This window comes from Oenanthe melanoleuca, chromosome 5 (genome assembly GCF_029582105.1).
Source record: "Oenanthe melanoleuca isolate GR-GAL-2019-014 chromosome 5, OMel1.0, whole genome shotgun sequence".
Lineage (NCBI taxonomy): Eukaryota > Metazoa > Chordata > Aves > Passeriformes > Muscicapidae > Oenanthe > Oenanthe melanoleuca.
Genome location: NC_079339.1, coordinates 51,008,081 through 51,151,547, shown reverse-complemented (window position 1 = coordinate 51,151,547; position 143,467 = coordinate 51,008,081). Strand labels below are relative to the sequence as shown.

Below are 143,467 nucleotides of genomic sequence, written 5' to 3'. Positions count from 1 at the left end.
TAGTTTAAGGATGAAGAGAAATTGTATTCAACCAAGTAATCAAGTAACAAAAAAATTATCAAAGCTATTATGGACAGAAAGACTCATTTTTTTCAAAGAGTGTTTGGAAAGAAAAAACCTATTAACATATCAAATCAGAGAAAGATGGTGAGCTTTAACCTACACAAGCTGGTAAGATTAATAAGGAGTAACCAATGAAAGCTGAGACAGACACACTAGGAGATAGTACCAAATAGCTGTGCTGTGCTTCACAAAACAGGTGACTGCAGGCCCAGCTGGCTAACTACACTTTTGGCAGTCTTCAAACTTACACTCAACTCTTTCCTTAATCCCTTTCCATTTGCAGAAAGCTAGGAGGAAGAGACAGGGTCAAAATGATGTTCTTTATCCCTAGACTCCAGGAATCAAACAGGGAATAGACAGGCTTTTAATTCAACATCAGAATTTCTTATCAACTGCCAAAAGGAGGGAAAAAATTTTGTGCAAAAAATAGATCTTCTGCCAACTTCAACACAAGTTTGAAAATAGGTATTTTCTTCAACCCTTTACAAAATATCATAATATTAGGAAGGGCTGGAGAAAATTGGGAGGAGTAGTAGAAGGATACACATTCCTTTAAGTATCAGCTGTGTTCTCTTGGCAAAGGTTAACTACTTAATTGTTGCCAGCTTTTGACAGCAGTAAAATTCTGACAAGAAGGGCTGGAAATTAAAATACCTCTAGGTAGCCAGGAAATTTGGTGGTGTTCCTCCCAACTGCTACTCTACACCTGATATCTATGCTCACTATAATATTATTTCTGACAGCTCTTCTCAATCTTCACAGGATAGCAGTAAATGCAACCACACTGCCAAGACATCTAGTGGTTACCTCCAGTTCCACTGCATGCTCTACTCAGGCTTTCATTCAGTAAAACAGAAAGCAATTTGTTATTTCCCTCATAATATGGAGATACCCTGAGGAGGGAAGCAGCTGAGTTCTGTAAATCCTGTGAAACAATTAGACTGCCCCAGTATCAGCAAGGAACACTATTAGTCCAAGACAACGAGTGATCACCATTCATCTTTGCTCAGGAAAAAATTACCTTCTCCCTGAGACTTTGCAGCAAAAATACTATTTCAAATAATCCAAGTGAAGCAGAGTTCAGAGTGAAATATAAAAAGAGAATGGCTCAAGAGAGATAGACCTTGTAGTCTGACATTAAACAAGGCTCTTCTGCAAGCATATGCTGTTTGGCCACAGGAGTTCACAATAGATTTAAGATGAAGGCTGCTACAAATAATTCATGTATTTAACCAGAAATTAGAAACTTCATTTTACATTTTAAGTATAAAGACTATAATATTAAATATAAGGAAAAAACCCCAAGCCCCAACATACTTACAGGTGCTCCATAACCAAAGATCTATACTCACCTTTCATTAAGAATTACATTAGAATATCACTTATTTTTAAATTAGGCATTACAATTTTTTGGAAAGGTGAAGACAAGGGACATACACCATAGGAAGGCATTTCATATACCTGTTCTCCTTGCCATTTTGTATCACTGAATGCCTATCAGCAGTGGTTCTTTCACTACAAACATATGTGTTGCGCCGTGTCATTGCTCCAGGGGTAGTATTATTCTACAATTAAAAAACATAGGCTTGTTATTCCCCACAGAAGGCTTTTCTGAGGTTAGTCTGCATACAATTGAAGGCTTCTTCAATTAATGCTAGTTCTATGCAGTTCTAAAACTTACAATAATTAAATAATACACAAACTCCACCTAGTATTTGAAAGGAATAATGCAATCAGAAACAATAATTCTTACAAGCTGTTCTTGTATATCATATTGATGGCTCAAAATTAATATTAAAGTTTCAATTACAAATTATGTGAATTACAAATTCTCAGTATATACAGCATTCTTCTACATCTGGATAGCCTGTGTCTTTACAGCCTATTTTTTGAAATACTTTACCACTTGTAGCTTGGAGAATTTTCCTTTAAGTTAAAATCATACCCTTAAACAAGATAGGAGAAGCAAAGACTTAACAAACAAATGTGGTAAAATTCAGTGGGAAGGTAAACAGGGACTTTTAAATATTAAGATACTATGAAACACTAGACAAGTTTTAAAAACAGAGAAGAATAAGAGACAAATTGCAGAGAATTTCAGTAAGACAGTTTTTTAAATACACATTTAAATACAAGCATAATACATTGAGGACAAGAGAACCAGGGGAACTTAAACTACAGACCTTACTTTAGAGGGGAGAAAAGAAATAGAATTACTTTGCCTCTGTCTTTACAGAGAAAGAGGGTGGAGATATGCCCAAGTTGGCGGTCAATTTTCCAGGAACGACTGAGAAGCTATAGGTAATTCACAGATAACAGAATTATAAAAAGTTAGATTCAATTACTGTAGGAAAAGCATGGTGGTCCAGACAAACATGCACCCCCAGGTCATAGAGGAAGTAAAAGCTGGCAAGCCTTTGTATTTTTTCTCCCCACCCCAAGAACAAAACACAGGAAACTGCAAATGGTTGGAAAAGTGGAAAAAAAAATGTTTAAAAGTTTTCTTGAAAGAAAAGGATCACGGGGCAAAGCAGGAAGCAAAAAGGGCTATAAACTTCAAACATCACCGCTGGGGAAAGTCTTGGAGGAGGCCAGCTTAAGGGAATGACTGGTCAGCACCTGGATAAGCACATGTTGAGTAAGGAGGGCCACTAAGAATCAGGCAGGGGACTTCATGCTCAACTAACCTTTTGGAGCTCTTTGAAGAATTATGCTATGATGGACAAGGGAAACTCAGCGGATTTTAAAAATAGCATTAAGAAAAGGTTTCACATAAATGGTCACAGGAGAGAATCATGGCAAGAAGGATTTAAAAAAAAGAAAGGAAAAACTAGTTCAAGCATGAAAGCAGAATAGCCAAACCTTCTTTGTATCCGAACCTGAAATAAAACTGTTAAAGTGGAGTAGTCTCAATAACTAGCAAAAGCTCCTCCAGTGCCTTAAGGCAAAATATCTGCTTTCTGGGAGTCTCAAGCAACACATTCCCTGAGCTATTTAAACATGAAACCATCTTGTCTAAGAGACTGCTGACCTGTTTGTTACACATCTTTTTACACAAATGTACAAATCAAAATGCAACAGTGAAGTGCTCAACCTCCTGATGTTAAAAAGTAGAAAGACAAAGGATATTTTAGATTGTCAGAACAATTAATTAACTTGTAAGATGCATGCAGCTTTCTGAAGGATTTCTCAATTATTCTTCACTATATATTCCTTAGGGATAAGCATGTGCCCAGCATCAGCAGAAGCCTTCCTGGCCCTTTCCTTGTACTTTATTCCTATACATCCCCTGTCTTCATATACATTTATTTATTTTAAAAATCTCCACCACTGATTCTTCTACTTTCCTCTGACATTTATCACTGTATAAATTCCTCTCTCTCTACTAAGCTTGCCAGGAATGAAAGCAGTGCACCTAAGGTGAGGTTTTGTGTATCTGCTATTAGGAGGTGACACTGTGCAGGACACTTCATGGATGCCTCACAAACCAATGGTACAGAGAAATACTGCTTATTAGTATTTGCAGATCATTTTGTTCTGTGTTCTGAACATACTAGAGGATGAAGCACCTAAAATATCCAACACTGGTCTTCTGGTGGGAAATAAGCACCATAATCAGTGGCTTCCTTCTTTCCAGCTACTCCCTTTGAACATGAAATTTTGGGTTTCCCTTGAGAAGACACCACATAACATTACAATGTCTTGTCATGTTGCACATCTGGAAAGACAGGACTGCAATCTCTGTGCTGGACCACACTTTTAAGACTCTGCATTTTCAGGCTTGGGAGTGGACAAATTTTGGTCATCATATCCTAAATTGAGACGACTGCAAGGACATGCAAGCTCTCCCAGCTCATTCTGAAATGCGAAGATGGAAGCATCAGTATACATTTTTTCCTGTTTGACTCAGATTTCAGAGGTCAGGGGAAGAGATTTAAGCACTTCAAGGTTTCAAATTTCAGTTTTGGCAAGAATAATCTTGGTATTGGGGCCTTTACACTTTCTAGTGCATGACCTTTCACGATTCATCAAGGAAGCTCTTCAGCTGTGACCTTTTTTTCCAGCCAATCTACAGACTGTTAATCTCTGGACATGACTAAATAGCACAGGTGCATAGCACTGGAAACTGGTGTGAGCAGCACCCCACTCCCTGCTGGAATGAAAACCCCTAGGGTCAGGGTTGGCTGCCTAAGTTCATCTTCATGGCACCTGCCTTGGCCTTCTTTGCAAGAGGAGCTGACACAGCAAAGCATATGCTGAGACTTGTGAGCACATGCACAAGGTCCAATCACAGCAAAAAGAATGAATTTGTGGTACAGAGTCCTCTTCATTTCCTAGCGAGTCTTGTGTGCATTGCTTAAGCAAGCTATTTCCTATTAAGAGACACCAAGGAAAGGACTGATGAAAAACTTTCAAAAAATAAAGCTTCTGACTTAGAACAGTGAACCAATCTATTTAATTAAGAGCACTAGTATGGTATTTGGTCCTGGACAACTTTTCAAATGTACCATCTATATTCCTTTTCCAGTTTTCTTAAAGATATTCTAAGGGTTCTGGGGCAGCTTTATTATGACATTGAGGAAAAAATCCAAAGCTCTAATTAACAAAAAGGGAATTATTAAAACACAGATATACCAGTTCCTGCTAACTATCCAATGTCTGTAGCAGGTTTTAATTATTAATTTGGTATTTGCCCAAATAGCTTAAAAAAATTTTATGTGTACTTGTTCAGCTTGCAGAACTATTTGGTTTACAAGAGTTTAAACACTCTGTCAGCTTTAGAAGTACAGCCTGGAGCCCCCTCACTGCAGTCCCAGACTTAGCTATCTGCTCTACAAGCACAACTCTTATCCTTAAGTGCACGCTTTTAAGCTTTGTTATTTAATAACAGTAGCACACAACTGACTAAGGGTCTCCAGCAAGGGCTGGTTCTACTGCTTTTGCTGTTCTAACAAAACAATAATTGTTTTTATATGGTATTTTTCCTCTCTTCAGTGCTTTTTCATCATATTACAGATTTCAGGACTCCAGTGCTCAGTAAAACAGAAACTCTCTTCACCTCAAACTTTTTTCAACCTCAAGACAATATGGTAACTTCAATAATTTTTTGCCTTCTAGATGCATGCCAATACTGTAAAAAATAGAATTCCCTACTCAACTGCAGGAAATGAGTAAAAAGTCAGTGCTTCCCTTCATTACCAGAAAGGCAAAGTGTCATCTTTGCAGTCTTTTAAAGTGGGGAGAAAAAGGAAAGAAAAAGAAAAAAAGAGTTTGAACTGTCTGGTGTGAAGACCTATAAACAGAGCCAATTTAAAACACTAATTATTGAGTGACAACATAAGTCTGATTTCCTGTTCACCACTTGGAATCACTGGTAGTAAAAGATCAGCTGGACCAGCTGCACACTGACTCAGGGAAGCATCATATGGCTATGAGCTGAAATTTTATGTCAGGTACAGTAGTAAGAAATTTGAAATAAGCCTACTGGAATAAATCCCCAGTATTTGGGAGTGGCACAAAATAGCAAATGAAAGGATACTGAATGTAAAGTGTGGTGTAACTGTGACACAAATCTTTTGAATAAGGCACCATACAATACCGAGTGAAGTCCAATGTAGGACAAAACTGATTTATTATCCTGCCATTTTGAGATTCAATAGCTAAGAACTGTCTTTTTATAAAAAACCAAATCTGAATGGTTTCTGGACTGATCAAGAACAAAGGGAAACTGCACAAGACCACAAAAATCAAAAAAGAGTCCCCAAAACCCTAAGTTCTTTACAAATAACAGCTACTACAGTAGATGTGTTTTTCCAAGGAAACTCTTGGGTTGGTATCCTTGAGCCAAGTCACTATTAGCCACTGAGCCAACTGACAATAAAGTGGAAATAAATTAAAACAAGTTTAATGTCACTTCATTTGCTTCAGACTATCCTGCAGCTCAGGAAGTTATATTCTCATCTGTTGTAGGTAATGATGCTGAGTATTATGACCAAAGAAATGTGACAGCTTTTTGGGCTAAGTTTAAAAAAAAAATAAGGTCTGTTACAAGTTGAAGAAGTTGAATAAAGGTCTGAGAATGTTTTTCTTCTGAAAAGAAGGAAATTATACAATACAAAATCCTAGAGTTTTAGAAATTAGATGTCACAAGACTGAAGCATTATGTGAAAACTTTGCCTTTGAGGGAGGAACCGCAGAGAAGAAAAGTTAAAGCCAAAATGAACAAAGGATTTTCTTTCTTTCAGCACACTGCCTATTGCTAAACTGTGTAGATTCACTACTTTTGCTCCTTTGTATGTTTTTGTTGTTGTTGTTGTGGTTTAGAGGCAGGTGGGGGAAGCCCACAAGGACAAAAGCCAGGCACACTGCTTTTGAATACAGGCTGAAATACATCTTTGATGAGTTTTTAGAGCTACATTTCTTTGATAATATTAACAACATAACTATGACTTAAAATAGCATGTTTGAGGACAAAGATTAGGAGCTCCTTATACACGGGAGACTATAAAACAGGGTAACAAAAATAGAGATTTCATTCTTGTGTACAGAGGCCACAGAGGAGTGATTGGTGATATGAGGAGTAACATAACTACCTTTTGTTTTAATTATTTTTTAATACCCAAATTATGTCTGTGTATCAAGAGCTACTAATGCTAATTATGAATACTGACTAATTCAAGACTATTAAGAGGTAACTTGAATAGCTGACATTGCAAGGGAAAAAATTACCTACTTTACTCTAGATAAATGAAAAATAAAATCAGCATCACCAATAAATCACAGGTTTAACACTTTTTGACACCTCAAAAAAATTAATGTTTTGATAAATAAACTTTTCTACTTACACTAGGGACAGCCGAACTTTTCTTACGTTCGGGAATATCAGCCTTGTTGGGATTGCTGGCATTTCCAAGCATTGGGCTAGCTGGTGCAATTCCTCTTCCTGCAACAGCACTACTGCTGGATTTTCTTGACTGAATTCCTTCCTCTTTGAGGTCACTGTCTGTAGTACTAGTCTGGCTTCTTTTGGGATATGCCACTACTGAGGGGATGGATGGTCCAGCTTAAAAACAAACAAAACAAACAGGAAAAGGATTTTTCTTCTCAGAAGTTCAGTAACTAATTTTTATCATAATGTAAATGCATTCATATATGAGAACCAACATTGTTAACACTGGGAATCACAGTTGCAAAAAGATAATTAAATTATTGAAATAGATGTATTTCAGGAAATAGTAGAATATTGTGAAAAACCTTGCAAGGTGAAGGTACTACTTGATTTCCATGAAAGTTTCAAGAATTTCATTAAGGTTTCTCATTTGCTCAGTAGAAAAACCGCTTAGAGTCATCTTAAAGACACTTAACAAGTAACTGACTCATTGAAACCAGAGCATCCCTCATTAGCACAGTGCTGCCATATGCTGTTCAAGCCAATTTCCCTAGACAGGCAGCTGGTGACACAAGTCTGGGCACCAGCAGCACTGGTGGCTGGTGCTCTGTGCTCCTGCAACACCACAAGTGGCAGTGGTTCATCACTCCCACTGGTTCAGCTTCCCCACACGTGCCAGGAACAGACAAACTGCTCCTGACACCAGGGAATGAGGAAGCCCCTTCAACAGTGCCAAGCTCCCTCTTGCCTTAACAGCCTCCTGGGCACTGGGTAAAGTCTCTGGGCTGTGTCAGGATTGTGTTTTCTGACTTCTCACACCTCTGAAGAGGATACATCAAGTTACATCAACTTCTCAGTTAAGCGTTTTAATAAGAATTAATCAAAAAGTGTGTGTATGTATATATACAGCCATAAGGAATAGGTATAAATAGATAAACATATAAATATATAATATGTAGCTAAAACATGTTTTACAAGTATCAAAAAATTGGCAACATAAAAGATTCCCCACGGAAAACAACCTCTGAATGCAGAGAATGTAGGCCTAAACTGGGATTCCTTTCATGAATTAAATGGCTTAGCAGGAGGATGTTTAAGACATTTAGAAAAACCTAATTTACTGTATTGCATTCTCATTAAGCAGAAGAGTTGTAAGTTTGTCAGAGTCATTGTTCTTTATAAATTGAATTCCTGCTGGACAACCAAGTGACACTACCCTCAGGAAACAGGAAACCAGAATTATTGGCAAACTGACATTTCTTCAAGTTTTAGTCACAAGCTGACCTACTAGTGTCAAAAGAAAACAAAAGCTAAACAGACATACAAGAGCATGGGGGAGGAGTGCTGTGCTTTTCATGAAAACGGGGTTGCAACATTCTCTTCAATTACTGTAACAAGACTTTGCCAACACAGTCAGGAATGTAAGGGACAACACAAGGCAGAACAAGAGAATTAAATTAGTGTATTCAGTATTCCTCTAAAAGCTCTTTTGAAGGCTTTTTAACAAAACCAATTTAAAAATTCTGTTATTCACTAAAATATTTAACCACCATGCTGTGAACTATGCTCCTTACACTTGGAGGATGGAGACAAAACCAAGCAGAACTGGAAGTCACTGTACTCTGCAACACTGAAAATGAGAAATGCTCACCGTGATCACTGTACCGCCGCTGCTTCTGGCTAGAAGATATGCTTCTCTGAACTTTGTGATGAGGAGATTGTCCAGTGCTATTATTAAGATCACTACTTGGTCTAACTTTTGCAAGTGAAAGATTGCTGCTGGAGCTTGAATCACTTGCATCCAACTACAATACAAACAAAAGTATTAAAAAAAGGAGTTCAGACAAAACAAATTAAAACATCCACCACATTCTGGGAGCAGGAATAGGGAGGTGGAAGATGGCTCTGCTACATGGGAAATTAGTGATGGCATGGGCAGCTGCTTAGAGGTCTCACCTTCTTTAAAGCTGTACAACTGTCTTAGATAAAACTCAGTGGAATTTGCAGCTCCTCAAAGGATAATTAGTAAAAAAAAAATCCATTTGTCCTTTCAGAACTCTCTACTCAGAGTTCTGCAAGATTTTAACAGGAAGAGAGGATATTCTTTTTAGAGACCACCACACCAACTCCTCCAGCAGAGGAACCAAGAGCAGCTTTCTGATGCTGAGCCCTCTCAGCATCATGTGGAAAGGTAATCCACAATGCAATAACTTTTTCAGGTTTTTCAGTCCTGCTCCTTTGTTCTCTTATAATAGTTACACCTGGCACATTCACACTTGAGCTCCTGGACTAGCCAGGACAATAACTTCACACAAAATTCTTCAGAGGAGTAACTGCTGAGCAAACAGGGCAGCTCTGGAGAGCCTAAAGGCAAGAGTTTATGGCTCAAAATCAGGTGAGAAGAAATCTGTTTAATTTGGACTGCTGATGAGCAGAACAACATGAATTTAAGTGTAATGGATTATTGTGCAGGAATGCAATGCCTACAGTAACTGACTTAATTTTTGTTTCTAACTCTGCTAAGGACACTTTCTGATTTGCTTCTTTGCAGTTTTAAGAATGGTACTTACCTCTGATGACTTTCTTCCTAGCAGTAAGTATGTAGCTGTGATTTCATCATACTTCATTTTACTAAGGGATTCTTGAATTTCTTCTTGAGAATATCCCATTCCTACCATAATATCTAAAACCAAGCAGATATTCTGTAAGTAACTGAAACTCTGATGTTCAGGCTGGCTGAGTGTTCAAGAGAAAGAATGGAATGTTTAAAGAATTAGAACAGAATTATTAATTTTGAGAACATAAATCTGATCAAGTATCAGTTTTAAAGGATTAGTCACTTTTTCAAAATGTCAAACAAATACAGAGTGGTGGTAGAGAAAAAATCATCATGCAAACAGTATGACACTCTGGAAAGTACTCACTTACCTATTCTTTTCTGGTCCGAGATGTCTAGCTCTGGTTCAACAAAAGGTTTAAGTTCATCCTCCTCATGCCCTGCATTGATCCACCTGTCCTTCATAATTTGCTATGAAAAAAAAAAAAAGTTTTGTTAGTACAGTACACTTACCTGCAAAGAAAACAAGCTATGGGAAGTACAACTTCTTTATGCAACAAACACTAAGATCTTTCCTAGCTTTTATTTCCCAGAACATTTCTAGCACCTATTGATTTGCTCCAGTGAAGAGAACCAACTATGCACACCAAGCCCAACTTCTTCCTAGTCAACTGTATTTGACTCACAGCTCCCAGCTGAGAGCCAAAAGGCTGCAATGCAGACCAGGAGCAGTGTGACAACTTTGACATGTCTTGGAATTCCAAGCTCCACCAAGAGAAGTCCATGGAAGCCCTGTTTTGGTCTTTGCTCCTCCATGATGGTACAAAAGGCAGGGAAAAGGCAACTACAGCAGCCAGTACCTCCAGTTCACAACTGAAAGTGTGGAAAACAATGTAGTGGATCATCCATTAATGCAGGAATCCACAAGCTAAACACCAAGAAAAGTTATATGACATAAAAAATGTTCTGACATTGATTTTGAAAGTAACTGGAGTTAGGTGTGTTATAACCTCAGTATAAAACATCTTTGAAGAGTCATGTGCTTTCATCAGCAATCCCACCTCCAAAACCCACTCCAAATATGCACAGGAACAGTATGGAAAAATAAGTTACAGCTCAAAAATCCAGTCTGCAAGATATGTCGAGCTTTCTGATGCACCTCGTTTGTGCAATTACCTCTAGAGTGCCTCTTTTTGTTGGGTTTAGCACCAGGAAACGTTTGAGGAGGTTTTCACAGTCTGTGGACATGTAGAAAGGAATCCTGTATTTTCCCCTCAGCACTCTTTCTCTAAGTTCCTTGGTAACAGAACAAGAACAGACAGAAAATTGTAAGCAGCAAGTCACTTAAAGTATTAGATAAAATATTAGATAAACATGGTCAATATAATCTACAAAAAGCTACCTTTAAGTTCTGTCCATCGAAGGGAAGGGATCCACTCACAAGAGTATAAAGAATAACACCTAAACTCCAAACATCTACTTCAGGTCCATCATATTTCTTCCCTTGAAAGAGCTCTGGAGCAGCATATGGTGGGCTGCCACAAAAGGTATCCAGTTTATTTCCAACTGTAAACTCATTGCTAAAACCAAAGTCAGCTATTTTAATGTTCATATCTGCATCTAGCAATAGATTTTCAGCCTGGAAGAGAAAGAATGGTTTGTAAGATGAATAAAATACTTGACTTAGAATGCTATTGGTTGCTTTTACTCATTCTTAAAAGGCAAGAAGCTGGAATACTCATTACCATTCCCTTCCCTGTAAGGTCTTTAGGTATGCTTTAGTCAATCATTAGCATATCCTGTTTTAAAAACCTCTGTACAATGGCTTCAGACTATGGGAGCTGTTTCACTACCTGAAAACTTATTAGCATCTGTTTTTCTCCACAGAAATGTATCTACATTTTGATCTATTCAGAAGAAAATAAGATATAGTCTCACTATCCATACTTGATAGCATATGGTATTCTTGCAGTAGCTTGGTAATAAACCTTTAAAGTGTTTTCAAGTGCTCTTTTTATTTTTTGCTTTTTTTTAAGTTACAAAGCTATGACAAGTTGAACAAATTATGTAGCAATACTATTAATACAAAAGGCAGTGTTTAAAGAAGAGATAATGCTGTTTTATGCCAAGCTGCAAAGAAGCCATATTTCAGTTTCATTATCACTACTGGCAAAACATTCTGTTCAACATCAACTCTTGTTATATCTCTATCAAATTACATTTTAAGAAAAAAAAAAAAAAAAAAGATTTCTCAGCTAACACTGACCTGCATTAGATCTGATTGTGACACTGGGGGAGAGGTTATCTTTCAGCAGCCATTAAATGTTTGCATTTAAAAGCCTTATAAATCCTCCTCCTTTTATTTAAAATGGTTCAAAGCTGCAAATATTTCTCAAAACTTGCTATGACATTTGTAAATAAATCAATAAATCAGAAAGCTCAGTATAAACTGCATTTTACAAACTATAAAGGTCACACCCACAGGTACTGAGGCTGACACACATTTTCCTACTCACCTTGAGATCTCTATGAACAATATGCTTTTGATGGCAATACTGCACTGCAGATACTATCTAGATAGAAAACAAGCCAAATTATGTAAGTAACATCTCAAAAGAAGCAGGAGCTTTAATCAAAGATTTCAACATTTATTACTGAAGTTGACATGAAATTATCCAGTCAGACCTGCATAACCAATTCCTACAGTGACCAGTATATTTGGGAGAAAGCTGCTGAATAACTTTGATGTTATTTGATCTATTTGATTTCTCCTATACTTGAACGAGGATTTTGTTTTTCCTGTGGGGCTAATTATAGACCAGTAGAAGCAATGACTTTCAAAAAGGTTACTGAAGTATTTCCATTCCAATACTGTATACAGCTATAAAAGCTTTCCCCTAGACTGAGGTTTTCCAGGCTCTCTCCAAAGGTGATTTTTCATGCCATGCCAAAGAGAAAAAAGGTAAGAAATGGGCTTTGGTTACTTGAGAAACTACTGGGAAACAGCCTGTTTGTCAAAATTTATGCAAAGACAAGCAACTATGCATCTGACCGAGATCTGCTGTCTAAGTGCATATGGTTTAGTGTATTTTGTATACCATAGCAAGCACAATGGAAAAACCCTCTTATGTCTCTCAGGCGTAATGGAATAATTTCTTCCATCATAATTTCCAACAAATAAAATAATATAAAATATAAAATTAATATAAAATAGCATATAAGCTATTTAAACAGTGCAGTGTCATAGTACATTGCTTCTTAAAGTCATAAGCATTGCTGCAGAACTTCACACATATGGAAAAGCTGGATAAGGTATTATTTTTACATGAACAATGCATTTTGTCATGCATGCATGGTCAGAATTGTGGCAGAAGTTATGACTTCTTAAAGTAAGTGGAACTGCACTTAAAAACAGTAACTACATTTAAATAAATATATTTTCAGTCGTCATTCAAGAGTAAGAAGACTCCCATGGCAGAAATGAGGTAGCATTACTGTTACAGGAAAATAACTCATGATCAGATCACCAGTTTAGTGTAAGGATCCTGCTGTCCTGGTAAGGAGAAAGGTTCTTGGCCTCAGCATTCAGAGCACATGAAAGGTATTGCCAGGTTCTTGGTAGTTCAAGTAACTGATGCACCAGTAAGCTTTGTATTTGAAACTTAAGCACCAAAGTGATCTTTGTGCCCTGTATTCACTTGAATCACTTACATGCAAAATGTGACCTCAGAAAGCAAGCAGACAGTGGAAAGTTGAAGTACTATTTCCATTCCCTACACCTTCATCTGGTTTTGCGTTTTCCTTTATGCACTGGTTCCCTCTTTCAGACTCCAAATTCAGCTTTTTACAGTTACTGAAACTGCCAAAGTGCTCCCATGCCACCACTTGTCCCATCCTTTTGGTTTCCCTTCCTTTTCTCTCTGCTGCCATCACCTCAGTGCCAGTCACAAGCTCACTCTGCAGGGGCTTCCAATGCTGACAGCCTGACAAACACCTCAGGCTTTATTCAGGATTGCAGAGACACAGCACTATTACCACTCACTCCTGAGCTCCTTTACTGTCACTGCCTGGGAGCGGAAGGCTGAGCAGATGATCAATCAGTAGTTTCCTTTGGAGATGCTTTTGAACTCCTCTGCATTATAACAGGATGGCACAGAGACTGCAGAAGTGAGTCCAAGCCACATGAAGTGAAATAATGCAGTATGTAGGACATTAATAATTGAAGAACAGCAATCATAACTGAATGAAAAATAGCACAAAGCATGGCTGCACCAGACTGAAACCCTTGCCTTCCACCTTCCATCACTGTTTCCATTGACAGCTCCCTCACTTCCTAACCTTCTGGTGTGAGGAATTTTCTGGCACTTGGCAGGTAAAGAGAAGAGGGGAAAAAGCATCTGAGCCTTTTGCTAGAAGTAACAATTGGAGCATTGAAAAACTTTTCTAAAGAGTGGTTTTAAAAATCTGTATAAATACAGGTTTTAAAGAAGAAGTTCTATCTAGGCAGAAGAACCATTCTCTAAAAGGATTAAATTACAAAAGGATAAATGACCTCTCAAGGGTCCCTCCCCACTGCCAAGAGCATTCTGTTGCTCTGCTGGAACACACCAATAAGATGTATTTTATGGATTTTATAATTTTCTAAGATCTGTCCTAACATCTACCAGCATTAAGAATTCTAAACTGCTTCAGCAGGGAAACAGTGAGAACACTGAAGAAGGCCAGATCTGATTGCTTGCAGAAAAGAGAGGGAACTAATACACTCAAATTTAAGGAGACTTGCTGCTCTGCATCAGATTTTTCTGTGGAAAAAGGATGAAACTGAACCAGAACTGCCTGGAAGTCTGTAGTGGGGAAGAAGAATAAGGTGACATTAAGAATGCAAAGCATTTTCTATTTGAATTTCTCACACATGGCAACACAAAAGGAGTTTGAAATGAAGAACTGTATAGCATAGTTGTATTCTTAGACTTTGTACCTTCTCCTGTGCTCCTCGTCAAGTGCAACTGAAATAATGTGATTATTGTCTTTTACATTCTATTTTCCTGCAAAAAACTCTACAACAAGATGGACTAAATAATAGTTCCTTTTTATCTTTAACAAGCAAAGAAGGGAGAATTACCAAATTCTGCTCTTTGCCTGCTGGAGAGGAAGTGTCTCCTCAGACAAAACACAAGTTTTTGATCCAGAAATCACATCTACTGAAAGAAGAAACATGATCTGAAAACAAGATATAATACAACCTATTGTAAGAACTAATCTCAATACCATGGCACAACTGTTTCTTCAGCTCAGAAAAAGCCCCTGTCTGCTAAAACAGTTAACAAATTTTAAAAAAAAAGAAGACTCTTATGTCATAAGCCTCCATCTAACAGAGAACAGCTGCACTGCATCAGATAAAAGGTCTGCAGAGTGCATTCTTCCTCCAACAATGACCAAAAGCGATACAAAGCTATTCCGGGACTACAGTAAGGTGAAATGAATAGTTTTATGACCTGTGAACCCAGCAAGATCTAGTTTCCTGGATTCCTTTGACACTGTCCCTCAGCCTGAGCTTTAGAATCTCATAAAATGCCAAGCTCTGATCAAAGTTACCTGACTTTCATCCAGCATCAATGCTTTTCTCTCTAGCACAACCCAATCAGCTTTGTGCTACAGTTTCTCTCCTCTGCTTATTTCTAGGGTTCTCTTTTTTTTTTCCCAGGAACTGAGGCTTTTGAAGCTTTCAAGAACCTCCCTTCTTTGAGATCAAGGCCCTCTAAAACTGGTTGAGCTCAGCAGCCAGGAAATCAGCTGTTGGGGGAGGACACAGCACAGCTGTCTGCACCAGGAGACTTGCAAGAAAAAACTGAAAAGGGCATTCCTGTGCATACAAGTGAGGCCATCTATATATCTTTATAAACAGCATTTATTCTACTGAAATTAAAAAAAAAAAAAAAAAAAAAAAAGACAACAAAAAAAACCCAAACGAGCAACAAACCAACTCAAAAAATCATCAGGCTCAGAGTACATAAACCCAATTCTTGATGGTTCAAATACCCAGCTCAGCAGGAAACTCCCTTTTAAATTCTTTTCCTCCACACTTCTTTTTGAAAATGAAACTACATATATCCTGTACTACCCACACTATCCCATAAAATTAAGCACTAAGTGTACCTGTAAAACGTTTGACCTGTTTCTGCAAGTTTTCACTTAAAGGAGAGTAAAATTGTTAGAAAAAATTGGTATTTATTGAAGAAACAAGCAATTTTAATGTAATTACTGCAAGATCTTTTTCCACATAGCTCCTGAGGAAAGAAATTGAGGACTGAGAGCAGAAAGTCTATCAGTAGAAGTTTCCAATATTCACATCTGAAAGAGAACAGTCAATCCTCTCAAGTTACTCTGAAGCTCTTCAAGTGACATTACAAAGGCAACAGCCAGGGATTTAGAAGAGATGGCTGAAGTGGGAAAGACTGTTTCAACATCCCACCACTTCTACCCCCAACACAGCACAGAAGCATAAACCAGAGACCTTCAATCACAAAGGAAAGCTCTCTACCTACCAGAATATGAAAGTGAAGGCAGTAGCTTTAAAAAGACTTTGTTGAAGAGTATAATTTTTCCTTACTGTCAAGCTGTATAACTCCAGTAATCACAAATTACTTCTGGGGAGATGAAGTCTACAGCTGATTTTGGGTTGTTTTGTTTGGTGAGGGTGGTTTTGATGTGGGATTTTTCCCCAAAAGATTAGGAAGGGTAAATATAAGATTTTACAAGATGAGAGAAAACAAAGCAAAATCATTAATTTAGTTCCTGGGAGTCTCATATCTTACATCAAATTTGTTTTATGTATGGCTAAGCTTAAGAAGTGAAACCATCAGAGCCTCCCCTTCCAACAGGGAAACTGACTGACACATCACTGCCATGGTCCAGCAGTTTAAAAACCCTACATACCATTCAAAAAACCACTCTTGTCCCTACTAATTATTTTCAAGTGTCATTAAGCTGGAGCATAATTTTGACATTTATTATTTTTCTCAACATTACCAATGCTATCCAAGTGACCAAAGAGAAGAGGCATTGACAAATTTCAGCACAAGAGCAGGAAACAAGTGTATAAGAGTGGTCAGATCAGAAACTCTAGATGCTACAAGAGCATTTGAATTTAAATTAACTATGCAAAAATATCTGGATATGTTCAGTACTGCTTTACTGTAGAATGGAAATGCTTTTTGCAGATCAATGAAATTCCAACATCTTCATTCATCATAAAGAAAGCTAAACTAAAAAGTCTAGAAATTACTTTTCTATGACTTTTTAGAACAGCTATTAAAGAGTATTTTCTCATGTAAGCAGAAGAATGTGAATGGATCACTACTATATGCACTGTCTGCATTTTGAAACTGGTCTGTTTGTAGCCTGTTACATTTGAACAACTTCCAAAATGTTACAGACCTGCTGAGCTAAGGACATATGAAATCAGCCCAGAGGAAATGCATTTTGGAATGGAATACACTTCCAAACCAAGCAGTCTCTGTGTTCTGGCACTCCTGGACACCCTGGCACTCAGCACTAAAGAAACCACCACCACTGAACAGACTACTGACTCCTTCAAAGTACTGCTGTGACCTCAGTTTTTTCTTACTCAGAGTACAAGCCCACAACATGCTGAACACTGCACAGAACAGCTGTTTTACTCATTTCAGCATTAAAAACAGGGGTGAGGGGAAAGCTGACATATAGGAATGTTATACATACCTGTCTAAATTTAGCTCTAGCCTCCTTTTCCTTCATTCTTCCATGTGCAACCAGATAGTCAAACACCTCCCCTACAATTCAATAAGGAGATACATTAATGCCAATTTCAGAATGTAGAGATTCCTCTCCAAGCAGTTGCCCACAGCAGCTTCACCAGAATGACTGTACTTCAAGTTTATGATTACAGGACAGCTCAAGAGAACAAGGCACAACTGCTGTGCAATTTACTACACCATCATATCTTTTACAAGAAAGTAATGAGTGACTGGATATACACAAAGGAAACCATTTCCTTCCAATTACTTAGGATAGAAACTGAGCAGCATACTTCTGTTTTGTAAACAAAGATGACATCTATCCCTTCACAGACTTTCTCACAAGAGTTTATTTTGCTTCAGAAAAAGAACTGCTTCACATATGAGAAGAGTTGATGATATTTGTAAATGCCATCATACCAACACGAATTTTAATTTCTGCATGTGTATAAAATGGTTCCAAACAAAATCAGAAACCTTTGCTTTAACCTAGGCCTGTAAGAGGTATTCACAAGGAGGGTCACAAGAATGAGCATAGAAAGACACACCAATATAATCCCTCACACAACCATCATACCTGTAAAATACACTGAACAGGGCCACTGTTGTATGGCTGTGGATGACTAAACATTACTGAAGATCTACTGTGTTTCAGTTTTTCCCCTCTTTAATCAATGCAGCCATTTTAGAGCACATTAATACAGACTACAATGTTTGAGCTTTAGGTGCAGGCCACTGGCCCATGAAACACTAACATGTTTGTGAAAGCATGGGAGATTTTCCTTACTAGAAACCAACCATCATGTACATAAGAACTACAAACACAGAATAACAACACAGTTTAAAAGTCCTTGCCAGTATGCAAAAACCATAAAAACTTCAGAAGTGGTTCAAATATTTAAACATTCTCTAGTGAGCAAGGAAACATGGTTTTGTAGACAGCCATCTCACAAGGGAAGAGCTGAGTAATATCATGTTTATTTTTTTAAAAGACACAACTCCACCAGATTGCAATAAAAAAGTAATCACACTGCAGGAAAAGCAACAACTGAGCTATCTGAGGGAATGTCAGGACTTCCAATAAAATATTTTTCCCTCTGCAGTGTATTCTTTAATACTAAACTCAGTTAACTCTCTCAGCAGTATTTCACAGCTGTTTCTTAAAAAACCTTGAAGCAGCAAACCTGAATACTTCTTCATAATTCAGGGAAAAAGATACCAGGGAAAGAATGATCCCCAATTTATATGAAGTGCTGCAGCTGTAGCAATAATGTCTTTCATCCTGCAGCCAGAGTTCATGTGCATCGTGATGACCTCCACCTTGATAGAGAGGAAATAGGGAAACTGATGCCTGCCACTGTGATTATCAGCCATTCCTCTCTTGAACAGCATGGCACATCAAAAGGTACTGCTCTTGGCCTTTTAGACCAGTACAGTACTTACCTCTCCCTTATCACCCTATGAAAGGTCCTCACTACTGTAGAGAACCACTGGCCTTTCTACCTCCTAGAAGCTAATCACTAGATGGCAATAAGACTTCACTTTTAAGTCTAGTACTATCAAACAACACAGAGATGTCTCCCCAACACCTGTACTAGTCGATATTTTAATGGTACAATACCCACTCTGTTCCTGTTTAAGCAAATCTTGGCTGATCATTTAGGAAGATGCTGAAAGAAAACACTGGTAGGCAGAGAATCTTGCTTTATTTGCAGCAATTGATTAAACGTCACATAATCTACTCTAAGAGTTTGAATTCAATGCTGATTTTCTCTGAAGAGTCTATCTCCTTCCTAAACCTAAAGAAAAGCTTCAACTGTTTGAGATTCCCAGATGCTGGTGCTCAAAGGTCACACTGACAAGCTGAGTGATATTAAGTTCTAGCCAGCAAGGAGTAACTTAAACCTGAATACCTTAATTCTGGCTCTAGTGAAAATATCTGACACTGCAGGATGTGCATTTTTCCATCCCCTCTACAATCAGGAAGAGCATTTAAGCTCCTCCTAGAATGGCATAAGGCTAAGCCTAACAATTCTGGACAGTAGATGGCCTGTGATTAAGATATGTAAGATGTCATCAACATCTAAAAACAGAAGTTGCAATGCTCATGCTTTTGAAAGTAACAATTAAAGAAACACAGAAATGTTTCATCTGAACATGATTTTACCAAATATCACATACAAAATAGGACACCAGAAGCAGGGAACTGAATACAATAAATTGAGAACATTATTATTTGTTATGGGCAGGAACAATCAGTGGCCAAGAAAAGAAACCCAGTTAATTTGAGTTGTGAATAAAAAGCAAGTATCACTAAGTTGTATTAAGTTTAGAAGCAGGTTTTACAAGTTACATTTATTATTTATGGAGACCAAGCAAGTCCCAGTGAATATTAAAGAATTTGCTTAATATTTTACACTACCTTGACATAATTATTTGCTGAAAAAGAAAGTAAAACTTTCAAGAAAACAAGTGCTTTCTCTCACTTGGCAATTTGCTTACATGTCTCACTGCAGCAAGGAGGTACTTACCCCCACTTGCATATTCCATTATTAAATAGAGAGTTTTTTCAGTTTCGATGACTTCAAATAGCTTCACTAGAAAAGAAAGACATTTAGTCATCAGTTAACTAGCTGCAAAAGCATGATGTTAACCTCCCCTAGAATTCTGTGAAAGAAAAACACCCAAAGTGTTTGCCTACCACTAGATAGTATCAGACTATTTACTCTAAAGAAGCTTTCTGTGTAATGTTCCTAAGTAGAAAACACTGTAACAGATTTGGCCAATTCACACAGAACAACATATTCTCAAGGAACAATACTTTGCTTCATAGGAACATAAACTAAACTAAGCAGAACATGCACAGATTTGAGCATCAGCAATAGCCACATATGTGCACTGAACTGACAGGTGGTGACAAATCAGTTACCAGTCCCATAGGAGTACCACATCATTTAAATGTACAAACTTGAAAAAATTCTTGACCACTTCTTGGTTTTGGTGCATATGCTAATTTTAACGAGAGCCTGAATTCAGTCAAAAATCTATACTATACTTAAAAAGAGCAAACTTATCACTGAGCTATGCAAATATCAGTTCTGAGCAAATGGACCAAAATATTTATTTTACTATTTTTTTAAACACACAGTTCTGAAATACTATTTACTACTGCTATTTAACAGTAAATTCAGACTCTAGTGCAAAATATTCTTTTAAACTCATGCCACAACAATCTTAACAGTGGAAAAACAATAACTTCTCTAGAGATGGAAATTATGTGAAAGAAACAAGATACCTATATTTGGATGATTTAAGATCTTCATTATTCTTACTTCTCTAAAGAGCTGAAATAAACATAAAATGTGAAATAAGTTAATGAAATCACTAACAAACAGCCATTCTCCTTAAAGACTGATGTCTTTGATAAAGTCATTTAAACACAAAGGACAAACATTATTAGCATTTCAATGATGTTCATGAAATAAGCACTTCTTGAAGGGAAGAGTTAAATGCTGCTTAACAACCCTCCCAAACAAATCAACCCTCAAAAACCTGAAAACACCCAGGAAAGACTAGACAGCTCAGGAAAGAAGTGACCTTAGCCCTGTGGTTTGCAGACTTTTGGGGTCAGAAGATCATTGTGAGCCCACACAGCTTCCTGCTGACCAGTACATCTCACACACCTTTCACTCCCTTCACAAAAAGTACAGTTCCAAATTTTTGTGAATCCCCACCAGAACAACTTTAGAAACCACTGCAATATGTTCATGGTATGAATTCAGCATTCTTCAGTACTTTGCTAAAGCCTAGGAACCTGTGATCTGCTGTGCTACAACAGCAGATCACAGATGAAAAATGAGCTGTTTATAGTGTGCAAAAAACGTGTTATCCAACTACACCAGCAAGGAGCAAGTTCTAAGGAGATAAAGGAAGACAAGGCCACCCCTCAGCCCTGGTCTGCCAGCACAGCTCCACTGACTCCCAGACACAGGCTGAAGCTGCCCGGTGCCCAGTGCAACATGCTTGCCAAAATTAATAGGGCAGAACACAAACGGTGTTTTCCTGACCCCACCGTGCTGCTTCCCTTCATGCAAGCACTGGTGTTAACCCTGACTGACACACAAGGTACAGGAATCATTTAACAGAAGAATCTCACAAAACACACATATAAAAGCACTCCATATCTAGCCCACCCAGAGGATGGTGGTGAGGGGCAACTGCCCATTTAAGCTGCAAGATGACATTATATCCTCTGTCCTAAATCCACAGTTAGTGTACTGATTGTAAGATATTGTCATGTTTCATGTCCCCACTGCCAATACTTGTGTGAAGAGGGCTTTGCCTGAGTAGTTATTTCTGAAGATTTCAACTTTGCCTGTCACACAAACTACATCCTTCTGCAACTGAATGAAAATATGGAGTGACATTTAACAAACCAGAAATGAAAGTAAAGTCATGACTGAAGAGTTATTAATTATTTTCACCTCTCAAAACTCTTCTGCAAAAGACTATTGTAAGATACACAAATTCACAACTGTAATACTAAAAATGCCACAGGTGGCGTTACTGCAATATAAAACTTTGCTTTCAACAAAGCAGGTAAATAGTATATAATTAATTAAAAGCAGTTCCAAGATAAAATACTACAAAACACTTGAAGCACAAATACTCTTGTATTCAGAAAACCAAAGAATTCTCTTTTTATGGACTATACTACATGGCAGCCAAGTGTGTAGCTGTTCTCCTTCTGCAGCTCCTCTGTGCCAGCCCAAGACTTGAGAGGGCTGATGTTCTTCAGTGTCAATTATCTTCTAACAGCATGCTTCAAAAAGTGGGAGTAATCAAGAGAGACCTAACAGAAATTTCTACAGGGCTATCAGCAACCTAACAGATCATTGAACTTCACATAAAGAGACTGAAGCAGAAGTCCACAGCTCCAGGGGAATACAGACATAGGAAAAAACCAAAGAGTCTTGCGAATATGGGATAGTGATAACAGCATTGTTAATAACAGTAAGGGAAAAAAAGTGCTGCTGGAAGATTTGGCTCAGGTCAGATTTCAGATAAAGTGAAGAAATTTGGTAGGTCTACATATATTAGTAACAACTCAAAAACTTGTAGGTGTATTTACTCCATAAAAGCAAAAAAAAAAAAAAAAGGTGAAACTCTGCAATTAAAAAAAAAATAGTGAAACGTTATAAACAAACAGAAAACAACCAAAGAGTCAACAAAACAAAATCCTTATGTCTTTGTAATTATTAATTAAAGAAAAATGCAAGGGGTGGATTTAAAATAAATCAATGGGAGAAATTCCCAGTTTGGAGACCAGTTGTTCTAACCATTCTCTGCTTTCTGGTATTTCAGAATCACAGAATTTCTGCAAATGCCAACATCTGAGGAGCAATCCCCACTGCATTGGCCAGGAGACTTCCCTGCTACAGCCACAGCTGAGATTGGCACACTACCAGAACACAGAGAAAAAACAAACAGTTTTCCAAATGCTTTTAATTATCTTGTTATCCAGGACTGTGCCTGACACTTTGTTAGATGACGAACTTCTTACATGAAATCAGGATTGATTGATCAAGTAAATTATTTGCTGTACAAAATAGTTTCCAAGCCACTGCAGACATGTTTTCTTTAAGCTCTAGAGAGGTAAAACTGCCTTCTTTTCTTTTTTAAACTATGTTATTTCTGGAGCTTTTTCATATGTAATTAGACAGGGTAGACTACATCATCTCTCTATTGATCATCAGGAATTTAAAAGCAGTTGAATTTATAGCTTTTTTTTCTTGATTTTCATTCATTTCAGCTAAACTGGTGTATAATATATTCTGAATACTCCATTAATACCTTTAATCACAGCTTATATAACTGAAAGCCTTTTATCAGTTTTTAAAATTTAGAAGAGATTTTTCTAAATTCACTTGTAATTGATATCTGATACCTTCCACCCCAGTACCCAGATAAAGCCCATTGGGTCAGACCCTCACCAAAGCACTGGTCCACAATGACTACTCTGCTTTACTAACCCCTGAAGCATGTCAAAAAGCAGCTTCTACATTATGAGCCATTTGTTCAAGTGGGTGACTAGGAACAAGCTCTTTTAAAAAACAGACTATTTCTGTCTCAGAGGAAATTAAAAATAAAAATACTTGAGAATAGGATACAACCACCACCAAACTGTAATTTTAGTTAGATAAATGCACTTCAGATTTGGTACCCTTAGTCAGTTTATCTATTACATGTCACATTTTGACACAGATGGGAATATCTGCAAATGCCTGACATTGAAATATGTATTATAGTCTATTTCTGACAGAGGAATAAAATGTAAAACATCATACAACTTTCCCAAAGTATGCTGGATAAAGGTTTTACAGATTTCATTCCCCCAAAATATTATGTACATCAGCTCCTAGGAAATGACATAGTAGATATTATCACACAATAAAATCAATTGCAAACAGTCAGATAATGATAAAACCTCACACCTCTGAGGTTCCCTGCCCACAGGAACACAGAACAAGGTGTAATATCAGAAAATGTAACACAGAGTTTCTCCATACCAAAAAATACTTTCTTAGTTTTAGGAATTTACTTGTCATAATGAAACTATAAAGGCAGACAAGCAATTGAAAACAGTTCTCATTAGTTTAATTTCTAATACTGAGATTAAAAACTACTCCCAGCTTGTTGAACAGCTCATTTTCCGTCAACAGGAGCTCTACAAATGTTTCCAGGCAAAGACAAACATCCTTAGTCTGCCAAACAAATGGCTTTCAGCTTTGTTGTGGTCTGGTCCTTTGAGTGTAAGCCATGTCAGATACAGGAAAAGAATGCCATTTAATTAATGCTGTGAGCCAAAAAAGCAAATAAAAAAACCCCAATGAACCAGTAATGGAAGCTGGTTCTTTCAGGCTAACTCTCTTTGAACACAGCAAAAATCAGACTAGAAGTGCTCCTGCAGCAGCTATCACAAGACTAACAAATTATTTTAAAAATAAAAAAGTTTGCGGAAAAAGTTTGCTAAAAAGTGAGTCAGTGCCAGCTGCAGAGCACCAACCTCTCCTGGTCACCTTCTCCATTAAAGGAGGAGGCTTTTCACAGGATGTTGTCCCAAGCCAGCTCAAGCCTGACCTGTGTATTAGGCTTCTCCTGGTAACTGCTCACTGAAATATGCCCTTGATCTAATAAAGAGCCTCAAGCAAAAAGCCTTTACACAATACAAGTTTGCCTCAAACTTAGCACAACTTGAAAACAGAAAGGGATACTCATTACAAAGAGAAAAGCTGAGCATTTTAAATTCTCACCCTTTTCTTGCAGTTCTTAGAACACTGATCCACACATGGTCAGAAAAGACACGAACCATGTTAAAATTGATGTTTAAGAACACTTAAATACTTTAACAGTAAGTATTGCCAAGTAAGTGGCAAAACATCTGCACATAATGAACAAAAATATTTGGCTGAGGAGCCAAGTTCTAAAACAGGAAAATGAGGAGTGATTTAGTGCTATTACACAGGCTTGCTTAAAAAAACCCTTGCATATAATGGCATTGCGAATTCAAAAGAAAAAAAAAAATTCTCTGTTTTGTCTAGGAGGAAGTGAACTCTGCAGCATCTTGTTTGCAGCGAGACCAATATCCACTGGAACAGCATACAGAAGTCCATTTGTGGAGAACAGTGATTATGACTAACGCCACCAGCATGGGAAAAAACCTCTAAGAATTCCCTTTTCTTTCAAAGCAGGGAAGTACCAGTTTCAACTTCCTCTTCTCTAAGCAAGAGCAGCAGAGCTGTAATTAGGTCCTAAAACAAAAGTAAAGTGTAGCTGCATGTGGCTGCCACAGAACTTCCTCAGCAGCAAACAAGAAACCTGACCCTTCCAAGAGCTGTGCTGCTGAGTATCAGTATTGAGCTGTCAGGGCTGCAGGGAGGGCATACCAAGAATTACTGCTCCAGAAAGCAAAGCAAGTCCTTAACAAGGTTAACTTCTTCCTGGCAGCTGAAGTATCGATGTGGAAGATGGAACACAAAGAAATCAGAACTGGCAGCCTTTAATCACCATTTGTTTCCCCACCTAAGGATGACTCGGGCATGCAGCTACACCGCAGCTAAGACACTGTACACCACACCCTCTTCTGGGCACAGCCCTTCCCTCCCCACCATACCTCAAATATTTTATCTCTCTCTCCAAAAGTGCAAGATCAGAAGCACTTCCATCTTAGCTTCCCCCCTACGATCCGCAGGTCGTGTGCAGTTGGCTCCAAAGGCAGCGAGGCTGCGGCACTGCTGGCAGTGCTGGGGGAAAGGGCAAAGGCTCACAAAATAAAAAGCCTTGGTCAGGCAGAGCTGGCAAGCAGTTATGTTGTGCCTTCACTCTGCTTCCTACAGCAAGCAGGCACTTAATTTTAATAAAACTGTTTTCAGTTTTTGAACTGAAAACTGATACATCTTGCTTTTTTTTTTCTGTGCTTGTATAACAAATGAGCTTAGAGAGGAAAGCACATTAGCAATTTCACCATACAAATTTCATCTGATATCTACCCTGCTATTTGGTACTACTCTTCCAGACTCCCAGTTAAGAAATTCAGTGGTTCCCAAGATCATATCAGAAATCACACTACATAATCTAATTTTATAAACTGTAAATAAAATTTAAAAATTAATTAAATTATAACAGAGATGGAGCCATGAGTGGACACTGAGTTGGCTGAAATCCAGTAATCAAAGGCCCATCATGCACACTTCCAGCTTGTGGCTTTACCAACTGAACACCTGTGACCTGTAAAAGGTTTGTATTGCACCCTGACATGAGCTCAAACTGGCATTAGAGCTCAATCTCAAGTAACACCATTGGAAGGACTATGATTTTACATTTTTAACTGAAAACATAACCTCTTTATTCCTCTCTGACCATTCTTCCTACACCATGATGTTTCCCCTTTTTATCACACAGCTTTTGTTTCGCTTTCAAGTGCTTCAAGCCTTCAACCATTTTAATTTAGGTATTCCAAACTGCAACCTGCCACAGAAAACAACTTTATTTAATCCATCATATTACCCAAGTTGCACTATATTTTTACCCTGCAATAACCTCAGGGACTAAACTGAGAAAAATGGAACCAGATTATCTACTTTTACCCCATCTGCAGAGTCATACAAAGTTGCTACCTGTTTGGATGACTGACCCTTTCTTCTACAGGTTATTCTTTGCCTCTCGACAAAACCATAAAATGTAAGAACTTGTGTGTTTTTCCAATTTACTTTTGCACCATTGATCTTGATAAAAAAATCTAGTCACATGATCTTTTTAGTATTTGCATAAAATATAAATGTGTATATTCTCCAGTTTACTCTGGTTACTCTCTTTTCATTTTGTTCGCAGGTAAACTCTGTGTATTCTCTTGTTCAAACAGAAATATTTCAAGGGAGTTTTTATCCAAGTACTCAAAAGTAAACAAAAAGCCTTTGACTGCAGCACTTAAAAGGCCAGAGTTAGAGAAGTCCCAGGTAAAAGTAACATTTAAATGTATTTCCTGCATGGACTCCCAAACAGATTGGGTTGCTTAATGCAAGAGCAGGGTTTATCACTCTGTACTAAAAAGATAAGGCAATACAACTGTAACAGCACATTAAACATTCAGAGCTAGAGGGGAGAAACCAGAATAGCCATGGCCCAATTTGTTTCATACAACTGCATCACCTCTCCTGCTGCAAACTACATGAAAGGCACAGAAACCACCTGGCCTTCAGTCCACAGCCAGTATTTTCAAGACCAGTTTAAGAGGACAGAACAGGAGTTTTGCATTTCTAAGTTTAACAAAGCGACCAGCACAAAGGAGACATGGGGGCATGACACCAAACCACAGATGCCCTCCCTACAGAGTCAGCTCTGCTTGGGAGACAAAGGAAGTGGCAAATACCACTGTTTTCTCAGTTTACAGCTCTGTATGAGTTCAGCTTGAACAACTGCAGCAATATCTGTTACAAAACCAGTTATTAAATACAGTAGCCAGCATGTGCAAAGGTATGCAGTGCTCAGATTCTCCAGCACAGGCATTCAGGGTTAATGGAAAGAGATGGGGAAGCAAACAACTTATAATACAGATTAAAGATTAAATGTAGACACATACCTTTTGTAGACTAGTTGGGTTCAGCTGTGTTTTGTCAATTATTTTTATGGCAACCTAAAGGAAGAGTTCATGATCAGTATTTTCCATAAGAACAATACTGTGTTATTACAACATGTTCAAATCCAGTAACAAAAATGGAAAACATGAAAATTGCACAAAAAATGTTTGAGTTCCTTCTGCAAATTATGTATTTGTATGTAAACTAGAAGCAAGAGTGGAAAAACCTTGGTATTTTAAGGATATTAAGATGAGAAGCTTGCTGAGCCTTTGACTTGACATTAAGACCATCATACTCATGGCAGTGGAAGCTCCAACAGCAGACAGTGCCCCAACAGAGAGCAGTGTGCCTACAGATAATATTTACACAGTATAATTACACAACAGATTACACAGTAGTGACTGGGCACTGGCAGTTTCTAAAAGCAGATATTTCAGAGCATATTGAAAGCATTTCCACACAAATTTGGCAAGAAGTAAGTTCATCTTTGGAAATCCACTAAATATTTGTGTCAATTTGCTCCTTGATGGGTATTTTAAAAAGTATCACGTGGGAATCAACAAAAACACGTTGGCCATAATACAACATTTTGTGTAAGTACATTCCTTTACTTGTTCTCCTATGTTCAGTAAATGCTGCACAGAAATACTAAAGAACAAAATAAAAATTTCACATAATAAGCAAAAGAGAAATTCCATACTATGCTAACAGTCAGAACCTGAAGATTTGAAGCAATGAATAGGCAACAGAAACTTCAGTGCAATGTAATTTGGATACTGGATGAGGTAGAACAAGAGATGAGAATCTCTCTACAATTACACACCAATTGGTATTTTTCCTTTCTAAATTAGAGACTAAACGTACCAGAAGAAGCTCTACAGAAGGAGATGGTGCCTCTCAAAGAGGCAAGATGCTGTAACTCAGCTGATTATAATACCTCACTGGTGCAAAGGCTTTCAACTCCAATTTTCAGCTCAAACAGTAGATGCTGCTCCTTCCCATGCCACAGCTCCCGTTTCCCTGCATCACTTTGTGCTGTCTTTGTCACCTCATTAACTTGGGGTTGGTGACATATGGAATACAGAATATCTTACATCAAAGCCAATTTATATCCCTACATTCAAGTGCAAAACCACAGGGATGGATTGTCACGATGGAGAGGGTAAGAGGGGAGCAGCGTTCAACGCTTGGGTGCATCACAGAATTACATAATGGATATGGTGTTTTTCTGAAACTGATAGTCAAGATTTATTTTGAGCTCTTCTAGATGCAAGATACGATGAGACATGATTGAGAAGCCATCTAAGAATGCTTTTACTTTGGGGAGTGTTTTCTTCTAAGGCAAGCTACTGAAATTAAGGATCACTATTTCCCGAGGCAAAATTCCATTGCAAAACCTTGAGAAATCACTTCAAAAATACAAACAAGAGAGGAAAACATTAAGCAATAGGTATTTTTATATGAGCAGCTGTGTACGAAACCAAGAAAGATTTTTATCTCTACCTTTATGCCTGTTGTTAACTTTGTGACAATAGTTCAAAGTTATTAGCTTCCTGCAATCTCTTTTAATTCCATACTGGATGTAGTGACCACTGCCTCTGTAAACAGCAGATAATGTTATTTGAAAGTGACCTGGTGCCCCAACACTACCCATAGCTTGGTAAGTGCATTCCACTCAGAAAAGGTTGCATTTGTATTCTTGGCTGTACCATTCTGGTCAATCTTTAAAAGATGTAAACCTTTTTCAACCCACCAAGTCTTAAGTTACCATGTTACTGCAAAAAAAGCCCACCTCAGTGTGCACTTGGTGCCAGTTGACTAGAAAGGTCTCTGACACTGCCAAAAAAATTCAGCCCTGGAGATACAGGAAAGGTAGAGAGGTACAGACCTCAGTTTTCCAAAATAGAGACTCTCAGGCCTGTTCAGTGCACTAATTATAGCCTTAAAGGCAGGATGAATTTAGAAAATTCCTATCCACATGCACACTGAGAGTACAATGTGTTAACATGGACTGTGAGAGCTTGAACCCATCATCAGAACAGGGAACAACTTCAGGTGCCTTGATAAGGTCTCCAAATCACAGGCAAAGGCAGCCTGCCCTCAAGAATAGTTCTGACAAGTCTGAGAAAGTTAAAAGGAAAATTTTCTAAGTACAGTTTATAAAACATTAAATTGCCTTTCAAAGCAGAAACTTTGCTGTCTTTGCATAAAGTGCATTTTGAATGGTTTTATGTACTGTGAGCTAGGGCCAGTGTTAGAATAATGCAAGACCACCTACACTATTACACCACTGCCATGATATTCTGTGTGGAATTGTTAATAGAATTAAAACTGAGTTTGCTTTCACCATTCACAATAACACAACTTAAAACATTCCTCCTACATGATTAGAATAAGGGAGTTAAAGAAGTTGGGACACTGAGCAAATTTGCCAAACTGCTACTATTCAGAATGTTTTCTCCCTCTTAAATTTCACTTTCTCCAAGAGAAGAAGAGAAAGAAGATGACAATAGATTCCTTGGAGTCAGACTTGGATTCTGAAAGAATTCAGCCTCACTGGGAAACTTCAGCTTCCTGGCTATTAACTGAACACATCTTTAATGAACAGAAGGGTCCATAATAATTTCGACTACATCAGTAAATTTGCAGAAATTAGTTTTATCTTTTAGATTCATTTTGGCAAGTATGGAAAACTTGCCAGAGGAAACACCCTTTGATAAAACTACAACAGAAAATACACGGATTACAGTCAAAGAATTAAGAAAAGAAGACTGACAATGAAGACTCGTGGTTTCAAAAGGGCAGACAGCCTACAAATAACACTCTCCTAGGCAGAGGATCAAGGAGGATGGTGTGTCCAAGCACCAGCTCTAATGCAGTGAAGCTCATCTCTGGTCACACACTCCTTGCAAGACAATTCAACCTCCTCAAGTTAGGCTGATGTTCTGATCATCCCCTGAAGGGCTAAACATCTCTTCCTTTCTGTAATCTGAATATGAGCTCTCATCATGCATTCTGCAGACACACTAAAATAGAAATGAAAAAGAGTCCTAGAACTGAGTCCAGTTGGAAACATAAAATCTTCATCTCAAGCAACAGGAAAATTTTCAGGAAAGGACTCCAGATGCAAGGAGATGAGCAACTACCCTGAAAGAATGCTTAAACAAACATATCCTCCTCCCAGGAAGTGACAGAAAAGTGCTGATCTGCTTCAGGATTTGGAAGCTCCTCAGCACAGAGGTATAAAGAAGGAATTGCCATAAAGTGAAACTAACATGGTCATTTAAAAGGACATTCAGAACAGAGACACAGATAACAAGGAAAAGATAAGTTGGGTTCAAATACAGAAAGAACACAGCAGAGATGAAAACCCATTTAAGTGTAGCTCCCAAAACCAAGCACTTAGTTTAGGTTTGGGTACATAAGATGGAAAAAAGAACAGGAGCAAAGACAGGGCAGGCAGCAGGAGCAAGTGTGTAAAGCAGGAAATCACAAATTCAGAAAGCTAAGTGCCATCTGGCTGAGGCCAGGCTGAGAATATGACCCAGGAATTCTTATGAGAAGCAGGTTTTTAAAGTAGAAAGAAAAAAAAGCATTCTTGCAGCACAGGTTCTTAGCATCTACCAAGAACAAAACAGCAGAACAGGGTTTAGAAATGAGCAGACAATTTTTTTTTTCCGAATTCATCATAAAATTCCTGAACTCAAAACTGGCAGGGAAAAACCAAGGAAACAAAATTTAAATGCAACATATTTTCCTACAATTTACTGCTCCTTATGGAAATACACAAGATATGACTACCTGGACTATTGAAAAGCCTCATGTAAGAGGCTGCATGGAAATTTTTCAACTAGATAAGCTGAAAAGTGCATAGACTTGTGGTGTTTTTTTTCTAAGAAAGATGACTAAAGAGATATTAGGTTGCAAATAAACGGGTAAGAGTCTTTCAAGGACAAGATTTTGGGGCCAATCTTGTTTAATATCTGTATCAGTGGCCTTGGCACAGGATGTCAAACCATAATGATTAAGTCTGTTACAGGAGTTAAAAGCCACCATCAAATACAATGGAAAACCAATTTAAACAACCTTGGAGATGAGTTAGCAATGAAACTGAGATGCAACATACAAGGCTGCTGCTGTTGCTGATCACAAGCAAAACACATCAATTTAACAGCCATGAGAAAGGCTAGCACAATCTTAAGATTGATCAGATAAATACTTCTGTAAGGGCAAGGGTGAAGCAATGACATTGAGGAAATTGCTATCCAGAATATTGGAAATAATTCTGGTCACTGACATCTAAAATTATCAACACTGTACAGTTTATCTACCAAGAAGAGAAATTTTACTCATATCCCTCTTAAGAAGTTTTAAATATCTTGAAGATATTCCTATAAAATTAGCTTAATTGTTGCCTTCTAAGGAATGACACTAATTCCCATGGTCACAACCCAGAAAACATTTATGCTCTGAATTGATTGAACTACATCAATTCCATGAGAGTGGAAGAAACTTAGTACTCAAACCTTTCCAAATTTAGCCAAAAATGTTACACTGTCCCCTTCATCTGCTGAAATTTCAAACAAAAATAATGAACCAGAGTTCATTACAGTTCAACACAGTTACCTGCAAGTAAAGGAAAATGTACTTCACTTTTTGCAAAGTGTGACAACATGTAATATCTATAATAATGGCAAAGAAATAGTAACCAAGTATTTGCATACCTCATCTTACATATCAGTAAAAAGAGGAGGAAACTTAAGTGGAATTAACCAAAAACTTTCTCTACAAATGAGAACTAACTTTAGCACCAGAAGATAATGAGAACTGTCAGCTGAAAAAGAGAAAATCCATCTCAACAGCTCTGGCAAAACAATGTCCCCTCACTTCTTCCCTCTGTTCCTGCTACTGAACTCTGTATTAGCTCAGAAAAGAGAAATTCCCTTAAAGCACTGCAGTCAGCGACACAACTTCTGTAAAAGTCCTTGCTGGTATCAGCAAACATTTACTTCATCAGACAGGTTTGGCAAGAAAAGGTCAGCAAGGTGCTTCTCCCTCTTTCAGTACTTCAGAGTTGCTTTTAATAAAACAGCACCAAGAAACACCTTATTGTAACAAGCAGACAGGACTATAGCTACCAAATCAGAACCACCACTAAGTGCAAGTGATTAATTACATTGCAATGCATGCAGAAACTAAATATGGAGCTGAGTTCAACTCCAAGAAGAGATGCAAGAGAAAGCTTGTCTATGCTACACACATTGAGCAAACTGTCATAGACACACAGACTATCTCTGAACAAACTGAAGCATCTTCCCAAAGCCACCCAGCACTGCAGACACTCTGGAATAATCCACCCTGGGATTCTTGGGAGATACATTGCTTTGGCAAGAAAATACTGCACTTGGGCTACTTGGAACATAATTAAGGTAACATTTAATTCTCATGCTTGACTTCACCTCCAATATAGCCCTGCAGTATAGAAACAATAAGAGGTAGTCTTTCCAACAAGCTTATTTCATTGCTGCATATTGATCTGCTTTTTGAAAATGCAGGATTTATCCAAGAATATTAGTAGCAAATTTTAACATAATTCAGCTGGACAGAGACCTGTACAAGTTTAAGAAACCATTTTCAAGAGAAATTGTTTTGTAATCATTACTAAAAAATTAGTTTTCAATTTCTGCTTTTTTCTACATCAGTGGCAATATCTCTAGTAAAATGTGCTCTATCTTCACCTGACTTAGATGATGCTATTCCAAGAGAACCTTCACACCCCCAGCAACTCACTGCTGTTTACACCCATACCACTTTACCTCTCTGCCAGTTAGGATGTGCCTTGCCAGTTTCACTTTTGCAAAATTGCCCTTTCCAATGGTTTTAAGGAGTCTGTAATTCCCAATATGCGGCTGCTCGTCGGCACAGGAGGCTATGGAGTTCCTGCAGCGAGCTCCAGAGCGCCCAGTTCGAGAGGAAACTTCCTGCCGTCCGTCTCCATGGGACGTGTGCTGCAACAAAAACATACACGGGTATGAGGAATACACAAAACACACCAATGATGAGAAGCATGCAACATTCAAAAACATCAGCTATGCCTTTGAAGAAACCTTCAAAGGATCCAACTGAAACTTCATGTTCACACTGAACTTTGTTCTGATGGGGGCAATAAAGTGGTGCCCAGTTCACGACACACTATTCACTTCATCACCTGGTAAAGGCAGTGCAACATCACCTGCACTGCAGCAACAGCTGAGCACTTCTAAGTAACTTACATGGACTGCCAGATCAGGTACAAAATAGGGAGGTGTTTGATATTATTTCCCATTTGCATTACTGTGCATAACTAGTGCAGGAAAGCCTTTGGAAAGGAAAAATGAATACAGATTTTCCAAGAGCACAATCTGTTAAACCTTACTGGACAACTTATATTAATAAAATAATAAAAGAGGTTTTGTTTCTTTCCTGTGGTACTAAACTTGTGCTCCTACAGATCCACATGACTGAAAACACCCAGGATGACCTGGAGAACAAGGGAAGAAATCTTATCTAATGTACTGAAACCTTGAATATTGATAGCCAGTTAGAGAGATCTGAGACACTGTGCAATCTTTTAAGTTCCTTTCACTCTCATTTCCCTGAACAGCTACTAATTGCAAAAAGGAATGGCAATGTATTATCTATAACAGTCTTTACTCATTAGATCACATGGTTAAGATTAAAGTATTTTTTCATTTCCTGATAGCCTGTTTATGAAAGAGCAGGTACCCTCTTATGTTCTTAAATTATGGTTGAGGTCCATAAACCAACCACACTAATTAAGGTATTAGTCATAAATGTTTAGGGCCTCTAAATGTGGAACAAATATCCGGCTCCACCAAAGATGACACATTAAATTCACAGTCACCCCAGAAACCCCAGATCTTGCTCTTCTACTACTACTCCTCTTGCTGAAACCTACTGAGGACAACAAAGAAACTGGCATACAGCAACACTCAGTCTGAAAATCACTGTAGTGTGAGGATGAGATCATACGTCAAGAGCTAACAACTATGGTACAGGCACAAATGAACAAATCCATGCTTGCATGACACTTGGCAAGTTTCACTTGCCTGATGTAACCTTGTGACCATATACTCTGACATCTTAGGTTCCTTGATTTGTTAATTTGAGTGCAACAGCTGTTATCAAATTACTTTTAAAACCACATTAATTTCATTTTAAAAATGCTACTGCTAGGAGTCTATGGCAACTCCTGGAAAATTGCTTCAACACAGTTACTATTTTCAAAAACACACAATGTTTTAGTATCAATCTGGCTTTAGCTTCCCCTTACTGCCTGCATCCTGCATTGCCACAAGATTTGCACTTCCCATAGAGGTACTTAATTTCTCTGATCACAATACCCTTTCACTTTAGTAAGTGATACGTGCATTGAGCTCCCTGAACAGGCTGATGTACAAATGAATGAAGCCAAGGGAACATGTCCTGTAATTCTGTTGAGAACCCTCCTCTATTTTTCCAATATCTTTTTGTGGGGCTCATGGTAGACATGGACTTACCATACCAAGAGTAGGTGCAGCAGGACTAAACAGAGGTCTTTTGTTCAACACCCCACTGATTTCACAGGGACAGAATTAACCCTCTTTGCAGAAGACCATCTGTACCTGACCACCCAACCCTGATTAACTGCTTCTCCTTCCTGGATCCTTACATGCATGATCACATTTGGCTGAAGTGAAGTGCAAAGTTTCCTTTCGTGGAGAATATCAAGTGTTCCTGATGTGTGGCCCATCCTGCCCTATTTCATAGTCTAGCAATTTTATCAGAGTTTTCAGGAGCAAGAGTACATGTTTTTTCCAAACCACTAATAACTGGCACAAGAACAAGAAGCACACTCATAACAATAGCCAGTAAAAATTCAAGGCTTGATAATAATTCAGTGTTCTCAATAATATCTTGAGACCTACAACTGGATAAGCATTTATGAATCAGTAATTCTCAAGGAGAGGAAGGACATGCAGTCAACAACTGAAGGAGCTACTAAGACAGTGAAATCCTGTATTAACAATTTCAGTATTTTGCATGCCCTTAATGTCAGGCTAGTGCTGATTTTTCAGGCCATCTTAGCCACCCCTATGTGTACTGGCACAGCAATGCCAATCCTCTGTATTTCCCTAAACCTTGACTTCTAACAAACCTTGCAACACACAACACAGAGAACTTCTCTGTCAGCTACTTTCATACCTTTTAGTGTCAAATTATTCAGACCTGCTAGAAAAAAAGCAGCAACTGCTGATGCTAGATGCTAACATCCTCCTACATTGCTACCCCTGGTGATCAGGGACCAGGATGTTCTGTACAGGGCCATGAGGATATTTCTTGGATATATCAGAGGCAAGTTCATTTCAGTTCAAGTACAGCATCCCAGGAATACAACTGTACTACTTACACAGCACTTCACTGAGTTGATAACTTTCCTCAGACAAAGAAGTGTATCAAACTATTTAAACTACAGCCCTTCCACACCTGGGCACTTGGCACAAGCTGGCTTCAGCAGGAGCCAGACTGCCTCCCAGCAGGGCTTGTTAGCTTAGGCTCTCCAGCAGAGAGATTCAACAACTTGAACTCAACAGCTTTTGAACCACCCAGCTGACTCTGAAGACACAGTTAGTTGTGCTGCCTTGTGCTTCAACTAGAACACTGCTAGTCCTGAGCAAGCCTGGTCATCAGGTATGATGTATTCCCAGGTCACAGAACAGGTTAGTCAAAATTGATCTAACTCATACCCTACTTCACATAAGCGCTATCATGTTAAGAAAAGATTCTGTTTTACTAACAAACTCTATTCCACATATTAAACCATCCACTTAATGTGGCTTGAGAGTTTCACTGTCTTCTTGTTGAGAAATGATTTCTTGTGTGCTACAATTTTTTCATGCTTCCTAGCTTTGCATTTAAAGGGTGGAATTAAAAGCTGTGAACTCATTTGGAGTAGGGTTGATACACTGAACACAATCTCCTTGTATGGAGGTCTGCATTTCCACCCCAACCCAGATTACTTCTTTTCAAAAATATGACCTTTTTCAGCTGTGGGTTTAAAGTATCAAGCTGTGTGTTCACAAGCAGTTCAGTTCTCTCCAACTGATTTGCTCAAAGCCGTGTTTCACTCTGAAGAAATCCAGCCATTTGCAACCATATCTAATTTGGACTATATTCCACTTTACATAAATAAATCTATCAGCAAGTCCTTCCTCTGTCAGTTACATTATTATACTGAACAAACAGCAAGCTTTCTAAAAACCACAGAAAACAGATTGTCCATTTCAACATGGATTTTCTTTTGCATATGGAAATGAAGAGCATAAACTCAAAACCGAGTGAAAGTGTTTCTCCCAACCTAGTCATTTTCAAGAAGCCGTGCCAGGCAGATGGAAAGCTACATGGTGTAGGCAAAAAGCAAAATATAGGTGGTCCAATAAAAGCTCAAATCATGCATTGGCTTGTATAGCATCTGGCTGTCCTCAAGTACTTCCCAGGGCAGTTTCCTCAGCACACAGATTAACAGTGCCAATCTCAGCCCAGAGAAATGGCAACAGCATCCTCTGATCTCCAAATCATGATGGTGATTTGTCTTTTCCGTCAAACCTGCAAATTTTTCTTCCTTCACTACACTGACCCCACCAAAATTCTCTTCAATTTCAGGCTTCTTTTCCAGGTCTACATTTATATGGTTTCAATAAGATATGGGGTTTGTCTTAAAAACATAAAGAGTCAAAATTAGCATGTGTTCATTTATTATAAGTTTCCATGCATTGCGGAAGGTGAGTTGCATTTCTGGAGGTGTTTTCTGTGTAAGAATAACACTTGCTCATGAAGTCATCATGGCTGAGTGATTCCCAAAATATCTGTCTTCATGTAAAACAAGACCATTACATTGCGAGGGAAACTGAGGCAAGGAGATTGGGTACTTTGTGCAACTTCAGTTTTGCCAGTCACCACCTCTTTTAGAAGGAAGTCTCCTGAAATCCACTCGTGACAATAAAGCACTTTGCTCCATATCTTGGCATGCATCAGGTTGCATTTAAAAAATCTTTTAAATAGTTTGAACGTTTGTCCTTTTTTTGCACCATCCATTTTCAAGCTAACAGGACAACCTTTGTCATTAAAAAAACCCCAAAACAAAACATTCTCCTCCTCCCATCAGCCCCACCCTATTATTACTCAACCCAGAAGGAAATGAAGTAAAACATCTCCATTTGTGAGAGACCTTACTGCAAGGGAGGGACTGAACTCAAGACCAGCTATATTTGGAACACAAAACCCACCTTTTCGCAAAAGCCTTCCCCCAATGATGAGCCGACATCCTTTCATAGCCAGATAATGATTAGCATGAAGAGAAAGAAAAAAGAAAAGGAAAAAAAGTAAAAAGCAAATGAAGTATGAGGGTGCCAACAACTGAAATCTTTTTGGTAGATGTTAGTTTTATCCAGTATCTGAATGGTTTCAAATATCTTAACATTCAGAGCATTAGAAACACACAGGACAGGGGGTGACTAGTATCAAAGTTCTTTAAGTGCTTAAGAAGGTGCCAAAAGTTGAGGAAAAACCTGAAAGAAACAAAATCTGATATCCATTTGAAGAGCTGAAAACCAGTAAGAAATCAGGATGTCCAAGACCTGCAAAAATCCATGTTTAATTACAGAAAACAGGAAACTCTTTCCGAAACAGGGGAGGGGGACAAATGGAATCAACTTTTTCTAAGTATTTATTGAAATAGTGAGAACTAGCTTATCATCAGCAAAAATGAACTAATAAAATTTAATCTTACTGAAGTCTCCAGGAATGTTTATTACCTTAGCTGTTACCTCATCTCTGCATGAAATACTACAAAATGATATAGAATTTCTTGGAAAGCTGTCAGATCAGTAACAACCATGACAGACCCATTTCATTCAGATTTTTTAATTGTAATGTGAAAAAGCTGTACTTAAAGCCTATCCCTTATAATGCTAATAATGTAAGCATTCCAAGACACGAACATTTGAGACACTAAATTGCTTCACTACCTTAACCTGGGCACACAATATATAAATTCATGGTAATTTCTCCCTGTGCACTTCCCACTAGCACTCTCATATATAGAAAAACTTAATAGGATATATACCATAGTTGTTTCATACTTTTTTAAACTCGAAAATATTTTATATCAAACATGCAAAGACAAAATTTCACTACAGCCCTTCCCAACGTGTTGTATTTTATTTCCCATTCTCATTAACATCTTTAAGAGCACACAGATTACTGAGTACTACTCAGTGTAAGAGGAAAAAGGCAGCCCTAAGGATATGCACAGAGGTAGCATCTTACTGAGCACAGATATCCCTGAAACAGCACAGCAGGGCATCCTGCAATTGCTGACGAAGGAATTCTGCTGGAAAGTCAAAACAGAGACTTATGCTTCTGGCAGCCACCAAAGGGTGTCACAGTAAATGCTCAATCACAATTGTTTATACACCAGTTACTGCTCTGGGATTCCCTAAATCACCACATATTATTTTCCTAGATTATAAAATAGGAATGCAGTAGGTGAAGATGTCCTGTACTTCTCCTGATTTTACTTTCTTCCTACCAGTGACCAAGGCACAAATCAGGATATGGAGTGAGGTGGGTTTAGTCAGACCCAGAATGCATATGCTGATGTTTGTATAACCAATTATTTGGTTCCAACACATATAATTAAAAGGCAGTTTTTAGACTAGCTTGCTCCATAATCAATCTTAAGGGTAAACAGTCACAGCTTCCATCTCACAAAATTTTAAAGGGTCTTCTACAAAGAAACATGCTATCCACCTAAAGTGGCACTGAAGATATCAACCCATGAGGGCAGATTTATTCACTGATGTAGGCTACAGTCCAACATTATGGATGTTGTGATCGAGTGGAACACTGAAAGGGTCAGAATCCATCAAGGGAGACAAGTAGACCCTCTAGAAATATAATATAGATGTTAAGGGAGAGAAAACACTAATTGGGATGTTTCCATTGTCAACAGGGGAAGATTTCACCGTGCAGTTCTCAGCCTGCCATAGTGTTCATTCATGTAATTGGTATGACATTCATGAAAACGAGTGGCTATTTTAATTAGGTCAGATCTGTGAAATCACCGGATTAAAAGGGGAACCTGAGGAGTAAACAGCCTTTAGCACATGGAAGCTATACCTCTGACACACATTCCTAATTCCTCCACACCTCAGTGGGGAAGGCAAAATAAAAGAAAAAAACCAGGAATAAAATTCAGGACACAGCAGATCCAGCTGAAAGTGAGCACAGCAATACAACACCCTACACTGGACAGCCTGGTGGAGGCAGATAGCAGGGACACAGGACACTTTCACCTGGCAGAGGGAACACTGCTACCCAAAGCAACACTTGCACACTCCTAATTCTGGCTACTGACCAGCAGTGGGAATTGCTAGTGACAAATGCAGCACTGCCCTGAAGACCAGAGTGGGGAAGTGCTGACAGCAAAGCACTTACAGTCCTCAGCAAAGGAAGGATGCTCCCCCCACAGACATGCAGGGTCTGGCTCAAGAGTGCTCCCATGTAAAACCACTACAGCCTCTGCAATGTGTTTGGCAGTATTTGGTTCATGGTCTATACAGCATATGAAAAAGAGTGAATCTGTAATTCCATGATTAGCACTGAACAACACAACAGTGAAGAAATCCTGCTTATATAATCAAAAAGATAAGTCTGGTGCCGGTTAGAAAAGCTCTTTAAAAGCTCTTTTGTTGCTTCACATTATCAAGATCTGACATTCATCATATCTTTGCAGCCAAAGTTCCTTTACTGCTGATTAAAATGGATATTTATTGACATCAGCCTGGGGAATAATAGCTAAAGAGCCAACCATATTCTATTCTTCATCAACAATACTGCCAACTAAGTTGTTTCCAGAATCATCACTGTCAGTAATTACATGCTAAACAAAAAAGAAAAAAAACCAACCACCTCACAGTTGGTTTTCAGAAACCACATTGAGCTTGCAGATAAAAAACTTTGCTTAGGCTTTAACCCTGCAGGAACAAATTTTATTTGAAAGTCAATTTCTGTTTATATGTATATGTATACACACTGAGCTCAGCAACTTGCTGCTTTATGGGGCAAGAATTCCTCTTAACCCAAGGGTTTCATTCCTATCACAGGTGTACTCAGTATCTTTCAGGTTCATATTTAAAGAGCAGTGTGCACCTATTTATCATATGTTCTAGAGAATTTTAGTGGCAGATGATCTCCACGCTAAGCAGAGCCAAACTTAATATGCCATGAGCCTAAAAAAAAAAGTGACCTCCATTTTTGATCTGGCTGACACCCATGAGGCAGCATTACTTGACTGAGGAGAAGAGGAAGTTGCAGACACATGCTACTTATATATCATATGAAATGGAGATCAGGAGAGACAAATGCCTCCACTCTTTGAATTCCTTTGACTTGAGTCACCTGAGACATGTTGTCAACAGGAACTGTCCGCTTACATCAACATGAATATATCTTTTGGCTAGAACTAAAATGGAGAATCGAGCAGGTAAGGATACCAGGTGAATGGGTAACAAAAGCTAGGAAGAAGTCTATGAAGTTCAGTGTACTAAGTATGTATTTCCTCTCATTAATCTTCTTTTAGCAATTCCTGCAGTTGTATTCTGTTTTTCAGACTGCTACTTCTAAGGCTGCAACATAAGTCATATTTGGTGGTGCTAATGAATTCAGTCTAACAATGCAACATTCTCTGGAGTAAGGTCCTGCAACCTAGTTTTTCTGAGTTATTGATATTATATAGAAAAGGGGGGGAAATAGTTTATTTCCAGGAACAAAACATCTCAAATTACACTGCTGTAAATATGTGTCTCTGTTTGTAGTTGTGGCACAACTCAAGTCACCCTAGCCCTAGGGTGCTGTGCTACAACTGGCTTAATTCAAACCAAAACAAAAACACTAGGAAGCATTTCTAACCTTCCCCACCTGAACTGGACATTGAGTTTGCAGCCACAGAATGGGGATAACTCCACTTTCCTTAAGGGTTTATACCAGTCAGATCAGAGCTGACCAGGCTTGTCACACGATAATTAGTGCTGGCACAAACCGCGGGTGGGAAGAGGCACCCGAGGCTGATGCCCCCAGCAGCCTCCCATCAGTGTGAGCCCAACTGATTAAACACCACAGCACAGCCTGTTCAGCACAGCTAAGAATTAAATGTCTCAAAGTAAAAACGTGAAAATACTAGCAGCTGGTGACTTGCAGTGTCATGCAGCCTCACCAGGTATTTTCTGAGTACACAGTACCAGCCTATCGGGCGTCACCGTTTTTTTCTGCTCTGAGGAATTTTGGCACTAAAAAATACATCCCAGGTGAATTCCTCAAATATTTTTTATTTCTAATTATTTTGCCACCTTCACCCAATTGAATTGAACCAGAACACTTATTAAAACTGGTGAAAAATATAGAATTTTCTTCTATAGAAGATAATCTGTCAGAACTCTTGGCCACAGGAACGCTTCCCTCCTCAGTCCCTTCCTTACAAAAGCCCACAGGATTTCATGCTATGGAAGAAAGCATTCCAATTACAGATCTATCTGTAATAGGAGAAGACTGATAAATAATATATAGAACAATGCAAGCTTGCATATTGTCTGCAAATGCTCTAATGCATTTCATAGTTAATTGGTAATAAACCAAGACATACTGCACTAACTTCCTCAGTACCTTAAAATACATTTTTGTACCTAACCCTGCCTTTACTAAATCTTTTTAAATAAAAAAAAAAAGGGTGGTACTTCCACTGCACAGAATCCTTTTGTGCAAGCACAGTTGCCATCATGCTGGCATTTTTCAATAGCAAATTTTTCACATTAGGCACAGTCATGGAGATAAGAGTATATTTTAGTCTTGCTTTTCCTCAAATTACTTAAATTTTTAATTCAGACTGGCCTGCAGAAACAACACATTCAAAACAGTTCCCCTTTTTATCCCCAAAAAAACCCCACAGCTGTGCAATGAACACGGAGGTTTTAATTTAAAAAAATTTCAAGCTGTCAAAAAAAGTAATCTTCCAACCTCCATACCACCTGTATTTCCTTGTTTCTATCTATAGTTTGCTATCATCATCCCACTCTTTGAGTATTTTTTTTAATGAATAGTTGTCCTACTCCTCACAATCTTGGTCCTTCTGCTCCTGTTTCTTTGTCACTGGTTGTCCTCCATCCTGCCATATGCACACTCCTCTGTGAGTCCTCTCATCTTTTGTTTCCCCCTTCTATCTTCCTTTCCCACTGTGTTTCTACACTTTATTCTCCTCCATCTTCTTTCCCCTCCATCCCATCACTACTAAAACAGGTTTACTCATTCTTCTGTCATTTAAAGTCCTTCTTCTGTGTCTATCCTGTCTCCCAGATTGGCACGAAGGAGGTCTCTGCTGTCTCTGTTGCTTGCTTTCTCATGTGCAGGACATATTTTTGAAAAAGACAGAGAAGATCTGATCCTGTCCTGCACTTCTGTCCCCTGAGAGCTGGCAGCCCCTGCTGCCCAAGCCATGGCCAGAGAGGAGCTGCTCTGTCTCTGCGGTGAGGAGCCAGCTCATTGCAGGCCTACAGCCAGCTCCCAACTGTCCAAGTGTGAAGTTCCTATGATCACAGATCATCTGGGATGCCTTTCCTCTCAAAACCAGGTGACTCTGAGCCAAATTCTTTCATCTCAAAGGCACTAAAGGCTTGGGAGCTCCAAGTAGCTTTTGGGGAAAGTCACTGTGACAGTATTTCCACTTCAGCATGTCTTGATAAGAAGCCTTAGAAAAAAAAATTAAAATCAAGTACTGGCAATTATACTTTTTTATTCAACAGAACCTGCCAACCGCTGAATGTGGTTAACTGCAAGCACAGACAATGATAATTTATACTCACTGTCATTCTGGAGGCTAACTTCATTTTCAAAACTGCAAGTATAGGCATGGATAAGCTATGATCAGCACACTTCAACCAGATTCAACACCAGCCAAGCCTTTGTCAGCAGTGGTAACCTTCCAAGCAGAGAGAAGGCATTAATAGGGTCCACAACCATGGCCCAAAGGCTAGCTGAATACCTTGGCACCTCCTAAGCCTCTTCAAAGAGTCCTCTGAATATTAACTAATTAGACTTCTCCTATGTGAAAGGGAATGAATCAAGGCTCAATTTACCTGCCAACACAACACACCCAGATTTGGAGGAAGAACAGTTAGCTGAAGCACCAAAATTATTGCATTTGGTATTAAAAAAGAGACCTGGCATTCACAGCTGTAGGGGTAATTCAGACAGACTAAATGTCAGATTTAAATTTAGTTTTTAAGCAAGGCATAACAGAATAGAGTTTGGTAAATTTCTGAATAGCTGATGGCCAAAACACCAGAGAGCTTCCTGAGAAATATGGTATTGTACTGAGGGGGGGTACTTGGCTCACTGGATAGGGCGAGTACTTGGATTAATCACTCCCTGTCAATATCACTACCCACAGGTATTTCTGTGGACACCAGCACAGAACACAGCAAGTGAAAAATATGTCTTATTCTAAACCTAAGGCAATTCATCAGCAAGCAAGACAATCCATGTGTGTCAAATTATGAAGATAAGTAAACAGAAGTGTTAGACCAACATTTTGAAGTGAGAACAAGGTGCCTTAAGTGGAAGACATGTAAAAATCTAACTTCAAGTGCTAGAACACAGAGCTTGTGAATAATTATGTTTCCTCGAGCACATATTAAGTCTTTCCACTGTTAAGTTATCCCTAGTAGAGTTTGAATTAATTGGGGAATCTGATCTAAACACTTTCTAAAATGGTTTACTATATGGTGCCCATACATTCACATGGAGATTGAAAACCCCAGTCAGGTTTGGCATAGACTAAAACAATCATCCAAATAAACTCTGCAGTATTTTGTAGAGTATGTTTCAACTTCAACTCTCCCCATGGCATAGGAAGGGCTGCATAATATTTTAATTATTTTCTTCCACAAGACAGGAAGCTCATTGAGATTTTACAACCAAATATGCTTAGTTGGCTTTTTGCTCAATACAGCCCTTAGCCTGCAGGTTGCATGTAGTGCTAAAACAAATAAAGATCACAGAAGTTAGAAGTGCCTATTATGTCAATAAAATCTAAATCCCTAGTAATGCAGTAATTGTTCTATGCAGCATGTTTTCTAACGCTTTGTCTGGTCTTGTTTTAAACAATGGGGCTACCATCACTTTTCTCGGACTATTTATGGTCTGGAACAATCCAACAGTTTTTCCTGATCTTTAACCAAAGCTTCCACCTTTTATGCCAGTCCAAAACATAAGAAGCCCTTGGAAAAAAAAAAAAAAAAAGCCTCCTCCGTCATGCTTAGCATGTATCTTGTAAAGAATATCAGATAGCCTTTACAAAAAGCTGAATACAAAGTTCACTGATCAACTGATTTTAGACTACAGCGAGTGACAACTCCTTTCTGTTTATCATTTGGGGACATGTCAGAGCCTATGCAGAAAAATGGTTAGACAGGATACACCAGGATCTAGGAAGTTTTAACTTAGGAGAAACACAGTTTCTATCTGCGGAAAGGGAGTCTCCTACCGAGCTTCGTGTGTTGCTATATGCTCCTATGGTAGGACTACTTATTTTTTTGTTCTTTCCTCCTTTCGCATACGACCTTTGCGACTGACTTAATCTTGTAAATAAAGTGTCAATTCCTAAACGTCGGCTTTGTCAAGGTAGGAAAAAAAAAAAAGGGAGGGGGGAGGTATTCGGCGTGAAGGGAACAGGCTTCCTTGCGCGAAGGGTAATTCCAATAAAGAAACCCTCCTAATGTCATATGAACAGGTGACTTGCCTAACAGCGTCATTACCACCGAGAACCTTGCAAATTAAGCAGGGAAGAGGCCTATTATCTAGGTCACCTAGCCCACCCCTAGCCAGGCTGAATTATTCCCATCTGTTTACCAGAGGTTTATTCGGGTCCTTTAGCAGTAAGTTTGCATATCAGGAGAAGGCAGCAGCCCCCCACGGCGGATCCCCGTTACCGACATAACCAACCCGATCCCCGCCACCCTGCGACACTCAAATAGCACAGGAGGAATTAAATAAGGGACAGCGGCTTTGGGAGGGGGAGGGATGCAAACGCCACGGAGCCGGCGAACCGTGCTGTGGAGGGGTTAAAAAAATAATCAATTCAGAATAAATGGGCAATCTGGGCAGCGTGCAGGCGGCGGGCGCTGCTGACAGAGCGGCGCGGGGCGATGCCCCCGCGGCGGGGCCGGGCGCGGCGCGGCGGGTCCCCCGCGGCCGCGGTACTCACGTTCTCGGTGTCGCGCTCGTTCACCGTGGGCAATGGAGTCCGAGTGGACATTTTCCCTCACTCGGGCGGCCGCGGCGGCGGCGCGCACAGACACACACACGGGCCCCGGGCTGCGCGTCTGCTCCGAGATGGTGGTCGCAGGGAGCCACCATGAAGGACGAGGTGCCTGGCGGGGGGCGGCGTCGCGTCGGTGCCCCCCCACTAGATCCTCCTCGGGGAGCGGAGCGGCCTCGCCCCCTCCGAGTCCTTCGGGCTCATCCTACAGCCGGGGTCCGCAGGGGTCAGCAGCGGGGAGGGGGCCGCCTCATCCAGCGGGGAGGGGATGGAGCCGAGGGAAGGGATGGAGCCGGGGAAAGGGAGGCGGCGAGGGAGCGGCTCCGCGGGGGAGGGGGTGAGCGCAGGGCGGGCGGGAGGAGGCGGCAGCGGGGCGCCGCGCTGCCCGGCTTTTCTCCGCTGCCGCCGGGGCACGGCTAGCGCAGGCCCTTCGCCCGGGGGGCTGCCCTCTCCTTCCCCCGCCGCGGCCCCGCTTCACCGCGCCGCCGCTCGCATCGCCGCCCGCCCCAGGCTCCGAGAAGATCGGCGCCCCGCGGGCTGCGGACGCTCGCTCGGTGCCCGCCCGCCCGCTGCTCCCTCCCTGCCTGCCCCCCGCCCGCCCCGCCGCCGCTGCTGCTCCCGGACGAGGCAAGATGGCCGCGCTGCTCCTCCGCGCCAGCCCAGCGCCGACATGAACCGGAAGGTCCCGCCCCTCGCCCGGCGTGTGCGGGGCCTCGGGCCGGGGCCGGCCCTGCCCTCCGCGCCGGCCCCGCGTCCTGCGGCCATCGGCCCCTGCCCTCCGGGAACCGGCTGTTGCCCTCCCTGCCGGCCCCGCGTCCTGCGGGCATCGGCCCCCGCCCTCCTTGCCGACCCCGCTGCTCTCCGGGGATCGGAGCAGCCCCGGGGCGGCACAGCTTGGAGCGGGGTTCGCCCTTGTGAGACCCCACCTGGAGCACTGCACACAGCTCTGGTGTGCCCAGTACAAGGAGGACATGGAACTGCTGGAGCAAGTCCAGAGGCGACCTCGAGTTGATAAGGGGGCTGGAGCATTTCCCCTAGAAATATCGATAATAGTTGGGGCTGTTCAGCCTGGAGAAGGTTGCGTGAGGAATTCAGCAACCTTCCAGTGTCTGAGAGGGGCTACAGGGAAGCTCCATCAGGAGCTGCAGTGATAAGACAAACAGAGATGGGTACATATTGAAAGAGGGCAAAATTAGATTAGATATGAGCAATAAATTTTTTACCATGAGGGTACGAGGCACCAGGACAGGTTACTCAGAGAAACTGTGCATGGCCCCATCCCTGGAAGTGTTGAAGCTCAGCCTGGATGGGGCTTTGAGCAGCCTGGTCTAGTGGAGATGTCCCTGCCCATGGCAGGTGGCTGGCACTGGGCTCTTCCAACCCCTTAACACTCTCTGATTCTATGATTCTGTAAAGAGGCCCCCAGGGACTGCAGCTCCCCGGTGTGGGAGGAGATGTGGTGTGAGGTGGGGTGGGGAGCTCAGGTTTTGGGGAGCACAGTGGGGCAGAGGGGATGGTGAAATGGCAGATCACCCTGCAGAGCCAGCCCTTACTGGGGAAAGGGACAGACCCCACTGCCCACTCACAGCCAGGGAAAGGGAGACAGGCATGGGTAGTCAGGAGTGGTCATCCGTGTTCAGGGTTCTGTCCTTGGGCCATCTGCCAAAGCATGTCCTTCCTTTTCTTGGGCTTTCCCAGCCCAGAGGATGGTGTGAGTAACAGAAGGGAGCTCACACCCGGCAGGGGTCTCAGGCTGGTGTTGGCAGATCTCACCTGGTGCCGTCAGACACCCATACAGTGTTACAGCACTGTGTTTTCATACCAGCTTGATGCTTGGCTCATTTGTTGAAGGAGGGTGGAAGCCTGGGCTATCAAAACATTCTTTGTATATCCAGTAGTTACTCTGCATAATCCTTTTTAATCCTGGTATAGTCATGAGTCGATCTAATTATGAATGAAAAACAAGAAAGAGAAATAACTTCTGTATATTCAGTATGTAGGTGGTTTAAAACCAAACTTATTTCTGTTTGGTTTTAAGTTTTTTTTTAACAAAAAAATATGAACCTCTGTAGAAAAAGGAATGCTGGATCTGGTGGGATTTGTAGAAACTTGGCATATCTGCAGATCTGGCAGCCTAGCCGTAACATTTTGTCTTTCTAAAGTGGAAAGACTAAACTAGACTTCTAAACTTTATGGCTCTCATAAATATTTGCCAGCTCAGCCCTGAAATTCATCCTACAATGTATGTGATATTTCCCTTGCTTTTAGAGATGTGAGCAAGGAAAGATGGCCTTTGAATGCCACCCAATAAAGTTGTATATCTGTTACTTTGTCATCAGGACTACAGAATGCTCCACAACATCTGACCTGCAGATTTTCCTTCCTAACTGTCTTGTTAAGCTGATGTCTTGCTCTGTGTTAATGATAGGAATTTTGGATTTCAGGACTCAACCCTTGTGCAAATGTTTGTATTTCTGTGTGTCCATGCACATCCATGTGTGTATTTGCATGGACAATACATACTCATAGTGGAGCCACTTTCCTTGGGAAGCAGACAGGACCCTTTGCACACAACAGAGAAGGAGATTTGTCTGTATCTGGCTTGTCAAGGTCAGTCACAAAGTCTAAAGCAAAGCCAGGAAAAGTATCCAGATCTTCTGACTCTGCTTTTGCCACAGGGCTACTGCTTCATCTTTTTCTCTTCGGTTGCCAGTAGAATATGTCCTTTACAATGTGTTTGTAAAAAATTGTAATTGAGTTATGACAGAGTCAGAAAAAGGGCAGAAATTGTGCAGAGGTTTCTTTGGGTTGCTACCCAGCCTAGTGCTCTCACCCTGCACTGGTGGGCACTGCAGCCAGCGTGGGAAGGCTGAGCTGCCCACACTGGAGCAGTTGGCAGGGTGTGAGAAGTACACGTAATGCTGTTTGCACCTCGGAGCGTGCCTGTCCTGATTTGTGGAAGTTCTGTGCACAGGCATGAAGAGGCATTAAACTCAGCATTGTGTTTTACATACTTGCATTTCTGCTCCGTGGAAGCAGTAGTCACTCCGATAAGATCTGAACTGTACAGTGGTGGATAGTCAGATGAAATTCCTGGGCCTGTTGATACAGTAGGAGTTCCACTATTGCCCTTGATAAAGCCCACATTTAATACTTGCAGTCCAAATTTAAAAGGGCTGGGGAAAGGACAGAGGGAGTAGGTGAGCTGTGAGGGATGACTGTATCTTTCAGAGTCATGTTTCTATTGGCAAAGGGATTTTGAAGTAAGAACTTCTGAAGAAGTGCTTGAGACCACAAAAATAACAGTTGCTGATTTTGCTATTTTATTACCATTAAATGACAACATTGATTAGAGCTGGTTTTACTATGTAGCAAAACTTGCACAGGGAATGACAAACTGCATAGCAGGTGCTTTCTTCTACATTTCATTGGTACTATATTCTGCTTCTCCCATTTAAACAGATGAGTTAATTTCAAAATGTATTCATGTTCTTCTTGGAAATTGGGCCATAGAAAAAAGCTGATTATATGGGTTTTGTCTTTCTTTGTTGCCCATAAATATTCTGTGTATTATGGGTACTACTTAAGCCACATTCACAAATCAAAAGGTGATTTCTTTTTCTATATAAAGGCTTTGAAAACTCAGAAAGCAGTCTGATAATCCTATCATATTTTCTGGTTTTTGTGTTATCACTAGTGATAGTGGCAGTGATTTTGTAAGGAGGACTTAGATGATAATGTTTGTATGTAACCAGAATAGGCTGCAATTTGTGTTTTGAGCTGTACTGGCTACAATGCTACCAGTTATAAAAACTCAGTTTTGGCAGTAGAGCTGGAGAATATGACTCAAAAACGTACAGGAAGCAGATTCTGTTGGTTAAGGTGCTTTTTTATGTCACTCCTTTGGCTGCCACCTCACAGAGAAAACAATACAGAACAACATCACTGTGGTGAAGAATTTAGAATTTTTTTCTTCCGGACATTAAAAGCCGCACTAAGAGCCTCTTAACACTGCACTGCACAGAGTCGACTCCAACAGCATTTGCAGTCAGAGCAAAAAGTCTTGGACTTCATTACAATTGCTGGGCAAAACATAAGGATTAAGTTTAATTTATTCATATGCACAGTTTTGAGTCTTAATTCTGGAAGAAGGATTACAAATGCAGAAGTGACTGAGGAATTTGTATTCCACTCACTGCTCTTTAAAGGCTGGGGACTGAAAGACATTAGTTGGTAGAGACAAGTAGAGAATCAGCTAATGTAATTGTTATAGGTGTTTTGTTGTGTTCTGCAACTATGACAGTGCTTACCAGCTGGAAATGTGCCCAGGTATTAAATTATTTCAGTTTATACAAAAATTCCAGTTTAGATTGATAGTCATTAAACCTGATGAAACTTTTTGGTTTTTTCCTTAAGCATTTGAAAAACACATTTTAAAATGTGTTACATCCACTGGTATGTAGCTAACATTATTAATTCTTATTTCAATGCCTTTTTTCTTTCTCTTGCAGAAATTCTAAGGTAATTCCATGCAGTGAAAGATTTCCAGGACAGTTTTATCATTAGTGTTGTCTTTAGAACTGAAGTCATTCCTTGCATTTGAAATTAGTATTTGTATTTGATTTTAAAATCTTAACTTCCAGACAATACATAATCTTAACAGTATTTTATGGTGGGAAGAAGTGTGTGACTTTTAAAATGTCAATGATGAAGTTATTGATAGAAAAGGACTGATTACTGTCTGCAACCTGGATCAATAGTCAATACTCTGTTATGATGAGGCCCAAGGCAATCTGCTGCAAGGCCAGAGCAAAATGTGTTGTTGACAGCAGAGAAAACATTGGAAAGGGAAAAGATCTTCCTTCTCAGCTTCATGACAAGTAGAGACTGAGATCTGAGAGGTGGGAGAAGATTTTGTGAGTGTTAACTTTTCCCTGTGGTCCATACAAGTGCCTGGGGACAGCAGAGTGGCCTTGGCTCTGGAACTGCTCCTCATTCCTCAGGAGAGGTTCAGATGCTGGGCTGCTGCTGCGGGCAAACAGTGGTGATTCCTGAGCTGCATGCCTCATTTAATTCCCTTCCTGTAGGGCCAGGCAAGCTGTGCTTTGTCTGCAGAGCCATATAGTGTGGTGCATGACATGTGAACCTGCATGATGGGATCGCTGTCAAGTGCCTGAACTGCCCTGATTCCACGGCCATTTGACGCAAATGCCTGTATGGATCATAGCTCCAGGACAGAATCCCAGTGCTGCAGAGAGCTGGGGGAGAGCACTGCTCTCATGGCTTGGCACAAGGTCACTCTTTAGAGAAGCAGAGGATTGAAAATACCTCCTTAACTTCCCATGACCCTGATGCCACGTGGGTTACAAAGGTAATGCAAAGGACAAGTATCCAATTGGTGGTGATGCTAGCTCTGAATTTGACTCTGTATGTTTGAAGCTGAAATAAGTGTTTTATAGCAACCCTCTTCCATTCTTAGCACATTACCCTACCAAAGCAACATCCTAGATGCTTTGCCATCTAAGTCAGGCATGTTACTATGCCTTCTGTGCCATTTCCTGTGTGGTTGATACTGAATCAATGATTCTATTCATAATAATGGGAAAAGAATAGATGACTCCTGAACCTGTTATGTTTTCAAATGCTGGTTAAGAATTGGTGTTCCCAAGCAATAGTGGGAAGTAATTGTTTTGTAGCAGTAAGATAAATTCCAGGGCTTTTGTGTACAAAAATTGGTGTAGCCTACACTTGTTAAATCCACCTTGTTCATACAAGATCATGTGTCGAGGTCCAGACATGGGCTGTACCTCAATATTTTCTGAAGGCACTTTAGGTGAAGACCCAGGTTGTTGTTCATACAGTCTCCCAAGTTTTAGCAGAGCCAAGCACTGAAGTCCCTCTGTGTATTTCTCTGAAGTAACTTGTGTTTGATTTGGATTGTATCTTTTATTTAAAGATTACCAGAAGCAAGGAATCAGTGAGCAGTTTAGGAAGACTGCCCATGTGATTGTTCCTCCTTGCTTTTAGAAACCATTGCTTCTGTTCTGGATATGCCTGCTAACGATATCTTCCAGCTATGGGAACTTTCCTGGTTTTGTGTCGTGGATGATCAGAATTTACTCCAAACCAGGACCCAGCTCAGCCCACATCCATCTCTCTCAGAGACTAAAGAGATTGAAGTCTTGGGGTCTGTTATCAAAAGACATCCAATTCAAATTTGTAAGCAGTAGCATGCTTGTTTCCTCTGATTCATCTCTGCCTTATCCATTGGTTTGTGCTGTGGATACTAGATGTGAGAACACTTTTTCATCTGTAATAACATGAAACCCAAATGCAGACATGATGTAGGTTATTTAGCTGATGCCACAGCCAAAGAACCCATTTAGCCCTCTCAGATACTGTAACTGAACTCTGGAAACTCTCATTCAGCTGTCTTGTGCCCTTTTCAGTATCTTTGACCTTTCCCTTCAATGTGGTATCTTCTATATTAAAACTACCCTTTATTATTATTATTATTATTATTATTATTATTATTATTATTATTATTATTATTATTATTATTATTATTATTATTATTATTATTATTATTATTATTCCTACAGGTGTGATTTTTACCTTTGGTCATACTCAAATGTGCATTGTTCATCTGAATGTAATTTTGTAATCTACTCTGCTTGTACTGGTGACACATACTTCAATTTTAACCTTTTTTCTCTGTCTTGGTGTCATCCACAAACCTTATCAGTAATCCTTTTGTTTCTTTACAGTTCTTGATAAAATATCACTTGGTGAAGATGAAGAACCAATTGTGCAGGGTTATGGGATCATATTGCATTTTTCTGATATTAAAAAATTATTGATGAGTAATTGCCATCTTGAAAATTAACACAATGCACAGGCCATCCAGGGTGGGAAAGGAAAAAAATAAACTACTTTGAGAAAACACAGCTGATTAGTGGGGTCTGCCAGCAAAGGAAAGGGGTGCAAGGACTGAGGACTGAATAAATTGTTGGGGTGGGACACTGAGCTGAAGGTGGCACCCAGGGATCCATGCCTGCTGCTCACAATGCCCCAAGCACCCTTCCAGAGCCCCTGCTGGTGTCTCAGGGATGATTAGACAGCCCATTTATATGTGTCACGTTGGCTTTGGATTGTTCCGGTTTCTTAATCACCATGTCTTGCTGCAACAAGTTGAAGGCCTTAAAGACATTCAAGTGTTTTACATCAGCTTTGTTAGGTTTATCACTCAACCTTGCAATCTCCTTGGTGAAAGATAACAAGTCAGTTTGAAAGGGTCTCTTTCCATAAACTCCTGTTGATTGGCATTAATGATATTTTCCTCCTTTGATTCTTTGTTAATCTAGATCCATATGAGTCATTCCATTATACTGCTGGGACTCGTGTCAGGAGACAGGCCTATAATTACTTAGATACTTCTCTATACCTTTTCCAAAACCTTTTCCAACATCTGCTTTCCTTTGGAGCTTTCCCACTGCCCAAAAAGTTACTGGATATCGCAGGCATCTGTATTGCTGTGCTTATGTGTTGAATGGATCTTTGATAATTACCCAGACAAAGTCAGCAATGTTATATGTGCTACTGAAACAAGGGGGGGTTGAACAATGCATTAACTCTATAATCATAAACAACATTTGCAAGAGCAAAGAATAAATATTTTATTTGCATGTTTATCCTGAGTTTCTATATCACAACCTAGTGTTATGGCTAGAGAGGGTAGAAGCTTCAATCTGAATTGTAAAAATATCACATCAGTGCTGTTGCCCTAATCCTGATTATAATTCACATCACACAAGAACATAAAAAGGGTTTTGGAGGGAGAGGGGATGTTTTATCACTTAAGCATGGGACAGTTTTCAAAATGCATAGAAGAGCAAAATGAATTAGAAGGAACGCTTTAATATTATCAAAATGAAAAGCCGGAATTAAGACTATAATCATTTCAAACACACACAAAAAAATGAACTCAAGTCCTTTGTTCATCTGCATCTGTATTTATCTGAACAGGCATCTGAAGTTGCTGTAGAGGGCCAGGTTCCCCCTGGCTGCCCCTGCAGCCAGCCTGGCTGGTGCTTCCCAGTGGGAAAGATGTACTCCCAGCTCAGGCTTTGGAGGAACAGGACGTCTTTGTCCCAAAATAGTCAGGGCACCAGCTCTGCTTCTTCCTGGCCAAGAGTGTCTGTCACAGCTTAGCCTTTTTTCACTGATGACAATAAACGTTCTGGGATTAGGTCTGTGGTCTGTATGAATCACAGGGCTTTGCAGGACTTGCTTCAAGTGCCTGGCACTATATAACCATAATAAATGAATAGTCCCTGTTGGCAGTGAAGTCCATGCGTGCTGCAGGTATTCTGAGCAGAGAAAATCAAGCCTTTGCTGTACAGCTGAAGAGTTTTTTCCATGTGTCGTGGAGTTTCCCTTTGAATAACTTGCTTTGATTTTCTTTTCATGTTACACACCGTCACATGATTTGTAGGCAAGCATCTACCTACAACTAAATAGCATTAATCACCTTTCATTACTCTTATTCTCTTTTGCCCTTCTCTCTTCAAGCCCAGCACTACTCCTATGACTTGGACCAAAGTGTTCTTTCCCCATTCATAAAAATACCATCGGAGCAGTCACAGCTGTGAGCTGCTCTGAGCAGAGCAGGAGGGGAGCCCTGGGAACCCTGTTGCCTGGGGAGTGTTGCTTTTTGGGGCTCTGCACCCCTCCCTTGTCCCCATTGAATGCCCACTTTGCCACCTACCTTCTCCCTGGCCCCTTAGCTAGTCTGTCAACAGAGTGATAATTCTTGCTGGCTGGATTTACCCTCGCAAATATAGGATCCCGTTGAGCTAATAAATACTTCCTGTCATTGCCTAGGGTTGCCAACAGTAACATTCCCTTCCCCATTTATAGGAGATGCTGAATATGGCATTGGTACTATTAACGCCTTTAATGTTTCTCCCATTAATATTTTCTGCCAGTAAAAGGATTTTCATATTTTCTGTTCGTTCTGGTTTTACTTTCTTTGGTGGCTACTGCATCCTTAATCACTTGAACTTCAAGGAATCAGACCTTTAAATTTGTTTTAAAACTTTTACAATCATTGTAGATTTTTTGGTTTGACTTTGAAAAGTGAGATAATGTTGGAGAGAAATGTGGGTGTATGACTCTGAATGCTTTAGGAACCTTTTATATTTATGCTTTCTTTTCAGAAGCAATATGGAATCAAATACCCACAAAAAAGATTCATCAATAATTATTAATATTAGACTTTTCTGCAGAAAAAAAAAAAAAAACAAAAATAAAAGAGGGAAGATTGGAAAAAGGGAAGATAACAGAATGGAGAGGATTTTGCAGGTTTTTAAAGGTTCTGTAAGTGCTTGCTCCAGTTTTTCAAACAGCTTTTGCTAAAAGCACTTCTGTGTATCTACATTAGCAGATGAGATGGTTTTAACCCCAGTAAGCAGGACATGGGAGCAGTGCTGGTTCCTGCTGCCTTGCTCCAGGAGCGGATGTGAAGGATGGCATTGGAGGAGCTGGGTGGGCTGTGGGAGGCTTCCCAATGGGAGAGGAGGAAGGGAACACACATGTGGACATGAATGAAGATCTGACAGACTGGAAAGGCGCGTGGATCTGAGGGATGGGGAGAGAGCTAGCAGCTGGAAAAAAAACAGGCATTAACCCTGGGAGTAAATCTGCTCTTCTCACAAAGAGGAATGAATTCAGAGGCTACATCAGGTCCCATGCTGGGTGTGATCCTGCATGGTTTGAGTTCCTGTTTCCTCATCCTACTGGGTTTCAGTGGGTATTGTAGTTGGTTATTGAGTGGCTGAGCCTCTGGGACACCCTTTAAGAGGAGGAAAACCGTTTTGCCTTCTTATATGAGGGAGATGACCTGTGAGGGCACTTGTCTCCAGGGAACACTGCTGAAGGTCAGTAGTATCACCTGTAATCACCTGAGACCGAGCCTGGGCTCACCGGAGGCCAAATTCTGGCTGCAGTGAATTGGGCAAGGATGTTCAGAGGACGTTGAAGGGCTCCTTTAGTGGGGCTGCCTGTTAGAGGAAAACATGTTGTTTCCACTGGGCTACATTGGCCATTCACTGCCAGGTACTGTAGTCCTCTTCGTGACACTGTGCCATAGATTTCATGGACCTGTGGTCTTCTCTGGGAACACCCAGCGCAGACTGGGAGAGAACTTGGGAAATGTACTTTGTCCTCAAGAGACAGCAGTGTGGGGCAGCCACAGCCAGTGCTCCTTGGCAGTGCTGACAAATGCATGTAAGCATCCATACACACACAGACATATACACACATACACACATATTTATATTCTTCTGTGTCTGCATGCATATAGCAGGAAATCTGCTCCCCTCCTAACAGACCCTTCTGGTATCTCTAAGTGTGACACACACTCCCCTTGGGAGTCCATGGAGGCTGTAATGTCTAACAGAGTAGGATTTATTTCATTCTCTAACACCTAGGGAAAAGACTAATACTATTTTCTAAAGTGCTGCATTGTTTTTGGGTTAATCTATATTGCTTTTAATATTTCATGTATGTGAATATGATGCACTGCAATGAAAACACCCTTATATCTTTTTCTAGTAAGTGCGTCTTTCAAAACTAGAAATGATGTCAAATGATGGAGAGGAGCTCTGGGTCTGGAAGGCACAAGGAAATGCATAAAAGATGAAGGCCTATTTATGTTTCTCACACGCACAAAAACCCCTCCAACCAAAAAAACAACCCACCTACATTAAAGAAACACTATTCAAGCTACAAAGAAAACCAGCCAGCATGTGGCCTCTCTGTACTTGAACATTGGGATCCAGGCTTTAATTACAGGACTTCATGCTGCCTTCCCAGAGGCCCCTGCACACAGGACCTGCACTGGGAGCAGAGCTGTGTGAGGGAGAGGAATCCCCTTTGCTGGGTTAGCTGGATTACAGTGGGTACCTCCACCAGGAGCAATGTAAATGCAATATTAGCACAACAGAATGGGCTGATTTTCTCTATGCTCAGCAGTTAAACTGCTTTAGGGTTCCACAGAGCTGCTTCAGGTATCTCTCGGAGCAGGATTGTGGCTCTGGTGTTGTCCATCCAGTAGGAACCATCCATTTTGTGCATGGAGATGAGCCTGGGTGGGGAGCCTTGAGGAAACAGTGACATGGGAAACCTGCAGAGGCAGCTTTGCTCGGTTTCTCCTGCCCCTGGAGAAGCCAGCTGTGTGACCTCAGCCTTCTGAAGGTCGCTTGCACACATGCTCTCATCTGTGGGGCTCCAAAGCACATGGGAGTCCCCAGCAGGCCCACCTGGGGGGTGACAGGGCCAGCAGCACAGCCAGAGCACAAAGGCCACCAGGGAGAAGTGTGATGGGATCCACAGTGTGTTTGTCCCAGTGAAGGTTGCCATCCACAAAGTGTCAGTGATGTAAAATGTGGGCCCAGAAGGTTTCAGCTGATGTTGGAGGAGAAACACAGGTGGGAATGTGGGATTCTTCTCAGACATTCCAGGGGACACATCCTAATGGAGAGAAGGGACTCCTCTTTCCTGCTGTCCCATGTCCTCTGAGGTCCATTCCTTCCTTTCCCCTAGCTCCTTGTCACTATTTGCCCCTCCTCAGCCAGCCCACCCCATCTCAGACTTTCCCCCTCTGTTCCCAGGATGCCCACATCTCTTCTCTTTACCTCTTCATCCCAGAGCTTTCCCAAAAGGTCAGGGACAAAATATGTCATCTCCCAGCCTCACCCTTGCCAGACTACCTTGACCAAGATCTCCTGGTGTGGCAGCCAGCTGGCACATCTTAGGCCAGCCCTGGTGCTTAGAGCCTGACAAAATATGTCTGAAACAGGTTTTACAGAAAGAACCCTGTGCCATGGTGACAGCAGGCAGTGCTGCCAGTCAGCAGAGACATCCTGTGCCTGAGCAGCCTGCGAGGCTGGCAGAGGCAGGGTGTGCTCCTGCAGGCTTGATTCCTGGTGGCCACGTGCTTGTAGCCATTAGAACACGACTTGCAGATCATTCTGCCTTATTAATAGTGGAAAATAATTGGCTTACCTCTCATGAATGTCCTTCAACTCCACCAGCACTGGGCTTCATGCTGAGCCGGTTCTGGGAACCAATTCTGCCGCTAGGAATAGACATTCCTGCTGAAGTCAGTGGCTTCTACTTTCCATCAGACAAGGTGCTGGCTCTGAAATTCCTTGCAGTTACCCTCTTTCCTGAGTAAGTTGAATCCGTGCAAGGCTTTGTGGGCTTGTAAGCATTTCATAACTTAATAATAGGTCACATTAATTCATTTTTTTGCTCTGCCTTTACTCTTTAGAAAGATGGAAGTTATTTTTTAAAAATAAAGCATTGCATATGTTGTATGTGGGAAGTGGTGATTTCTAGCTATGGACTGAGGGGGCAAAACTGTATAATTTATAACTGTATAATAAATAATGAGTCTGATGTGTGTGTTACTGTGATTTTGTACAAGTCTAAAAGTGGAGTCCCAAAACCAAGACTCAGCCCTAATATCACTCCATTGCAGAGTTACAAAATAGTGGAAAACAGATCCTTAGTTAAACAAGAAGAGTTTCTTTAATTTTATTTTTCAGTTCAGCTTATGAGCCAGGCTGTAAATCCACTGCATGATTCAAACCTTTCGCACCAGAAGATAGGCTGGGGTAGGTGTGAGTCCTGGCAAAACGTCAGGAAAATACCTGCTCATCTGAGCTGCCTCAGGGCAGGTACCCTCACTTGTCCCAGCTGATGAGCTGGCCCTGAAGTCACAAGGCAGCACCAAACCTGCAGTATGCTGTTCTTTGCCTCTGATTTCTTTGACAGACACGAGTGCAAGGCAGGATGAAGTCCGAACTTTCTCAGCACTCTGAATTCAGAGGGGTTGCTGCTGGCTTGCCAATCCTCAGCCTTCCTTGAACATACCCACATTACCATAACTCTGCTACCTTGAGAGGCTGAGATTTTGGGCTGGATTCATAGCACATGCATTCAAACACAGAATATGGGCAGGGTGAAAATCCAAGCCAGACAACAGTCACACAAAATGCCAAGGTACAGCTGTCCAGATGATACTTGTGTCCAGCAACTGCAGACTCTGAATAGCAGGGAAGGTGAGGCCCTCTGCCCTGTGCTGCTGGGGATGCTGTCCCAGGAGATGGCAAAACTTGGCAGACTGGACATGTCTGCAATGAGCTCAGGACAGACTGCTCCCCAGTGCACAGGCACAGCCCCTCTCCTTCACAGCCTCTCACACAGACACATGCGATTTGCTGCGCCCACACATCCACTGCAAGTTCCAGGAGCTCCTCAAAGGCCTGATCCTCCTTTTGTGCCAGAGGGACACTCAATATGTCCACTGCTGTCTGCAAAGTCTATCCTGATGTTTCCATGCTTTAACAAGAGAAAACTTAGGCTCCTTCACTGCAGGAAGAAGGCTCCCTGGACAAGGGGAGAGGATATACATATTCCTGTTCTCCGTAGGGACATAAGAATGTCCCCATTCCTACAAATGAACCCTTCCATTACAAGTACTAGTAGACTTTTCACTACAGCACACAACAGGGTTTGGTTCGGTCTACATAGGTTTGGATGCCAACCAGAAATTTTCTAGTCTTGTGAATTTTGCACTTTTCATCTCCATGACCATCCCTCCAGTTGCAGGACCAACGCTGCGGCAGGACTCCATCTCCATGTGTGAGAGGGGGGGATGGTCCTTCAGTGGGTTTGCCTTTCCCTGGGAAGGAGGATCTCTAGGGCCATGGCTGCCCATGCCTGCAGCAGCTCCCCATCCCTGGGGCTGGCCGCTGCATGCTTTCCCAGTGAGGTTACACAACAAGGGGAGCAGCGTGTCAGGACAAGGCGTGTGAGTCACCAAAGGTACCGGAGTCTTACATAACCCCAGCACACATTTTTGGAGTATACTTCATCTGAAGGGGTTGTCAGGAGCCCTGAATAAAGTGACAGCCTGGGAGGAGCAGGGCAGAAGAAGGCTAGTACTTCTGTTGCTTTTCCTCCACTCCTTATATTTGATCCAGGAGGCCTTGGTCATCCAGAGGAGCAGGGCAGTCCTGGTGTGTCCCACAGTGTGTGATGACATCTTCGCCAGGATGGGCTTCACTGTGATGTTTTGGACAGCCAAACAACAGATGAACTTCAGACCTACATAAACAGAACTTATTTACCTCTAAACTCTCTGTCTTCTGATTCTGACTTTGCCTTCTCCCTCAGCTGAGCCTGTATAATCTCATTTTTCCCTCTCTGCTCTTCTCTGAGCTGGTATCATGAGCCTTTCCTTGGATTTCTGCCATCCCATCTGTACAAGCTCTGGGTCTACTGGAGTATAGCAATAGCAGGCCTGACACAACATATCTGAATCTCCTTACACAGGACCCAGGTCAGGATCTCAGCAGAGTCTACTGGGCAGAAAGACTTCACTTGGCTCACAATCCATTCTGCTCATTGGCAAAGAGGGACATAACCCAGCTTCCAGCCTGAGAGTGTGGCACACTCAGAGGAGTCATTTGGGAGAGTGTAGGTGGGGATCAGAAGAGTTTCCAAGTGATGGGGTAAATTTCTGATTGCTTTAACTGTGAACTGAATACATCTTCTAATTCCCACAAGTCTCATGGTGCAGCCAATATTTCATGTTTCAGGTTCAGCTGAAGTCTCAGACAGCTCTTCTGGCTCCAGGATAGACTCTTTAGGCAAATCCAGGACCAGAGGAGTGTGAAAGGTTATGACATTAGCTTCTTGTGTAGGGGAGAAAGTGGCAAATGAAGGAATCCCTCCTTATGATTTAGATACTTTTTGCATAAACAAACCTTTAAGGAAATCTTGGCTCCCTCCCAGCATGGAAGGGGAACACCACCTGCAACTGCTCTATTATGGGCTCCCCTGATGGCTGAGGTTTTCTGCAGAGCAGCAGAGCATGGCTGCTGTGGAGGCACCCAGCAGGGCCAGGGGCTGACTCACCAGCAGCCAGCAATGGCACATGGACTGGGAAGAACGGGCACAGCTTGGAGCTGGGCTTTGCAGAGCAGTGTCCCCTGTGGACACCAGCATGGGCTGGCATCTTTGCAGGGAAGCAGGGACTGGCCCCTGGCACAGCTCCCTCTTACCTTGCTGGGGTTTTCTCTCCATGGAAAGGTGTTTCAGGGTTGAGCTTGGAGGCTGCATGTATCATGTAATGAATGGAATACATTCCCAGCAGATGCTTCCTCCAGACATGTCCTGGCTCATTCTGGGGCACCCTGTGCAGCACCTTTCCCCCACAATGCTCAAAGGCAGTGAGGAGACTGAGAGCTGCCTCTCCCAGGTGAAAAGCCCCTCTGCTTCCAATCAAAAGGACACAAAGGTCTCCCACACACTTGAATGCCATGAACTCGAGTTCCATACCAGCATTTCTCTGTATTTCATAGACACAGGCCAGCCCTGCAGGCATTATTCATTCTGGTGAGCCTGGAGGGGTCATGTGAAAGAGACATCAGCTCCCACAGCTGGAGGGAAATGATGCACTTGGCAGCACCCCACAGCTGCAGAATGAAATGTGAGTGTGCACACCAGCACTGAGTATCCCTGCTCATCCCTGACCAGCTTGGGCTTGGGAAGATGCAGGGATGAGGATGAGAACCTCCTCACTGTGGTGGGGCTGCCTGGCCAGGAGCCTGGGACTGCCTGGGACTCAGATGGCAAAGTGCCACCACCCCATGTGGGGCTGGTTGCTGTGGCTTTGCCCCACAGCACTGCTGGGCCCAGCAAACCCATCAGGGGAGTTGGCCCTTTGGGCTTTCGCAAATTTTGACAGCCCAAGGCGTGTCCCAGACCAGGACAGCCAGGTGCTCCTGCTCCAGTCAGGGCTCCCCTTCCCTGGGAAGCAGCTAATCTTAACTGGGTACATGAGTGTCAACAGGTGCCTTGGAGGGAAGAGGGACGAGGGGATATTGGTGCAGCTGGAGGAAGTATTTATAGCTGCTTTTTAAAAAACCCTGTATAGATCACATCTCTGTTAATGTATGTAACACAATCGGGAACCTGAGCTTTTCATGATCCCATGGCTGCAGGATTTCCTGAGGAATCCTCCACGGGCCACAAAAACAAGCTAAAAATAAATGCATTAAAAAGAGACACATACTGAAACGTGTGTGCCTGTGCCTCCTCTCTGGCCAGTGAATTGGATAGTGGCAAGCAGAGTAGGGGAAGGGGGTAGTCCCTGGAAAACCCCCTGCAGTATCTCCTCTGGTGGGACAGACCCCAAAGGGCTCCAGGCATGCAAAGGTGAGAGCATGCACTGTTGGCAGGGGTTTCAGGAGCCCCAAAGAGAAGCAGGAGTTATGGAAAAGTTATCCACCAGCAGAGAGCAGAAAGAGGTCGGGATTCCCCAGCTGGAAAGCAACCCTGGAGAGCCTGTTTGTCTCCTGTGCAGGCTGGTCCTCAGATCCTTCCAGCAGCCACACTTCAGAGCCAACAGCCACACAACCCTGGGCTCTGGAGAAACAGACTTGCACATTTGGCACTCCCATGTATTTCAGGAGAAGATGCAGAAATGATATTTTCTTGTGCACTGAGAGATAGAAAAGGCCACCAGTTCATCCTTCACAGCTACTCAGCTCCTGTCAGGCTGGCCAGCAAAAGGCAGGAAGAGGGTTTTGGCACTGCTATGGTGCTCATGGGCCAGCCCCACAGGGAGCCCCATCCCTGCTCTGCAGTATCTCCCAAGGCCCCATTGGCACAAAAGCTTGTCACTGCCACATCCCCACAGCCAGGCTCTGGGCAGCAGCTCCATTAGAAATCATGGCTGAGCTCATGGCAGCTGAGCTCAGGAGGGAGCAGACAGGACCTGGAGATGGTGACAGCATCACCTGGCAGCTCAGCTTCTCACCCTCTCTTGGGCTCCCCAGGCTACCAGGGCAGCAGCTCCCCTCCGATGGGCAAAGCCATCACCTGGCTGCTGCTGCCCGAATCACACATTCCTGACACCTGCATTCCTTGTAGGACCAGCCATTAACGGGATACATCCTTGAAAGCTTGTTGGAGCTACAAAGGTGTTGGGGAGGGCGGTGGTGAGATTCCTGTAGCTGAGCTGATCCCGAGCTTCATACCCTCTGATGGGATTCAGTCGTTTCCTCCAGCAAATGCCCTGCAGGCAGCAGTGGTGGAAGGTGGCTCTTCCTGCACATCCATTCAGCCTCTGCCTCTCTTCCAGCACTGTGGTGCTGCACAGCAGCTGCTTACCCTGCACACCCCCAGATGGACTTCTGTCAGGAACATGTGCTCCTGGTTGTGTCCAGTGCTTTTTGTGGTGTCCCTGCACACAGAGCTGCTCCATTCCCTGTCCCATCACAGAGCTGCCTCCTACAGCCCACACAGAGACAAAAGCTTTCCTACAGCATGGGGAGAGGGGAGATAATCTGGTACATCCCTGGCCATGTATCAAACCCTCTCTCTTGCTAGGGGGGCAGGTAATGTGATTAGTGAGAAGGCACCTTGGTTGAGCTGCTTTGGCATATGTTCCCTTCCCCCAGCACTCTGCTATTAGCTGCCAGAGATGAAAAGCTGCAATGTGCAGAGAGACAGCTGGAGGTGTCAAAGATGTCACCTGCAAGCTGCTCTTTGTGGGGATGGGGATGAGTGAGAACAACCACCTGGAGGAACCAGAGCAGCCTCATGTCACAGGGGAGCGTGGTCAGGGTTGGGGCTGCTCAGCTTTCTCCCACCCTCTGCCCCCTCTGCATCCCCACTGCTGCAGGGGGATGAGCCTCTGGCACAGTGGAGTGCCTCCATGTGCAGGAGCAGTGGCAGGGAAAGGGGCTGCAGCAGCACAGGGGTGGGGGGCTCTAAATGGATTTCCTGCCATCAAGAGTAAACTCCCTTCCCAACAGGATGTCTTGTGCAGAATGAGCAGCAGGTGTAAGGGCTGACCTGGTTTTAATTTTGATTTTTAAGCAGTATCCAGGGAAAGGAGGCAACCCAGTGAGAAAGAAATAGTTTTAGCCATTCTGTGCTGGGGGAAAGAAGGTCTACAGGGATAAAGGCTGTTTACCTCTGGTGCCTGCCTCTGTTCACAGTGTTTGGAAGTCAGACCCTGCCTGTTTGGTTATTTCTGGATACACAAACTAGAGAAGAGTAGGATAAGGCCCTTCATGTCTAGGCCAGCATCATCTCTCATCTTACATGCTTTAGCCTCTCTGGCTCTGATACATCCCCTGTCCCAGCATGTGCAACCATTCAAAGCACTTCTGCAAAGCTGCTTTTCCTGGCTTGTTGCTTTGACAGGTTTTCTTTGTATCACTTCCCTGGCTCTTCTTTCCTCCTTGCATCCAGAAAAACATAATCTGCCTTTTACACGAAGGCCCTTTATAACATTTTCACTTCAAACCTGAAGGGCCAACCAGAGACTGAGTGCTCCTTTGGGTCCCAGCAAACAATCTCCTTCCAGCAGAGCTATTTCTTCCTCACAAAATGGTTCTTCCAAATACCTCACCTTCTTTTCAGGTTTTCTTAAACAACCTTCCATTAAATTTTAAACATTAAGGAAATCTAGATACTTGTGAAGTCCCACTTGCTTCACTGTGACCCTCCAGTGGGTCTGAGCCCCCCTCAGCCCCATACATGGCTGCCCCACACAGGCATGGCCTGTTTTGGGTTTTCCCCTCCTGCAGTTCTGTGAGCCTTGAGTAGCCTCAAGGAGCTCCTTGAACCCACTTTGAAACCAAATCAGCCCAGCCTCTGCCATCACCCTTGTTGAATGTCCTGCTTTCTCAGCAACAGAATTGAGGTGAATCAGCCCCAAAACACCCTCCCACCCTGGGCTGATATTCTCAGAACAGCACTCAAAAAAGCACAGGTCTATTCATACAGAAGGGATGGGGAAAGGATTGTTTGTCAGAGATAGATTTGGGGTTGTTTGAATAAGAAAGAGTTTCTTGGAGTCAGTGTATGGCATGGTGGCTGCTGTGGAGGCAGACACATCAGTCAGACCTCTCCCATCCCAGCTGGATGGACTAGACAGAATCTGCCCTCACAGGACTGCAAGGCTGGGGTTATTCTTCTGTAGAATTAATCACCAAGGCCAACAGCTTCTCCCTGTCCCCCTGTAAAACCAAATTCCTATGAAGCTGGGAACATTGATTAACAGCCTGCTAGGAGTGACAAATCCCTGAGGTCCTACAGTATGTCCAGAAGACACTGCTCTAGGGTAAACCTATGCTTCATTCTGCTCTAGAAAAGAGAAAAAGAGCTGAGCTGTCTTCAAGGAAGCCTACATATTCACAGGAAAACTAGGGGAAAAAAGGTAGTTTCTTTGGAAGTCATTTTCTCTTAAGAAGTTCTGTCTGCATTTTTTATTAATGATACAACACCCTGGATGTGTCAAAAAAATATGAGAATACATTTGCTGGTGGGGAGCTCCAGCCTTGCAGAGTCAGGCAGTGCAGCTGGGCTGTCATTTGCTTCTTGGAATTTCATTTCCTAATCAACACATCCATGAAATGACTGTATTTTCAAAGCTTAGTTTCCAGAGCTGCTGTGATCAAAGACAGGGGAGGTGGGGGGAAAGTAGGGAGGGGGATCCTGCCATCCCCATCAGCAGCCAGCACAGAGAAATTACCTGCCTGAGAAAGCCTAAACAAAGGATGGTTTAAGGCTCTAACCTGGCTTTAATGTTTCAGAGGCAAACAAGAAAATAGGGATGCAGAGACCCTACTCTCATAACATTCCTGATTTGGTGAAAAAAAAAAAAAATCTACTTTTTAGAAACATCAGGACCACCTTGAGATTTGCAGGATCTGTCTGTTCCCTTCTGGGTCAGGAGTGTGATGGAGAGCCCTGGAGCAGAGGGGAGCAGGACCCTCCTGAGCCACCCTGTGCTGCTGAGGGTGACACCAGTCCCTGCCTTCAGCCCATCCCTGCTGACAGCACCCAGCACCCAGGTCCTGATACCTCACCTGCCTTTTTCCTTTGGTGTCCAGCTGGTCCCATGGAGAGACTTGTGGCCACCCAGCCTTTCTGTGAGCAAATTGTCAAACAGGAGGAGCTCAAACACATTAAGATTGCCCCAGTCTGACCCAGGCAATCAGGCTTTTGCTCCTCTGACACCTGCAAGGCCATAAATTCATTTGTCTGGCAGTTACCTTAAAGCCCTCCCACAAGGAGGCTATGCTTGTCTGTGAAGAATTTAGGAAGACTGGGAAAAAATAATTATGTAAAAATGCACAGGCACCTCGGGTGTCTTCATTTATGAGGAAGAGTGGATGTGCACTCACTGATGATTTGCAGGTGATTTTGGGGTAGTGGCTTTGTCTGTCCTTTCACCCTGCCTGGCAGAGCTATATGGGTGCAGCCAGATGCCAATGGCAGGATTTTGGAGAGCTCAGCCTCCACCAACCCATCCCACCACCCTGCACCCCCTCCCTCACTGCCCAAGCAAAGCCAAGATGCTCAACCCTGCTTCCCAGGACCAGCTTGAGGCAGGATCATGTGGGGAGCATGTCTTCCTGCACTGCTGATACTCTTGGCTGTTGTGCTTTTCATTTCAGTTTTGCTGTGAGCAGCACAGTCACAGAAAAAGAACATCACAGGAAAATGAAGAGAAATAAATGGATTCTCAGATTCACCCCATTGGACTGCTGAGCAGTAGCTGGATGGTGTTGCCATCAGTTTTATTTTCTCTGTGGCTCCCTGCAGCTCTGGGTATGTCCATGCTAGCACAGCTCTTCAGAGGTGTTTAATTACAGCATTCTGGTACCAGAAATGCAGATGGAGGGGAGGCTGTGGAGCTGCATGGTGAGTCACTGCTGTGTGAGACAGGGACCATCTTCTTCCCAGCACACATCCCGTGCTGGAGGAGGAAATCTGAACACCCAGGATCATCAGCAGGGCAGGGCAGGTATCTGTGCAGGCAAAGCAGCAACTGGCTGTGTGTGCAGGATCTCCTCACATGACATCTGGGTGAGTGCAGCTGGCGAAATGGCTCATTACAAGACATGTTACTGGGAATGAGTCAGGTAACACAGATGTGGAGATGAGGTAGTTTGTTCCTGCAGGTAAAGGTGCTGCTGGGGCCAAGCAGGCTGCGTGTGACCTGAATATTTCCTCCAATGATGTCAAAGGCATCACTTTGCCCTCAAAGCATGTGCACTGAGACTGCATGGACCAGGGTTATCAGGCATCCTGATGACACAGGCTGGAGAATATAAAAAAGCAAGTTCTCTCTGAGTGTGACATGGATGTACCCATGGGCCATGGGTGATGGAGAAGCAGCTGCAGCTCTCCCTCCCTCTCTCTCTCTCAAATATTTGCTTGACAATACTTTCAATGAAGTATTATCTTCACTACCCTCATGCCCTTCTCATCACACAGCTCCCACTGTTTCCTTCCAGAGGGACATCTCCATCACTGCAATGGCTGAGCCGCCCTGGCAGAGGGTGACAAGGCAGCCGCTGTGCCACCTCCCTGCCCCAAGGCTCCTCACACCTCTGGGGGCCCTGCAGCAGGTGTGACCCCAGCAGGGGCAGGTGTGAGGCTGGAACACCCTTTCCATCCAACACAGAGAATGTTGCCCTTATTCCCCAAAAACCTGCATCAGGCAACATGAGCTCAGTGGGTGTTGGCAGGGAGAAGTCCAACCCTGGTAAATCTGTAGACAGGCACTATTCAGGAGGGGGAAAGGTGGAAGGAAGAGGATTTTAGTTTCTTTTTCTTTGTGCTTTTCTTTGCTTGCTTTTTATTTTATTTTTTTTTTAACTAATCTCTTCCTTGTTTTTATCTTTTGGGGTTTTTTCTTTGTTTGGTTTTGCTTGGTTTATATTTTTATTCTCTTCTCTCCCGTTCCTCCCGGGTCCGTCCCCGCTCGGGCCGGGCGGCGCCGCCGGCGCGCGGGCGCCCCCCAGCGGCCACTGCGCTCCGGGCGGTGCGGGGGGACCCCCGGCTGTGCCCGCGTCACCGGGACCCGCATCGCCGGGACCCCGCAATCCCGGCACCCCGCATCGCCGGGACCCCGCAATCCCGGCACCCCGCATCGCCGGGACCCCGCATCGCCGGGACCCCGCAATTCCTGGCACCATCCATTCCCAGCACCCCGCACACCCGGCACCCCGCAATCCCGGCACCTCGCATCGCCGGCACCCCGCACACCCGGCATCCGGCACTGCCGGCACTCCCCCCTTTCAGCGCCTCGCCTTCCCGGGACCTCGCACTCCCGGCACCCCGCATTCCCGGGATCCCGCATTGCCAGCACCTCTCATTCCAGGGATCCCGCATTGCCGGCACTGGGACCCCGCATTCCTGGCACCCCGCATTCCCGGGATCCCGCACTGCCGGCACTGGGATACGGCATTCCCAGCATCCCGCACACCCGGCACCTCGCACTGCCGGCACCCCGCACTCCTGGCACCCCGCACTGCCGGCACCTCTCATTCCAGGGATCCCGCATTGCGGGCACCCCGCATTCCCGGGATCCTGCATTCCCGGGATATCACATTCCCAGCACCCCGCACACCCGGCATCCGGCACTCCCGGCACCCCGCCCTTTCAGCACCCCGCATTCCCGGCACCCCGCATTTCCTCACCACCCCCCGCAGGCGAGCCGGTGCCCTGCCCCAGCTCCCTGCCCCAGCTCCTCCAGCCTGATCCCGCAGTCCCCTGCAGGATCCACGATCCACAGTCCCCGCGCCCCACGCAGCCCTGCCCCGGCCAGAGTGGCGGATGCTCGCGGTTATAGGTGGCACCCAGGGTTTGTGTGGGGTCAAAATCCGTCCCTGTGCCCTCCCCATCCCGCCTGCCGCCTGGGCTGTGTCCCAGCACAACGCTGAGCGGCCGTGCTCGTGTTACGGTGATGGGCGAGCAGGGTCAGTCCCGGCTGGGATCCCTCCTGCAGCATGGAGTCTTTCCTGGGGATGTTCCTGGGAAATGGGTCTTTGTCCCTGTCACAAAACAGAATTTCGGGAGGAAAAGTAGGTCACGGAAAATTCCCAGCACTGGTGACTTCTCTGACAGCCGGGTGCCTCTTCAGGGCATGGCCCGTGATGTCAGCCCTCTGATAGCTACAGGCATCTCCCTTGGAAACTCCAAACCCACCAGTGCTGAGCAGCCCTGGACCAGGGCACAGGCTGACTCCACAGCAGAGCAAGTCCCATGGAGCAGGAAAGGCAGGAGACCTTCCTTTTGCTCCTTGAAGGTTATCAGGTCAGGCCCTGAACAGTACCTGGTCTCTGACCCGAGCTGAGAATGGGTTCATGGGCAAGAGGAAAGACAGAGGAAGGAACCTGTCATGCCCCATCACCCTCCTGTGTGCAGGGCAGGTTGGGTCATGAGTGCAGCCGCTCCTTCCCCATCCTGCACACATCTGCAGGTTTTCCTGCAGAACAGGTTTTCTGGTATTAGTGATACCACTGCTTCTTTCTGTCTCCCAGTCCCACCCTACACTGCTGAGGTGAAAAAAATAAGGAACAAAGGCAGAGACAGTATCATAAAAGACTGTTTAAAAAAAAAAAAAAAGAAGCTGCAGCAGTTGGCGCCTTGTGTTAGTGAAGCTCCACAGCTCCTCAGTGCACATCCCTGAACACCCCCAGAAAGGCTCTCACAACAGACAGGTACCTGCTCTCCCACTTTTCCTCCCACCAGGAACACTCAGTTCCCCTTCAGTGATTCAGATAAAACCACCCCCTTGCCCAGGAAAAGCCTGTTGGTGTTACTAACAGGAAGGCCTCACTGATCACCTCTCAATCCTCACCACCCACACACCACAGCCACCTTCACTTCCTGGCTTCCCTCTGGCTGACCCGGAGCAGGATGCAGCCAGCCATGCCTGTGCTGCTGAGCCTGGCTTCCCTGTGTCTCTCTCCCAGCCCACATGCTCCAGGGAACAGGTCCAGAGCAGATGTTTCACCCAGGCACTCAAACCTGGCCATGCAAAACTGAGAGCATTCCCAGGTCCACACAAGTGAGGAGGTTCATGGAGGCTGCTTACCCATCTGCACAGCTCTGGGCACTCCAGGAACACCTCTTGCTTCCTACAGCATGTTTTTCCCTAGTCAAATGCATTGCTCCCATATTCTGGTATCAGGATTGACCAGGAGCTGGTTAGGAGGACTCATCACCCCTCCATCTCCTTAATTTTCAGTCAGCATGAGGAGTGCACAGTTGATTAGTTCTCTTTATATTACTGCTTTTTCAGTGGGTTTTTTCATCCCTGGACTCACCTTCAGCAAGCTGTGCTACTTGCTAAAACTTTGTCTCCTCCATTGACTGCTGTGAAGGTGCAGCTCTTCAATGACCTCTGTTGGGTAGGATCCAACCTGCTTACCTTACAGGGGTTTTCCCTTCTCTGTTTCTGTACTGCTCCACCTAAGCAGGGGTTTTGCTCTTTGGAGGTAGTGTGCTCCTGACAGCAGTCTGAGTGGCTGCAGCTACCACATCATTCATCTTGTCTGAACTGTTTCTTGGGATTTGGATGAAGTCCACCAATAGTCAAGGTTGGTTGGGTTTTTTTGTTTTGTTTTGACTTGTTTTTAATTTTTTTTATTTTTTTTTTTTTTAAATTTTCCTTAAAATTATGCCTTCTGCATTCTGGACCTGTTAAAGGCATCTTTCAGCAGAATAAATCAAAACTAAAATCCAGCCAATCCTGTTCATGGAGAAGGCATGGAGAATGCAAACTCCTGTATTAAATGTCAGCTGATAAATAAGAATCTAAAAGAGATTATTTAAAATCCCATTACTTTCTCCACACAGAAGAGTGTTTTTTTGTCATTGGAGCTGTGCTCCTGTTTCCCATTTTGCCTGAGTGTGCTTGCCCACTATCCACAACCACCCCAAGTTCCAAAGCACATCCAGCTGGAACCACCAGTTCTTTGGCTTATGATATAGAATATGAGCAGACTGAAGGAACAAAGGAGGCAAGAGATGGAAGTTTTTAAATCCAGCTTTCCCAACCCCAGAGACCACCCTTAGTCTTTTTACTTAGTATTTTATTTCTTCATCTCGTCTTTTCCTATATGAACTACTCTGTTCACAATTTGTATGCCTGTGACTTTGTCCATAAGAGTCATTATTAATTAATAAATAATTTATTAACAATTCCCTGACAAGACAGGGATGGGATTCTCCTGGAGAAGTATACTTTCCTCATGTTTCTTTTAAAGATGTCAGATGTCTACCTTAATTGCACAGAATCCAAGCCAAACTCCATTGACGTCAATGCAGTTACCTGGGTTTTATTAATATCAGATAAATATAAAAAACAGTATCAAGCAAAAATTCACAGAGAATAATAAAACACCCACACAAGCCTCCCGTTGAGTTGTTCCTGGTGCTTATACTTCCCTTATTTGGAATGTATGGCTGTAGTGCCTATGACTATGCTCAGACCAGAGCTCTCCTTTGAACCCTTTTCCCCTTCAGAAAATAATGTGCAGAAAATGCCTTTAATGCCACAGTAATGAGGTGAGATTAGCACCAGAAAAAACAGCTCCACCAGACCTAGAAAGTATCAGGCATCTGGGAGCAGGAATAGGCTCTGCAACCCCTTTCCCCTCCTTGTAGATGCAGGACTGCCTGTGTTCAAGCTCCAACGAGGTGCAGCTGAGTAACCTTGGAGCTGAGTGACATGGAAGAAGCAGTGTGAGAAAGTCCTGAGAGAAAACATCTGGGGCCAAGACACCTTGGCACTTTGGCAGGGGTCCTTGTAAAGCTTGTGCACCCCCATGGGCAGGTCTGTGCCCAGCCCTGTGCTTTGCTTGTCCCAGCCTTGCCTTACTGACCTGGTTGCCTGGCTTCCCTCTGAACCCGTCCTGGTCTGTGCAGCCAGCACTGGAAGCTAACGCCATCCCATCCACAGGACACCCAGGACTGGTAATTTAGCCACAACAAATTAGCTTAACGAGCCATAACTGCTGAGTAAGCAATGACTTTGAAGCACATGCGAGTAGAATTGATGTGCAGAAAAGATGGTTTAGCACTCATTTGGTTTCCCTGACACTAATCACAACAGGAAGAAGAGTTCCCTCTGTTTACTGACAGCAATTGAGTGAATGTGCTTCTTGGGCTCCTAACTCAAACTATTGAAGATGTTTTTTGATTTTGCTCTGAAAAAAATTTGTGGATTTACAGAATTTTACTGAATAAAAGCAGCATCACCTGGGCACTGAGGCCCTGCCTCTGATGGATGTCAGCTGCAGCAGCTCTAAGGAAGCTCTGGAGATACCCTGGTGCTGGTCTGTACTAGGTAAGAAAGTGACATCCTGGGAAAGCTGCTTGCTCAGTGGCTCCAGAACATCTCCTCAGCAATTCCGGTCAAGAGACAGATTCTGACACCTCTGTGGCAGCAAGATGATCATTGCCAAAATGAAAAACAAAGACGCCAGCAGCCTGTCAAGCATGCAAGCAATCCCAACAGCTCCAACAACTTTATAACCTTAAGCTGAAATTTAACCCTGCAGTGTTTCACAGATAAGGCTTAGAAGAGCATTGCTTTCAAGCAGCTTTTTTTTGGTCTTTACTTCTGGGTTGTCTGTTCCAGAACTTCTCGGTTCAGTGGTGTTACCGAATGCCAAGGAGTCAATCCTCAGCAAGAGGCCTCTGAGGCTCTTTGGGACTAATTAGTTCGAAGACAAAATAGCTGCCACAGTTTGGAAAGACTAATTGGGGGTCAGCTACTTTTGCTCCATCTCTCCTTGCCATTTCAGTTCGCTGCTTTCACTGAGAGTCCAGAGGTCCTGTGATCTTTACTACAACTTTATAGCAGCCCTCAAATAAAAGGATGGATCATTACAGATCACTACATTAACTACTTTTCAGAGGTACCTCCCCTTTTCAAACAGCAAAGTTCACTTGCACAACTGGAAGACACCAAAGTAATAAGCAATATTTATAAATCAACTTTTTAAACTTTGTGGTACATCTGGACAGCAACAAATCAACCAAGCTGTTTGACTTGGTGGAGATTGAGATATTTAGGCAAGCCTCTTACCCCGATGAACAGGGCAGATCTTAGTGGGGAGGAATGGTAGCCTTGTGCAAGTGGCCTGGCAGAGGTGACCTCTGGGGGTGCACCACATCAAGGTACACTGGAATGGAAGCCATTACCACAGCAAGGTAAAACAAAACCATTGAGCACATTTCTGTGACCTACTGCAATCCCTTCAAATTGCTTCTCCCATCTTTAGTCCTCACCTCACTACAAACCCAAGCTGTGCACGCTCAGGAGCAAAGAGCACACTTTTATCTAACACATGTCCAGCCAGATCCAGCTGAGGAGGCACTGACCTCTAATGACAACTCATAGCTTCTAAGGCATAAAAGGATTTCAAACCCCAGCTGAAGCTGCTGAGCCCCAAGCAGAGCTGGCAGCTGAGCAGCTCCTTGTCATGCTGGGTGAAGAGAAGATGCTGCCAGAGGCTGCTAAGCTGCAGCAAAGCTTCCAGTCTTTGACTCTGCAAGGGTTTGTAGAGCTGAGGCTGATGACCTGCCACGAGACCCTCCACCTGCCCAAGGGCAGTGTTCACACTGAGGTTTTCCAGCAGAGACACAGTACAGCACCAAGTGGGGGGAATGACCTGACACTGTTTCCTTCCTGAGTGCCAGAAATCTAACTTTGAAGCTTGGAGCAGATTTTATCTGAACTCCAAGTTGCCTTTTGAAGATGTACTTATTATTTTTAATCAGATAGCAGAGGCAATACATTCAAAGACTCATGCAACTTTTAAGTCAGACTTCCTTCCCTAAAGAAATACTCAGACAACAAACACTCAATTTTTATGAGCTGGTAGAATCATTGGTTAATAATCCGAGACAGAAACAGCAACATGAATGTGAAAACAGGGTCAGAAGTGTAACTCAGCACCAGGAATTTCATAATGGCAGCCTCAGCACTTCTAGAAGCCTCCACCATGCCTGAAATTAGGGTACCACTTTTTGGTACACTCACTGTGATCCACCTGTGAGCTACTACAGACAAGAAAATTTCTATTCCTGGCATGCTCCCACAATGTTTTACACCAAATCTACCAAAATATTAGCTTTGGTATGTTACCATCACTTCACTGACCCCATGAAAATCATTTTTTGGGTGGATTTATTTCCAAGCTTCCCCACAGGAAACTATGTCTTACTAGTCTTTACATCCTGAGGGAAAAAAAAACAAACACCCAGAGATTACCCCTATTGGTGGCAGCCTGCAATTGCCATCAAGTCTGCCCTGAAATGGGACTGACCACCCCAAAGTAGGACTTCACTGATGTCACCCATTTGGAGCAGCCAACAGTGCAAAAAACAGAAACCTGGTCACAAGAATAGCACTTATCAGGGTGTGTTCACAACAGTTACACAAGGGAGGCAGGTGCTGCACAAGGAACAGATGTCTTCCTGAGAGGGCACACAGGGATTAGTAATCCATCTTCCAGGTTCTCAAACATGCATGAAAACGGACACTTTAGAAATACAAACCTGATTTAAACCCAATGGAGAACAGATTTTCTTTTAGACAAAAGAAGCCAGCAATAAACCTCTCTAAATTAAAAATTGTGGGTTTGTATTTCAGCAATAAAAATCCACACAAGGGCACTTTGAAATGCTCCATGGCTTTACCCCATCGTTCTAGTTGTCTGCCACAGCTGCTAGTGCCCAGTGATGACTCACTGCTAGGGCCACATGCAACTGCAGAACACAACCTGCAGGTCAAGGTACCCCTGCTGTAGTTATCCAAACACAAGTTTTGCTTTTGTCCAAGTTCTGCCAGAGCAACCTATATAAAGCAGCTCACCATGTATTGCACCCTTGATCTCTCAAAACTTCTCATACTGAATCCAACAAAAAAGCCCAAAACCCAAGGCCACTGTTTTCCGGGCAGGCAGCCATGGAGCAACAAAAGCCCCTGCCCTTAACTCCTTGCTGGCCAAAATCTGTCACCCACCATGTCATACCAGGTTCCTGACTTTGACGGACCAGGTTTTTATTTATCCTGCTTCTAAAGCATATTTAGGACTCATTTCCAGAGATGAGCAGGTGAGCTTTGGGGACTTCTGTGCTCAGGGTGCCAGATCTCCTCCTCTGCCCCTCCCTCCCCAAATGAGGCTGAAGCTGGACACTGCACAGATGGACCCATGGCAAGAGCCAGCTCCTCAGGGGCAGCACACACCAACTGCAGCAGTACCAGCTCTGGCAGCTTTAATCCTGGATTTGGAGCTCTTGAGAACCACTGGAAAGGAAAAAACCCAACCCAAAAGCCAACTCCTGTAGTGATTACCAACTGAAGTTTAAAAAAACCCAAGCCACCAAAGATCAGAATATCAGAAATGATCAATGATCAGAAATCAGCTGTCCTTTTTTAAGAAGCTGGCAGCTGCACACTGTTGATTACCAAACAGTTGCTTCTTACCCAGGTTTCAAATCTCCACTGTTGGAACAACATTTAGAGTTAAGGTGGAGTGGTTTTTTTTGTCTCATTCAAGAGATTGTCATTGCGTGATCAGCTTCGCAAATTTCATTGAGCTGTGTAAATACTTACTTGGAAAGGCAATAAGGGGGTTGAGTCACAAATGAAGATTGACCAAAACCAAATCCTTTATTTCCACAACTGTATAAATGTGCTCCAAGTATGTGTCCAACACAAGTTAGAAAAACAAAATAGAACATGCCAGTTGCAAACTAGATCAGTTCACCGACGTGCTGACTCCTTGGTATTAGGCTTAGTAACACAAGACCAGTCACAGTAAAAAGATACATTTTAGAGTACAAAGTAGCAGGATGTTAAGCCATTTCAGCTTGTGCACATACAAGTCACACTTCTGGCAGAAAACTCAGAGAAGTTTGCATTACTATGCTGGAAGCTATGTTGCATCACTTTAAATGGCATCAATATCGATATCGTCATCTTTATTGTTTGCAGGCTTCACAGTTTCAACTTTAGGTACACTGGCAGTTGTGGAGTACACCACCTGTGGAGACAAGACACTTCCTTTAACTACAGCACCTACTGCCACTAAGCACTGCAGTAATTCCAACACCCAACCACCCTCCTGGCCATGGCCAAGAACCCCTGCTTCGTAGGGCAGAGCTGTGCACGTGCTTCTGGAGGAAGCAGCATCTCCTACTCAGGAGCAGAATAACAGAACAACCGACCAATCCCTGTGTAAAAACACAGCCAGCTGGAGTATAACCAACAGATTCTACCTAGGCCTAAACTGTAAGGAGAACTATTCTTTCATCGGCTTATCTAGCAAACACAACCCCATTAACTCATCTACAACATGAGACAGGATGCTTGATGCTGCCTGTCAACCTTGCACTACCTTGGGCTACCCAGGTGCAATTGCATTACAGTGATCTAATGCAGACACCTGGTAACAGTTAGCAACACTTAAAGCACTGCAAACGGAGTGCTGCTAACTGTTCCCAACATGCACAGTAATGTCCAGAGTAACCCATTTCAGAGTGCATGCAGGAACAGCACAGCCTTGGAGCTGCTGACAGCAAATGAACCTTTCCTACCTCTATATTTTCATCTTCATCCTCTTCTTCATTACCGGAAGATTCTTCTTCAGCTTCCTTTAGCCATTTAATAAATGGTTCTGCTTTGACACGGATTTCTTTGGCAAGCTCCTTTGAAACATATTTCTTTGAGGCCTGAAAGACAGATTTTGTGTGAACACTAAAGGAGTTTACACCAGACTGTACCCAAATACTGCCTGAACTGGAACTCCGATCTCACCCACTGCCTTCCACAGCCCATTTTTGCAAAGGAGGCTTCTTGCTGCACAAGCTACACCAGACTGGAGAAGCCAGATGCAATAAGCTACCATCAGTTATTTAATTGCTACAGTACATTACATACTGCCCTTTACCTTTTCTGCCCAGCCAAGGATGACTTCTTCTTCCAGAAGATCTGCATCATACATTTCCTTCAAAATATGTGGTATTTTTGAAATAAGCTGGGACTGATGCATAGCTACCACACACTCGAAGCCATGGAGAAGGTACCTCTGAGCTTTCTTGTTGTTGTGGCAGAACTAAAATTGTGATAAAAGGAAAAGTGATTTAATAACCTTTTTTATCTTCTCTCTAGATTAAACAGAAAACAGATGCAGCTCTATGAGATTGCTAAGTTTACAATAATTCATACTATCCCTCACAGCAGTTCCCCCTAGCTAAGGGGAAGTTTAAAAATAAAATATTACAGAACATCCTTCCCCATAGTACCAAGCAACTGCTACAAAAAACTCCAAACACTTGTTACAAAGTGCAGAAGAGATGGCTTACACGAAGGAAGTGACGTCTGTATTTTCTGATTTGCTCACGAATCTTTTCGTCAAAAAGGACTTCAGTGAGAACAAGTGGGCCCATAGCCTTTACATCCAGTCTCTCTGCTTCTGCTACAATGTCTTTGTCAGAAGTATCGATGACACCTTCTTCCTTCTTTTTCTAGAGAGAAACAGGTACAGAAACATTTTAATGCCACTTGAGGTCTGCATTAAGGCTCTTTGCAGTCCCCCTTCCAACTGCTGGCAGAACCAGTACTTTGCAGAAGCTTGAGCAAGCTGCTTTTAGTTTCCTTACAAAGATTTTGTACCATTACAGCTAAGTGATTACATCAAGCCAACAACCAGAAAATAGTTACCTTTACAAAATCAAATAGTAAGTTGACTCTCTCCTCTATAGTTCTTTCCAGGTCTTCACTAAGTGTGAGGTTCTTTGCATGGTCACTGATTTCATCCATTCTGCGCCTCTGGGCTTCTTCTGTTGTGTCCTCACCCCAGTCATCATCATCCTCCTCCTCCTGCAATACAAAACCAGAACAAGAGACACACACAGTGTTACTGCAGGCTTAGTATTACGTGAGATAGACATGACACAGATTTGACAGCATTTTTATAAAATTAAAGAAATGTTTGTATCACCATTTGCAAGTTAAAGATCATGGAGAAAATGCAAACACAGGAAATAAGTAATTCAAGCTAGACCTATATAGCCATATGTAGGGCTCCCTGAACTGCAGTTTTACCATTCTACCAGGGGACAATTCTGTGCCTGAGAGTGAGGAAGGACAGGCAGCTTTCACTTAGCAAGGAGTACCAATACCGGTCCTGATGAGCTGATAAAGCTGCTATAGAGGAAATATAACCAGGGACCCTTCTATGCCAGTACTAAATTCTGGATACAGTAAGACCTTTAGGTGCAATGCTGACCAGCAAGGAATGCCATTGATTTCAAAGGTTTAAATCTGAGCAACACACCACACACCCTTACATCCCCACTTTCCCTTCTACTTACCACAACCTGTGGAGGAGTAATCTCCTCTGGTGGTGGGGGTGGAAGTGTCTCATTGCTGGACACAGAACCATTCTCTTTGTCCTTGCCTTTTCTGTTCTTCTTCTCCTTTTCTTTCTTTCCTGTACCAGTGTCACCACTTTCTGCAAGTGAATTTTAATGTTTTGTTCTATGAACTAGAGCCAACTAGAAAGTCCCTGCACCTCTGCCAAATCCCCAAGTGGGTTTGGATGCCTTCATTAGCTTCAAGTTATGGGCAGTACCCATCCCCAAAAACTCAAATTGGTGGGGAAACCCCCAGCTGCAGGCAAAGTCTTGTTTGTCACTAAAATTGTCCAAGTCTATATAACAGGTGACCTCACAAAGCAGAGACCCCTGGAATAGGTTAGACTTTTCTATTCTAGCAAGCTTAAATTGCAGCAGGCAACTAGATGCTTACTACAGAGTGTTGCTTGCACAGATTACAGTTCATGTTTACTACAGTTTTTACTTCCTACTCTCACACTTCATGCTGACCTAAAGGAACAATTACCATAAGCTACTGCCAACTACATTCCTTCCTTGTAAATTTTGTCCCACACAGGCAAATCCAGCTTTGAACAAATAGCTCTACTTAGGAAGGACACATTGTAAGGAGGAAAGACATTACCAACACAGCTCCTTCATCTTAATCCCTAAACATCCTCTAGGAGTATGCTGGTACCTTTTTACATTTCAATTAAATATGAACTATTTCTTTTTCTACTTCCACTAATACAGAAGTTCTTTTTATCTCTGGAAGTAAGGAAAGGCACTTACCAGGTGGGTTTTTGAGAATGAACGTGCAGAGTTTATGGTTTGTGTCAAGCATGCCTCGATAGCCACAGGCTTTGCAAGAGTTACCTATAGTTTGTTTCTTAGGATTGACATGCTGTAAAGAGAGAACAACCTCCAGCTGATTTTCCACTTACAAAACAACTGCATTAAAGCCCAAACTTGATATCTACATTATCATCTCCAGATTAAGGCAGACATTTAAATTCTTTGTATCACCCTCTAAATACAAATTTAAAATTAGCAACTTATCCCAGAAGTTACAAACTGTTAACAAATGTAAAACCTTCCCAAACAGTGTAAGAATGTATACTTGATTTTCTGTTCATAGATATTCAAGTCTGCTTTTAACTTTGCACCACTTCCACATTCAACACCGTGTTTCCATAGTGTCACTGTTATAACAGAGAGCACTCACCAGATCAGTTTCAGGATTCTCACACTCAGGACAGAGAACAAATTTTTTAATGAATCCATCCAACATGTCTTGCAGCTTATTCGCCTCATGAGATCCATTGACAATGTAACGGTCATTCTTAACATCAAACTGGGTCTGTGCTCCCAGCTCACAACCAAAAAATTTGGTAGGATCTGTAAAGGAAGAATTATAGTCACTACCACACTCATAACTTCGTTGTGATTCGTAAACAGCAAGTAGATAGGCTACTGTTTCTTTCTGTCCATTATTTAATCCTAAGGTAATAATAGAAATCTTTAAAGAACAGTATTAATGCTTTATTAGGTAATTAACACTACCACTTCAAACACAAAAGCAATAAAAAATGCTGTGTCATTCCACACTACTACTTACACGTTGGAGGCCGATTAAGCGCCTTTGCAACGTCAACCATGTTGACTATAACTGTCTTTATTCCATTTCCTTTGCCCTCCACCTAAAGAAAACAAATAAAGTTTTAAGGTTAAATGCTTGCAAATAGACAAACCCAGTGTGCATTTCCCATTTAACTAGACCAAAATTCTGCTTTTAAGTGCATCTCCTTCCAAGACCTAATATGCACTTAGTGTGGACTGAAGGAGCAGACACCCTCCCTGCCCTGAGTGGCCAAGCATTACCAGGAGCTCTCTTTCCCCTCCTGGGAGAACACTCCCTGCTTACATCTGCTGCTTAGGAAGTTACCTTGGCAATCAGACGGGGCATTTTGTAGCGATAGAACTGATCTGAAACACTGCGGTTGACGTTGACAGACATTTTGCCTTATTAGTAGCTTTATCAATAAGATGAAGAGATCTTTGATTGCAGTTTTTTGGTATCTTCTGTCTGGAGAAGACGGGATGACATAAACGACTGCAAGAGTTCTCGGTCTCTGACATGAAAAAATTTTCGCCACTGAGGCTGTAAGGTTCTTGCTTGTATGCTATGTTTCCCCAATACAGGTACCAGTGGCTGCGCAACAGCTCTGCAAGTGTTAACAAACAGAAAAAAAAAAGAAGTTTAGCTTAATGTACATCAATCTACTCTTGCTACAAAGCTATATAAGAGATTATATCTAGAGAAAAACAGAAAAATACATTTGTTATGCTACAGCTTTCTTCATCCAATAAAACTGAAATCCAGCCTTGGCTTGTACTCCTAAGGAACTTTTTCAAACTGCGCTAAAAAGCTTTTTACTCTCTTACTACTCTAAAACCACTGAACAGCTTACAACTACTTTATCCAACTCCAGCAGGAGTTCTGGGATCACACTCCTTGATTTATTATGCAAACCAGTGAGTTGCACCATAAGGGTCATGTGGTATGGTTTCAGGCTGAAGGGCACAAGAAATTGAAATCCATTTCAAATTCCACATTAGCATGAACCTATCACAGAAACTGCCAAAACGCTGAGAAATAGAAGTAAGATGAAGCAGCAGCAATCTGTAGCCCAACATAGTTTTTACATGGCTTACCAGTTTTTGGATCGGAGTGGAAAAGAGTTGAAAATTACGTAATTCTCCCTCTCACTTATGGATTCTCATAGCAGCTGCTGTTGAGTTCTGACTTAACAAAAAGCCTGATAAGTCTGACAGAAGTTGCTTCACTGTAGAAAGCCTAGCAATGCAGAGGTACAGAGCAGTGCAGCAGCTTTTCCAGTTGATTTTTTTTCTTGGGGGAAGGGAGGAGGGGGAGGAAGGGGAAGGAGGATGAATCCTATTATTAACGTTGCCTTGAGCAGTATTTACATATTTAAATTAACACGTGCCTCTATAATCAGATCTAAGAGTACATAAGCCACAATTAGTTGACTACACAGGCAACCCTGACTACAGAGCATGGCTATTCTGACACGTCATCGTGTTGTTATCGTTAATGACAGAAGCGTTGACACATTAAAAAACCCTTCTTAGCATTTATGCGTAAGAGCGTGCCTATGGTGCAACACGATCCGAGTCCCTCTGGTCAAGTTTACAACTTCCTTACACAATAAGGACATAGACTTGTACGTGGCTTGTGTTCTACATTAGCCCTGATACAATTTTACCCTTCCTCAGCAAAAAAGTACACCGCGGACTTCGTTTTAAACACACCATTTCCTTCCCCAGGATGTCTAAAAAGAGCCACCACGTAACCTGCCCAAGTGTTTGCAGAAGCGCTGAGGAAGCAGCTCTCTCGGTGACCGAGTTCCCAAAAGGAATGTACCGTTTTTCCCTCCTTCCAGAGTGCAGCATTCGTCTGCTGCAGGCTGAAGCTCCCTCTCCTGGTCCCTACGACACCTCATCCCAAGCACCACCCCCCTTATATGCCGCGCACGGAGTAGAGAGCGGGAAGACAGACCGACTCCCTGCTGCACAGCGCCGCGTCCCCGCCCCGCTCGCGGTGAGTCATAAATGCAGCAATTAAGCACTGAGTCAGCGCCTGGAGCCATGGGGGAGTCACCCCGGCCGCGCATGCGCCGCGCCGCGGGCCGGGGGAGCCGGGCCGCCCCCGAGTGTCCCCGGGGCCGAGCGCCCCCCCCCGCGGCCGGTGGGAACTGCGCCACTGCCCCCCCACTCGCCACAGCGCGGGAGGCGCGGCCCCGCCGCCGCCATCTTGTCTCGTCGCATGGCGGCGGCGAAATGAAATAAATTATGAAAAAAAAAAAGCCTTGCCACCCCCAAAAACAAACAATAATTCCACAGCTGAAGATCTACGGCTTCTAGAGTTGAATTTTGTTGCGCGTTTTCATGTCGTTTTTCCCCCCCCGGCCCTTACTTCTCTTCCCCCTCCCGTCAAAGTGCCGGACGCTTCGTTACACAAAACCTCCGCAAATATCCACCGTTCAGCGACAGCCTGAGGCCCCAGCCAGCCCAAACCGTCTGCCCGCCTTCCCCACCCTCACCCCACTGCCCTCATCCACCCCAGCCCACTACCAACACTCACCGTTTTCGTCCAATAAAGACATAAACCCAACGCTGCTCGCCCCGGGCTGCGACGAAGCCGATTGTGAGAGGAGAACACGGCCGAGGGGGCGCTTATATCCAGACGGAGAGGGAGGCGGAGGCGGACGCCGCAGCCTCCGGGTCCCGGCGTCCTGGGGCGTGCGGTATCACCAGGGAGAGCGGTGCCGGGCAATCTGCGGGCAAGACACAATCAGGAGCATCGTTAGCGGCGGCACCTGTGAGGGAGAGGGAGGAGGAGGAAGGGGGAGAAGAGGGAAGGGGGGAGGGAGAGGCGGCGAGAGGCGCGCAGCTGAGGCAGGAGGGGCCGGCGGACGGGACCCGGCAATGGCTGCCCCGTACTCACCTCTAGAATGTTCTCGCTCCGACTGAACAACGCCAGAGCTGGGATCAATCAGCCAGCGGTGCGCCCCACCCCCTGCTATCGCCATTGGCTCACCGCTCGCCTCGCTGCGAAGCTATTGGCTAAAACCTCGCCGCTCCCCATGGCTATTGGTGAAAACCGCTATCAATCAAGACTTTGCCTCCCTCCCCGTGCCCTCCCCCCCGCCAGTGCCCCAAAGGACATCGCGTCTACAGCGACCGAGTCTCGCGAGAGAGCGCGGGGCGGGGGGCCGGGGCCGCGCGGGCCGGGCCGGTGCGGCGGGGCGGGGGCTGAGGGGCCGGCGGGGACTGAGGGCGTTCCTGGGGACTGAGGGCGCTGCCGGGGGCTGAGGGTCCTCCCTCTCTCCCCCGGCCCCTCCGTCCTGCCCGGTGCGCCCAGACACTGCCCTGGGGAGGCGAGCTACTCCCTGGAGGGACGTACCCAGTGCTTGACATCTCAGCAACTATATTACAAGCAATAATACAAATAATTTAAAGCAATTAAGTAGCTGAATAAGTTGTGTTTTTCCTGCACAGCCGGCTTTCGGGGTGTGGGAAAGAGCCTGTTATTTAACTCCGGTGTCACAAAGGCTCAGCGTTGGGTGGCTCTGGGTGCCTGGGCTGCCTCACAAAGGATGACACAAGTGTCATATGCGTGTGCTCTGTTCTTAGTGGAAAATGCTGCCAGCCCTATATAGCTGAATTGGGACCCTGAATGAAATGCGTGTTTGGATTTATTTTCAGTAAAAAGCAGAAAGCTTGCACCATTTCTTCCCTTTTATGTGTTCTTTACCATCTTCTTCCATCTACACTCTTCCGGTATCACAGGAATTATATGTTTTGGGTATTTTAGAGTGTTAATAATATTCAAATTGCAAAGACTTTTTTTCCTGACTTTATGAATTGAGTGGGTAACCAGCTCTCTTACCCCTATAAACACTCCCTAGCAGAGCAATGCTCCTCAGCTCCTGTCACTGTCTTAGTGAGAAATGTTGTAAAGCTTCTTGATGGCTCTGTGGGAGTGTAGAGGAAAAGAGAGGGAGCAACAATAAAACTAGTAGTGACGTTAAAGTGTTATACTTTAAATCTCTTCCCTCCTAAAGTCGATGCGTAGTTTTCCTACCTGACTTTGATACCACATTGATGCGGTCAAAGGAGATATCCCTCCTGTTGATCCTTGAAGTACATATTGGATATTTTTGGTCTGATATGCAGAAGAACTGCGCTCAGGGAGGTGGCTGATAAATGAGGCTTTCTTACAAGTCACAAAAGCAGGGCTACTGCCACTTTCAGTGGCATGCAACAACAATAAGAAATCTTTATTCCTCAGCTGGAGCAACCAGAGATAAATGTGTACATCTCAGTGCTTTCTATCAGAATCCTCATTGTGGCAGCTGCCCTTGCTACTTGTCTTCTTTCAGCATGTGGAATAGCCAGGACTCTGTCCTGTAAAGCACCATGGAATGGTTTGGGTTGGAAGGGACCTTAAAGATCATCTTGTTCTAACCCCTTACCCTGGGCTCTGCTTCCACCAGAGCAGCCACATCCTGCCTGGTCTTGAACACTTCAGGGGATGGAGGGTCCATTATGTTAGTTTGTTTCAGACTTCACTATCAGCATTTGAAAAATTATTCAGCATGTGTTAAATGTCTCCTTGATAAAGCACAGCAACACTTTCTGAAACAAGAGAGAGTGTTAGGGCAAAATAAGGAAGCATCATCAAAGTATGTGAGGTTGGCAGTTACCAAGAGGGGGAAAAAAGTAATAGAAAAGCGGGAGGCAAGAAAAGCACAGCAGGAAATCCTTTGCTGTGAAACTATGTGGCACATATAACTTGCTAAATGCCTCCTGTCTGCGGCTTTAGCTCCATGTTACAACACCTAGGGGGTTAATAAATTATGAATATTAAAGTGTACTGTTGCCAACACCACTTAGTGAGCTGCTGGGAAAGAGACCCTGGATTTGGTATTATTTGACATTATGAATAACTCCAAATCCTTACCATTAATAGCATAATGAAACATAGTTTTTAAACATAGTATTTAAATTGACAAAAGTTAAAGAGATACCTTTTAACTTTAAGGTGTTTCTTCTGCAAAAACCAGGTCTCATCTAGGCAAAGTCACATGACATTGTCCTGGATCATGCAAATCAGAATAAAATTGTTAAAATTGTGGACTATTGACTTCATGGTGCCTAGTTGTTGATTTTTTTCCTCAGCAGAAAATTCATTAATATTAAATGTTGGATCCCAAATATTTTTCCTGAATCTTAATATTTACAGTTTATTCATTTTAATATTTCATGGTATGAACAAGACAGAAGTTTTTTTCTCTCCTTCCACTTTAAAATGTCACAATTTCACGAATCCTGAAGTTCATAGTTCATATTGCTTGTGTGACCTTCAAAATACAGTCTGCTTGTGTACTTTGCATTTTATTGACAGAAACTATGCAAGTTTTATATATACTCTTGTAGATATGACATTTTAAATTACATTAGTAAGTCAGGTTTTGCAAATGGTTTAATGTCTAAGAATAGGAAATTTTCCACAGTTTAATTTAGGGTGCATTTCCTTATCACAGAAATGCTTTATTATTGCTGAGTTCAGCCTTGAACAAATCAAGTTTGTTCTTTGTTGCCTTAGCCAGTTTTTATTAGAAATAACCGAGTCAATGACTGTGACAATGCATCAAAATCAAAACTCGATTGAAATTCTTAACATATTTAAAATCTTCACAATTTGGTTTGTAATCTGAACAGTTACAGTGTGTCCTTTTAATCCCTGATTGGTAACTAGGTGTCCTTCTGTGGTTTATTCAGCAAGTTTGTGCTCTATCAGTAGTGCAGCTGGCTGCAAACATAACCCTAATTCAATGCCCTCTTGGTAACCTTGGCCTTGAATGTTTTGTCTTTGCTGTGTGTGTTATCTCCCAGTGGCTCTTACTTTGTCCACTGCAGGCAGGAGCATTAGCTCCTGAGTGAGGGATTCCTCCTCATGCTGTCTTCATGGCTTTGGCTGTAATTTCAGCAGATGGAAGGAGGGACAAGCTTATCTGTAGTTATGTGGAATAGCAATAGCCTTTCTTCTTCCTATCTTGGCGTTGTGTAGAGAAAGTTTAATTATTTACATGCCAGCTTGGAATAGGCAACCTTTAGGAAAGGGTGGGTCCGAAATCCATTGGGATTGACTCTAGGCATTGATCAGTCACAAGGGCAGAGGTTAATTCTGGTTTTACTGTTCAGGAGCTTTACAGTCATTTCTGTCCAGCCCCTCACTGGCCATCCTGGGGAGGTTCACTTTGTGAAATGGTTTTCTTTCCATGCTCTGTAGCACCATCGTTCCTGGTAGCTATTATTAGTAGCTCAGTAATTAGTAAACAGAGAAAAACATGAGAGCAAGTGTGCTATGTTGGACATACGTATAGCCATTATTTACGGTAGTATTATTATTTTTGTTGCTTCTATTACTATGAAGAAATGCTAAAATCTCCCAGATAGTGTTTGGGTTGGAGTGCCCTGAAAGGGCTCAATGTCAGCTGACAGCATGAGCTCTGCCCTGGATCTGTTCTCGTCACCAGTGAGGTTCCCTGAATCCTCCCTCTTTCTCTTCCAAGTGTTTGTGTGCCTATACAAGGGAGGCACCTCAGCAAGCAGAGGCAAACAGGTTCTCTGCAGAATATAAACCAGTGTTTCATAGCCGTGAAGTCCCTGCCTTGGAGACCTATCTTTTCTCTGTGTCTCAGCAGTAAGTGGAAATGCTGGTGATAGGAATCAGGGAAACCAGGTTTTCTCAGTTTATCCAGGCAGCAGCTTTGGCTATAGGCCTAACTGGCAACCACTACCATTATCCAGCAGTTGCATGCCTGTGGTTGGTAAATCTTCATGCTACATTTATATGGTTGCTGAAAGAAATGGATGTGGAAGATAAGCAGTCCCTGGGAATACAGTTTCCAGCTGAGAACACGCTGTCAAAGCTACCTGCCTGTTCATAATGCCTTTTAGTAACCACTGCATTTACATTTCCCTGCTTCTTGTCACAGTCAAGCTTCAGACATCAAGGTCTGCCTGTGCATTAGGTTAAATCTCTCTTCCAGTACCATTTTAGTGATTTGCACTTCCATTTTGTTAAAGGAATTGCTCAGGCCCTCTGCAGCTGTTGTGCTTTGCCAACAACTCCACGGATTAATCCTCCTTCATCCTTTTTCTTTGTCTTCTGATGGTCTGGCAACCAGTACCATGATTATCAGTATAGATTTCTCAGCAGATGTTAATTCTAAGTGGTAAAAAAGAGTAATGAGTACTTAGAGTTATCTTTCAGCTTTCTACTTTTCCTGAGGGAAAGGTGTGGTAGCCCCTGGTATTGAGAGCTTATCTCCAAACCTCCCACCAGTCTGGGGACATCCTGGAGATCTTAAGTGCTCCCACAGCCCTTCTCCTGTGAGCCAAAATGTGTCTGCTGATCTTGTTTCTAGGGGTCTGCACTGCTGGATGCAACAAGTTTTGCCCATGTATTCTGCCATTTGAGCATGGAGGAGTTTCTTTGCTGTAGAACAATACAAGGGCATTGCTGGGAGAGCTGAGCTGTGGAGGCAGTGCTGAGGCCCATGTAAAAATTAAGCTTGTGCTTTACTGGTAGATCTAGGAAGAGGAAAAGGCATCCTCAATGCTTGTGCTGAAAGGAAAGGGAAAGCCAGTTTTGAAAGCAAAGGGAAATTTTATATTCTCCAAAACAAAACCTTTGAAGATGCTGCTTGGCTGGTAGGGCAGTGCTGTGCATTTGGAAACAGACAGACACATCACAGAAAATATTTTTTTCTCCTAAATCTGATTTTAAATCCCTAAGAGTTGCCTCTCTTGCAATGTTGAAGGTTTTTTTTGCAGGGAACTACAGTCCTAGAGGATAATGTTGAATTTGTATATCGTGGTTAAGAATTTGCTGCCTGTTTGGTATGTTTAATCAGCAGCTTGAGTACAGCTGGTGCCAGCTTCTTAATAAAAACACAGGGATTACCTTTTGTAATGAAACAAATAATACATGACTGCTATGCAGTGCTAAAGGCTTTGAATGCTCTGATGGTTTGCAGCTCAAATATTTATATTACTAAAGTAAATTATTTGCCAAGCTACAAAACAAGGCAGGAGAGTGGCACTTATATAGGAGAATAGAGGCAGAAACTTTGTCTTATGGTTTGCATAAGCCAAGTGTTGCATATGCTTAGGGTATTACACAGACTAGTAGCAATATTAAAATAGCTAATAATACACATGGTTTCCAAGAGTGTAATAAATTAAGTCTGGTTTTGGCCAGTGGGGATTCTTTGACACCTAATAAAAGCTGACTTGAAGCACTAATAATGCCTCTACCTGAGGACGTCACTGTGTTTGGAATTACATGGGGGGTTCAGGAAGAGGTAAATGGTGCTGAAGACACAGACAGGTGCATACTCACACACAAACACACCACCATTGCATGAATCTTGTTTGTTTAAGAAACAAGGCTAAAGGTATCCTTGAGTATGAATCCGGGTCAAACATGGTGCTGACTGTAAAGTCTAGCATGATTTTATTGACCTAATGTATTCTCTTTGAGAATAATCCAGGAGACACTGAAGGGAAAACCTTTTTACAAGGATTTTACTGCCTTGAATTGTTTCCAAAATCAGTTTTTCAAAACTCTTAAGGCACACAATTTGAGTGAAGGCTCAAAGGCATAAGGTAGGCTGAATTTTCTCTTGAAGCTTAAGGGTGTTATTTGAAGAAAATAATCTTGTCCACATTAGTTGTTTTGGAGCTTTTTACTTGGGATAGTCTTAGGATACAAGCTTTCCTGAAACAGGCATTTTGATAGAGTTTAAGGGATCTAAAATAAATGCTAATGATAACATGATTTGTGGCCATCCCACTCATCTCGGAGACTGTGGCACCCACAACTGAATTACATTATATGGTAGCTGTAAACATTTTGATACTGTAATTCTTTCAGAACTTGATTTTAGGATTCCAAAATGGTTGTGTGCAAGTGAGATCACATGTGTAAAGCATTATTTGGCACTTAGACTTATTTATACTTATTTCACCAGTGTCCTTAAGATACCTTTTTTCTTAAGCCTTATTTGCACAAGTAATTTCAAGCACAGTAGCATTTTTGCATCAGTGCCTGATGTAGACATGAGACAGCTGAATAAGCTACAACTTGTTGTTGTACAGTTCTCCATGAATTTTATATCTGCTATGTCTTCTTTGCAATAAAGGACATGAAGGAGGGCTTCCTAAAATTCCTCACAACCACTCCAGCCTCTAAAATATGAGATACTCAAAAAATACGCTGGCTGTTTGCAGTGTTGTTTGCTGCATCTCACCCACAGTTTCTAATCATTCTCATGAATGATTTACTGTTCCCTTTCTATCATGTTACTTTTTCATTGCTGCCTCCAGCAGACAAAAAGCTTTCAAAGGGTTCTTTAGGACTTAATGTATTGTTTGTCCTAGATATTTGGCATGACTTTTTCAGAAATGTGTAATAAATACACAGCTCCTCTCATTTCTGATTGTTTGCACGTCTAAAACATATCTCATACTAGCCCTTATGAAGAAAAATAACTCTACCCCAGCTGAAACCAGCACAGACATTTGACAAATTAATGGATGGCAGATGATGGATGAATAGTCTCTTCTAGATGAAATTAGGAAGGGGGTGTGGGTGCAGGTGGGATCCCAAAGGTCATTTGTAAATTCATGTGAGCTCATTCAAATCTGTGGAGATGCAGCATTTTTATACCAGTGGATAGTGCTGGTTTAACTCAGAGACTTTACTTCTGAGACATCTTTCCTGGCACCAGCTTTGTGTGATTATGGACATAATACTTCTGTCTTCAAAGATATTTGCTTATAAATGGTTATTTTTTGCAAGTAGATATCCAGTTCTTTTGATTGGTTGCACCTAATGTGGCTAAAGAAAGCCTTTACTTTCCCTGCTTGCTTTTTTTTTTTTTTTTTTTTGTCCCTGGTGCACTGAGACAAGAAGTACTATGACAGGAGGTTTTGCAGTCTATCTGCTTTGAGGGGAAGTCTCTGTGTGGGTCTGTGCTCTGAAGGATGTTTACTAGTAGACATTTGATAAAACTTCTTTTTATTTTATAGATAATGAATTGTGAATCTCAGTGCCACTGCTGCTCCCACAGAGACTGACAGTAAACAGCTGAGTCATACAGATGAAGCCTGAAATCTCTTCTCTCATAATTGTGGTGGAGTCCCACTGAGTTCCTTTGCAGAGAGTCCTGAACTACTGAGTTCTGCATCCTGAAAACATTTGAGTGGGCAGGAGGGCGAACAGCTTGTCCCCTGCACCTTGTCCAGCTCTGTGCTAGCTCTGGTGCTCAGGAGGCATATGCTGGGATGTGTGCAGGCAGACTGCTCACAGCTCACTCACATCCTGGAGCAGCAGGGAATCAGGCAAAGCAGCAATGGGCTGCCAAGTCCCAGCCTGCTGGCCAGCTTGCTTGAGAGTCAGCACAAACCTGCTGTGGAGTGAGCACTCAGGAATTTTTTACCCCAGCAAAGGTCTTAAAGGCAGCTCTGTAGCTGACTTTGGGTTGTGGAATATTCACCTGATTTTTACCTGTTTAGCTATCATGCTCCAGATCTGCAAATAGTTTTGTGTTTCCCATACTGTTTCTAACCTATCTCAGCGTATCTCCTGAGAGATCTTTGGGAGACATGATGAGTTTTGGGGAGGTCTGTGGATCTGTGGACTCTGCACAGAGTTATTTCACAAAAAGACTGTGAAATATATTCTTCCAAAGACCTGCTAATGAGAACACATGAATCAAAGGAGAGTTAATAGTCATGAGTTTCCCACAGAGGTCTCTTTCATAGCTGATAACTGATCACTGCTTCTCTACAAATACATAAAAATATCAGATAAAACAAATCCAGAATCTTAAGCCTGTACTCAGGACCAGCTTAGCTTCAGCCATTTGCTCTGAGCACTTTTAAAAGCTTGGCATGCATTGCTTGCATGGGAGAGCTGTGCCAGAGCTGTGAAAAGTCCTGTATGTCTTAACTTGTGTTCTGTGTCTTTTACCTTGTCCATTTCCCACTGCCACTCACTGCACTTAAAGCTTTTTAGAGGGCTGTCATTGTGCTGTCCATGTTGCTAAGGCATAGACAGACAGCATTCTGTTCTTAAATCCTGCCCTGAAAAACGCTTTATAATATGTCCCTAGAAGAAACTTCTGGTTTGTTTATTTTGATTTGTCCTTTGGCTGTGGCTGGATGCCCAGTCATGGGCCAGAATCAAACTGGCTGAGTACCAGCACAGGGTAATTTCCAGCTCCATGTAAGCGGCTTCAGTTCATTTTGGCCGTGCCTCTGCAGCATTTCCCAGAGCCAGTCATCTGTGCTTCAGCTGATTGGGGTGCAAACTGAACTCTGACTTGCCTGGCTGAGCCTGCCAAGAAAAGCATTAGCTAAGCAGAAACAGCGTGTGGCTTGGGGCAAAGGTGAGCGTGCATTAAGTATCCACATCTTGATACTAAAAGGATGCAACTACAATCTAAACAGAGTAAAGGGCACTGGGCAGGCAGACAACTGCCTGAGGTGACCCAGGAGTGCACACCACATTGCTTGCTGAGAAAGGCCTCTTTGTCTCCCTGCATTATGTCTGCCCATTTTGAGTGAGAAGCAAAACAAATGCAAGAAACCAAACTATACAGCCTTGATGACATTTTTCTGTTTCTTGGCATTGGTTTGTTGTGCTTAGAAAGGCCTTGAATGTGTTGGGCCACAGTGCGTGTCTCATCCCCAGGCAAAGCAGAGATATTTGTGCAGCTGGATTGAAGTTCTCCTCTCCCTTATATACAGGAGAAGGGGTCTGAATGCTGGGGCACCAGGTGAGAGACAGGATACAGATACTCGAGTTCTTCATCTGTGCTTAGGAAGGAGTGAGGAGCAAAGGTGGAGAGGAGACTTTTAACCATCACCTACTCCTTTATCACCAGCTGTTATCTGCCAGTGTTTGTATTGCTTCCCTCCTCCATTTAGATTACAGTTTGACCAGTGTGACCTGGATTTTCAGACCTTGTTTTGAACACAGTGAACACCAGTCTTGCTTTGATTGAAGCCCTGGTGTGTCCATGAGTATCTCTCAAAGAGACAGGAGAGTGTTTCTTATCAGGTTTAGAAGGATAGTGTTACCAAAGTTCTTGTACTTCACCTGGATGTGTGCAGTTCCTTTTTGTTGTTACAAGGCTTTATCACTTTGATAAATTACTCATGCTGTAGACTATAGATAACATGATAAAATAGACTTCACTTTGAGTTACAACTGGTTTTCTTTTCAGACTGTCTTTCATATCTAATTCTGCTCTGACAAAATGGTCAGCCTGTGGACCTTGAAGTTGTAACACTGAATGTGAGAGGTATCAGTTCTGTGCTACCCTGAGCTTTGACAGCATTCAAAATTCTGGCTGTACAACTCGACTTTCATAACTACCAAATGCCTGTTTGGCAAAATAGTTTTCTTGAATGACACGCCCCAGTTCTATATTCAGCTTGGCATGTTTGGTGGGGGTGTTTTGTGGGAAGAGACAGTGTCCTTGTCCTGCAGTGGGTTCAGATTCAGCTAAGAGAGATGTTGGGTGCTGGCCTGAGGTAGCAGAGTCCTATAGCAGTCCTTAGTGAAAGGCAGTTCTACCAAAGTAAATGCTTATCTCTTTTAGTTGCCCCCTACTTTGGTGTCTGGTAGTGACAACCTCTGAGCTCATTGGCGTGCCAGTAGCTTTGGTCACCTTTAGAAATTTGGGACTATGTGGGCACAAAACCTCTGCATTTTCCTGAGAAGGCTGAGATAAGTCCCACATATGAGCTTAAATCCTGTGTCTTACATAGGAAAATTCCCATTTTTCATTAACTATGGATCTTTAAAAGTTAAACAGCAAGCCTCTTCAGACTCTCTTTCTTTGTTACTCTCATGTTCATTCTCATTTCAGCTCCCTAGGGAAAAACCAAATGTCATTTGCAGTTCACTGCTGTGTATTACATTTATTGCCCCTGTCTTGCTCTCTTTCAGAGCATGAACCCAACCAACCAACTTCTTATCAGTTTGACAGGCTGTGACTGTTGTCCTGGTGACCAGTGTAGTTGCACTATCATCATGTACAGAAGGCAGAGAAAGAGATGCCTCAATGTGTGGGTGTAGCTGTGCATGCACATGACACGCCAGCAAGCCACTGGGATACGTGAAGATAAGATCCAAGTCTTGGGCTATGTATGTAGAGGATGAAGTAAAAACAGAATGGAGAAGCATGCAAAGTTAATAGCTGTAAGAGAAGAAATGGGGCTGTGTGTAGGAGTAGCAAATGCTCTGCTCCTCTCAGCATTTGATCTATGTACCCGTAATTCAGTGCAGTTGTATTTGAGTGATACTTGCCCGCCAGCCTGCTGTCTCTTTCTACCCACTCCATTTCTCCCATTTCTTACTTAGGGTTATGGACATGAGAAAGAATAATGTTAGTAACACTTATGAGTCACGTTTTCCATCCAGACACACCATACTTCACCCATTCATACACATGCCCTTGTACAGCATCAACTCCAGTTCACTAATTACTCACATGAATCAATCAGACTGATTTTTGCTGTGCCCTGTCACAGATTATCTCCTAGGTGCTAACAGAGAGCTCTGCTTTGAGCAGCATATGATCCGAATGGATGCCAAGGAAAAACAGATGGGAAGAGATGGGTAAGGGGGCACAAAGAAATAGTGAGACATCGTTACTCAGCACATAGGCAATGGTGTCAGCACACCAGCTGCCTAATGCTTGGGACAGCTTTCACAGGCCACGTGGTATGTTCTTGTTTGGTTATGGCTGGTTCATGTAAATATCATCATCTTTCAGCCATTGAAAAAAATGTGGGATGGGGCAACCTAGATAAAACAGATCCTGGCTTGTACAGGCTATGTGGTATTTAGGGGATAAGAACTTATTCAGGTCTTCTACATGTGAAAGGATTGTAAGAAACCTGCCAGTTTCTGTCCTGAGTGAGGGAAGCTTTAACCTGCTGGGGTGAAAGTGGGACACAACCCCCACAGTGGGGCTTGTATTCCATGTGTGGTGCTGTCTTGCTGTAGTTGTGGTTGCTATGGGGAGGGAGTGTCTAGTTAATCCCCAACCCAGCTAATCTTCCATAGCTAATTGAGGATTGAATACCTTTCATTCATTGTAAAATCTGGGCTTTCTGAGCACTCATTACCAAGTATAACCCCATGGCCATCAATTGAGCTCTGCACCAGATGCAAAATCATGGGAAGACATGTCTGACCTGCTGCCTGTCTTGTTTTGCTTGTATATCTATGCCCCCAGCATTGCCCTTGCCTGGGTTTGCTTATCTGTGACCTCCAGAGGCCTTGCAGCAGATAGGATGCTCTGCTAGACCTGCCAAATCTCTGCTCACATCTGTGTATTCCAAACAGCCTGCATGGGGGGGAATTTCAGTGGGACACATTGCAGGCAGGAGTTGATGCAGCAGGTCTGTCTCCTCCAAGGCAATGCTTCAGGGCAGGCTGTGTTTCAGGAGTGGTCAGTAGGGAAAAGGGATAGGCCTGTGAAAAACATTAGTCAGACCCTGTGGCAGGACTCCTGGTAGGATGTGCCACATCTTCTGGCTGAAGAATCAGAGCTCTGATGACTAATGCAGAGAGGTTTAAATATGTTGTGGGATGGAGCTTCTGTCATGTAAAATTCATGGTGCTGGCAGGCCATTTTTAATAGATAATTAGCCACTCTGAAGAAGACACAGTGTCTTCATTTCATGCTTGTAAAAAAATAACAACAAAGAAAAAGAGATATTTAAAGAATGAGTCTGGTGAGATTTTGAACTTGCTCTCCCAGCAGCTTTGTACTGGAATGACATATGAACATTCCCACAAGGAAAGGTAGCAGTGAGAGGAACATCACTTTGCTGAGAGGAGGAAACAACTGGTGTTTTCTGTCTAGCAGGAATAGAGGAGTTGCATTTCTCACCTCTGCAGCACCTTCAGCTTCTGGGGTGGCTCTGTGACCATCAGAGACATCATGCATGGTGATGGTGGGATACAGAACAGGCCTGCACCAGCTCTCCTGTTACAGCACAGCTGATAACCCAGATCCCATTACACCTTTCCTTCTGCTTTTGTTGGCCTGTGACTATTGTCCTGCACTCATTAGTACTTCTACTGTTACCAATATCAGACTGTTTTCCTTTGGGCTACTCATAACTTTCACGGGTGTTGTGAATACTGAAATTTCTAAGGGACTTGTGAAAGTCCTGTGTACCTTGATCTAGTAAAACATGATTATGTAGCCCTTCCTTTGTAACATGAGTTCTTCCTCTTAAGGGAAGCCAGATAAATGAAGAAGAAGCTATTGTTTGTTGTTGTTACAAAAGGCTCTTGAGCTAAATGGGGCTCTGGCACCAACCTCTAACTGCGTAATTTCAGGAGTGTAACTGAAATGGCTGGAAATCTGTTTTTGCTGCTAATGAGTGCCGTGAATAATTGCTGCTTTCAGTTCTTTTTCAAGGCAGTATTAGCTTGCTGGTTTAGACAATATAATAGAGAATGCATGTGTCAGTGACTGATTAAGTACAAGTATATGTGGATTAACTGAACCCCCCCAAAATATGGTTACAGAAAATTCAGTGCAGCATCAAATGCTAGCTGATGCAGGTTATTGATAGCAGAAGTCATCTGTGTGTATAATATGAGGGATGGGAAAAAAAAACTGGAAAATTTGGGGTGTAGATAGCTGTCTTCATAATGTTTGTCCCAAACCAGTGGTCTCCTTGGGAGCAGTATTATAAACATGTGGCATATCAATGTTAGATGACAAGGTAGTGAAGCATGGCTAACCCTCCAGCCAGGTATCAACCAGGCCACACCAGCTTTCAGAATAAGGCCCCTGTTATTAAAACATCCCTGAGCATCTCTGAGCATCATTTTTCCTCTCTGTGTCTTAGACACAGAGTTGAGTTCCCATGCTATGCCATGTGTAACCTGTTCATTTGTGCTGCTTCTGCTTGCAGGAGAACCTGCTGTTGCCTTCCCTGTGTGGCAGATGTAGTTTGTGTAACTCCATCTGCAGGCACTACCTGATGCTCTGTGGCCACATGGTCTTGCTGGAGAAAGAGATGTTATTTGGACTTTGGAAGGTGAGTTGGATTTGCTCCAGCTGTCCTTGCCGCTGCTTGTCTTGCTTCTTTTGAAGTTCTTGTTTCATTTTGCAAGTACCTATGTGGTACCAGTTTTTACCTGAAGGAGGCAGGATGTTTGGGATGGGAACTTCAGGGCTTGAGATCAATTTCAAAGGACAGATGAAAGCAACTTTAATGAATTTTAGTGTCCACAATGTGGATTGCCAAAGAGGCACTTGAGACCCCAAAAGGGCCCTTATTCTGAGGCAGCAGGTCTTAGGCAAGAGGCAGAGGCAGAAAAGGTGTCAGCCAACACCTGATCCTCCCAGCCAGCTCAACCTCTTCCCTTTTTTTGTGGCAGGAGAAGATTGTCCCCATGTTTTCATCTTCTCAGCAGCACTTTCCAATGTTTCCTGTGCAGCTTTAAAAACAATAACCAGAGGTGTTTCCCAGCTGTAGAGAAGCTCTGGGCTGGTGGTCATGTTCTGGGGAGATGTGCAATGAAGATTCTACATGGAACTTCCCTCCTGCTGAGGTGACTCACTCTAGCAAGCAACTTTTGCCGGTTCCATTGCACAATCTGCAGCCCATAAGGGCTGTGAGTCATCAGCCATGCAGCTGACCCCATGCCCTCACAGATCATATACATCTGGCTTTTTCATGTGAATGGAAAGTCAGAAGACCCTTGGGCATGAAGATGGGTTCCTAACATTCTTTGTAGTGGTTAATGTCTGGAAATTTAGGCTGTGGTTCATCTGTTCTGACATATATGTATCAGTGCCCCTGAGCTACTCGTTCTAAATTCTTTGTGCTGCTAATGAAGAGAATGAGCCAGTGCTGGTGTGCTGCTTGACAGGTCTATTTTAGGTGTCTGCATTCATTTAAGAGGATGGACACTGCCTACTCTTTTTTTCTGCTTATGGAAGCAATCTAGATTATCCACAGAGATGTACACTTCACACTAGCCATGCAGTTAGTGGAAGGACTCACCTCCTCAGAACTTGGATAGTCTGATGACTTAAGCACTGGACAAAAACTCTGGACTACCCAGATAGGCCAGATGAAAGCCAGGCAAGTAGGCATCTGGATTCAGATGGACCTGGCTATAGGGCCCTCTCCCCTGGCCTGTTTGTCTGATGGATATTTGTCAGGGTTGTGACCACCAACCTGCTGAATGAAAACCCGGTGCAGGATTTTGTTTTCTACTTGTTTTGTTTGTGCCAAGGAGGTAAGAAGAGCTCTCAGAAAATAAATTTGAATCTCTGGACAAGTTCTCTGTTCACTAAACTGGGCTCTCCTGCTGATTTTTGTCTGATTGCTGAGGTCTTGGGTATACCCTTTCAGGAGTTGTGAAGATATGCATTTTCTATTATCCATCCAACTCTGCCTGATTCCCCATCTCCCATGACCCTCAGCATCTTTTCTGCTCCATGTCCTCATCCCTAGTTACCTGTGTCACTATCTTGTTTTTTCATCATCTCTCCGTGCTCTTGTCTGGTTTCATTTGCTCTCTGCTGCCTGTGCTTTGTTTCACTGATTGCCAAGGCATGCGACCTGCAAGGTCTGAATCTGCCTTTCAAAAAGAGGCCCACAATCTCAGCAACCTACCCAAAGAACTGAAAAAACAAACCATCCCAAACAAGACAGACAGGAAAATATACAGTGGATCTTTCTGTGTGCTCATAAATAAAAGTCAGACAATCACATGCTTTTCTAAAAATAACACCCATAGCAAATGTTTTGGTAGGAATAATACTGACCTACTTTGCATGTTGCCCACGTGCAAAAAAAAAAAAAGTTGGTGAGGAAAACCCATTGCCTGACAGAGTATTTGCATTTGCTGAACCAGATCTGAATTGAGAGGTGGTCAAACAACTTTTACAGTCTCTTCTTTGGACAATACTCTTGGGCACATGGTATGACTCCTGGGGATGTCCTGTGCAGTACCAGGAGCTGGATTCTTTGGAGGATGATCCTTGTGGGTCCTTTCCAACTCAGCATATTCCATGATTCTGTGATTCCTGGTGTCCCCTCTGGACATTTCAGAGGAGAAGGGCAGGGGAAATGCTCACTGGCTGCATGGCCCACAGCAGTAACTTCTGAAGCAGCCTTCTGTGTGGGCTGGATGTGTAAGTTGCACCCCTGTGATACAGTCAGTGAGAGCCCACATGAGCAGAAATCCTCTTTTGCAGCCTCAGTCTGGGATGTTCATGTCTGAAGAACAGGCAGGATATCCCTGTGATCTGTGGAACCTGAATTTATGTATGTTAGTTTAACTTTCTGTCTTCATCTATGGCACAGATTGAAACATTTTGGTGTTGAAGGCAATGACCCTTGACTGCCCAGCTCCTGCCCACCCCAGGGACTCAGTTTGTCCTCCTGTCCTTGTCCCTGTGGCCAGGACTGTAGTGCAGCCCTAGGGCAGGAGCTGTACCTTGGGGCATATGAGAGAGTCATCCCTGTCTGCCAGCTCCTTCTCATCCCTTCTGAGGGATATTGTTCAGACCTGGACCTGAAACTTTTCTCTGTGGGCAGCTTATTTAGCATCAGTGACAACAGTGACAGGTGCCATCAAGGGCTGGTATCAAGGTAGCATCTCTCACAGTGATGGACACCCTTGGATTTCCTGGAAATCACCCTTGGAGGTCACTGGTTGTTTGAGTATTTTTGGTTAATATGCAAGATTATTGAGAAGGGCATATGGAGGGGCCTGATAGGAACTTAGGGAGATGAAGACAAAGTGGATCAGCAGTAGAGGCTGGGTGAAAAGGTCCTTTCCCCAGGGCTGACCCATCTTTCTGCCCCCTTGAGCCTACCAATATCTCTACAGTATTGAGTGCCACAGGATGTGCTTACCATGTGTTGGAGAGCTGGCAGAAGGAGCAGTGATCTGCATGGCTCACCAGCAGGACATGGCATTGTCTTATCGAGCTTCCCAGGGGTGATGGATGTGCTGAGCCTGCAGCTGGATCCCACCAGGACAGTGTAGGGCTCAGCAGCCCTCCCTGGCTGCTTTGCTCGAGGCAGGATGAGAAGCAGCAGTCCTTGGTCCAGCACAGGCAGCTGCAGGTGGCTCCGGAGCAGCAGGCTGCCCACCCTGCTGTGCAGCCCTGTCCTCATCAGCCTTGGCACAGCTCAGCCTCTCCACACAGCCCTGCCTGCCTGCCCTGCACGTGTGCTGTAAGGAGGGCTGCAGCCCCTCCCAGAGTCTGAAATTAGAGCAGAAGTGTGTGGGGAGTGCTCTGTGGGAATATGGATAAAGTTTTTATGCAAATGGATGCCATAGCTTTCCCTTAAGATTATATCCTCTTCCTTATTTTTCCTGTCTCTCATGATGAGCTATACATGAATTTCTGACTCCGAGCAGCCTTGATGCTGGGAAATGCTCTCATTCAAGCAGAGAATCTAGGTCAGCTGCTCATAAGAATAGAGCAAGCCTTCATTGAATGCTCTGGACAGACCTTCAGTGGGATGGGTTTTTCCCTGGCTTGTTGTGTTCATAGTGAGCTCCAGAAGCTGACAGGCCTTTTGTGGACAGCAGCTATGACATCCTGCCAGCAGGCTCGAAGCAAGCATTACTGAATTAGGGCATCACAGGGGAAAATCAATACGATGAGGTATTAATTGTGATTTTTAATTTTTTTTTTAACCTAAGATAGGGTACTCACTAATGAAGATCTGTATCTATGGTCAAAAGAATCTGATTTGTGAGAACATGTATTATAAAAATGGAGTTTGAACTTTTCCTCTGATTTCACATCTATAAATAAATGCTCTTACATATGGCATCTAATTATTTAATTGTATATGCAGATTAGATAGTCATTTACATGCTGTCATCAATGAAGCAACTAATAGCATTGGCACTTATTTCCAGGAACATATGGTAATGCCAAAGGTTTTAAATATTAGTCAGTACTTGCCGTACTTATCAATATCTCTCCCCATCTCTTCCTTCCAAAAATGTTAGAGTAGATTAATAATCACAAGGTACATCTTCTTCTTCTTCTTGGAACTAGTTGCACCACAGAAGACCTGTTGTATTATATATTTTATATAAAAGTACAGTCCAGCTTGGAGTTCCAGATTTATCTGGGTGTGATGGCTCCTTGAGTCTGGGAACGAAGAGGAAAGAAAATGTTAATATACTTTTTCTCCATTTTATTTACATAAGCAGAAGGTGGGGGAAGGCAGTTGCAGACATGAAGGACTCAGTTCCCTCTAGTATGAAGTATGATCCATAAGCATTTTTATCCAGAGGATATTTTACAGCTCTCTGGCCTTGCTTTTGTGTAGACTAAATTGTTACCTGTGGTAAGGTTAATAGGAACCAGAGATAGGGAGTGCCCAATTCATCTTCCTGTCCTCATCAACAAAGTCAGTGCAGTCATCTTTTTCCTGATGTAAAACAGGCTTTGAGCATGAAAGCTCATTTTTGTTGCCATTTTACATGTTTTGCCCACATGTGTAAGGCATATTGAACTGTGAAGAGTGGGGTAACAGCCAAGGAGATCTCAGTGAACGTAAAACCATTATTAAGCTCGGACGCTCCACATTAAAACCTTGTGCAGAAAATACCAATATTGACCCATTTATTCCAACAGACAAGCTCCAAGGCAGCTGTCTGAAAATCTAGCGATTCTGTGCTGTGTCAAGATCAGCTGTATTAACTTGGTTTGCAGTTTGTGTGATTTTCAGAGGTTATTGACTCCAAGGCATTTGTTGTCATGCAGTCATGGAGCACACAAACACCACTCTGCACCACTACTTCCTGCTCACTGTACAGTTAAGAGGCTGAATACCCTCTCTGAAATAAAAGAAAATTGTCAGTTACTTAAATCCTTCACTGCAATGTGGCCTTAATGCTCTTTTTTAATTAATTTTCACGAGTCTAGGCTCTTGACAGCCAGTAAATAATATGTGCAGGAGATCTAAGGTCGTAACAGTGCAGATAATGTGCTTGTTCAGGATGGGAAAAAATAGCAATTCCTTTTAAAATTTGCTTGATAATTTACAATCATCTTTACAAGCCACCTAATTTTGGTTCCTCAAGGACCACATCTTCCTCCTTTTCAGGGAGAATCTTTCTGTGAGCAATGAAGGTGGCACAGTGGCTGTGAAGGAGGCGGCAGGGGAACGGTGCCAGTGCTCTGGCAGTCGGTGCTGTGCAGCTCTCAGGAGCTGGGGAAGTGTCTCTGGATCTTTATATAGCACTCCCTCCACTCTGCTGAGACGTGGGAAGTGGTGGAAAGATGAGATACATCCTGATACTGACAGCAGATGCATGCATTACAAATACTCTTCCCTTTCCTTTACCTTGCCTGTTCCCGATTTTTTGCCCGGGTTTTGCCCACCCCAGGTTTTGCCCATCTCTTGTTTTCTCAGTGTTTCTTTCATTCCTGTAAGACAGGAACAGGTCTGAAAATGCTGAAGACCCTCAGGCAGCTTCCACATGAAACAGTACTGAATTTTCTAAGTGCCATTTCCCTTCTAAGTGCTTTTCTGGTTTTGGAAGAAAACCCAGTGATGTAGTGTAAATGTTTTATCACCATGTCTTTGGGAAGCCTGCTTTATTCAGCCTGAACTGATGCTAATAAAAATTTAATGCTTCTCTTTGTGTTCATGAAGAGTTCCTCCCCAGGGTATTTTTCTGAAGTAGTTTCAGGGAATGATTGGCTCTCTCCTAGGACTCTTTTGGGTGCCTCTTGCTGTAGCAAGCTCCAGTGTTGATATTGCAAAACTCTTTCAAAATGGACGTTTTAACAGTGTGATTTGGCATCTTGGATATCCTGAGCTTTACCAGGGCTAGTGGCCAAACCAGGTTGCTGCTCACTGTGGGGTGGGAGTGGAGTTCTTGATCAGGTTGTCCAGAAGTGACAACAGGAGACACTTGGTGCTGAGCATTTTTGAAGATCAAGTGACTGTATAAAAGCTGATCTCTTTTCTTCTACCTCCTCTCCCAAATAACCTGTTCAGCCACAAGGAAGAGGGGCCTGAGTAGTGTTGTTAATATATCCCATCCCCTACTAATAAGTATATCAATATATTGATATATTAATAAATTATATATTATAATGTTGATGTGATAATACAAGAACATATATTTATTTAAATGCATTAATATATCAATATGCCCCATCCAGTACTCCTTTGGCAGTGCAGGTGCATGGGGCATTCCTGCCTTAGTTCTGTAGCCAGATACTTGCAGTGAATGTTGAGGGGAGAAACAGTTGAGTTTTGATATTTTGTTAATATTGAAATGTGCCTGGCTCCTGTTAGAAGTCTCAGGATGTCCTGGCAGCTGATCTGTAGTTATAATTTTTAGCCTCCAGATGGTGTCTGGCAGATATGCCTCTGGAGCCATGTCAGTGGGGCTGAAACACTGAAGACTGGAATTTGCACAATCACTGGCCTCTTGTGGCAGCAGAAAAAGCATGTAAATGATATCATGTGGCTTTTCAGTCCCAAATCTCTGCATGTGTGCTCTGTGTAGGCCTGTGTGTACAGATGTGTGCAGGAAGTTTCCCCTCAAGTTGAACTTGAAGTTTTTACTACTGCAAAGAATTGATGTAAAAATGTTCAGAGGAATTCTGTTGATCTAAGGCAAATGAAGAGACTCAAAATTTTAGGCTCATCTGCCCAAATGTAGATAGAATATTCATAACACAAACTTTCCCAAAAAGCCCCCTCTGGATAAAATAATGGATCATCTTGAAATGAGACATGGTAGTGGTTGAAGCAATGCATTCTTCACCACACTAGCAAACAATATCCATGATTAATTTTTTTAAAAGCTCTTTTTATTCCTAGGAGACCAAGCAGCATTCAAGCTGTAGATTTCCTCTGGCAAAGCTGCCCTTGGAACCTTCCTTGGATAACTTCAGATAACTCATAAGATTAGAAACCAAGCTGCTGGGTGACTGCTCTTTGACATGACCAGACTGGCATCCTGCAGTGCTGTGGTGTTTTATGTGGCAGAAAACTTCACTGAAGACTGAATTGCTACTCCATAAAGTATTGTTTCAGTCTTCTCTTACTCTGGATTAAGAAATTCTCAATGAAAGGATTTTTAGGGCCACTTCAGACACCTCTATTGCTTGACTCTCCACAGTTAATGTTTAAAATTTTGGGGATTGTGTGTTTAATTTATTATTACTACTGTTGCCATTTTTGTCAAAAGAGGAAGCATCTTTCCTAAAGCAATGCTTGTTTCATTCTGAAAAGAAAAAACAGAATTAGGCAAAATCCCCAGGAATTAGCTAAAAATATTCTAAAGGAACAGCAAAGTAGGATACTAATTAAGTGAAAATTGAGGTCAGTTCAAAACGGGGTCCTCACAATCAGAGGGAAAATAGAGGCAGTGCAAAATTTTAAATCACATCCAATGTTTTGTTTCAGTGTTCAGGGCAGGAGAAGAAACAGCATCCAACTCTTTGGGGAACTTGTCCTTAGGACTTCAGTGTAGTTGCTGAAAGTGCTGGGACCACGTAGCACCTCTGCCTGTTCTCTCCTCCTAAACCAAACTCCTCCAGTTTCAGACAAATCCTGAGAAGAAGTCTCAGACTAACTCTTACAAAACGGGATAAAAATCATTGGCTGAGCAGAGAGAAGCTACTCAAGCAAACACACAGAAAGAGAAAGGAAGAAGGTTTCTTCTTTCCCTTTTGGTCCATAACCTGTGGCATGTTCAGGGTAGTACAGACCTTAGGCAGAGAGAGGTTGCAGCCTGGTGCCAGGAGTCACTGTAGGAAAGCAACTTTGTTTTATCTGTTGCTATAGGAGAGGCTGCCTGTATTAAATATTTGTGCTGCTTTATTTGCTCTTGCACACACACATGGGTAATCTGGAGAGTACAGGGGATTTGGTGAGCACCAGAGGCAGGGAAACTGTGTTTGTGTACCTTCAGACTGAGCTGCTGGGAAGCAGTTTCTGCTGTGAAATAAAGGCTGAGTTCATGCTGTACTCTCTTCCTCAGCAGGAAATACTATTTTGTGTGAACCATCTTCTGTCAGTTTGGTTAAAACTGGCTTTAAAATTGGTTAAAACTGACTTCAAATCCACTCTTGTGCATTAGGGCAGGGGATCACATGAACACAGAGATACACTCAACCTCTGGCTGTGTTGTTGTGTTTCCTTAGGAAATGGACTTATACTTAGGAAATAAGAATTAATGTGTGTTTTCCACAGTATAATAAACATCTGATTGTGCACAATAGACAAAGTCACCTCTTGCATGTGACTATGATGGCAATGCCAGCTGCAATGTCAAATGTGAGGGGAAGGTGCTTTTGTTTTGTTTCTTTGTTGGTTTGTTTGTTTCGTCTCCTTCCAAAAAAAACCTACCTGGCTTGGAATAGAGACTTGCTCTTCTTTGATTGCTGATGAAGTCAAGGGTGCTGTGTGTGTGGAGGAACACATAGTCAGATTGCAGCATAGCTTCACAGAGTGGTTTTGGATGGATTTATAACCCAGGAAGCCAAGATCTTTCTGTGCTATACCCTGTGTGTTTAATTACCATAATTAATATTCCTTTCTGCTACCTTTTATGCCTTTGGTTCAAAGGGGTGGAAAGTACCAGCATGTTCTGGAAACAAAAGAAGGAGGCAAAAAACCTCTCTCTCCAGATACTGCAATCCACCCGCCTTAGGACCAAGTGTATTTCCTACAACAGATGCTACTGAACACAAGGTTTCCATTGTCTGTGCCTGACTGTGTTCATGTAGTGTCCCTGCAAAGCAAGCAGGGGCATCACTGCGTAGCTGGAATTGGAATATTAATGTAATTGGACTCCTGCAAAGTCATTTAATTTGTAGTGCTAATTGTCTGACTTCATTCGATTAGCATCAAGACCAAACAGCTATTGTTTAAGTCAGGCACACAATCCACTTGTTATGAAGAGATTTTATCTACACAGGGAGAAGAATTAGGGAACAGCAAGAGAAAGAGTTAAGTCAACAGAGCAACAATATAGAAATTTATCCAAGATATTCACTTGTTTAATGGAAAATCCCAAAGACAAAGGAGTTACAGTTTTTCTGAGATAGGAAGACAGAGTCTCAGTGATGTGGGGAAGCTGAGGACTTTTCCAGGAGCTCCAGGGAATGAGGGAAAGTCCTGAATGCTGGGGATGTTCCTAGGAGACAAATTGCTTCTTTTTCACAGTAAGCATAGCAAGGGTCATGGCAGGGAGAATGACCCTGCTAGAGAACATCCCACTGTGGATAAATGGAGGCATTGAAACACCAGGAAGAGGGAGAGGGCTGGCTTCCAAGAAGTGGCTTTAGAGGAAGAAGGAAGTAATTTGCTACACCTGACAAAGGAGTTTGTTCAGAAGCAGAACTGTCCTTGTTCTTGATCCTGTGCTCTTGTGGTTTCCTATTGCCCTTCTTTCCTTGGAATGGCTCCCCTTGGGTGAGCACCCCAGGAGTCCATGCAAAGAGCAGATAAAACATGGCTGTGCCTCAGTTCCCTTGCCCAAAACAATGGTTTTGGACAGCAAACAATCCCCTTTGCATTATTTAAACTCTTAGTGAAAAACCTCTGTTGTAGTTTGGTCTCAACACTTTTATGTAAAGGTGTAGCTTCCCTGTGAGCTTTGCCTGTCTCAGCATAACATCATCCATGGGAGCACTGTGGTGCATGATGTTCCTGGAGACTCAAATCATCCCCGTGTTTTAACTGCAGAATTTTAGTCTGAGCAGTAACATAGCATTAGTGACAGAGGGGAGAGACCTGCACACCCTACATGTGCTGTTAAGGCACACAGGCCCAGAAAAGCAGGCTGCTGGTGGCTCTGGGCAGCTCCTTTGTGGCATGTCCCCTCCTACAAGAGTGCATTCCCCTTAGAGACAACATCCTCCAACCCAAAGCAATTGTGGGCAGGGGGTGCAGAGTGGGTGACCAGGGGTTGCTGGGGCATCACTTCCTGCTGCTGCTGGGCTCAGCTCCCTTGGTGAGACTGGCCATCCCCATCCTGTCCCTCTGCTGGGTGCTCCTGGCTGCCTGCTGCCAGAGGCCATGGCCTGCTCTGCCTCTGGTAGCCCTGGTTTGTGAGCCAGGGGAAGGCAGGACAGAGGAGCCATGGTGTTGGTGCTGCAGTGCTGGGGTGGACTGTGCCCTGAGGGCACTCTCATCTTGGGCAGTGTCTGACATTCCCTTGATTGAGTGGGTCAAGTGGTCCATGGAGTAAGAGCTGGTCCTAACCTCAGGATGTCAGTCCATCTTTGCTGTCACTCCCTGTTTTCCACAGGCTTCTATTGTATTCCCTTGAAAGAAGCTTTCTGGGAAAACACAGCAATTCCCACACATCATGCTGCCACAGTTCAGGGCACGATCTGCAATTGTGTGTTCAAAATCTGTGTTCTGCAGAGAGTCTTGCCTTCAGGACTGGCACTTTGACATCTAATTTTCTTCCACGGAGAAGTCTAGGGAAATGGTTTTTGTTAGAGACAGGCTTGTTGGAAAAATGCTGATGAAGTGAAACATAAACATATTGTGTTGGAGTTTTCATGGGAAAATATTGCTGAACGGTTTCAGCAATCCTGGAATGCTTCTCTCAGTACTGACCCTCTTAGTCCATCTTGTATTCATATACTGTGCAGCTATAACATACCAAATGAAACATTTCAACTTTAGCTTATTAAAAATTAAGATCAAAATGGAATGTGTATAAAGCCTCTCAATTTTCAACTTTATTCACAAACTGGGAAAACACTGTGTTTTGCAACCTCAGTATTTCCTACTGGCAGCAGCTCAAATGTGTGACCACTGCTGGAATTTCTGTTTCTCTTTCCAAATGAAATGTGTTTATTTCCTCCTCCCTATTGTTACTAATGAATCAAACAGCTTTGTGATAACATGCTGGTGGAATTAAGCACCTAAAAAAGCCAGAACAACATAACATTTACTTGGTTTCCAAGTAGGAAATTAGTGGAATTTTACTATCATGAAAATATAGAAAATCTTGGAAGAAACTGCAGGCATTAAACCCAGAAATATGAATTAACATATTTGAAACAATCTAAATGATGTGTGGAAAATCACCCCTTAAATTCATACCTCCTAAATCATTGTTGCATAGTGTATGGTTTTGAAACAATACAGCTTGTAATGATTAATACAAACTGCCCTCATCTGATGAAAATCCTCAGATTTTTGATTTAATATTTATAATAATGGAATGGAGAATTAAACACAGTTTGTAATTCTCTTGCAAGAAGGGCGTGGTAAGGACAGCATTTCAACTCCTCTCCAAGTTCTCACAGCAGTGTAGGGATTTAAGAAAAAAAATCTATTTTAAATGCAAGCTCCTGGATTTAAAGGATACTTTCTGTGGAGGAATTTTTTCTGTGGTTTGTGGTCAGAACCTTTAGCAGTCCAATGCAGACATACACCTCTTTTTTCTTCACTATTGGATATTGGCTGGTGAACTGATCCATGTGTGTGCATACATGTCTGGACACTCACTCACACACACACACACACACACACACACACTCACACATATATGGTGGATTGCTGCAATGTTATGCCATTTATATCCTTGTGTGTGTATATAAATGTAAAATAATACGTAACAGCATACATAGTTGCTGGAATATTGCACATTCCAGAAGGCTGAGATGGCTCTTATCTCCTCTGGGTGGTGTTACTAAAACATGGAAACCAACACCCATTCTCTGGGCCTTTACATCCCTGGTGGCTAGCACTAGGCTTGCTGGGAGGTGAGGCAAAACTTGGCTCCAAACCCAGATGTGATTTCCCTGCCAAAGAAAAACTCAGGTGCAGCCTGGGAATGCGGAGTGGGTGGAAAAGGATGTGTGCTTCATAGAAATTGTTACTAATCAACTCCCTTAAACTGATAGGACTGTCATCAAAATAACCAGCAGTGCAGGGATATTTTATTCATTTAGAAAACGCCCAAAATGCTCCTGGATTTCCCCCAGTGGTTAGATTATGTATGAGGTTTTTGACATTATTTACCCAGAAGAGGGAAGGATTACATAAGAGGGCTGGAAGCCTATAAAAGTGTCCTCACTTGGCACAGCCAGGAACCAGGTTAGACTTTTTCAAAGGCAGCTGAAGCCTACAGCTGCACAAAGAAAAAAAAAATCAGAAGAAGAGAGAACTTCCCTGGGAGATAGACACCAAGATCTCTTTGCATTGAAGTGTTTCTCATGTTTTATTCTGATATTATTCCCAGTTGGACAGAAAGCACCTGAATCTGCTTGGATCATGAGGAAGACAAAGCACTCCTGGGCAGCCTTTGTGGGAGAAGGAAACAAGAGGAGAGAGAAGATGATTGGGGAAAATGAAAGAATACTGCCCAAGGCCACACATGAGGAGAGAAAGAAGCAGGAAGCAAAGAGGAAAGGGAAATTGAAAACCTTGGCAGGCAAATTGCTGAAGACTGTGGTTGGTGGGAAGGAGACAGTGGAGAAGGCTGGTGCTGAGGGTGTGGCAGGGAATTTGCTGAAGAGGCCAATCAGTAGGAAAGGAGTGGAGAGAGGGACGCCTGCAGGTAACCTTGAAGTTATCTCTGGGTCCAGGTCTGGATCTTCTCTGCCCCTCCCATCCTGCAGGCTTTTGTTTTTCATCAGCTTCTGGATTAGGTGCTTTCCACTCTCCTCCTCCCCATCCTTCACCTGAATTCTTGTCCCTTCTGAGCCCTACACTTGCTACTCTGGACAGTTCTGTATTTCTCTTTTTATTTGCCTCACAAATGTTTATCTTCACTGCTCTTATTTTTATCTCTGCAAAGACTCCTGATGTGTCTTGTGAGAAAGATGATGTACGTGTGGCTGACACCCATCCGTGTGACTGTGCTGTTCCTCCACAGATGGGAGGGGGAGGTGGGTTGCACACAGCCTCGTTATGCCAATTAAACATTTCCCATGTGTTGCATGTATTGAGGCAGCATAGGTGCAGCTTGTAGACCCCTCCTGAACAACTTGCCAATTGTTTTGCTGAACATCCTTGCATCAACCCTTTTCCATTTCATGTCATGTTCCTCCTTCCAGTCCTGTTCGGTTCAATTCTTATTTCACGTATGAGATGTTTTCATAGAGGAAAGGTAGGAAGGATATAGGCAAAACATAGTGGAAGTTCATACTCCTTTCATTCTTCACTCTATATCCAAAGTTGTATCCTGAATTATTTAAGTCCTACTGCTTCTGGCTTTACTTAACTTTCCCTGCATTCTCATCAAGTTCGATTTGTCCTCTGGGCTTTGCTCCAGGTACCTTTGGACAAACCTTAACCCTTCGTTGCTCAACCTTGTAATCTGTAAAACACACAGGAAAAAGCCCTGCAGCTCTTGTGCATCTGTTGTGAGAGTGTATTTAACTCTGTTGGTTGGCTGGATGTGCTAGGTAGCATACACTGGAAACAAGCAGCACTGAAAATCTTCCTTCCAATGGAGCATGCAGCGCTTTGGTCCTGCTGGGGTTTCTGTAGAGGAGGCAGAGAATTCCTTCCAGGCTTGACTTTCAGCTAGTGGCTTGTTCATTAGATGTCCTTCCTTTAATGCTTTTCTTCTGGGCAGAGGGCACATTTCTTAAGGAAAGATTGTAATTAATGAACCTTCATTGCTCACATGAGGTGGTCTCTGGAACAATGACAGAAAGCTGCAGACTAATCTGCAGGCTTGGTTAACCTAGGGGAGAAAGGATGAAAGAAATTTAGCAACAAAAAAGGAAACTTGCTTGCTCTGAGGAAATGGAGAGATGCTAGTGGTAGACTTTAAGTGGGCTGATCTTGAGTGGATCCTGAGGAATTTTGGAATACATATAAACTAGATACTTCATTACTTGGATATTAAAGTGATGGTCCTACAGACAAGTGAACAAACAGAAAATTGTGTTCTTATTCTGTTGCAGAGGAAACCATCTGCAGATTCATTGAGCAAGGAAAATTTTTGGAAGCCTGTGATCAAATCCATCATCTGGAGCATTCTGGGAATGATAGTTTGGGAAAGTCTGAATCACTTTATGCACTGCTGGCTGAACGAATGTGGACTACAGTGGGAGAAGCACTCAATGGAAATGACAGGATGCTCCTGGAGCCATTGCAGTCAGTGGGAGAATCACTGAAGTGGGAGAAGCAGAAGGAAGCAGAATGGCTTGGCAACAGCTTAGAGACAGAGTCTGTTTCCACCTGGAGCCCAAACTTCTGGAGAAAAGATCTGGAGGAAAAACTAATGGAGTACATGACTGCTCAGATTCCCCTTTTTGTTTCCTCTACTAACACAGATGAGACTGCACTAAAACAGCACCTGAGTCACCTGGAAACAGCATTTCTCCCCAGCCTGGAGCACAGAAGTGCTGTCTTCAAGGAAGCAGGATTGCTCGTCACCTTTGCCCGCTGCTGTCATGCCTCTCTGTGTTCTCACCTTGCCACACTTAGTGACAGTTATTGCTTCAGCTTCAGCCAAACTCTTTTAATTTATGAATGGATCATTAAAATGCACAAAAGGTATGTCTGAGGGACCTTTTTCCTACATTTTTTCTGTATCTCTATTTTTTGTTTCTGAGAATAGTCCCTGTTTCCTGATAACATAGTGATGATCAGGACTCTTGTTGAGTTTAAGTTTGCCCACTGCCTCTTTTATCTTCTGTGCTCTCAGAAAAAGAGCCTTTTTTCATTGCACTACTGCCTCTTTCTAAATCCTTAATACCAGGATTTCAGGGGTTTACCTGAGGTGGGCAGGTGTTTTTCTGCTGGACATGCACAGTTTTCTGCTTTATTGATCAATATCTTTCCTCTCATCAAGCCTTTTTTAAGAAGGTCCAGAATACTCCAATGACCCCACAGTAATTTCCCCTGGCCTTTATGTCAGCATGGTGCCCTATGGGTTTCTCTTGTTCTGTCCTTGGTTCTCCTGCTGCTTTATCTGGCTTGTAGTTTTCCACTTGTTTCTGTATTTTCTTCATTAGTGTTCAGATCACAGGAAAAACATGAAACAGATCATTAAATTCCTGCCTAAGTTTGGGGAAACAGATATGCCTTTCCCTCTGAAGAGTGGCACATCTGGGACCCTTTGACCCAATGTGAATTCAAAGCCTATGGGTGTCATCAAAGACTGGAACTTTCTTCTGATTTCCTTTTTTATTGTGGATGAGGTGTTTGATTCTGTGTCCGTGGTTTAATTGCTACTTGGCAGCTCCAATCTTCTTATGCCCTAATAGTTCTCAGCTTTTTGGATTATTTGATTGCTTTCATCCGAGCCTAAAGCTTCTCTTTTCCTTGTATTAATTACACTTATAAATCCTTGATTAGCTCATTAGCAGTTCATCAGGTGGGCTTTTCCCCCAGCCAGCTCCTGAAGGAGGGAAGCAGCGTGGTGGGTGCACACTGGCCATCATCAGACACATGGCAGATGTGGTCAGGAGGCATTCCCTTTTACTGCTGCTTTTGAAATGGTAAAACTTTGGAGCAATAGATTGATGAAATACTGAAAACTATAATAAAATTGGAGGTGAAAAATTAAGTAATTTAATTACATAAAGAAAAGTCAAATATAGGAAAAAATGTACTATATGAATGCAGAATTTCTTGAAGGAAAAAAAAAACCCAAACAACTAAGACTAGTGACTGTATTAGTCAGATGGTAGTGAAAAAAGTGGAAATGAGAAGAGCAGAGACGCCATACTTCAGCATTTGATTTTTCCTCTCTAATTACAGTTACAACCTCTATGAAAGTTCATGCATAGATGCAGTTGTCTTGGTATATAGCTGCTTCTCATTTCATTCAGACAGAATATGTGACACTTGCAAAATTGTGCATTTATGCAAGTGTGCTAGGGAGACTCTCCCCAGACTTGAGAAGGAATTGAGCAGCAGCAATGAGGGGAGAGGGGAGCAACAAGCCAAAACCTTAACTTGGGCAGCAAGCGTAGGAAGAAGGAAAAGAAACAGCACAAAAGAAAAGCTGGCAAAAGGCCATTGAAAAGATCATCTGCTGTGCTGTGGCTGCCCAAGCATGGCAAACACCGCTGGGTCCGTGCAGGGCACCCTGTCCCTTCGTGTGAGGCTGCGTGCCCCTCGGGCTGACTCTTGTGTCTTACACAGCGGCAGCCAGGCGTGTGTGAGATCCGGGCACACCCCCCAGCACAGCCTTTCTCTTGGCGCACAGTGCCTCGTGTGGTGTCTTTGGAAGACTGAGGAAAAGCTCCTTGCAATCGCACGGGTAAGAACTCCGGAGTTTTAACCCGATCTGCCGGTTTTATTCCCATGGTTTTAAATTAAGGGGTGCCCTTGTTAAACAGCCAGCTCTGCTCATGCATGTGTGAGTCCCAAGATCTCCATCTTGACCGAGTTTCATTGCAGAGCCCAGGTGTGAAGACCCATGATTGTCTGCTGCCAAAGGGAGGCTGCCCTGTCCTTGTTCCTTAGCAAGGAAATGCTGGGACATCTGCAAATCTCTCTTCATCCCACTGCTGTACATTCAGAGAGCTGCAATCTGCTCTGCTCAGAAGCCCATTTATCTGGAGGAAAGGGACACTATGGGTGAAACCCACTTCCTTATTGAAGGGCATTCCAAAATGTTTTCACCCTCTCTCCATATGCTGATGATCTCATCGTGTGAAACAGCTGGGGTGTTTTTACAGCCCCTTTGCCTCAGCTGTGCAGGATATTGAGGCTGCGAAATTTGTTTGTGTGTGGACCCCTCACAGTCCTCTCCAGCCTGTCAGACTGACACTGCTGGTGTTAGAGCAAAGATTATTTCCAGAGCTCAGCACAAGAAAATGTGCAGCTGGTGCCCACCCAGCAGCCCTCCACAGAGAATCCTGCCTTGTGATCCCACAGGTGACCCCAGCCCTGCAGCTGCAGCATCTCTTCCTTTTCTCACCAAAGCTCCCTCTTTGAAGAATTCTGTTGAGACATGTGGAATACAAATGAAGCAAAGAAGATGTGCTGTAGCTACAGGGAGTTCCAGAGGAAACCACGTTATTTGGAAACCTCAGTGGGGCCTCTTTTGTTCAGCTAAAGCTGAAATGCAACAGCAGGAGTTACCACACTCAGCTCTCTTGCTTTCCATTTCCACCAGCCCCTGGGGAGCAGAGGAGGGGAAATTCCATGGCAAACTGCTGAATCATCCCAGGGAAAGTACTCTAAATTGCAGGGATTTTCCTCAAGAAGTATTCCCTGAAGGAGAACACAAAGGTAGTCACAAGCATGGGAGTAGAAGTACCAGCTGGTGACAATATGCTTAAAGCCTACTGGTTTCAGTGTTTAAGTATCTTTATGGGCTGTTTTTAATCATTACACTGGGGAAGACCATGTGCTCTTAAGCTTCTTTTTTAGCATTTGTTTCAATGAAGGAAGTGACTTTACTCAGGGAAGTGCCACTGAGGTTATCCTAGAGCAAGTCACTGAGTCATTGACAAGCCATCAAAGATGCTGACTAACACTGATGGGAAACTGAACTTTTTTTTAGTTCCCTCTAATGCAATAGCTGAAGAATGTTTTTGCTTAACCATGGGCTTTCTGTTTTCCTGATACACATGTGCTGAGCAGGCTCACCTCAATCTGGCAGTGGTTATGAGCTTTTGTGCCATGCTGCCCTGAGTTTTCATGCCACCTTGGATCCTGAAGCATCACAGCTCTATGTGGTGCTGAGTTGTACAGAAAGAACAGAGCTGGAATTACTGGACAGTGTAGCACAGCATTGCTCCAGCTTGCTTTAAACCTGGCCAGCTTGGGAACAGCTCCAGATTCAAGCTAATGAGCTTAAGTGGACATAAGCTGGCTCCATATGGAAAAATGGATGTCTCTTCAGCTCAGTGGCACAGCTTATGAAACCTGCTTTATCCTTCTGTTTCTGCTTCTAGGTTAATTCAGCCCTTCATGATGCTAATACACAGAAAGTTGTTATTGAGCAAATATCTTACTGTTATCTCTTAACAATTGTCATATATTATTGTGACTAAATCACATGGTGTGTGATTTGCCACTTCAATGGATGACTAAATTTTTCAGAATGAGAAGATCCTGACCAGAATAAGCCATGGTCTACTTTGCTTATGAATACCTGGCTTATCATTGAGTGTGGCAACCTGATACCTATGCAAACTAAAAGCACTTTAAACAGAAATGAGTGGTGAGAACTGAGAGCCCAGATACCACGTGGGGTTCAAAACCACTTCAAAACTCCAATGTGGGGAACTTGGTCAGCTCTGCATGCAGGCAGTATTCCCCTCAGTCTGGACATGTCTGGATCCTTTGAGGTTACAAAGTTGGTGAACTGAAAATGCTGATGCCACCGATTGGGTTGCCAGTCTGTCACCTCTGCCCTTGCTGTACTGGGGAGTTTGACAAGAGTGCAAGGCAGACCTTCCATCATGATGCCAGGGCTCACTCTCATACTCACACTGACCTGCAAAGGATCACTTGGGTCTGTGTCTTCTCTCCTCTATTTTTTCAAATGGACAAAAGGAGGACTGAGAAGCTCATGTTCTGCAGTCAGAACAGGTGTACTGACCATCCACAGATCTGAAGCCTTGCAGCATTTTGATCAGGCAGGAAGAAACAAGACGTAAACTGGGCCTGTTTATTACAGCAGAAGTTTTGGTCCTTTCCACATTGGAGCTTTGGTGCCTGATGTGCTGGTATCAGTACAGGCTACAGACAAGCTGTTTCTAATTCAGACACATCATCTGATCCAAAACAACTAAGTGCTGTCCTCAACAAGTTATTAGTTGCTTTCCAGTTCCTCACTAAGCCGTGCTTTGTCCCATTGTGGGGGGCAGGCTTGAAGTGTTTGTGCAGCTCTGCTGGGATGTGCTATCTCAGCACATAGTGTTCACACATTTGCTCACAGTCAGGTGATGGCTCTTGTGAGGAAAGAAATTTTTCTGGGTTGTTTACAACTGCTTATTTGTCTTTGATTAGCACTTTTCAGTGAATATGGGAGAGCAGTTGTTTTGAATATACTTTTGATGAAATTCTTCAGCTGACAGCAACAAATTTCCTAATTCATCAGCCAGAAAAGAACAAAGACCAAAATGGGAGATCAGACTTTACATTCCTTGGAGGAAGATTCAGTAATGAAAGAATAAATAAGCAAACCAGTCTTTTGAGTTTAAAGCTTCTATAAAGGTCAGATTATGTTTTAAGCAACAAGCCCTTTCTCTGCAGTGCTAGCTTTGTTTTTACAGCCATTCAAACTAGCATAAGCCGGCCAAGTCTTGGGAAATTTCCCATCGTGCAGCCTCATGGGGCCCATCTCACCATGACAGTAGCTCTAAACACTAACCCAGCTCCTCTTTGCACTCACCCTGGCTCAAGCAAGGGAATGGTTTTAATTAATGCTGGCTGGTTTCTGCGGGTGCTGGTTGGAGAGAGGAAGGGTGGAAAATCTCAGCTACAGTAGCTGGCAGCATGGAGATGTGTCTAAGCATTGTTTTGCTGTGTGGGCGCCTTCATTTGAGCTAAGCTAACTAGGGAAGACTGTAGATAACCCAAGCTGACATTGGGATGAAAGAAAGCTGCAAATCATTTAAACTCAAACAAACAATGTGGAACAAAACAGAACAATGTTATTAGGGCAGCTGGAAAGTAGCCAGGCTTTGGGCTAAATGAGACAGTCAAAAAGATGGAGGTGGAAATTCATCTAGTCCAAATGGATAATGAAAGGGTCATTATGAATGCCATTGTATCTTAACTGTCTTTTTAAATTTTCTTTTATCATTTAGAAGGAAGTAGGGAAAGCACTGAAAGAAGCCTTTGATATTGGGAAACCCCCTCGTGCAGATGCTGCAGTCATTGAGGTAAATGGGGGGAACAGAAAATCTCCCTTTGGGGCAGTGGTGTTTTTGCACACAAGTATGTGGATATTTGGCAAGACTCAATTTTGCATGTCTCAGTCTAAGCTCAATGTGTAAAAAGCCTGTAAGCTGGCTGCCATACTTGAGCTATGTCTGTTTGCTCCCAAAACTGTTTTTGTCCTGGGCATACATAAAGAAAGAAAGAAAAAAATCCCTTACTAAACTAAGTACAAGCATGAGCTGATTTAAGCTGAAGCTGCATTTTCATACATGCTCCTGGATCTTTATGTAACCATTTGGAAAGCTGTGGTGTGTGTTACCCAGTCTGCTCTGTGTGAGCTCTGCAGAGCACTTTTATAAAAGCAGGGAGAGCTGCTGAGCTGTGGCAGGGCCCCATGTCTGGCAGTGCAAATTGCAGGCAGGCTGCTCCCTGCTCGTCCCTGCTGAGCCTGCTGCCCTGGTGGGTCAGGCAGGGTGGGGATTCTGCAGAGCCCAGCACAGGCTGGGTGTGCTCCAAGGGCACTGCAGGAGCACACCCTGCTGACTTGGGAGCAGCACATGCTGTGGGCAGAATGTATTTGGATCAAGACCTGCAGAAGGATTAAAATAAATCCTGGAGTTTACATTTGGGCTCAAGTGAGGCTGGAGATCAGGGGTAGGTTGTGGGCTGTTATGACTGTATCTTTCTTCTCTGCTTCCACCACCCCAATGGCAGTCCCATTTCAGGTCTTGAGGGAGGGAAATAGCTCCATGGTCCTTTGGGATGGCAGACAACCTCAGGCATTGGAAGCATTGCAGATCAACAGCAGCTGGTTTTCCATGTGAGGACACAGCTTCAGCTGGCAAACACTGGATTTTCTGGCCCATCTCAGACCCAGGCACCAAATGCAGAGCTCACAACAGAGACTGTTTCCTCATTGCCTTGTCCTGTGCCTGCTGAAGCAATGGAATATGCCCAGTGTTATGCCCAGTGTTGTACCTGTTCTAGGGTGACTTTTAGCTACCAAGATGGTTTTTTTCCCTGCTCCTGGCTCAGAGTGGAAAGTTTTCTAACAGGAACTAGGACAATCCCATAGTTTGAATCCCATAGTCCTCATATCTGTAACATCTGGCCATGCTTCAGCATGAGTGGATTCACTCTGTTGTGTATGTAACTGACAGGTTTGAATGCTCTGGGGTGGGTGATGGAAAAGCCTGGATTAATAGGAAAGCCTTATAAAATTACCACCTCCTCAATTTTCTCAGGCTGACACTTAAACTTCAGATGGAAAATGAACAAGGTGTCATGGAAACTCATCAGCTGTGGTTTTCTGACACTTTGGGGTGGCATATTTTATCCTGTCCCTTTGGGTGAGCTTTTACATCTGTTATGAGCAGTGGAAAAACCCATTCATGATGTGAGTCACCCTTTGTCTCTGGCTGACGAGCACTGTGAGGGCACAGCATATGGGTCCATCTGTCTCCTTTTATCCATCTGGCTCTCCTCCCCTAGAAGCTTTTGTTTCCACAGAGCAACTAATGGGCAGCATTAAGTTGCCACCTGCTCAAGCCTGCCCGATATGGGGTGAATTTTGAGCTGTCTGGCACAGCCCATCTCCTGCAGACACCTGGGCCACCCAGCTGGGGTCAGTGGGGCAGGACTGTAGGGTTTGATACACAGAGAGGTGCCAGGTGTGAGTGGTGGTGGCTGGAAGGTGCCACTTGCCCTCTTCAGGCATCCCACATAGAGACCCTGACAGAGGTGCTGGGCATACAGGTCTTCAAAACCTTCCTTTCAGTGGCTGCACCCAAATTCATCTGTGAGGGTGAGTCAGGTAGAAGCACAGGTGCTCCTGCAGATGGCAGGTCTGTGTATGAGCTGATCTGGCAGGCTGGATGTGGCCAGCAGAGAAGCAGGGATAAGCTTTTACCCTAGCACAGGCCTGCTGACCACAACAAAAACAGTGGTAGCAAAGGTGTAGGGTCAGGCATTACAATCAGGCTGATGAAAAATACATTTATTTCCACAAGGACTCTCAAAACTAAGCAGAAGTTGGTGCCTAGAGGGCAGAGGGATTTGCTGCAGGGTGAGCAGTGGGGATTTATTCCTGTTCACTGCATAGGGCACAAATGGCTTTGGCCAGTTCTCCTCTCACACACTGAAATCCACAGATACTAACAGAGAAGACAGAGGCTGCCAGGCGGGTCAGCGAGAGCCTGAGCGAGAAGGTGGAAGCTGAGTGCCTGGAGGAGTGCCTGAGGTTCCTGGAGAGGTAGGAAGGATGTTGTTTCCCTCCTTGGTAGCATTCTTAATGCTCAAAAGTAAGAAATCCTGATGAAGCAGCTGGTGATTCTATGTTCATCTGGATCTTGATGGCTATTTCTCATCAAGCTGTTACTGGACAGACAGCACTTCACTGCTCTTTGTGTGCTCAGTATTTGTTGTTGGACTAAAGCTGAGGGAACAAAGTGCATCTGGAGTAGCTGGGACAGGATAAAGCCTTGGGGGGAGTTCTGGAGAGGCTCAGACCTTAAACACACCTGGGAAAAGGGGCAGCCACGTGTCCAGTGCCAGGCCTGGCCCTTCCTGCCCTGGCTGTGCATCCCAGGCACAGTGTTTTCTGCTGCCTCTGTGGGAGGGTGGGGAGCTCTGCCCTGTCCTGGTTCTCATAGGAGAATGAATGTTCCTCTGACTCTCTTCATCTGCTTTTTGTTCTTGGGTATTCCTCTCCCATGTATCCCCCACAGCAGAAAATGGCAGAACTACTTGTTTTAGCTAGTATTTTGGATGGAGATTTGATTTAAGATCATTGGCCCTCCACATGATGAGAGGAAGGAAATTCCTATCAACTATCTTCGTCCAGAAGCCCCTTGTGAGACTGAGACTTACAAAGCAGCTCAGAGACCTTGTGGGTTGTTCATTTACACTGGGACACTGCTCTGCAGCTTTATCTGCTAAGCCTGAGTTGCTTCCCAGGAGGAAGTGTAGCAAATCAACCTCCTGCCTCCTCGCCCCTGGCAGAGGTCCCCAGGCAGCTCAAGGGCTCTCCCTGCTGTTCCTGTGTTTTTCTTCCTCACCAGCTGGGCAGGACAGAGACTGTCTTTGTCATGCTGTAGATCCCACCTAGGAGATTGAAACCGTGAGATAAAAAGACAAATAATCACTGAATATTTCTTTGGTTTGCCATTGCTGTTAGATGTGTTATGGAGCACACCAGATTAAAGGTACTTCTTCCTGTTTTAATTTAGCTATGAAGATGAAATAAGAAGCTTTCTCCAGCTTGATGATTGCCTGCAGATCTGCAGCAGCTTACAAATCCTGGAGAATTGCTGCATTCTCAGGTTAGAAAACAGAGCCTCATGACATGAGGAGCAAAACGAGTTTTCTGCTGGTCTGATCTCCTTCTGACTCTGGTATGAGGCCTCCAGCTGGATATGGTCATCCAGCCCTGTGCACACCGGCCTTTAGGCGTGGAGGAACCAGCTGCTGTCAGCAAGACCCTTTCAGAGCCGCCCTGGCAGATGGGGGCTGTGACTGTGACCAGGGCCACAGGGCTGTACTGCCACTTTTTGCCTGCAGGTGCAGGGGCTGTAGCCATCTCCCCCTTCCTGCCCTGAGCAGGAGGCAGGCAGCAGTGCTGTTATGTGTGGGGACACTATCTTGGCTAACCCCTCTGTGGGTTGTGATGTTGCTCCTTTCCCTGGCCTGATCATCCTCCAGCAAGAAAGCCTCATAAAGGTTATGATGAGATGTGTGTGCTAGTGCACTTGGGAGGTGCAATCTTAAATGCTCTGCTGAATGAAACCCCATGGAATATGCCAGGCTCTCCCTGGGGTTGCTAGGAAGGAGGGAAGCAATAAAGCACAGAAGGGTGGAGGAGGATGTTTGCACCTACAAGCTAATTTCAGAAGCATTTGCAGCAACGAAGAAAACAAGGTTGCTTCTCTTCTTCCTGTGTAAAGTTATCTGGGGATCTCTGGAGTCAGCAAAATGCCAAAATCCAACATACACACAGTGATTACTTGACATCAGAGCCTAGGTAGCTGCTTTGTTGGTTGTATTTGAATGTTGCTGATGTTGGATCCTAGACTGAATACTTATGAGTCTCTTTTATGTAATCCTTTACAGCTTTGCTGAGAATGAAGTTGTACACTGTGCCTTTCCAGAATGTAAAATGTCTGGTTTCAAGCTGGTGATAATTTTAACCAGGATTTGCTGACTGGAAGACTATTCTGATGGAAGATAATTGTTTGACTTGTATTTGTTGGTTGTCAAAGGCACATAGGAGGGTCACCCAGACTCTGTTGGGTCTGCTTCATGCTTACTCATTTTTGAGAGTACTAGAATTTTTTTACTGATCTGATCTCACTAGTGATGGGTACAAGTGGAAAGTGCACAGAGCTTTTGTGCCCTTGTGGCAGTGTCTTAACAAGTGCACAAATGTGGGTCACTGAGCTAGCTTAGGACCTCAGCATGTGTCCATTCAATCACCCAGGCAGCTGTGTGGTTACAGTAGAAAGAGTTTTGATCTGAGAGAAAAGCATGACTTGATCTGATCAATACTTTCCATATTTATTTTTTTACAGAACTGTCTGGCACAAGCTAACATACATTTGCAGTGTCAGCACTGACCAGAATGTTAAGGTAAATGGAGTCCTACACAGGATGGAAGATGACATTATGGAGCATTTCCTGCAGACCATCACTTCTAAAGTCAAGGTATGGAAGACCCATTTTAAATCTCACTATTTGCAGACCATATGGCTGGCGTGCACTTCCCTCTCATGTCCTGATTTGGAAAAGCTGAAACCACAGTTTGGCCTTCAAGCCTAGTACTCTCCTCTGCCTTGGCAGAATCTTTACATAGACAGCTTCACCTTTTCCAGTTTTGGGACCCCAGTTTCACTATTTGTAGTGTTGCTGTTGTGCTTCCCAGACCCCAAAAGCTGAATTTCACCTGGTACCTATTCATTCCCAGCAGCTGGGCATCTTCCCAGGACAGTGATACCTCACAGAACCCAGGGCTGTGCTGGAGAGTCAGGATGAAGAGAAGGCTGACCAGAAATGTGTCCCTCCCTTGAGATAAGGTCTCCTCCCTTCACACTTTCTCATATCAGCCTATTAGCCCAGACACTCTTCACCCTTCTGCCTGGAAAACATAGAATTCCAGGCTCCTAACAGTGTGATACTATGCATTTCCCTGGGAAGCTCCCTTGAACATCTTCAGCCTCATTCCACAGGCTCCCTTGGGCAAGCTGGAGGCAGAAAAAGGAAAATTATGAGAAGCTCTGGCTACACTGTGCAGTTTTGGTCTCCAGAGCTTATTGCCAGCCTGTCCCCTGGGCCTACACATCTACATGGGAACTAGGGGTGATGTTCTGACAGAGCACCACAGGAACAGGAAGGGGGGAACAGGAGGCCTAGGGCTCAGGTTTTTATTCTTCTAGGTTTGGGCTTAAGAACTTAGTGCATCCTTCCTGAGTTGGTATTGTCTTTCTTTCATGTTTTGGTTTTCTTTGAAATAAAGGCACAGGATACTGCAGTTTGTGTAGTCTGTTTCTAAGAGCAGAAAGAGCAAAGGCACAACAATCTGTGTCTATTGTTTGTGTGGTGTCCCAACATGTGCACCCTTTGACCCTGTCTGTATCTTTTCCTCAGGGAACACTGAAGGCCTACTTCAAAAAGTGTGACAATGGTTTTGACCACATCCTTGAATCCTTAAAGCAAAGCTTTTTGACCTTTAGGAAGAAAAAACCAGCTATATATGTGGTAAGAAATAAGTAAGAAAGTGAGAACAAGATTTTATTCAGGAAATGATCTTACTAGAAAGATGGAGAGAGATTTTTTCCAAGGGCATGTAATGACAGGACAAGGGGTAATGGATTCAAACTAAAAGAGAGTAGTTTAGATTAGATTTTTGGAGGAAGTTCTTTGCTGTGAGAGTGGTGGGATGCTGGAAGGAGTTGCCTAGAGAAGCTGTGGATGCCCCACCTCTTGAAGTATTCAAGGCCATGTTGGATGGGGTACTGAGCAATCTGTTCTGGTGGAAAGTGTCCTTGCCCATGGCAGGGGAGTTTGAACTAGATGATTTTTAAAGTCTCTTCCAATTCAAACCATTCTATTCCATGAATCACTAAAAGTACTAATTGAACATTTGGATGGCACAATATTAGAACATTAATCCAAATTGAAGTTTTCTCTGTTGTAAAATAGGCTTTTAAATATCTGGTGATCTCAGTCTAGTACCTCTATCCACCAGGGTTGGGTAGTGACAGCTGGGACTTTTCTGTAATTTCAGCAGAGAAAACAACAAGTGAAGAAATGTGGAAACTGAATGTACCTCTCAAATACAAAGGGGAATGTTGAGCTCCCTCCTCTCCTACCATTGCCCTGATACCATTATATTGGAAATCTTCTCACCTTCTATGTGCTTCAACCTTATTTTTAAAGATTATTGATCCCTTTGATGTAGAGTGGACACAGAAGGGTAAAAAGTCCAGATTCATAAAGGGCATAGTGTCTCATGCAGAGCATTGACAAACAACCTTATAAACCAGGTTTTTTCACCTTTACAATAGCCTAAACAACTTGTCTAGGATCTTACACCACCCTTGAGTTTATCTCTTCAGCAAAGAGGTTGGAACCTGGGGAACCCTCTTTGGTGCAGGCTGGATTTGCTGCTGCTACGTGTGCTACATGTTCTCCTAAGCACAGGACCCCCAGGTCTGCAGTCTCTTTGTCAGTGATGATTTTAATTAACACTTTGCAATATGGAAAAAGGTAATGGAAGAGAAAAAAGTAGGATTCTGTTGTTGTTCAAAGCCTGTCACTGAACATTATGTCATATTAGTGCTGGGGCAAGCAGCAGTTCAGTGGTGAAACGCTGTGGTAGAGCTCTCTGTCTCCTGCTTTGTCTGTTTTGGACATAGCTGGGGATTTCCTGTACCTTTGGACTGCAGCCTAACCCTGCTCTGATTTCAATTGCTAACAAAATGTGGTTCCTGTGCAGCAGCCCACCCCTGTTAGAAACACTCAGTGTCCCTGTTGGGCACTGCACAGCCTCTGCACTGGGGTTCTCAGCAGACAATGGGAGCTAAGAGGGAGCTGCTCAGGTACAACTGTGTGCCCAAGGGCCCTGTGTCAAGTGTGGATGCTTGAGGGAGGCTGCATCTGGCTTTGTCTGTAGCCCAAGCTCTCCCCAGGTTATGTATTTGTTAGCCAAGCCAATGTCACTGCAGCTCTGGAGTGTGAGTGACCTCTGTCTCACCTAACTGGTCCCATTGCTTTGGATTTGATATCTCCTCTTATCATTGAGGTTTATGTCATCCACATGCAGCTTGGAGGTAGTCCAAGTGTTAGATCAAGCATTTTAAATTAAACTTAAGCAAAGAAATTGGACAGCCATCTGTATGGGCAGAATATCTGCTGTCTGCCCTGGTATAGGTGTGGTCTGAACCTCGATCAGTGCAGGGAAGTTAATCTGGGTATCTTTGCTCTGCAACAGGCCCTGGTCGAGGCTGTCAATGCCATCATCATTACAGAATATATGCAGGCCCTCCTGACCACTCCCAGGAAACCATCTGCTATGCAGAGGAGGAGGATCATCAACAAAATAGAAGAAGATCATAGGATGATGCAAACCATCTTTAAAGAGTGCTTAGTAAGTCTTTGATATGGTTACAGCTTTGCTCTCTGTCATCAAGAACAATACCAGCAGAGGAAAAGCTCTGAAAGCTACAAAAAAGCTTAAGAGTTTTTACCACAGCAGTATCAAGCTTCACCAAAATGACAGTCAGATGTGCTGACAGCCCTTCTGATCTGTCAGAAGCTGTTAGTTCATGGTTTTGAAATGTGTGACTGGAGGAGGCAAGTTTTGCACTGCTGCCATGACACAAGAACGAGGTGTGCTCCTCTGAGCTGATGAGACAGCTCCAAAGCTGCCAGCTCCCTCCATCAGACCTCTGGTACATGGCAGGGGCTGGCACTGCTTTCCCTTGAGCCTCTGGAGTGATGAACCAAACAGGCTGCCCCACTGCTCCACCTGCTCTCTGGATTGCCCTGAAAGGCTGCTCCTCCCCGGACATGGGGTGTGCATTGCTCCCCCTCTGTGCAGCCTCCTCCCTCCCCACAGGCCCTTCCAGCCCCTCAGAGCTGGGGTGGGTGCTGCCTGAGCCATTTCCCTGTGCTGTGGCGTTTCCTCATGGCAAAACCGTGCTGATGCTGTTGTGGTTGCTGACGGCTGTGGGGAGGAACGAGTCTTCCTGCAGGGGAAACACCTCACACCATTACGAGGTGAAGGCACATTGCTGAAGGTTGGGTGTAAGAGCCACACCTCTGAAGAAAACTTGTGCACAAGTGCTGGCTCTGATTTGCAGAATCAACTTAAGAAGCTTTAAAAAGCCTGAACTCATAATATGGTGTAATTGGCAGTGCTGCACACAGCATCTTCGGATGGCACCAGGCTGTCACATAACTACCCCAGGGCAAGGGCTGCCCTGGCAGCAGTGTCCCCTCCTTCAGCTGGTCCAGCTGGAGAATCACTGCCGTGCAATGTCCCTGACATGGCTCATTAGCAGATGCAGGCTGAGAGTGCCCAGGCATGGTGCTTCATAAGGGGCTAGACTGAGCAGCACAGCAGTGCTTGCAAAGTCAGTCTGGTAACAGGACTCAGATATGACAGCATATAAATCCCCTTGGCTATGCTGGTTTTAATAATTTCACAAATGCTGAGTCATTCTCACAACTTGCCTATTTAAATGCTAGGCACTGAAATTCTATTTTCTCACAGATGAGTACCTTGCAAGACATATGTCAGCAATTCTTACCTTGTCCAATGAATAGAATGAAATAAAAATGGTCATCTGTAGGCCTCTTTAAAATCCTCTCAGACCCATTACAATTAATGCATTAGTTTCATGGTGGAAAGTTGGAAGCTACCAGTGCTTTTAGCTGAAGACCCACCTCTCTTGGTGTGATCAGTCACAGATGAATTAATGCTTTCAGCAATTGAGACATGGGGAATAGCAGGAAGGTTCTCTAATCTTAACTCTGAAGTTTACCAGTAATGCTGTGCTCAGCATTGGCTTTGGATGTAACATGCATGGAAGTGTGCAAAGGAGATACAGGAAATCTAATTATCTATTAAAACCCTACATTAAGCTTGGGTGGAAAAGGGCTGCATCTGGTTAGAACAGTTTCCCCAGTGTGTGCACTTTCTTACTTGATGTGAGAGCACCAAAAGCCTTGGAGGTGAAATGCACAAGAGATTTGCAGGGGACAGCCTGCTCCTTAGTCATGAGGCTCATGGTTATGCATGTGAAATATGAACTCTGCTGCAGACTGAATTTATCATGCAGTTGATGCACAGGCTGCACCTGCTCCTTGCCCTGTTCTGCCCTCTCTTTGGGCTCTTCCTTCCCCTCTGTTCTCAAAACACATTAGGAAATACCTTGCTTCTCTCCTAAGAGCAGTACATGTCAAAGGCACTTAAACACTGCTGACAAAACAACTTTCTTCCCCCTCTTTAGACTGCAGGCTGCTTACCTCTGACCTTGCCTGCCTATGTAGTGCTTAACTAAATCTGACGCCTTCAAATTAATTAGCATTTTGTAATAGTGAGCTTGCCAAGTATGAAGCTGTACAGTACCAGTGCCTCAGGAGCTGAGTACAGCTTGTACACTGAGCAGAGCTAGACATGCTGTGTGCCTGCAGTGCAGGGAGAGAGGGGGAAGGCTGTCTTCAACTATTACTATTATTATTATTATTATTATTATTATTATTATTATTATTATTATTATTATTATTATGTTCAATGCAGAGGTGCCACATGGAGAGTGTGACCTGCTGTTTCTAATGCCCCCTGGGGATCAGGGGACCTGGGCTTCTCCTGTCCCAGTTTGGCAGCCTGTTCTCCGGGTTTGCTTTGTCACAGAGTCTCTGTTGACATAGTGGCATCAATAATTCAGGGAAGCAATTTAATTGCATTACTGCACTGATGAAATATGGGAGCAAGACCTGAAGCTCTCTCTCACTGGTTTATCTGCATTCTGCTTCTCCAGCTCTGCTAAAAATGCTGGATGTTTTTCTGATGAGACTTTTTTCTCCTGTGTGCTCCAGATCAGAGGGAGTTGATCATATGCAACATCCACCAATTATTCATGTTTTTCACTGTCCCTGTTTCCCACTTTTTTCTATTACTATTATTTTTTCTCTCCCTAAGGTTGCTTTTCTGTCCCTGGGCTTGCTTTGGGGCAGCAGAAATGCCAGCATGTTTGGCCAACAAATCTTGTTTTCACATAGGTCAAGCACAAGGGCTGTGCTTGTCTCCAGAAGCAAACCACCTCCCACAGGGTGAAATGAGGGACATTTGCCAGCTTTGCCAAATGCAGTGCAGGAGGGTATTCTGCACTGCTGAATATGGTTGCCCAGCCACCCTGGAAGCAGTCTGTGACTACTCCCCAGGCCCTTTTCTGCTACCCTGGGGGAAAATCAGACTTCTAGACATGCACAGAGACTCATGAAAAGCTCCTAACTCACACAGAGAGATCCCCAGTCTGACATAAGTCCAGCTCTTAACACACTGTGCTGTTTCCCCTGCCCTGAACACAACACTGCTTCTCTCCCCAGGGTCCTGCAGCTGGTTCTCTCAAGGATCCCATAAAAGCAATTTTAGAACTTATTCAAACTTCTGATCCTGAGGGAATGAAAATAGCACTTCTGCCCTTTCTAAAAGAATTTCCTGACCTCAGGTAATGTCTTTATTGGTTTGACTCTGTACTTTCTTACATGGTTACTTGACACCAGAAGATCTACAGCAATATTAGTCCTGTGATACTCTTGCAATGTGTTGGGCCAGGCACAGAGATCCTTTAACTGTACTCACTTGTGCCTGGTTTATATCTTTGCCAGACATGAACTGGTGAAGTTCAGATGTCCTTCTGTAAAGGTAGAGGATGGATGAAACTGCTGTCAACTAAGCAGAAATGCTGTGGAAAAGTACTACCTTAATGCAGAGCTTACAGGCTCAAATGTGTCAAATGTAGGTTTCAAGAACATCCTTAACTTGGGCATTTCATAACTTCCAAACACTTGGCTTTGGGCTTTGACACTTCACCAAACCTTGTATAACTATTTTCACAAGTTTCAAGGTGTATTCAGCAGGAATATACATTTATATTTCTTACAGAAAACTGAACTGGATTAAAAAACAGCTTTTACTAGAAAGGAGAGATCTTAGCTAACTGCATTTTTTCCAAAGCCTGTGGTTTACTGCTTCTACCTTTTGTTCTGATGTGCTGTGCCTGTGTTTTTCCAACTTAACATGATTGTGGTGTACAGCTCTCTGTCACAGGATGCTGTGAGAGCCAAAAGTGTGAATACCTTCAAATGTGGGACAGAAAATTTGTGGTAGATAATTACTTCAGCACCTATTCAACATGACAGTCATGATATAAACCTGCAGCAAGGGAAGTCTCTAGACTTCTTAGGAAGGACTGCTGTGGGCAAAGAAAAAAAAATAAAAAGAAAGACAAAGAGATTATGTTATGCTTAATGTACTTTCTTCTTTTTTATTTTACTACTTTTGAAGGTGCTATTGAGCTAAAAAGATGCTTATCTGATAGAGCATAGCAATTATATATATATATATATGTATGTATGTATGTATGTATGTATGCATATATATTGTATGGGAAGTGGGCATAGAAAGTTCTCAGAGGAGATCATCCTGGTGTGAGTGGATGCACTGTTCTTGATTACAACAGATTATTCTGTTTCAAACCTTGGCTTGGATACATTTGCCTTATATTCAACATGATATTTCCTCACTCAGCAGAACAGTACTCTGTAGAACACAAATCCTGTAACCTTCCAGATAAACAAGAATTAGCTCCATTTGAGGAGAGAAAAGATATCAAAAATGCTTCCAAATAGTTAGAGTTATCTGAAACTTATTGTGATAGATACAGGTCTTTTTGTAGGAATAACCTGAGCTGAACATTTTCAATACTTCACAGGGATGCTGTGTGCCCTGGGCTTGGGACCTGTGAGCTCAGCCCTGTCCCACACATCTGTTGGGATATGGCCTCCCCCATAGGTAGCCAGAGGGTGTCAAAAAGCAGCTTTGGTCTGGTCCAGCAAAACTGAGGGATAAGAAACAAGTTTTTTGTTTGTTTCTTTTCTTTACTCATTCAATTACCTGTCCTCTTGTCCTTTTGGAAAGGAAGGAACATCTGAGTGCAGTGCTGGACATCAAAGATTCACTCAGCCGAGAAGACAGAGCTGCTCTCCTGAAGACATTCCATGACAATTGCAGGGAATCGGAAACAGAAGCAAACTTGCTCTTTGCAGATATAGAAGTAAAACCTAGAAAATATGGACTCTGTGGGTGCCTCTGCTGTTAGCAAAGGTGGGTGTGTGTGAGTGTGCTTGTGTGTAACATGTACCTGCACAGGTAGGCACCCTGCTTACAGGGAGATGGAGCTGTAGTTTCACCTCCCCAGGGTCCTCATTGCTCTGTACACTGGCTTTACTTCCCTCTCTCTGCCTGCAGACTTCCACACCCTGGAGGATAGTGTTGTAGGCAGTGTAGAGTACTGAATGCTTAGATGAGTGATTCAGGTTACAGCAGGGACAAAGGAGAAGACAGGGCTCTTCCCCCCATCTTTCACTCCTGTCTGTGTGTCCCTGCAGCAAGGTCTCTCTGCAGCATCTCCTCCCTCCCAGCTCTTAACCTCTGCATGGGCACAGTCTCCCAGGCAAGTGGTGTTGCCTCCTAGCAGGACAAGCCAAGGAGGATCCTCTCAGTGGTCTTCCTGCTTCTCTGGTGCCAAGGGAAGGGATATGTGAGCCCCACCACTGCTCCCTTCATGACAGCTGCATTAATTAAACCAGGCTTGGCCTCATTTAGGTGACTGTGCTGTGCTGTGCTGTGCTGTGCTGTGAGGCAAGTGTGCCTACTGTGTGCTGGCAGCAGCTGAAGGCAGGAGGGAGGAGGGTTTAAATCAGAGGGAGGACTGTCACTGCAAGGAGTTAAATCCAATGGTCAGAATTGCCAAGGCTCGTTTGGGGAACTTGCAATCACCTTTCAATCTCCTAAGGGACTCCTTCGTAATGGCAAATGGGCATTTTTATTTTCGGGGGGGTCTAATTTGCATCAGATTTCGAAGTTAAGCAGTTCCTCATGGTTTTAAAATGCTGCTTAGTGGAGAACATGCAGCTATTTTCTTCATCTTAAATAACGGACAACTTCTTGTTAGTCCAAAGTTATCCAGCTCCAGCTCAGAGGTGGAGCATTTTGTTTTATGTTGGCCAGGTCAGAGCCCTCAGCTATCAGGAATAGTCCTGCTCAGTTAATAACTGCAGATTGTCAGCAGTTACCTTCTGTTGCATAAGCAGACTAGTCTGAGGTTGAGAAGCACAGTCCCTTTCCTCCTCCACTCTCAGGTGTCACCATTTATTTATAGTTACCCATGTTAGCAGATCAGGGATGAGGTATGCAGGACTCTGCCCTCCAGGCATAGGCAGACAGCAGGCTGCCCCGGTAGTAGGGAAAGAAAGCAATTAGAGAAACAATAAGAACAAAAGCTTCCCCTCCTAATGAAAACTGATTCTGATATAATGAACTGGCTGTCAGCCACCCATGTTTATATCCTGCTCTAAAGAAATGACCCATTATGTCACCTTTGCTTTAGTAAAGATATCGAGGAATGTGTTTTTAAAGCATTGTAAGTCACTTCATCTCCTATTTGGTAAAATTCCCTGGGTAAATAGGTTCCCAAATCCCAGCAGACCCACTGAGTCTGCTGTGTGGTGGGCACACATGCCTAGCAAGGTTTGATCACCTCATCTGAGTTTAGGGGTATCAGTAAAGGTGAAATCAGTTATGGGATATGCCACTTTCCTCCTTTCATGACAGCCCTGTGATTTTGCTGCCATGCCCTGGGGTGTGACCTGTAGGCTCTCTGAGAATCAGCTGCTTCCTCCTGTCCAGGAGCCTATTTATCCCTCCTGTATATGTCAGTGTCAGGACTTTGGAAAAGCACTTAGTTTGGTTGTTTCATGTTAGCACAAAATGTCCTTCCAGAAGAGGAGTGAGAAGGTTTGGCTGTGGAGGGCAGGCAGCAGTGGGGGTGCAGGCAGCAGTGGGGGTGCTGCCCATGGCTGTGGGCCCATGGATTGCTTATCCCAGGAAGTGGAGGATTTCAGCAGGTAAGTGTCGATACAGCTCCATGCAAGAGTGTGCACAGGAGGGATGTTTCTGCTGTTTGACTCTCACACATGCTCTGAAGAGTGCTATTTAATTACTCAGCTTTTTTCTTGCCTTCCCTCAGGCCTGCTGCAAGAAACATGAGGCCTTGCTCCCCTGTGCCAGCATCTGCAAACACAACTCCTTGAAAGCTTCACATGCAGCTGGATGCATGGAGAAGCCTGTCAGCCATAGAAGAAAAAATTTCTGCACTGTTGCAGGAAACCCATGTGGCTCAAATCCTAATCTTGTATGTAAAGTCCAGGAGGAAGATGAATGGGATATGGTTGAAAGACATTTCTTCAAAAATTCCTAGTCAGCTGAGTCCTGGTGGTTATTGCCAGGATGTGGCAAGTGTGGAGGAGGAAGGTTTCCCCTTGCTGAATTCCTCTCTGTTTAGATCCCTTGTTTTGTGAAGTCTCTAATGAAACCAGGGACTGCTGCACCACACGGTGTCCAAGCACTGTAACCTCCCGAGGGATCCAAGACCTCTGTTAGGGAATATTGCCTGGCTGATTGTGCTGGCAATGCCTGCAGGTCTGGGCACCTCAGTTTACCCCTCAAAGCCTGACCTCCACCAGGGGGGTGCAGACAGGGCTGCCTCTTCCCTCTCTCATGAAGGCTGTGACCTACCTTGGGGGCAGCCTGCCATAATGAGGTGTGGGATGGGGAGCTCTTCCTGTATGAGTTTTACAGCTGGCTCAGGAGCATAGTCTTGCATTAATTTTTATACCTCAGTTACTGGAAATTTCCTCGTGGACAGGGAGGGGAAGCCTCATGGGAAGCAGGCAGTAAAAGGAGCTGTTTGTCCCAGACTCTGGGCAAGAACTCTGCTAGTTTTCAGATGTAAATAGGCAGTTCCAAAGGAAAACCACTGACTTTTCTTCCTGATTATCTATGTCACAGCACCCAAGCTGGATGTGATTCAAGGCCCTCCTTTGCTATTGTGTGAATATAGGCTATTACTGCTCCTCCCTGATACAAAAAACAAGCAAAAAATTCTACTTCAGATGTGCAGTGCTTTTCTGAGCAGCCATTCCCCCTCAAGTCTGCTTCCCTAGGAGGAAGAGGAAAAATTTGTGCATAACCTGTCAATGAGTGTAGCAGCGAACATGTCATGCCCTGGTATCCTGAGAAATGCAGACCCAGCTGGGTCCTGCCACATTCTGCAGTGCTGTGTCATCACCCCAGGGACACAGGTGCCCCATCCCAGAGCCCTGTGTGCAAATGGGGTCCTGTTGGGAAGGAGCCAGGGCAGGCTTGTAATTGTCATTAGCTTTGTTCCTGGTGCAGTGCTGAGCATGGGATGAGTGTCAGAGGAGAAGGAAGAAACAGGTTGCTCCATCTCCTGGGAGTCCTCTGTGTGCTTTCAGGGCACCAGGAGACCTTGGCACTGTTACACTTGATCCCTCATGTCACTGAAGGACAGTGAGATCATCCCATGGCCTGCCTGCCCTTCCTGAATGCATGGCTCAAAAGGCCAGTGCTGGTGTCCCTAACATTTCACAGCTGTCCATTGTGGCTTCAGTGAGCCCTTCCCTGGGAGGTGGGAAGGCTGGGGAATCTGGGGGAGCTGCAGCCTGGCTGGGTGGGCACAGGTTGTGCTGTGGGGCTGGAGGAGTACCTGCCTTCTGAAGGTTGTCAGCCCTGCCAGGCACTCTGTGCCAGTCACCCTCCCCTCCTGCTGAATTGCACATTTTTTCAAGGGTGGGAAGGGATGTCAGACCTGGATGGCAGATCCTATTGTCAGGGGTCAGGGCCAGCCTCTGCCAATGGGGATTTCAAGCAACAAGCCTTCCAGAGAAAATAAATAAAACCTTCTCTGACATTTCCATCACTGTCAGGCAAAAAATAATCCTTCAGCATGCAACAGCTCTGGCCACGCACACATTGATGTCTGTGTGTGTCTGTGCTGTTTGACATCTGCAGCCAGACAAGGGTGGCTTCTGCTTGGAAACAGCATCTGGGAGCCCTGAGGGACACCAGGCTTGCCATTGCTGTGTGCAGATTTTGTAGCAGCAAGTTTTTGTACCATGTGTGAAGCATTCACTCATGGAGAGACCAAATAAAGACAAGTTTTTCCATGAGGTTTAATAAAGGTTTCCAGAGCCAGAGGGGCCCAGGGGTGTTGGCTGGGGGTGATGGGGAGAAGTGGCCTGGCGTGGAGGAAGATGGTGTGGGAGGGATGTCCTTGGGCACCCACAGGTCACCTGCAGAGAGCAGATGGTGTGTGGGGAGGCTCCTGGCAGCTCCCCAGGAGGGGAGGCAGTGGCAGGGGAATGCTGGGTCACTCCCTAGGATTGTCTGAGGTCATCAGGGAGGGGAGAGGAGGCTGCAGGGAAGGAGGATGAGGGATTTTAACCCACTCTGTTGTGTGACCTGAACTTCCCAAGTGATCCAGCCTCCTCCTTTCTAGCTTTCACCCTAACCTGAGGTTAAAGCGCTTGTGTGGGATTTGTTACACTCTGCAGAGGGCTGGGAAGCAGGGTCACACTCAGGATCCTCCTGCAGGATTACCTTGTGGACTTAGGATGGGGTCAGGGACAGCCCTGCCCTTGCCACCAGCCTGCCAGCCCCACCATGAGGCTGTGCTATGCATCTCCCATTTGGCCTTTCTTCCAGTGACTCCACCTCTGCGAGCAGGACAGGATCACTCAAAGGCTTCCTGCACAAAATTCCTCTCCCACTCCCACACCCCAGGTTTCACTGGGATCCCCTTGGCACAAAGGTTGTGCCACTGCCATGCACACCTCTCACCCAGACACGCCAGGCTTGGGATGTGGGCAGGAAGGAGTGACAAGCTGCTCTGGCTCTTCTGAAAGCTGTGCTCCATCATCTCTCCAGCTCTGCTCTGGACAGAAGGGTGGTGTGGTGAGCAATGATTTGTCACCTGAGTGCCCCACACTGCTCAGGGCCAGGGTTTGGCTGGCTGCTTTGAAGTGCTGCTGCAGGGGCTTGCCAGTCAGCCCACTCATTTGAGCTGCTGTCTCTGACGGTCACCTTCAGGGCTTGATGTTGAGGGCAGTGGAAAGCAGATGCTCCTTAATTATGCTGCAAGGTCTGAGGAACGACCTGACATTTGCTGAGGTGCTGCCTATACTTCCCTGGTTTATTTAGTGGCTTTGCCAAGAATGTGACAGGGAATGGAGGATTTGATAGTGAAAAACATAGGTAATACTCTGAGACATGCTGAGCTCTGTTGGATATCAAATGTGCATGAGGCGAATCAATCCCTACGGAGGCAAACCTTCTGACTGCAAAATTATATAGTAAATTGTGTTTTATTCCTGTCCCTCCCAAGAGGAGCCTGTCAATGATGGGAAACACATACATTAATCCCAATATTAATCAGAATAACTTTCACCCGCCTTTGAGGCCTTCCTCTCCAGCACCCAGCTGGAGACATCCACAGGTGGGTAAAGGGAGGTATATGTGACAGACAACATGGCAAAAGCCGCCACAGCCTATTCCCCCCCCACCCCAGCACATCACTGAAGGTTGGATTTTAAGGCTGAAATGCTGCCTTTACCGCAGTACCCCTCGGTCCATGAAGAAGAGAGGAGGAGGAGGAGGCACTGGCGTGTGCCAGGGTCTCTGGCTCTGCAGCAAGGAAGGGCTGGGTTCCCCTAGTTCCCCCAGTGGCCCTGGGAACACCCGGGCTGGGAAGGGTACACTCCTGGTGCCATCTAGTGGCACTGCGGCACGGAAAGGGCCGTGCCTCTTTTATGTTTGTTATTTGCGTTATTATTATAGGGCATTACAGGGAAATACGTCTACATGACGTATCAATTGTGTGGGCTGTGAGTGGCCCCTTACCAGAGTGTGAGACTTGCAGAACAACAAAACGCTGGATCTCAACTCTGCTGTAAAGTAGGATGCACAGAGCACTTAAATGTGCCTGCCAGCCAAATAAGCAGCAGGTTTATGGGAAGATTGTGAAAGACAGTGATAAGCAGGATAGGCGGGATGTGCTTTACAGAAAGAGCTGGAGCTTGTGAGTGCGGAGAGGAGAGGTTGAGAGGCAGTGCTGCAGATCCAGAACCCAAGGAACTGATTTCTTCCCATTCCACAGCAACTGGGCTTCCTGCTGTGGTAAAGGGCTTTGGGATAAGGTTTTAGCCAGCTCAATCTGACCTAAAGCCATATGGCACCTGAAGATGGGTTTCTGCCCTCACCCCTGGGTGCCTCCCCACCACCTCATCATATGGCTCCACTGACAGCAAATTAGCAGCCAAAATAAATAATCCTGCATGAGTTTGCCTCTCCTATTTGCTTTTCAGGAGCCCTGGTTCCATCTCGCTGAGCTCCAGCTGCCAGCTCCACACCTTCTAACTCTCCTGTCTCCTATTGCTATCCTGGTTTTCAGCCTGGTCCCAGCTGTCCTCCCTGAGCTGCCCCCTTGCATGCTCCAGGGGCTGTGGCTGCCTGTCCTGTCCAATTTGGCTCACACAGCCTGTATGGGATCATGGCATGTTGCCTCAATGGGCTGTTCTAAAACGGGTGCCAGTCTGCCAGCAGTTTAAAGAAATGGACTGAGTTTAAAGCAGCTGCTGGGAAAACCCCGGTGTTTCAGTTTCTGCAAGAGCAGACTGTCTGGAGCTGTTTGTTATATTATATACCCTTGCAGGGTTTTGGAAAAATTGTAAAGCCAATCTTGGTTCACAGATGAGTATTAGATTTCTTTCGTCACTGGATTCTACCCTCTGAACTTCTCCACAGTGATCTTTTGTGCCTAACAAAATGAGCTTGTGCTCTGAGGAGTGATGTAATTTTATTCCCTTCCAGGCTGCCCAGTGCTGAGAAAGTTTCACATTTTCATTCCTGGATGCTTGCTGCAGCTCCTGCTGACGGTGCCATGGGCCATGGCCCGTTTTGCCCGTGTCTGCTGGGGTCTCACCCAGCATGATCCAAACTTCGGAGGGAGAGGAGGGTCTGGGAAAGGGAAGGATAAACCCAAACGGAGGTGTCGCGGCTCGGCAAGAAGCTGGGGTAGATGTTAAACATGAGTTTTCCACGGAGGGAGAGAGGGAGCCCTGCAGAGCACAGGCTGAGGGGTGACCCTTGGCCGTGCAGGTCCCTGGCAGAGGGCCGCGCTCAGGGCAGCGCTGTGCCCCGGCCAAGCCAAGCTGCCGACCCCGCGATGCCGTGTCCTGGCTGCCGAGCCCCGTGCGGAGCCGGGATCCGCCACTAGATGGGAGCAAACCCTGCGGGAAGAGCCGGGCCGCGCGTGGGCCGCGGGCGGGGATGCCCTCAGCGCAGGGCCGGCACCGGGCGCCTCTCCTGCAGAGGGGCCCAGCGCCTGCCGCCCGTCGGCACCTCGTGTTCCTGAGCCTGTCCCACCGACTTTCAGCCTAACAACTCGGGACAGCGGGGCTGGGCTGACTTGCAGAGACAAATCTGCCCCCTCTTAAACCATCGTGAGTCCTGTCCTGACACCCAGCTGGGCCCTGGGGTGGCTCCCCGGTCCCTCGGCCTGGGCGGGTTCCTTCTCCTGTCGTGTTTACACTTTCCCACCAATTTACCCGACTTTCCTCCCGGGATGTCAGCCCTGGCAGAAGTGCTGTGCCCATCCCTGCTTTGCCTCCATCCCTGCCGTGGGGAAAGCCCTGCCCTGAGCCGAGGTCCCCTGCCCCAAAGGGGTTTGCTCACCCCGGGCTGCTGCAGCTGTCCTGGCTGTCCCTGGCTCAGCCCTGTGCCCAGAGCACGGCAGGAGTCCTGTGGCAGGAGTTTGTGCTGCAAGGAGAGAATGCCATGAGGAACAGGGTGCACTGTATCATAGCTCAGACCTGGGGTGCTTTCTTTATAAAGGTTGTCCCGGGCTAGTGGGGATGAGACTCCTGCTGTTTCATGTCCTGCATGGTTGTTGATAACTGCCCTGTTGGCAGCACTTTCTTGGCTCCTTTTTAAACCAAACAAGCCCAGGCTGGTGGAGCTCAGGCCACAAGATCACAATCAAAAATAATCATGCCTGAAATGTTTTCCCCAAGAGTGCCAATAGCCACACCGACAGGGATTACTGTGGGCACAGTGGGAAATGTCTCTGCACACCCAACACTTGCTGCAAGGAGGAGGAGTAGTGGCAGTGACTGCAGGAGCCAAGTGCCCATGTTCTGTGAGGTAGAGTGAGGCTCAAGAAGCTGAGCTCTACATCTACTTCCCTTCCTTACCTAAAAAACAGGACCCTGGAGGAATGTGGAGTTGCCAGCAAACCTTGGGCATTCCCAACATTTGAGGAAGAGTGGAGTGAGTGGTTTCCTGAGACTGATCAGGAAAGATCTGCAATCACATGACCAGGGCCTGGTATCAAAACCATTGTGGAGCTGAATTTCCCTGAAGACTGCTTTGCCTTCCCTGCTTTGCCTTGCCTTGCCTTGCCTTGCCTTGCCTTGCCTTGCCTTGCCTTCCCTGAAATTTCCCTGAAACTTCCCTGAAACTTCCCTTCCCGGAAACTTCCCTTCCCACTACTGCATTTCTTTCTATAAGCAATTTTTACTTCTTTGAGGGCCAACATCTTATCTAGGCCTTCTTTCTTTTTTAAATTAAGGTTCCTTCAGTGCTTTCTCAGACTTCACATTTCTGGTCTGTCAGTCATTCTACCTTTTGCCTTTTGGACTCTGGAATGCAAAGAGTGGACTCTGCACAGTAGCCAAGCTCTGGCAATAATGGCTGGAGCAGGAGTGTTTCTTTCTGTGTTGTCCTGGTGTCACTCCTTTTTGCATTTCCCAGCTGGAGGCTTCCCTTTTCACAGCAATGTGCTGACACAACCCATTCATGACCTGTCATTACTTTGGAGTGTTTGAATTTTTGCAGAGTTATTACTGAATGGGCAATTTCCTCCCTGTGTTTGTACAGTTGTTTACTTCTGTTGCATTGCTATATGCTGTTCTTGTTATGTTTTCACTGCATCTGATTGGTTTTTTAATGTTTCTGCGTAATTCTGAGACCAGATTCTGTCCCCCATTCCTGGTCACTCTGCTTGTGGTTCTCTTGTAAGCATTCTCTGCATTTCAGCATTCAAATCATTAATGAGTCTGGCTCAGATGAGGCTCCTGTGGACTTGCACTCAATGCCCCCTGCAGTTTTGCTCTGATCATGGATCTCTATGCAGTTTTGTGTCTTCTTCCCAGAAGCTTTGCAAGAGCAGGCCCCCAGCCCAAGTTCTGTGTGCCCAGAGGTGTGGTGCCTCCCAGACTGGTGCCAAGCCTCGGTCAGCCCTCACTTATTTACATGAGTGGTACTTGTGACAGTGTTAAAAATCTTGTTAAAGTCAACAGTCCCAGTCATCCCACCTGACCATGAGCAAGAACTTTTTTACTCTGAGGGTGACTAAGCAATTTTCAAAAGGGCCTTGGACACAATCCTGAGTAACATGGCCCAGGGGATGCTGCCTGAACAGGCAGATTGGACTGGATGATCTTCATAGTGCCCTCCAATATTACCCATTCCATAATTCTGCAATCCACAGCTGCTGTGCTTTCAGGGAAATGAAACTCCTGCCCTGGAGGAAAGCAAGTAGATTTAAGCAGAACAAATTTGATATAAAACAATCTTGGTGTATTATCTTGGTATTATTCTTATGCTGAAAACTCTTTAATTCTACCGATATTTTTCTAGGAAATGTCTTTTAAGATCAGCACTGCTTGCTCTTGCCCAGGGAGCCACCTCCCTCTTGGCCATTGAGGATGATTGCAGGAGGGTTTTTCCAAATATGCTGTGCTGGGATGAGTTGAGTGGATGAAATCCACTTCTGGAAGCCTCTGGTTTATTTAGGCTGCAATGGGTGCACATTTTGTTAGTGTTATCTTATTTTATGTATTTTTGGCAGCATCATAGGCATAAGCAGCCCCCTCTGCATATGTGACCTCCCCTGTGCTAGTGCAGCTCCTGGGGGCTGGGCAAGTGGTGAGGGGTATGACAGAGGTTGCTTAAGCCAAAGCTGCTGCTGGAGCAGATGCACCTCAGAGCACTTAAAATTGTGATCCTGTGGTGTTTCTCATGCCTCAGTACTGGCATCTGTGCTTCAGATTTCCAGTTGCTCCCCAGATGCTTCTGCTATGGTTTTACTTTAATCTCTTGGAATTTGAATAGCTTGTTTTCTTTATGTAATTCCTTCTTGAACTTCAAGGGATTAAGGAATTTATGATTCAGCTGAATTCCCAACATGCTGCACATCCTCCTACTGCACTGGGAGGTTTCTTCATGCCTTTAATATTACATCCTGAGGAGCTGCCTGCTCCTCTAAATTCCTTTTTCCTCTTAGACCAACCTGCCCCAGGGTCTTCCCTGTTTTATCTGTGCCTATAATCTGCCCTCACTTGCTTCATTTTTCCAGTTTCTTCTGTCCTGGGAATTGACATTTCTCTGGTCTTCCCATACCTGGTCCTGTCTTCCTCTGCCTAGAGTTGGAACCTTTCTCCCACCCATGAAGAGGGGGATCAGAAAAGCAGTACTGAGCCTTGTGTACTTAGTACAGGGGTGAGGAGCACTTCCCAGGGCATCCGTGGAGGCTCAGGCTCACAAGGGGCATCCTTAGAGTTGAAGCAGGGCAGCCCCCAGGTACAGCTAAATTGAGCTCCTCTGGAAGGAGTGGGGGGGACAACAGCAGAGCAGGGGACCCTGGAAGGAAAGTGTGGTCTCTCCAAAACATCAGACTGAGGGGTATAAGAGGTCTGAGGAGGAGGAAAGCAAGAGGCTGAGGGCAGCCATGCCTCACCCACATGGGTCCCTCCACTGCTGAGAGGCTCTGCCCAGCACAGGGCTGTTTTGGGAATGGGAACTATCCTGAATGGGTGAACTCCAGATAAACCATGTCTGCAGCTGAGCTTCAGGCTGAAAACTCTTCAGGATCCCTGGGGACACTAAGGCTCATGGCCCTAGACATAGCTGTCACACATCAATGCTGTGCCTCAGTTTCCATTCTAAAGCTGCAGTGCTGCTGCTGCATGTCCTGCCTTGTTTCGTCAGGTGTCCCCACTGTGGGAAGGTGCAGGGGGTTTGTCTGTCCTGTCTCACTGCAAGGCCCTGCTGGCACACCTGAGCTGGTGCCTGGCTCATTTGTGTCCTGGTCTTCAGCAGAGTCTGAGCTGCCAAACCCCTGGGGTTGAGGTGTTTGTTTTGAGCTGTCCCTCTCCAATACCAGCAGAATGCTGGGGCTTTACTGAAGGGCTGTAAGGATGCAGGAAAAGAAGTGATTCTGGTAAATCACGTGTCTCAAGGATTTTGAAACTGTCCAGGCTGCCAGACATGACACAAGCTCAGATTTCAGCATGCTTTAAGCACCGTGTCAAAGCAGGGCTGTAGCTACCAACAAAGGCAGAGCATGGCCTGAGTCATTTAGTTGGAAAATCCAGATCCCAGTTCTTTCATTTGTGGACAAATGACAGAACACTGCACTGGAGAAACAGCACTCTGGGTTCATTTAGATGCCATCTGATTTCTATTTTCATGCAAGCAAAGATGTTTATGTTAGCCTAGAATGTTTTGCACAATGTTGGGCTGCTATGGTTTCAGCATTTCAGCACTGATGAAATTTCCATTTCACCTTAGATAGGATGCAGATGGGTGCCTCTCTCCTGGCCATAAGTGAGGGCTGGGGACAATTCCTGTTCTGGCCAGGTTCTTCTGGGACTGCTAGGCTCTGCCAGCACAGGCAGAGTAGCACTGCTGTGCCACTGGGGTGCTGAGACTGATACCAAGAGTATCTGTTCCCCAGCCTGGGCTGACACCTCCAGCATCTCCCTCAGGGCTGTGCTTGAAGCTGATGTCAGGGGGCTTGGACACAAAGCCTGTCCTCTGACAGCCTCTGGTTTTGGAAAAGCACTGTTGTTGGCCAGGAGGATCTCCACTGAAGTCTTCACTCCATGCCTGCGTGCAGGAGAGATGTCCCAGTAGTGGATGTATGGTCAGTAGAGGGTTCAGTGGATGGGTCAGGACCATGAATAGAGGTTTCAGAAGTTGGATTTGCTTAACCTGGCAAAAGGGAAGATAAAGGACAATATGACAGCAACCCACATGAAGGGTAGTTATGATGGTGACAGAATCAAAATTTTCTCAGTATCACCGGGAAAATAGGCACAGGTTGTGGAAAGTTCAGGTTCAACAGCAAGGAAAAACTTCTTCTCTAGGAGAGGATTCAGCCCAGAGAGGTGGCAGACTTGCTGCCTGAAGGTTGTTCAAGACTTCTCCAGGCAAAACCACCGGATGATCTGAGCTAGTACTGGCAATGGTCCTGCTTTGAATGGGAAGTGGGATTGGAGCCTCCAGAGCCCCCTCCCAGCAATGCTGCCATCCTGTGAGCTCCATGGCCAGAACCGACTTACAGCTTGTGTGAGTGCTTATGTGTAATGGACCATCACTTCTCACCTGCCTGGAAATAAACAGGAGGAGGCTGTGTGGGCTTTGGCAAGTTTCTTCCCAATCACGGTGCAACAAGGAGGGTTGGGGTGAAGGACACATCTGTAATTTTGTAACATTGACCGCTTGTACTAAGAGAAAGAGAAAACAAAGAGAGGGAAAACATAATAGACCAGAGGGGTTTGCATCTCCTCAAAGGCAGGAATCTTTTTCTTCACCCCACACCATGTGGGACAGACAAAGTCCCTACCAGGGACCAGGTAAGAGCAGAATAGAAGGACAGGAATTTCCTTGAGTCACTGAATGGTCCTTCCCAGTCTAAAGCATGCTAGCATCAAGGACATTTTTGTATTGCTTCCTGGAAAGCAAGGCCTCTCAAGAGACTGTGACAAGGCTGGAATTTCCCACAAGGCCCTATTTCCTCAAGTCATTGAACCAAGAAGTGGTGCTTGCTTGGGATGTTTGTTCTTGTTGACATGACTGAAGAATAAACACATGTCCCAGCTGCACACAAGGACATTAGGCAGAGCTCCAGTCTTCCATTAGTCCAGGGTGAAAAGATTTGGGAATTTTTTATGAGGTAAAGTTGACTGGAATTAATAAGTGCAATTTATGGAATTTATAAAGGGTCTCTTGTAAAGATATTTTCTATATTTAACATAGTATCATCTTTGTTTTGTTTTTCTACTGGGTGGCAAGAAGAAGAGAAGACTATTTTTGTGAATAAATATGAGAAGACTGATTTACCAATGTGACTTCTTACACTGCTTTTGGAATTGAAAATGAGATTTGGCAATGAGGGTGACCTTTCACAACATCACTCATTGCTTCTTTTGAATCTCTGGGCACTACACCAAAATTATTAAAGTAAATACAAATTTGAGATAGCATGGGGCCAAATGACCCCATCTGCAAATCTCAAACATCTGGGAGTAGGTGCAGGATGGCAGCGTGGCTCAAGTCAAATATCCCTCCAGCCCAGCATCCTTTCCATGCCAGTGTTAAAAATAGGTGCCCAGAGATAGCTGGAGAGGTGGGACAGGCACAATCTACCCTCTTATACTCTCCTATACCCCAACATTTTCCAGCTTACACATTTCCTGAGCCAGAGCAGTGTCTGTACTTGAGAGCCCTCAATGTTGTTCTGTTCCTCCTGTCCCTTCTCCATCCCTGGCTGTTTCCTGCTTCCAACTGAGCTTTTAGTAATCACAGTATCCTGCAGCAGGAGCTGCTGCAGCCTAATTACACCTTGTGCAAAAAAAAAGCTTCAGTTTTCTGTTTTTGGGTTATGCATCTACTACCTTCATCTCATACCTCTTGTGTGGGAAGAGAGAGTTTTTCTCTTTCCATCCTGTTTAGTCTTCCACTATTCTGCAGACTCCCATCTTCAGCTGGCCCATTTCCAGCCTGAAGAGCCCTGTCCTGCTCATCCAGAAGCTCTTCCATGTCTCTGCTCTTGATCTTCTTTGCTATCACCTCTATCTCACTCTGCTATTTTCAAGGTGGAGGGACCCAAACAGCACAAATTTTGAGCTGGGGCTGCCATGAGTTTTTTTTATGACATGATTTCCTGCTCCAGATTTGTTCACTTCACAGCCCCCCACCCCCCTTCCCTTAGTTACTCCTCACATTTAATTTGAGGTTTCTTCTCTCTTCCTTGCATTAGGTAACGTTACAGAGCTAGAAATGTTACCTAATGCCCAGGGTCTCATTTGGCTCCTCTGTTTTGTATGTAAAATAAGAATTTGCTTCTCTTTACATATTTTCCTCTGCCAGTTGAACACCTGTTTGCTAAGCATCATAAGGTCAGCTTTACTGCCATGAGCCATTTGGTGTCATCTGCAACAGCTGTCACCTGCCTGTCCACCTTGCCCAGGTTCCTGCAGACATCCCAGCACAACTCTGTTTAAAAGAACAGTCCTCCAATATGAAAATTGTGCCTTATTTCCCATCTTTGCTCTGCTACTTGTCCTTCTGAGAGCCTCTCCCTCACCTATTGCTCACCAGTTTCTCTCTGAGCCTGTGGCAAGAACTTTCCAAATGCCTCTAGGAACCCTCAGTAGGCTGTAGCCTCTCCCCTGTGCTCCTTTGCTGCCCCCACAGAACCCCTGGGGGTTGCTGAGGTGCCAAGCTGAGCTGGTTCTTCCCTGGTGAATCACCATGAGATAGAAAAGGCCAGAAAGGTGCCTGCCAGGTGCCAGTGACACCTGACACAGGGCCCCAGACTCTGTGGGTGTCTTCCAGGTTATTTGAAAGCATCCAAGGGCTGCCCTTGCTGTGGGGTCTGTGCCCTGCAGACTCTGATCTGGAGGGAGCTTGCTGGTCCCTGCTCCAGTGAAGGACTCTTCCTGGGCATGGAGCCACACTGCAATGGGGATACTGATGCTTTGTGCTCCTCCAAGGCTCACCCAGCAGGTTTATTCTCTTCCCACTTGAATCTGCTGCAAAAGGAGACAGATCTGCCAGGTTTCCTGTCTTTGACACCTGTCTGTCCAAGCATATCACAACCCTGCACTTTCTCCTTGCACACATTACATTTGAACTTTGCATCTCAGACCTCTTTGTCATCCCCAGTGTTTTGAATTTTGTTTAATGAGAATTACAGAGTGGTAGATGGGGACTTGTTGGTGAGGCTGCTGCCTTACATCAGGGATTTCCCAGATGTGGTCTGGAGGACAGCCCACGGGGAGAACCCACAACACTCATGACAATGGCATTCCTCCTTCCTTCTGATGATCCTGGAAGTTGTTCACTCAGTTTCAAGCAGATAGGCTTTGAAGCTAAAGCTGTGAATACAGAGAGAGTCCCCAGCTTTAGATCCTGTAGATGCTTTTTTTTTTCAAATTCAGAAATCAGTATGTGAGGGGAACATTGTGGCAGAGAGTAAGTGTGTCTGTGGAAATGACACACGGATGATAGCTGAGGAAAACAGATGATTTTCTGGGGTTACTTAATGGTAAAAACAGTAATTTTTGTTGTGGTGGGGAAATGACCCATTTGTGAGTGAGAGGGATTGCAGATGTTTGGGGCTGCTGTTCATGTGACAGTCACTCTCTCTTGATATGTCACATGTGGGGCTGGTCCCTGCTGTTGGCTTACAGCAGTGCAAAGCCCATGGGTTCCAAGGAGACCTTCCAGAGTGAGATGCAGACAACTGAGTATAGGAAGGTGATTTAAATTGCCAGATTTCCAGGAACCCCTAGAAACAAAATTGTTCCAAAGCTGTAGTTTCTTTATGTGGGTCTTGAGGTCCTGAACAGGAGTGGAGGTGGCCAGCTGCCCTGGGGCATGAGGTG

General features: G+C 43.8%; 3 protein-coding genes and 1 non-coding gene across 23 annotated transcripts in view; 1 reads left to right on the top strand and 3 right to left on the bottom strand.

The window, feature by feature from the left end:
* Positions 1–46,267, bottom strand: part of MARK3 (microtubule affinity regulating kinase 3) — a 60,387-nt gene extending 14,120 nt beyond the window's left edge. For all 13 annotated transcript variants that reach the window (XM_056492197.1, XM_056492199.1, XM_056492198.1 and 10 more), the window contains exons 1-14: positions 45,776–46,267; positions 33,237–33,428; positions 27,423–27,476; positions 20,580–20,628; positions 19,816–19,881; positions 17,250–17,320; positions 12,026–12,082; positions 10,912–11,148; positions 10,686–10,805; positions 9,881–9,980; positions 9,523–9,635; positions 8,604–8,757; positions 6,909–7,126; positions 1,525–1,628 (exon numbers count right to left, since the gene is read on the bottom strand). In XM_056492197.1, coding sequence (XP_056348172.1) covers positions 1,525–1,628; positions 6,909–7,126; positions 8,604–8,757; positions 9,523–9,635; positions 9,881–9,980; positions 10,686–10,805; positions 10,912–11,148; positions 12,026–12,082; positions 17,250–17,320; positions 19,816–19,881; positions 20,580–20,628; positions 27,423–27,476; positions 33,237–33,428; positions 45,776–45,826 — 1,586 coding nt within the window. In that variant the 5' untranslated portion in view covers positions 45,827–46,267. The remainder of the gene's footprint in view (positions 1–1,524; positions 1,629–6,908; positions 7,127–8,603; positions 8,758–9,522; positions 9,636–9,880; positions 9,981–10,685; positions 10,806–10,911; positions 11,149–12,025; positions 12,083–17,249; positions 17,321–19,815; positions 19,882–20,579; positions 20,629–27,422; positions 27,477–33,236; positions 33,429–45,775) is intronic.
* A 29,109-nt stretch (positions 46,268–75,376) lies between these two features.
* EIF5 (eukaryotic translation initiation factor 5) lies at positions 75,377–82,871 on the bottom strand. 5 transcript variants are annotated; one of them, XM_056492994.1, is made up of 13 exons: positions 82,638–82,735; positions 82,275–82,467; positions 80,825–81,020; positions 80,055–80,334; positions 79,728–79,809; positions 79,335–79,507; positions 78,902–79,013; positions 78,107–78,246; positions 77,454–77,612; positions 77,096–77,257; positions 76,681–76,845; positions 76,328–76,462; positions 75,377–75,774 (listed from the first exon to the last, which is right to left on the bottom strand). In XM_056492994.1, the coding sequence occupies exons 4-13, from the start codon at positions 80,124–80,126 to the stop codon at positions 75,682–75,684; spliced, it is 1,293 nt and encodes a 430-aa protein (XP_056348969.1). In that variant the 5' UTR covers positions 80,127–80,334; positions 80,825–81,020; positions 82,275–82,467; positions 82,638–82,735; the 3' UTR covers positions 75,377–75,681. The 5 variants fall into 5 exon arrangements, with proteins under 5 accessions (XP_056348969.1, XP_056348968.1, XP_056348972.1 ...); XM_056492993.1 differs by lacking the exon at positions 80,825–81,020 and having other exon boundaries at positions 82,638–82,871; XM_056492997.1 differs by having other exon boundaries at positions 82,275–82,641.
* Positions 78,434–78,557, bottom strand: LOC130254579 (small nucleolar RNA SNORA28). Its single transcript, XR_008840768.1, has one exon. It is a non-coding gene; the product is annotated as a small nucleolar RNA SNORA28 (small nucleolar RNA).
* Positions 82,872–107,875: 25,004 nt separating the features above from the next.
* LOC130254556 (exocyst complex component 3-like) lies at positions 107,876–131,905 on the top strand. Of its 4 annotated transcripts, XM_056494221.1 has the most exons (12): positions 107,876–108,347; positions 109,705–110,299; positions 111,896–112,013; positions 115,522–115,596; positions 117,745–117,845; positions 118,822–118,914; positions 120,160–120,292; positions 121,232–121,342; positions 123,078–123,233; positions 126,200–126,321; positions 127,794–127,979; positions 129,904–131,905. In XM_056494221.1, the coding sequence occupies exons 1-11, from the start codon at positions 108,062–108,064 to the stop codon at positions 127,972–127,974; spliced, it is 1,971 nt and encodes a 656-aa protein (XP_056350196.1). In that variant the 5' UTR covers positions 107,876–108,061; the 3' UTR covers positions 127,975–127,979; positions 129,904–131,905. The 4 variants fall into 4 exon arrangements, 3 of the variants coding, with proteins under 3 accessions (XP_056350196.1, XP_056350197.1, XP_056350198.1); XR_008840755.1 differs by lacking the exon at positions 126,200–126,321; XM_056494222.1 differs by lacking the exon at positions 118,822–118,914.
* Positions 131,906–143,467: the final 11,562 nt, after the last annotated feature.

What these genes read in the sequence shown, in the direction of transcription:
- EIF5 (XM_056492993.1), bottom strand. Translation starts at nt 80,126, where the DNA reads ATGTCTGTCAACGTCAACCGCAGTGTTTCAGATCAGTTCTATCGCTAC. An exon ending in TGCCCCGTCTGATTGCCAAG is followed by an intron (nt 79,810 to 80,054) that starts GTAACTTCCTAA and finishes TGTTTTCTTTAG; the next exon opens with GTGGAGGGCAAAGGAAATGG. An exon ending in CATTCTCAAAAACCCACCTG is followed by an intron (nt 78,247 to 78,901) that starts GTAAGTGCCTTT and finishes ATTCACTTGCAG; the next exon opens with AAAGTGGTGACACTGGTACA.
- LOC130254556 (XM_056494221.1), top strand. Translation starts at nt 108,062, where the DNA reads ATGAGGAAGACAAAGCACTCCTGGGCAGCCTTTGTGGGAGAAGGAAAC. An exon ending in AGCTCCTTGCAATCGCACGG is followed by an intron (nt 112,014 to 115,521) that starts GTAAGAACTCCG and finishes TTTATCATTTAG; the next exon opens with AAGGAAGTAGGGAAAGCACT. An exon ending in GAGAATTGCTGCATTCTCAG is followed by an intron (nt 118,915 to 120,159) that starts GTTAGAAAACAG and finishes ATTTTTTTACAG; the next exon opens with AACTGTCTGGCACAAGCTAA.